Genomic DNA, 132,255 nt, shown 5'->3' on the forward strand with positions numbered 1-132,255 from the left:
GGGTAGGCTTCCTGCTCTGATCCCTAGAGTAAACTCTAGAAGATTGATTAGAAGCTGTTGAAACTGTTTCATGGGAAGATTTAGATTCACGAGGCAGAGAAGGCCTAAGCAACACAGTTGGCTCCTCCCCTCGGTCCTTATCCTTACCCCCCATCACTGCAGGGTCCGGAACCTCCTTAGGAGGAATCACAACAGTCGAAGGAATCGAGGCAGTCTCCACCTGCATTGGTTCCTCAAAGACTCCGTCCTCTTCTCCCAGCACTGAGTATGTATTCGAAAGGATGGCACCTGCGCTAGGCTTTAAACCCTCTGAAAACTTTCCCGGACTACGCCCAGTTTTTGAAGGAGTGATCCATTCCTTATCAGACCCCGCCTTCTCCTTATCCGACCCCTCCTTCTCTTGTACCCCCGCCATATCTGCACTACTAACCTGGGATTCTATGTATGTCGTTCCACTAGGTCCTTATCACCATCACCATTCATCGAAGGAGAGCCCGAAGAAATCTCAGCCGAAGGAACAGATGGCAAAAGAACCTCGTCCCTGATCACCACACTCTCAGACCGCACATGAGAGAGGAAGTTTACAGTTGAATGCCCCCATTTATGACATCGACTACACCGCGGTGGCAACCATGGATATTCGAACTTAATGATAGTAGCAATCTCACCTTCTTCCTCCCCTCCACATACATACTCCCGTGGCAAAACTTTTGTTAAATCTGCCTAAACCAACATCTGAGCTTCATCAAAACTAACACAAGCTTCAGTTCTCAGGTGAAAACGGATCGGTTTACCCACCGCGCTAAAAAGATATTCCAACCCCTTGTCCGTGAACATAGACGGAGGAACATTCCGCAAAGTGACCCACAGAGGGATTGACTTCATCGCCGGCTGCGAGTCTGCTGCATACGGTGACCACTTAGACACAAGCATGGGAATATCCATGATGTTCCACATTCCTCTGTTTAAAACCCTACTTCTCATATTATCATTGCGGATCCTAAACTTCACCATAGATTCATTAACAGCAAATACATCAATCAAGGTAGATTTATCCCCTAACCGCCATATCTTGTTAACAATCATGTGGATTTTACCCACATGTGGAGCTTTCTGATTCAGGAATGTGCCAATAAGAAAATCTTCCCACAAAGGCCTAGCTCCCACAAACACATCTTGTGGGACAACCACCTTCTCCTTCCCTTCAACCTCAACCACTTGAAAACTCTGTTGAGTAAAAACATGTTTTTCGCTACCTTAAGCCAGTTTCGATTCTCCCTCAGATCTCCATCTCCCTTTGCCAAAGAGGAATCCCCTTGGCTCATGAGCGGAGCTTGAACACCCGTCACCACATCCTGCACCCCGTTATCACTCTCCGGAGAAGCCCCCTGTCCTGGAGAAGCCCCCGGCGGCTCCATACGTGCACAAGAAGCAATAAAAACCCTAGTCGCCCAAAAATCGCCTCCAAATCTAGTTAAGGAAACTTTCACGTTTTCGTTTTCTTCTTCTCCTTTACTATTATGAAGAGTTTTTCTATAAATGGTTCTATTTGAAGATCACAATTTAAATCTTAGCCTCTTAATTAGAACTTTTGTTGAGGCTCTTAATATTTTCTTGAATAGCTTAAAGAGGCCCGTAGACATTAGTCACTAGTCAAGTCAGCCCACAAAACTAAACACAAAAATCCTCGAAACTCCCTCTCCTTACCTTACACGGTACGTGTGTGACACGTCTATGGTCAATATCAATCGGTAAGTAACTTATGCTCCAGAATTCGCGACGGTGACTGTATCTGTAAATGTGCTTATCCTCCTATATATGAAGAATCTATTGATAAAGAAATGTGGAAAAGATAAAAAATCATCTCGATCATGTTTCTATTTAGTTCTTTTGCTTAGCTTAACGTTTTTTGTTCCGTTTATAGCGATCTTTTGTCACCTAAACCACAAGGTCCACAACGTGATCACTTTACCAATACACAAACAAAGCAAAAGAGTGGCTGTTCTTCTTCGTAAATCAATCACTATTAAGAGCTACATACGTCTCTGATCCACAAGCTGACAAACGTATCCAATGTGTTTTTCGTTATATTATTTTACTTCTGTAGTTTGAACACATGTGAGGAGCTTTGACCTGATTAATTCCAATTACAAGCTATACTGTCAAAGTAGAGAATTGCTCTAAATGTTTTCGTATATTGTATCAATTGTGAGGAGTACAATATATATAGGCTAGAAATTGCGTGAGCCTTAAGAAAAGAGATAAGATCAAATCTAACAAATATCAGTAATCCTAATCCTCCTAATATTTGTGTATATCGTCTCTTATTATATACGTTAGAAATTTTGAACTAACGTGGATTTTACTTCATGACTTGAATCCCAGTTAGCTGTTTAGCAGATATTTTCTTCAAGTTCGATCCAATACAATAAAGACTTCACTGTCACAGCTCTAACTAATTCTTCTAAGTCAAGTTGTGCTAAAATGCAAAACTAAAAATCTTTATTTATACCATTCTTCTCTCTCACTTTTCTTAAGCCAAAATCACTCTTCGTAGAAAGATCTCATCGTGACGATCATGCCGGAGTTTCATCTGCGTTTGCTTTTTCTCTCGCTACTCTTACTTTGTTGTGTCTCCCCTTCAAGCTTATTCAATATAAATAATCCTGTTGGTCTTGTTGCTTGCCGTCCCCACCAGATTAAAGCCTTTACGCAGTTCAAGAACGAGTTTGACACCCGTGGCTGCAACCATAGTGACCCCTCTAATAGAGTCTGGTGCGATAACTCGACGGGTGCGGTCACGAAGCTACGACTCAGAGCCTGTCTCAGTGGAACTATGAAGCCCAACAGTAGCCTTTTCCGGTTTTATCAGCTCCGTTTTCTTGATCTCTCTAACAACAACTTCACCTCCGCTTCACTCCCTTCCGAGTTTGGTAATCTCAACAAATTAGAGGTTCTGGGTCTTACCTCTAATGGCTTTATCAGCCAATTTCATTCCTCATTTAACAACCTAAGCATGCTTTCCGTTTTAGAACTTTCCTATAATCACTTGTCTGGAAATCTGAATCCCAACAGTAGCCTCTTCGAGTTGCACCACCTTAGTTTTCTTAGTCTTGCCAACAACAACTTTAGTTCCTCAATCCCTTCCAAATTTGGCAATCTCAACAAATTAGAGGTCTTATTTCTTAGCTCCAGTGGATTTTCTGGTCAAGTTCCTCCGACAATTAGTAACCTAACTTGGATATTCGAGTTGTACATTGAGCAAAACAAGCTTAGAGGTAGTTTCCCACTTGTACAAAATCTATCTAGACCTTTGTTATAATCAATTCTCTGGAACCATTCCTTCTCACCTTTTCACTTTACCTTTCTTAGTATCTCTTGATCTGCGTAAAAACAATCTCGTTGGCTCTATTGAAGTTCCTAACTCCTCTACCTCATCTAAACTCGAAATCATGTATCTAGGGTTTAACCATTTTGAAGGAAAACTCCTAGAGCCTATCTCAAAACTCATCAACCTCAAGGAGCTCGACGTTTCGTTGCTAAACACTAGCTACCCAATTGACGTAAATATCTTCTCCTCTCTCAAATCTTTGGAGATGCTCACTCTTTTAGGAAACAATATATCTCCGGAAAGTTTAAGTTCAGATTCAAACATCCCATTGACCCTTAACCAGTTGGGCTTAGGGTACTGCAACATCAGCGTGTTTCCAAAAATCTTAAAAAATCTTCAATATTTGGAGATTATAGACATATCCGCAAACATACTCCATGGAAACATCCCTGAGTGGTTATGGAGCCTTCCTCGTCTGAGGACAGTGGATATGTTTGATAATTCCTTCAGTGGTTTCGAAGGTTCACCAGAAGTTTTAATAAATTCATCAGTGCAGAATTTATTCATGGATGCAAACAATTTTGAAGGAGCACTTCCTCAACTGCCTCTCTCTATCCAAGGGTTCAGTGCTGAAGGTAATAATTTTGCAGGGGAGATACCTCTTTCAATCTGCAATAGAAGCTCGCTTACAATCCTTGTTCTTAACAACAACAAGTTCACCGGTCCAATTCCTCAATGTCTTACCAACTTCATTTTTGTGAATCTCTGGAAAAACAATCTGGAAGGAAGTATTCCTCACGCGTTTAACGTTGGTACCTCTCTACAGACACTCGACATTGGCTTCAATCAATTAACAGGAAAGCTTCCTGATATAGGAAATGAGAGTAGCTGCCGCACATGTGAAGTCAAGATAAGAAGAAGTGGATCACGTGCGATGGTGAGCCGATGGAAATGGGAAAGCAATGTCAATGTAATGGCAAACGGACGTTAGAAGAGATTGAAGAGAGATGGTTGAAGGGATTATGTTTGTTCTGCGCAGAGCCGGAAACTCCCGATCACCACTTCAAACACAAGAAATTAGGGCTTCTCATGATTGATGGTGACGACAATCAGCTCCTTAATGAAGAATTTCGTGCATCAACTGAGTATTGTACGATGAATGAGGTACATGAAGCTCCAGAAGAGAAAGCGTTGGTGGAAGAAGAACCAACTCCGCCATTTCAGGTACCTATTGCTAATTCTGAGCTTTTGAGGAGTGTTGAACTTAGGGAAGTAAATTTAGGATTGGAAAATCTAGATGTGGTGAAGAACGAGAATATGGAGCAAGAAGGGGTTCAAAAGAGCAGTAATAGGAGATTTGAGGTTGCAGGTGGCGTTGAGAGAGATGCGAAGTGTTAAGAATGAAGAAGATTTGTTCTACACACAAAGTGTTCGGTAAAATGCTTCAATATAGAGAAATGCTAGGAATAAAGAAGAAAACGAGAGGGTACAAGTCTTGGAGGTGTAAGTTCAAACAGAAATTAGCACCAAGGGATTTCTCATTTGGTTTTGAAGACACAAAGAAGAAGAATACATATGCCGCTTCTCCGTGTTTGTTCTTGGCCATCATGGTGGCAGAAAAGAGACTTATGGGACAGTTGGATACACAACAATTCCTTTTCAGATTGGATAGCGAGAGTATTCATCATATGTCACTAATGGTGCATTATGTGGAGACATTCACTTCGACATTGTCTCTCAGTCACAGGAAAACTCACCAGTTTGCAACAGATACATATATGATGAGCGAACATCATAAGCAACACATGGGTGATATTGATCTTCTAACGACAATAGCTGATTATGATATAAAGGTTAATAAAACTTTTGTCAGAGAAGGAAGTGCTTATAAGAAAGAGAGTGATTAGCAAGAAGCCTTTGTTGGAGGGAAGAAATTATGGCAGCAACATGACTCTGTTAGTGACATTTCCAATGTCTTAAAAGAATTGGTCAACAGTGAGCAATCAACAGTTCTCCATGTTAAACTTGTTGCTGGGCAAGTGTGTGACAGAATGCTTCATAGAGGCCATCGGTTGCAGCACCGGAGGAAGAAGGGAAAGGGCTCAAAATCTTGGATGTTTAAATACAAAAATCAGAAACATGGAATCAAGAGATTACACAATCATGATATAGACCTTGCTGTTTGGTGTGATGAGAAGAGTGGTGGCTGAGAAATACAAAAAACAGAAAACAATGTTTCAGTCTAGAAGTGAATATATCAGAAGTGGTTGCCTTGATAGAGTTTGTGCATCTCTTGGTGAAATTACAATCTGATTCTGTTATTGATGTTGCCCAAACTGCTTTTGGTGTTGTTGTTGGTGAAATGAAATTTATTGCTCACAAGCTGCCTTGTCAGTTTCTCTTTTGTGTCATCCATATGAATTTGCAAAGGAAGGTACCTAAGTTTCATAAGACTTGGAAATTCAGGTTCAAAGATTTGAATTTTCAAAGGATTCTGGCACAGTTTGGAGTACAACAGCTGGGGTGCGGAGTGGTGCTGCTACAGTTGACGAACAAAGGGGGATTTGGGTTCCTACAATCAATTTCGGGGATGGTGTTGTTGAATTTGGTCAGTCCTTGGGATTGTAAGGCGTATGAATTCTTAGGATTGATGCAGAATTCAAGCGATGATGGGCCTGGGAGTTTTCCATTTCTGAATGTGGCTGCAAAACAACCTCTCTTGAGGGCAGGCCTGCAGAACAACTCTCCGACCATGCACAAAATTGCAGAGCTTAAGAAAAAGAAGAAGAGAATATGTTATAAGACATGGATGCTCAAGTACAAATATGTACAAGAGGGTGTCAAGCGTCTGTTTTCTTCCTATTTGAGCATGACTTACTATTTGGCGGTGTGGCGTTATTGGAGATTGAAGTTCAGAATGTGCTTGTGTTGTCTCTTTGTTCTGCTGCAGCATGAAGTGTCGTACAGCTTATCAAGAAGGGAATATCAAGCAGAGGCATTTTTGTTTGACACAAAAGATTGCAAGGAACAACAAATACCAATTTTACAATGCCTGCAACAGTTTACACTTGATGAACAATTTATTGTGGACAATACAATCGTTAAGGTGGCCGGTACATGATTGGAGAATACAATACTTAATACCTTTTATTGAATTTATTGAACAATTCAATGCTCTGATACCTTTGATAAAGAAAAAAACCACCAATACTACAATTCAAATCGTTACTGTAACCAATCGAGCTAACGTTCATAAAACGCAAGCCGATATCTCAAATGACAAAGATCTTACGGAGAGATCTCAATCAAGATGAGTACAACACCATAGTCTCACACGGAGAAGAAACGAAGAAGAAGATAAAACAAACTACAATTCTCAGATTCTGTTTTTGCATAATGAAGATGATGATGAATAGTTCCCTCTTAAAGCCTGCTTGCTCCAATCACATAGCTCCACATATTTTTCCTCACTTCCACCAACCATTAAACTCCACGTGTCACCCTTTCTTCCACATGAGCCATTCATCTCATTTCCTGTATCAAATCTCCCCTTTCAAGAAACCTTGACCTCAAGGTTTGGTAGTGAATGGACTACTGATTTGACAAGGAAACTGCCATTGTATACTCCATTTGAAGGCTATAGAGATTAGCTGGTTCTTATAGTTGTAAACAACCCCACACTCAATATTAAGCTCTAAGATTGATGGCAAGAGTTTAAATCGCCATTTGTGTTTGATTTGGAACCTCTCAACATTAGGAGCCACATTGCCCACAATCTTCTGTACATCCCCGGTTGCTGCATAATGTGTGAAACACCTTGTCTGCAATCCAAGAGAAAGACCATGATTCCTCTTTCGTCTAGCTAACACATGTTCTTCACAATCAAAACTCAAGTGTAAATATTTCCTCAAGATAAAACAGATGACAACAGACATTTTTTGAGTCCAATCCTCTGCACAATCTCCCCATTCCAGCAGCTGGATCAATACCTTATCACTGAAAGAATGATCCATTCCATTCAACAGCAAGAATACACTCATCACAATGAACATCTCATCTTGGTTTCCCATATCCTTCTCTATTGGTAAACCGGTTTTCTGCAAATTTCTGTTCAAGAATTTGAACTTCCAGAACTTGAATCTGATAAATGGCCATATTTGAAGTGTTTCATGATACAACAGATCATCTTTCTTGAAACAATCACTTCTGAACAACCAATGCTTGAGAAACTTGGTCTTTCTATTTTGCATGAGTCCTTGAATGAACAAACTGGTTTGCAACAGCTGCTCTTGCACCAGTATAATCCGATCATGTACAGATTGTTCTCCATGACCTTCACCACTCTTCTTTTTTCTAAATTTGAACATCCAAGATTTAACCAGGTTTGTGTTCTTCTTTGTTCTTAGTTTTTCTGAATTTGAACATCCATGATCTGCACCATTTTTTCCACCTGTTGGTTGTTCATAGCAATCAGCCACTACTAAGACAAAACCAGTGAATTTTCCTCTTGACTTGATTCCTTCGAACTCGGTCACTTCACACATACCCTTCACTTTGCTATAATCCGGAGTTACTCGCTTCATATAGTCCCAACCAAACATGTCTAACTCATACCCTGTCTTTTGATCAACACCATAATACACTGGACTATTCTCATGAAGTTGCTTGATAATCATTCCTCCCCTGAGATTATAGTGTTCAGTTTGTGGTAGAAGTCGCAACAATTTGACTTCTTTGTACTTGAACTTCCAGAACTTAGGAAACAAACTCAGTTTCTTCCTTTGTTGTGATTTGTATCCCCTAAGAAGCATTCTGTCGAACATATGGTGTGCACTGTCTTTGCCTTTTACACATTCAAAACCAGATTGAAATTGAACTTGATCGATTCCCACCATTGCAAATGTGTATGACAACTCCTCACAAACATCCAAAGTTGGTTTACAGAAATTAAGGCTATGTTCCAAAGATGAAATTGGAACCTGATGTTGTAAAACCAAGTTCGCATGCTGAACACAAGTAGATTCCACAACTGATTCCTCCTTTGTCACCATCTGAAATGGTGGAATCGATTCTTTTTAGCAATTGCTGAAATCGCTTTTGTGTTTGCTTCATTGTTCACTACTCGATCCTCATTTTCAATCAATTTTGTTGCAACTTCAGTTTCAACCAATTCTTCATCATCGAGCGCTTCATCTTGATCACAATTCATAATGAGAATTCCTGAATTCTTGTGAAGAAGATGGTGATCTGGAGTTTCCAATTCATCGCAAAACATACAAAGGCCTTTGAACCATCTCTCGTTAAACTCTTCCCATGAAATTCTCCGACGAATCTTCCTAACTCTTAACCCCAATGATTCCGCCGTTACAAGAGCCACATCCTCTTCTGTCATTGATTCCGAGGAAAGACGATGCTCTGATACCATTGTTAACGTAAAACAGAGAACTCAAAACACAATAGATTCAAAACACACAATTGATAAAACTTGATATAACGTTCACAAGAAACGCAACATCAACTTCTCATCTACAAGAGTCTCAAGAGAGAAGCTCCAGCAAGCTGATGAGGAACATGTCACCAAACCCAGAAAATAAAAAACAACAATTCAGATATTTTTGCAAATAAGAAATGTGAGCTAACATGTGCTCTTATACTAAGCTAACAAACAGTGTTAACTAACGTCCGTTTGCCGTTACGTTGACATTGCTTTCCCATTTCCATCAGTTCACCATCACACGTGATCCACTTCTTCTTATCTTGACTTCACATGTGCGCAACTACTCTCATTTCCTATATCACTTCCAAGGTCTCTTGTAGGGCTGGGCAAAATAACCGATAACCAAATAACCGACCGAAACCGAACCGAAAAAAACCAAACCGAACCGAACCGAAATTCTTCAAATACCCGAATGGTTAGTAAAAATCTATATCCAAACTAACTGAAACCGAACCGAACCGAACCGACAATTAAATGGTTAACCGAAATATCCGAAAACCTAGAAGATATCAAATATTATATACTTAATATTATGCAAAACTATAAAATAAACTTAAAATATAAATTATTTCTAGATTCAAAACAATTAAATATTTTAAATAATCAATATATGTAAATGTTATTTTTTTGAATTTACAAAGTTAAATACTATTTTGTAAAATTGAATCCATATTTTTCCCTTTTTTGTATTTTTGTTATTGTATATTTGGTTAATTTTGGTTATATTCGGTTAGTTTTGGTTATATTTGGTTTATTTGGTTAATGTTAATATAATTTATGTTAGTTATGGTTATTTATTTAAATAACCAAACCAAAACCGAACCGAAAGAAACCGAACCGAACCGAACCGAAATTTCAAAAATATCCAAATGGTTACTATATTACTATATCCAAAATAACCGAAACCGAATACAACCGAACCGAAACCGAATGGTTAACCGAATGCCCAGGCCTAGTCTCTTGTAAATTGTGTTGGATAGACTAAGTTAGAAGTCATCCTATTTCTAACTAGTTTGTGTTTTGTTAAGAGTTAAGATTGAGTTTTGTTTAGGAGTTATCTAAACAAAGGTTTTCCAATTAGGAATAGGATTTGATTTGGTGTTTTTTATATAAGGGTGTTGAGTTGTGACATACCTTAGTGTGAGATTTAAGATTGAGAGATTAAGGTTTTGAGTAATTTTCCTTAATAAAAAAGATGAGTTGTTCCTTTAAAGTTTGAATCCCAAAGCTTGAAAACAAGAATTAGTATCAGAGCTTCAGACGAGTATCAAAGATGGGAGATCTTACCGTCTCAACCGTCACACCAAAAGAAGGAGGAGGATCTCCTTCTATCTCATGTCCGATGCTAAATACAGTAAACTACACCGTGTGGGCCATGAAGATGAGGATTGCCCTTAGAGTTCATAAGGTGTGGGAGGTCATAGAACCAGAGTCTGCAACAGACGCCATCAATGCTGACAAAAACAACATGGCGATTGCCTTACTTGTTCAATCTATACCTGAATCTCTTACCTTGCAAGTCGGCGAACTTGACTCGGCGAAGAAGATGTGGGAAGCAATCAAGGCAAGACATGTGGGAGCAGAGAGGGTGAAAGAAGCTCGTCTGCAGACTCTTATGGCTGAGTTTGATCGAATTCGCATGAAGGACACTGAGAAGATAGATGAGTTTGTGGGAAGATTATCTGAAATTTCAGCCAAGACGGCTGCACTGGGAGAAAATCTTGAAGAATCAAAGATGGTGAAGAAGTTTTTAAAGTGTCTTCCAAGAGCAAAATTCATACACATGGTTGCATCGTTGGAGCAAGTGCTGGAGCTCAATACCACAAGGTTTGTGGATATTGTTGGACGCTTGAAAGCGTATGAAGAACGAATCTCAGAAGAAGAAGATACACAAGAAGATCAGACCAAGCTACTATATGCGAACATGGAGGGACAGTCTAACTACACAAACTGTGACTATAATAGAGAATATCGAAACAGAGGACGAGGTGGAAGATCCTTTTACAGAGGAAGAGGTCGTGGGCGCTCTGGTGGAGGACGAGGCTTTGGCGAAGGTCGAGATATGTCGAAAATAACATGTTTTCATTGTGACAAGACCGGCCACTTCGCCTTCAATTGCCCAGACCGACTGCTCAAGTTACAGGAAACACACGAAGACGCGAAAAGTGAGACACAAGACGCTGACGAACTTATGATGCACGAGATTGTCTTCTTGAATGAAGAACGATGCATACCAAGCAAGTTTGAGACGAATACAAGGGAGGAGAATATCTGGTACCTGGACAACGGAGCCAGTAATCACATGACAGGAGATCAACGCTATTTTGACTCGATCGACACTTCCATCACTGGTAAGGTACGCTTTGGAGATGACTCTCGAATAGATATTAAAGGTAAAGGTTCTATTGCTTTCACTGATATCTACGGAGAGCCACGAGTGATGACAGACGTCTATTACATACCAAACCTGAAAAGCAACATTATAAGTCTCGGGCAAGCCACTGAATCAGGATGCGACATAAGGCTTAGAGGAGGTATCTTAACTATGCATGATCAACACGGGAAACTACTTGCTAAAGCTGAACGATCATTAAAACGTCTCTACAAGGTAAGAATGGGGATCAGGGATACTACGGTCAGAGATACTTCAAGCCTCCATCTAGCCCAAACGAGTGAGGCAAGTAGGTGGCATGCGAGGTTAGAACACATTAACTCGACCACATTAAAATCCATGTTTGATAAGAAGCTTGTTCAAGGTGCTACGGATGTCAATTTTGAGAAAGAAATTTTTGGCTCATGTTTACTTGGTAAACAAGTAAGACAAGTTTTCCCACAAGCAACCTCATATCGCGCAAACAAAGTACTGGAACTGGTTCATGGGGATCTTTGTGGGCCTATAACTCCAAGCACAGCTGCAGGGAACAAGTATATCTTTGTTCTTATTGACGATCATACACGTTACATGTGGACTACTCTGCTAAAGGAAAAAGGAGAGGCCCTCGGAAAGTTCAAAAATTGTAAACGATTGGTAGAACAAGAGTCAGGGGAGCGCACATAGACTTTTAGGACTGACAGAGGGGGAGAGTTTGTTTCTCATGAATTCAACACATTCTGTGAGAACTCAGGGATCAGGAGACACCTCACTGCTCCTTATACTCCCCAGCAAAACGGAGTCGTTGAGAGGCGAAATCGTACGTTGTTGGAGATGACCAGAAGCTGCTTAAAACACATGCACTTACAAAACTACATGTGGGGAGAGGCTATTCGACATTCAACTTACCTATTAAACCGAATAGCTACAAGAGCTTTGAAGGATAAGACGCCATACGAGATGTATAGGAGCAAGAGTCCAAACATTGGACATTTACGAGTTTTTGGTTGCATTGGATATGCTAAGGTTGACAAACCTCACTTACGAAAGCTTGATGACAGGTCTAGGATGCTTATTCACTTGGGAACCGAACCAGGCTCAAAGGCGTATAGGCTATATGATCCACAGAACCGAAAGATAGTGGTTAGCAGAGATGTGGTATTTGATGAAACAAAAGGCTGGAATTGGAGTGCAGAGAGACTAGTGTCTGAGGCTGGAAATAATGGCAACTTTAGTATAACTCTTGGTGAATTCGGGAATCATGGGATTTATGATGAGATGGAGAATAATGAGAATGTCGAGGCAGAGCACATAATCGATAGAGAGGAAAACAGAGGAATTGTAAACAGAACAGAAGAAAATAATGCAGACACCATAAACAAGGAGGAAGACAATTCAATAAATCGTCGGAGGTCTATGAGATCGATTTCAAGACCTAAATATCTCGAAGATTATGTTATAATCACACAAAAGGAGTGCTTAGAACTAGTGGAGGAAGAAGGTGAAACACTGCTTTTGTGTCTAAATGAAGAACCGAGGAACTTTGGTGAAGCAAGTAAGACCAAGGAATGGATCATGGCATGTGAGGATGAGATTCTTTCTATTAATAAGAATCACACTTGGGATTTAGTTGAGCTACCTGCAGGTGTAAAGCCAATAGGTTTGAAGTGGATTTTTAAACTCAAGAGGAATGCTGATGGGAGAATACACAAGCATAAAGCATGCCTTGTTGCTAAAGGGTACGTACAACAACACGGGATTGATTTTGAAGAAGTATTCGCCCCTGTTGCTCGACTGGAGACCATCCGACTCCTTGTCAACCTTGCAGCATCCAACGGTTGGGAAGTGCACCATCTTGATGTTAAAACAGCTTTCCTTCACGGTGAACTAAAAGAAACAGTATATGTCGATCAACCAGAAGGGTTTGAAGAAAGAGGAAACGAGAATAAGGTGTACAAGCTAAACAAGGCTTTGTACGGTTTAAGACATGCTCCAAGGGCGTGGAACAACAAGCTCAACGAGATACTTTGTAAGTTAAATTTTAAGAAGTGCTCTAAAGAACCATCTGTATATCGAAAGGAGGTAAGCGGTGAGCATCTTGTGGTGGCTGTATACGTTGACGATTTGTTTGTTACAGGAACAAACAAAGATATTATCAATCAGTTTAAGAAGGAGATGGCCACAAACTTTGACATGAGTGACTTGGGAAAATTAACATATTACTTGGGAATTGAAGTCTATCAACATGAGGAAGGGATTACTTTGAACCAGAGGCGATATGCTCTAAAGATCCTTGAGGAGGCTGGCATGAACGACTGCAATCCTGTACACATCCCAATGGAGACAGGATTAAAATTGGACAAAGCTTTGAAAGAAGAAAGGATTGATGCCACTAGCTACAGAAAGAATGTTGGCTGTCTGCGTTACTTATTGCATACGAGACCGGACTTATCGTATTGTGTGGGTGTGTTAAGTCGCTATATGCAGGATCCTAGGACTTCTCATGGAGCTGCTATGAAGAAATGTTTAAGATACTTGAAAGGTACGGTCAGTCTTGGTCTGACATTTGGTCGTGAAAGAACAAGGGTACCACGGTTAGTAGGATATAGCGATAGCAGTCACAACGTCGATCCTGAAGATGGCAAGAGCACTACAGGACACATATTTTCCCTTGGAGAGAGCCCGATCACTTGGTGCTCACAGAAGCAGGACACTGTTGCCTTATCATCATGCAAAGCTGAATTTATGGCAGGAACAGAAGCAGCAAGACAGGCTATTTGGTTGCAGGATTTGCTTGAAGAAGTTACTGGAGCTCCATGTGAAAAGGTTACCATTCGGATAGACAATAAATCAGCTATTGCTCTGACGAAAAATCCAGTCTTCCACGGGCGAAGCAAGCACATTCATACCAGGTATCACTTTATCATGGAATGTGTGGAGAATGGACAAGTGGAGGTGGTTCATATCCCCGGAAGTGAACATAAGGCAGATATATTAACCAAGGCACTCGGAAGGAACAAATACAAGGAAATGAGGGAGCTCATTGGTATGAGAGAAATTGCCGAAGATGACTTCAAACTTAGGAGGGAGAATGTTGGATAGACTAAGTTAGAAGTCATCCTATTCCTAACTAGTTTGTGTTTTGTTAAGAGTTAAGATTGAGTTTGGTTTAGGAGTTATCTAAACAAAGGTTTTCCAATTAGGAATAGGATTTGATTTGGTGTTTTATATATAAGGGTGTTGAGTTGTGACATACCTTAGTGTGAGATTTAAGATTGAGAGATTAAGGTTTTGAGTAATTTTCCTTAATAAAAAAGAAGAGTTGTTCCTTTAAAGTTTGAATCTCAAAGCTTGAAAACAAGAATTTGCTCATCTCTCAAGTTTCTAAGCGTTATAAACAACAGAATCGAAAACACGTTCCCTTTCTGGCTTAAAGCTTTACCGAATTTGCAATTCCTTACCCTACGCTCAAACAAGTTTTATGGTCCTATCTCTCCTCCTCATCAAGGTCCTCTCGGGTTTCCAGAGCTGCAGATATTTGAGATTGCTGACAACAAGTTTACTGGAAGCTTGCCACCAAGCTACTTTGTTAATTGGAAAGCATCATCACTCACCATGAATGACTATGGGGGTTTATATATGGTATATGATAAAAATTCTTTTGGTAAAATTCACTATACCTATATGGATGCTATAGATTTGCAATACAAAGGCCTATCTATGGGGCAAGAGATAGTCCTGACTTCCTACGCTGCCATTGATTTCTCTGGGAACAGACTTGAAGGACAGATTCTTGAATCTATCGGTCTCTTGGAGGAATTGATTGCGCTCAACTTATCGAACAACGCCTTCACAAGCCATATTCCTCCGTCTTTCGCCAATCTTATGAAACTCGAGTCACTTGATATGTCAAGAAATCAACTCTTTGGAACTATTCCCAATGGACTAGGGAGCCTCTCGTTTTTGGCGTACATAAACGTGTCTCACAACCAACTCAAGGGTGAAATACCACAAGGACCACAAATTATTGGGCAATCTATATCTTCCTTTGATGGGAATGCTGGTCTTTGTGGTCTTCCTTTGGAGGAGACTTGCTTTGGGAGTAATACTAATACGCCACCAACACAACAGCCTAAAGAAGAAAACGAGGAAGAGGAACAAGTGTTGAGCTGGAAAGGGGTGGCCATAGGATATGGACCTGGAGTGTTGGTTGGATTGGCAATAGCACAACTCATTGCTTCATACAAGCCCGAGTGGCTTGCAAAGATTATTGGTCCGCCAATGCGTAAAAGCCGTTAGGATTGTTTCCATTTGAGTTTTATCCTATAATGTTGGTCAAGTAATTGTTGATGTGTTGAACCATTTCTTTGTGTTTGTTGAGAAATCTTTATCTAATGTATGCTTGTGTCATTTATTTTTCTATGGAGTTAAAAATGAAAAAAAGAATGGTGCACTCTTTGGAGTCATCATTTGCTTTTGACATACCTTTTGTCGAGATTTAAATCAACTTCACCGTTTATCTCTTCTTTGAACAACAATCTCGTACCAACTTTTACTCAACGGTTTCTAATAAACATCCACACTATGTTCTGCCTCAGATTTTTTCTTCCCCTAGAATGTGTGAGTGTTGTTTGGGCTGGCATCAAAAATCAAGTTTAATGATCTTTGGTTAACTAAAACATAACATGATCACTTTACCATGCACGTCACCAACCTAATTGGCAGGAGACTCGCCATTAGATTTTAGATTACAAATACAAAGAACAAGGTCAATAGGTCATCACCACGAGCACAAAGACCTAGTCTTATATATGCAAACCCGCCAACAGCGCTTGATTAATTCTGACAAATTAATGGTTCTATTTGAAAGAGTTTGATCATCACAATTTTATTTTATACTCTGATCAAACTTATGAAATGATCTTAAAAAGACTTGTTAAAACGAGATTAGCCAAATTTTATAAGTAGAAAATATGATAACACTACAAGAAAAAATGCTTATTGCGATGGAAAGATTCCAAAACGATAATAGTAAAAGATTTGCGAGAAACGTCAGTTCCTCGCAATACACGTGTCGCAAATTTAAAAACGTTGCATATCTCTCGCAAATCTTGCGACGGATATTTCCGCAAATTGCGATATACATTATTTCTCGCAAATATCTTGCAATATGTCCCGGAGTAAATCCTTCGCTGTTTTGCAAGACTTTTGCGACATTTTTTGTCGTCACAATATATGAACAATATCATAAACCCCATGATATGTACTCCTTGCAAATTAGTAGCAATTTTGCGATACTGCTATCCATCGCAAATCCGTAGCATAAAATTGGTAGGATTTTGACTTTTTTTTCATGTTGATATTTACATTTATATAAACAATATCATTATAAAGAAAAATACTCAAAATCAAAAATAAAATTCAAAGATAAATGGGAAAAACTATCTGTATCTCCTATAAACTTTCATATAGCACCACAACTACACAGTATTTGAACCTCGACCTCGGTACACACAAACTAGAAGTTACAATTCAGTTTTCCCCTAATTTCAAAAAATTCAACCCAAAAACACATAATTATGGTTTATAGTTGGTTTACTGTTGCCCAGATAACCATTAACCATAAAACAACAAACTTAAACCGGATTTAACCAAAAGTCAAGATCAAACCGAGAGAAATTCATCACTGTAGCCTGTAGAGTTCATTGTTCCGTCTCCGATCACTTTCAACCCTCTGAGTTCAGTCCCAAGTTGGAAGATGACATTCACACAACAGTCTTCAAACACATAAAAATTGTAACTTTGCAATTTCAAAATCTGATTTTTTTTTTCTGAATTGATTCTGTGGTGAAGATGGGTTCAAAGATGAAACCAACAATGTTCAACGAGAGATTAGCAACAACATTAAAGAGTTGGCATCACACAGCAAAGAAACAAATCAAACAAAGCAGAAGCGTTGATGATAGCTTCGTGAATTCGATGTCTCTGAAAAGAAACTCTTATTTTGATTTGTTGGATCCTAAGTATCAATACGAAACTACTGAGACTTTGAATTCAAAGTATCGTTAACGGCTGTGATTGCGACGACGACGACGGAGGAGGAACAAGTTGTGATTGCGATTGATTCTGGATTTGGCTATTTCATGGCGGGTGGTGACTTCAAACCCAGATTTTGAACTTGTATAGCTTTGATTTTTTACCAATCACAAAAGCTTTAATAAAAACTTTACTCTCAGCTTTTTGGTACAGCTTTCATATACAGCTCTTTTTTACAGTTTTGCACTATTCCGTAACAGTTGTACAGCTTTGGGTACGTTACCAATTGGACCCTATGATTTGTTTCTGGTTATTTCATTTTTTCAGAAAAAATCTGGCATTAGAAGAAAATGGAGGAAGGAAGAAAACAAAGGGAGATGCTTTTTTCTTTTTTAATGGGTCTGATTGGTGACGTAGCCAAAACTGTACAGAATAGATGTAAGCTTATACAAAATAGTGCAAAACTGTAAGAAAGAGCTGTACATGAAAACTGTAAAAAAAAGCTGAGAATAAAGCTTTTCATAAAGTTTTTGGTAAAATTTTTGTGATTGGTAAAAAATCAAAACTGTACAAATAGTAAAGCTTTGTTTTTGTCACCAATCAAAGCCACTAATTTAATCAGGTTTTAATTTGGTTTATTCTAGTACGAGCACGGAAAGGGAACCGGAGTTCCCTCTAGTGGATTTTTGGTTTGGCATCGGGTTTATGTCATAAACCGAGTTAACCAACGTTAATGGGGATGGAGGTTTTGAACTTAAAATTATGGGGAAACTGGAGTGTAACTTTTTCCAACATAAATATAAGTAGAATTTAAATTCTTTTCATTACAAACAAAAAATTGTCTTAAACATAAGAAACCACACAGTTTCTACACCAACTAATTAAAAGGATTGTGATACAGAGGGAACTCCGGTTCCCTTTCCGTGCTCGTGCCCATGGCTGTGCATGTGGTTGTGTCGTTTCCTGTCTCACATATGGTTGGATTGCACCCATGTTCAGTACTTGTTGGGGTTCTGCTTCCAAACTTAGCAAAGAACTCGAGATCCTTGTCAACAAGGTAGTCAACTTATGCATCATAGCTATGTCCTTGATAACTTAGACTGCCCTTCTATACATCCCTCATAGATGGGTTGCTTTGCAGCAACTAACATATCATAAAATCGTTATGCATCTATGTGGGACATTCTTCATTACTAGTTTCAGTAAATGTAGCAATAGTTTCATGAAATGCATCATTAACCATATCATAAAACTTATTTTCCTCCATGAAAACTAAATTGATCAGATTTTTGATGCCTATAATTCGCATAATTACTAGGTTGATCAACATCATAATTTATCCTACTACTTCCTGCATTGTTGCTACGACCTTCTCCGTGATGTAACCATACATAGTAATTCAGCATATATTCTATATTATATAGATTCTTCTTTACTACATTAAATTCCAAATATTTGTCGTTTAGACACTTACCACATGGACAGACAATTATACCGTTTTCACGAGCAAATGGTTAGTTTGTCGCTTGGAACATGAAACTGCATAAACCGTCACAAAATTCTCTTGTCACATCACTGGTCTTCGGATCTGTATGATTGTACATCCATCACTGCTCTCCGCGTCCAAACATTTTAGAAAACAATAGTGTTTGGAAGTTCTTTTTCTTTCTTTCGGAATTTTTTCTCTTTCCTTTACAAAAATGTTTTTGAGGTTTTTTTTTTCTTTCTTTAGACAGTTTTTATTTTATTTCTTTTGGAAGTAGTTTGTAAGTTTTTTGTCACTTGATGTGCATTTGCTATGTATAGGCATACTAAAAATGTTGCTAGAGATTTGCTATGGATATTAAGCTTATTTTTGCTATAAATTTGCGTGGCTTCGAGATCTACCGACAAGGTGGATACTTTCATTAAAACATGTTTTGTAACTATTTCAAATATCCATCGCAATAATCTTGTAAATTTACTGTAGAAATATTTATTGCACATCAAATACTGTAGAAATATCCGTCGCAATAGGCGCGTTTTTTGTAGTGTAAAATGAGATGGTATTTGGTTACTTTTGGAAACATTCAAAACGGCAAACTTAAATATGTACACCATGATTGATGGTGAGTTGGTGACTATATAACATTGTATATTTTAACAACGTTCAAAAATGTATTAATAGATGAATGTCTAATCCAAAAACTTAGTCTCTAAAATTGTAACACCTCGACACAAACTATTGTATCACATAATTTTTTTTAAAAACAATTCAATAGTTAAAACTTAAATTTATGAGTATATAAACTTAAAACTTAATAAGTATATATGATTATAGTTGATCCGGTATAGTTTTAATCACAATAAATCAAACTCAGAGAAGCAGTCTCCCATTCAAAATTTAAAATTCTAAATATCGCCATGTTAATACCATGGACTATGAGCTTATAGTCCTCATGTTGTCAAACCATACTGTATTTCTTCTCATTTTTGTTCCTTGCGTTCTGAAATCTTAAAAATTACGAGTATATCCATAGGTTAATCTTACCAATTTCCCATCTTTACTTTTGTCCTCTTAATTTTTTTTTGTATTAAGGCCCCGTAGACTATGGGCCATGTTATCCGATGATACACTTTTAGGGTCAATAGTCAATATTGATTGGAATTTTCTGCCCCATAATTTGCGGTAGCATCTTTATGGGAAATCTTTCATAATTCATTCAATAAATAAATAAATCTTCTCGATCGTTTTCTCTGACTTTACATTCCTTGTCTACATTTTAGATCGATCATCGATCTTCACCGTAAATCTTTTGTTCGGTGTAATGATCTTTTTTTAACTAAACCTTAAGTGATCACTTTGCCGGTTCACCAGCTTTGAAGTTGTGTATAATCTGCAAACAAATTAAAACAATGCCGCCATTTCTTATATGTAATACACTAAGAGCTATAGACGTCTCCAATCTATTAGAGTGTCTCAAAACACAAGGCCTTGTAGTGCCAACAAGCCCAATTATATTGTCTTTAAGCCCATGTGTTTTAGGGTTCCAAGCAAGTAGTATAAATATGAACTATGGTTGTAACTTTGAGAGTTGTATTGAGACAACTCTCTTTTATCACATTTATGAAATATTAATCTACAATCTCTTTGTTAAAAAAAAAAAAAAATTATCTATCTAGTTTGAGATTGCTTACATGGTATTAGAGCAAAACGGTTCTTATGGGTTTTACTAGCTTATAGCTTCCGCTCTTTAAAGAAGGCTTCCACCAATTGTCTCGTCCGTGAAATCAAAACCGAATAGACACCAGATCTGCGAGTTCCAAAGTCAGCTCCATCGTCACCTCCTTAGACCATGTTCTGCTTTGTTGACTACTAAAGATATATCAAGGTCACAAGCTGAGAAGAAGAGAACAATTTTGGGTTTTGAACATCATGGTAATGTTTCTATATTCCCTTTGGAGACAGAACATGTGTCATAGTGGCTGGTTATAGATTTTAGGTCTGGAATCATGCTGGTTTGTCGTTTATTTGGTGTTTTTGCTGGCTGGTTTAGATTAGAGGATTGAACTCATGAAGCTAAAATGCAATCAGATTGTCTTGGATCTCATAAGGATGGGTTTTTGGCTACAATTTTTTTCTGGTTTTGCTGAGCGCACACAAGGTGTTTGTTACAATGTCAAAGAGAGAAATAGATTGGTTTTATGCAAACTGTAGTTGGCTAATAGATGAGAAGCAAATAACAAGGAAGATTGAAGTAGTTGTGGGAAGAGAAATCTTATTTGTCATGACAGATTAGAAGAGTTAAACGGGTAAAGAAATCTCACACTTATGCTTGTTCTCTGTGGTTAGTTAGAGCCCTCTGCCTACATATCAAGGATCCTACTTCGACGATGCATTCTCATGTCAAAGCCATTGCATTTGCTGTTTCAAACTTGTCATGTTGTTTTCACACCACGCCAAGTTTGCGGGGGAGTATTAGAGTGTCTCAAAACACAAGGCCTTGTAGTGCCAACAAGCCCAATTATATTGTCTTTAAGCCCATGTGTTTTAGGGTTCCAAGCAAGTAGTATAAATATCAACATTAGGAGAACTATGGTTGTAACCTTGAGAGTTGTATTGAGACAACTCTCCTTTATCACATTTATGAAATATCACTACAAGAAGTATGAGCTTCGGTCGCACACGGATAATGCTACTAAAGGGTTTTTGTAGCGCATTTGAAAACATTGTATAATGAACAGCTACAGTAGACCCCCCCCTCTCTACCATAACAGTTTTTACGCGCTATGGTAGATTGACCTATTATAGCGCTAATAGTCTGCTATTTTATATTATTAACTAGCGCTTAGTTTGTGCTATTATGTTTGTTTTTATAGCAAACATTTCGTGTTGTGTAACTTGTAATGATAACACATTATATGTGCTGGAGGATGTTGTTTCCTGACATTATGGTTCTCGAATTTAACACTATAGTAGCACAAAATACTTGCTATGGGAAAGTGTTATATAGCGGGTTCCTTTTGCTATTGTGTAGTTTTTAATGGCTATTATACCTTGCGATACCATCATTTACAATAGCATTTATCAATTGCGGTTTAATAATGTATTCCAGCATTTTTCTCGTGCTATAATATAAGATTTCTTGGCTTTTATTTTGTACTATGTAATATTTATCATGACACTGAGAAAATTCTGTTTATATTGCAATTTGGATCTATATTTAACCTATATTGCATATATATTGAGTTGCATAATAATTTGTTATTTGAAACATTGAATTGCACAAAATGCAATTAGCTTTAATTTATGAAAGACAATGACTCATAAAAACAATCATATTACATAAAGTTAACTTAACAAAATGTAAACATCACATGAACTAAAAACATGAACTCGCTCAAAGAGTCTTGCGGTTTAAGGGCTCTCCTTTCTCTACTTTTGGGCGTTTCTTACCAGTGTTGTTGCGTGTATCCTCCACAATGTTTCTCCAAACTTGCTTGTATAGTGGATCAATGTCTTCTTCCTCTAGTTCGATGCGTATTAAGTAGCCTAGGTGAGCACAAGACCTTCTAAACTCTAGCTTTGTTATCTCCTTCAGTTCATCATCCACATCAGTTTGTTGATCGTTGATTGCTTGTTGTTGTGTATGTTGTCTGAGTGTTGGTACAACGTTCTTAGCGGGGAGGCCGCATATGAGTCCTTTATCTTCCATTTAAGTAACAGCTTCTGCAGTACCAGATATGATATTGTTTAGATATGTTAATTTTTAATCAACAACCACAACAATCAAAAGAAAACAATATAATTCAATATAAAAGAGTACAACCTTTGATTGAATGACGAACCTGTGATATCTAGATCCGAAACCTGAAAATGAATAGATCTGTCAACAAGAATCTGCAAAACACCATAAACAATCTCAACAGTCAAAATATTAACAAGAACCTGTTTTTATATTTCTTAAATCTAATAATAATGACTATCAGTGTTAGATTTTATTGAATATCTGCAAAAAACCTAATTCCAAATTGAAGCAGTAACTAATATAATGTCGTAATACTCAGATCTACTTCATCAAACAATAAATGAAAATCCAGATTTTTTTTTGAAACAAAGAATCAGAAGATTCGAGAAACAAGCAAAAGAAAGAGAAAATAAAAACCTTTAGATTCGGCGATAGTGAAAGAGATGATATGAGTTCCTCTATAGATTCAATCTGTGTTTTTTTGGTGTTTGGCGATGGTGAAAGAAGCTTCCAGATTGAGAGTCTATTGGGTTTCCTTGGAGAAAAGTAGATATCGAGATAATGAAAAGTTAATAAAAAAAGAGCTGATTAATGACCGTTAGATTTATTCTAATCAACGGTAGATATGAATAATTTGGTGATCCACACCTTAATCAATTAGCCAATGAGATAATTGTTTCACGATTTGTATGTTATTAGTATAGTATTTTGTTATTTTTCTTTGTATTAATTTTGGAATATGGTGTAACAATTAAATAAAAATTAAAGTTTCATATGGTAAAGCTAGTTTAATTTAAAATTTAAAATTTAAAATTGAAAATTATATTTTTACATTGTTAATTTGTGTAGAATGCTTTCAACTAAGAGATTTAGGGTATAAGGTTTATTGTATAGGGTTTGGGGTTTATATCTTATATTACTATATGATTAAAATATTTATATATAATGCTAACTAATATTAATAATTCATAATTATGTACAAATATACATAAAATTATATTTTTACATTGTTAATTTCATGTTTCATATATTGGTGTATAATGCTTTCACCTAAGAGATTTAGGGTATAGGGTTTGAGGTTTATATCTTATATTACTATATATATGATATAAAGATTTATTTTTAATGTTAATTAATATTAATAATTCATAATTGTTTCATCAATATTTATTTATTGTTAATATTTGTTTATCTTATTTTCTTAATTTTTTCAAAACTATTTGGTTTATTTATCTATTGATGTTAATTTTGTATATATCCAAATTATTGCCCCTAGCTAATAATATAACTAACGTTTTTAATATTGGCTTATTATTATTATTATTATTATAATTATTTTATTTTTTGAACAACCAATTTGGCTTATTATCTTTCTATATATTTTTTAAATAAATTTCAAACATGTTAAAAAGAAAAATTAAATAACTTGTCCCATTTAAATTAATATCTGAAACATATAAATTTTGATTCAACCTTATTATCCAAAAATAAAAAAAAAGGGGCAAAGACCAGTGTATGACACAAAACAACACAAAGTACTCATGTCTTTAAACTACAAAACATGTTCCCCACTTGTCCTCATTCATTCCTGCTGAAAAAAAAAATTAGTCAGTAGTTGTTATTGTCATCATATTTTGCACACATGTAAAATTAAATTATATACCCACCATTACAATTTTATCTTCTGGCCAGGCAAGACAAGATCTATGTGCATCTTCCATATATTCGATTTCAGGAGTTTGCCTCCAAACTGCAGCATCTTTAACAATCACAACATCCACCCATTCTCAACAAGCATTAGGCCCCAATTTAACGTGATGTACATGTTGATCAGGATCACTAGACGACCAACGTCCTTCAGCAACAACGCGATTCTTTCCGGATATATCCATCAACTTGCATTTTTGATTTTCTTTGTTGGCGAGACGCTTCAAGAACAACCAGCAAAAAATAATTTCAGAAAGCAGCAACCAACAAAAAATAAATCCATACAACAAGAACAACCACAACCAATTATGTACCTGTGATTTCTGACGAGGAGATGCCCCTGTCAGAGATGGTTTTGTTTTGAATAAAGGTTTCTTCAAAGGAGCTTTTGGGGTTTCTGGAGACTTGTCCTCCTGATAACTTGGACTTGCTGAGTTAGTCGAAGATACAGGAAGATTCGGAGATTTAGCAATTACAGGGGACATATCATTATGAGATCTTATGCTTCCTCCCTTAGATGTAGATTTCTCAATAACAGGGGATTCATTTGATGTTTTCTCAATCACAACTCTATTTGCAGGCCATGATATAAAACAGTTTAAAGAATCCTGCAAAGTTCTCATCTCGATTGTAGGCCTCCATAGCCATGCACTTGTGTTTAAAACCGAATCCACATAAACTTTGAATTCATTTGGACCAATAGGAAGTCCATTTACCAACGCTTTCGGTTCTCGAGACTGCTATCTGCCTTCAGCTACAACTTCATCATTCTTACCCAAAGCCTTGATTTTGTATCTGTTTTTTTAACTTGTGATAGGGCTCTGTGGAACAAAGGTACAATACAGTAAGAAGGATTATTTCAGGAAGTGTAATCTACATACAAAAACAATCAATAAAAGATACTTAACCTTAGGTGCAATGTCTTCTGCAATGCCACCTTCACCTGGAACAATACATAAATCGACATCCCATGCAATCATTTCTCCAACTACATCCTCAATAGTAGACATTTCAGGTATAGGTCTCCATAGTGGAGCTTCTGGCTTGGTAGCAGATTCAATTAAAACCTTAACTGCATTAGGCCCTAAAGGTATCCCATGTACTAATTCATCAGATTCATAAGAAACCATAAGACCCTCTGCAACATTATCATCAGAAGAAATCCAATCAACCAAATTACACTTAGGAAGTGTTCTGGTATTTACACTCCTATGTATAGAGTTTTCACAAACATCACCCTCTTGTCTCTGCAATTCCAGAAACATATCAACATACAGTATAACTTAGTAAATATTATATCAGGAAACAATTTGTATATAGTATACTAACCTGATCATAAAGTTTTTCAATAATTTGCTCTAAGTCCTGAATTTTTTTCTTCATTTGAACCTGATTTGCTTCCATTGCAGCCATAGAGCTGCTGTTGACTTTGAAACAAGAAAGTTTGGTCAAGCTCATGCCTCTGCCTATTGCCTGCAGTCTTCCCGGATTATCAGGTCCCAAAATTTGACTAAGTATATCCTCCTTTGGATTTGTTGTAGCTGAATCCTGAGTACCTTCAATACCTATCTCGGCTGCCTTTCTCTGCATACAAATACCAAAGTAATGTACATCAACCAATTATGATCTCTAATATATAAAGTAATTTAAGAATAATAAACATAACATACAATCTTTTCAGCCGCATCGACATTTACAGGAGTACCATCCTTCTTAGTATGTGACTCGATCCACACTTTTGCTCTTGTCACCTGGGATGGGTCTGAGCTTTTCTGGATTAAATCTTCTCTCAATCTGACCATTCCTTTACGGCCACAACAATGAGGAATCTGCTTCTTTCTTTTCGTCTTAGTTGAATCACTTATTACCTTAAATGCTTTACTAGTCTTCTCTTTGACAAACTTACGCCATTCTAGAACAGTTATATTAGGTGCATACCCATTCTATCTTTAATGTTATCAGCTCGTCTGACCGCTGTAACAAGGCGTGATTTTGTGGATCTCCATAGATCTCTCATCTGACCAAATGCAGCAGTTTTCTTCCAAGGTTGGTCAAGATCAAACCTTGCCTGCATTCAAATGAATAATTACTATACACAAAGCAATTATAATTAAAAGAAGCAACATGGTTCAGTAATTAAAAGAATACCTCAATAGATTTCCATAAAACAGTTTTGATATCTTCACTTACTTTCCTCCAATCCAGGATTGTGAAAGGAACATGTTCCCGTACTATTGTACCTAAATATGATGCAAAAGGTATTGATCCTGGACCACAAGGTTCTCCCATGATAGTATACTCAACGTGAATCTTTTCATTTGGATCCTTGGCGATGTTTTTCATCTTCGTTGGTCCTCGCTTCCTTTTACGCTTTGGTTCATCAACATTTTTAGCAACATTCGGAGAATCATCATGCTCAGCAGCATCATCTTCTATAGCAGCATCATCTTGTATAGCAGCATCATCTTGTATAGCAGATGCATCATCTTGTATAGCAGCTTCATCATTAAGTTCATCTGCCAGCTGCTTTTGAGAAGTGTCATCATCTTGTAAATCATTATCCACTTCATTTATCCAAATTCTGAGTTTCAATCTGCTTCTCTACCAATTCCTGAGTTTCCAACTGCTTCTCAGTTAACTCGTCAATCTTCTTCTTTTTTTTATGTACGCCTTTTTCGCTGATAATTGACCATCTTAGTTCACCTGAAACAACAGAAAACACTTGTTTATCAAAACATATATAAACTTATGTAGAAAACAATCACATTCACATAAAATACACATTTTAAACAATCATAAATACAAAAAAACAGTCACATATAGTATAATTTCACACATAAATCCCTTCACAGTCAGCTCGGGCATTCCTAGCTTCATCAACCAGGTCATCTTCATCCATGTCTACTAACACAGGCAATGGTCCAACGTCTGCATCTTCAGTCATCATCCTCTGCACTGTATCTTCTTTTAGAACCTCTCATAGCTACATACCAACTCGATGAATCATCTACCCTTGAATAAAAAACTTGATGTGCTTGAGATGCTAGTATGTATGGGTCTCTTGCAAAGGAAGCTTGACTTTGCTTAAGGTTGACAAGTGTGAATCCTTCTTCTTCCTTTACTCCATTACCTATATTTGCCCATTGGCACTTAAATATAGGAATGTAGAAGACATTGTAATCAAGTAGTATAATATCCACCACTCTGCCGTAGTAAGACACAACATCAACCATTGGGGAATTGTCTTTTGCACTAGCTATACATATTGTTGTAGCCTCATGCAACACACCACAGTTTTGAGTTTGCCTATCAACCGAGACTGTATGAAACCAATTGTCATTGACTATGTAACCCGTGTAAGACCTTGCGCATAGACGAGGACCATATGCTAACCACTTAAGTGTATCTTCATGTTCAGAAGTCATATGTATCTGTTTATAAAAATTGTCAAGTATCATTTACTATATTGTAAAATAATAGATGATCAACAAAAAAACCAAAAAATAGTCAACATACCTGTTCTTTTAACCAAGAGGAAAATTTCTGAGAATGTGTACTCTACAAAAATGCCGAATCACATCTACATCTTTCACTAGAATCTTGTAGATGTTGTAGATGCATGCTAAAATTGAAAAAAACAACGTTAACATTGAGTAAATGTAAATACAACAATATTATAAAAGAGAATGTAGAAGAACTTACTCCACATAAGGATCAATTAGAGCCATATTATGAATGACAGCAAGATGTGCTATGTTCTTCTCATTCTCAGTAAGAGTACATGAAGTAGGTGCTGATATAGGACGACCCTCCAATATAGAGCAATTCTCATAATCAGCATTTCTTTCCATTTTCTCATCAGCATTTGTTGTCTTTTTCAAGAAATCACTGCAAAACCGCATGCACTCCTCAGCGAGATATGACTCAGCAATACAACCCTCTGGTCTTGCCATGTTTCTTACAAAGTCCTTCAGAACTTTCATGTACCTGCAGATAAAAACCTGTAACATGTAAGCGTAAAGTATATTGTAAATGACATAATTTTATAAGTTATTAGATTGTACCTTTCAAATGGGTACATCCAACGAAAATGAACTGGTCCACATAACTGAGCTTCTCTGCCTAAGTGGACTGTTAAATGCACCATTATGTCAAAGAAACTTGGAGGAAAGAACCTCTCAAACATGCAGATAGTTTCCACATCTTCATGCTCCATTACAGAAATTGCCTCTCTGTCAATAACACGCTGACACAGTTTGTTGAAGAAAGCGCATAAGCGTCCAATAGCTATCCTAACACATTTAGGTAATAAACCTGTAAATAAATAACATTGAAGATTAAAAAATTAACAGCTAATTATACAAGAGTTCTATCTAAAAGATTTTAGCCTACCTCTGATCGCAACCGGAAGAAGTTGTTGCATCAACACATGATAATCATGTGATTTAAGACCCTTAACCGTACAATCGTCTATCTTAACACATCTGGAAATATTTGAGCAATAGCCATCTGGTCCTCTGAAGTCAGATAATCAATTACAAAATACTTTCTTCTCTGTTTTGGACAGAGACCAAGGACCTGGAGGAAGGTAGATTCTTTTTCCACGTGCTTGGGGATGTAAATCCTTTCGAATACCAAGCAGTTGCATATCTTTCCGAGCATTAATACCATCCTTTGATTTCACAGAATGCAGCATTGTAGAGACAAGACTAGCAGCAACATTTCTCTCCACGTGCATCACGTCTAAGTTATGCCTAACCGGCATTTCCTAGACAACATAAAAACAGATAATAAAGAGAATGTTAAATACATTTATTTTCAAAAATATAGCAAATATGAATATATAGTAGAATAACAAACCTAATATATAAATCATACCTTCCAATAATCTAACTTGAAGAAGATTGACCGCTTTTTCCATCTGGATAGCTCTTCTTCATCTACTTGTTCTTCCTCTTCTTCTGATTCACTGGATTCATCATCAGTATCAGAGGCTGATCCATCACGATCTTGCATCTTCCTCTTTCTTCCATTTACTTTTACATCCCCAAAATCATTCTTATATTTTTTGAGTATTTGATAAATGTTGTGACCAGTCAGAATCCTACCTTTTCTTCCATGCTCAGCTTTACCATCAAACCATGATTTCTTTTGTCTACAAACATGGGTGGGTGACAGAGACTTCCGGTGAGACATATACACGTGCTTTCTACAATTACTCAACCAAAAACTATATGAGTGCTTCCCGCAAACAGGACAACCCATTATGCATTTAACTTTGCAGCCTGTTAGATTTCCATATGCCGGAAAATCCTGTATGGTCCACATAAGCATTGCTCTTAAGGTGAATATAGTGCGACTGAATGCATCATATGTTACATCTCCTTTCTCCCACAGATGGTTTAGATCCTCTATAAGAGGTTCTAAATACACATCTATATTGTTTCCAGGTTGAGTTGGTCCAGGAATCAGCAATGTCAACATGATGTTCTCCTCTTTCATACACTTGTCAGGTGGCATGTTGTAATTGACTAGCAAAACAGGCCATGCACTATAGTTAACATTTTTCATGTTGAAAGGATTAAACCCATCTGTGGAGAGTCCAAGCCTAATGTTCCTTTCTTCTGCAGCAAATGACGGATAGTTTTCATTCATTTGATCCCACGTCACAGAATCTACCAGATGACGCATTTTTCCATCTGTGCTCTTATTACTGAAATGCCACCGTAAGTCTTCCGTCTTGTCCTCTGACCTGAACATCCTTTTGAGACGTGGAATTATCGGAAAGTACCTAAGTACTTTCTGTGGAGTACCTTTCTTCACCTCGCCAGTTCGCTTGTTAATCTTCCATCGCGAAGAACTGCATTTAGGACAACTGTCGAGCTCCTCGTACTGATTTCTAAATAGACAACAGTCATTTATACAAGTGTGTATCTTCTCATAACCCATATCAAAAGATTTGAAGAATTTCTTCACCTCATACAAGGATGTGTGCAATACATTATCCTTGGGTAGCATCTGTTAAAAGTCTCAAGTAGACTATCAAAACTTCTGTCAGACCAACCACTCTGAGTCTTTAACCTAAAGAGTGAAACAATCACAGATAGTTTGTTGTAGTTTGTGCAACCTGGATACAGTGGTGTTTCTGCATCAGCTAGCTTGGCTAAGAACTCATCTTCTACCTTATCATCCCCATCAGCAGCATCAATTAAATCACCCTGACTAACCAGCTCTTCATCCATAAACTCAGCAGCTTTGAACAAACCTAAGATCTCTTCGTTCCACTGGCTTGTGTACTTTCTACACTCAGTCCCTGATTTCACTTCTCCATGATGAAACCAGTCCTCCCTCGACTTGTAACTCCAATCCATTCACCTTGTTACAAGATGATCAACAATATCAGCGGCTGAGTGGCGATATACGTTGCGACAGTCAATACACGGGCAAATAATCATTGCATTGTCTCCTAAACCTGCAGCCACAGACCTCACAAAATCCCAAGCACCTTTCTCATAACCAGGATCAGTTCTGCAATGAAGTAAAATAAAAGCAAAAACCAAAAGAAAAAAACGAATTACAAACTTTAAAAAATCTTTAACATATCAATTAAACCAATAAACTCAACTATACAAAACGTTTTCACATACCTGTTAAGATGAACCCATGTCTTTTCCATAACCATTTTATGTCCTTACCCATAAAGAAAACAAAACAAACACATAAGAATGACACAACCACCAAACAAATACCAAACAAACACCAAACAAACATATTCACACATTCAACAACAGTTTATTAAAACGAAATATCAAACAACCAATTCATTCAACTCGTAAACAAATGCATCAAATATCAGTTTCATTGTGTGAACTAGCCTCTGTGTTATGATGCAAACAGGCAGATGATGCAGGCAAATGATGCAGGCAGAAGATCCGGCTGATGAGATGTGATTACCTGACAAAATTTAAATCGGTCAAAATTTAAATCAGAGTACATATAATGGTCAAAATTTAAATCAGAGTACATAGTAAAGAACTGAAATACATTAATTGAATGCTTTATACCTTTCAGGTAGATGAGATCAGCTGGGTTCGAATCTACTGAGATCGGCTGAGCGATTGAGACAGAGACAGAGGCGGAGAGAGGCTGAGGCAGAGAGAAACTGAGACAGAGAGCAACGGAGACACAGAGAGCGACGGAGATAGAGAGCGACGGAGATAAAGCGATGGATACCAGAAAGAGAGACAGAGATAACAGAGATAGCTACACAGAGACTGTGGGAGATTTTGGTGCTGAGAATCGAGATCTTGTCAATGAGAATCAAGATTTCATGGAATGGGTATTGAAATTTCAGGATAGGAATCAAGAACTTTGAGATATAGATAAGAGATCTGAGAAAATTTTAGAGAATCTGAAAAACTTTTTGTTTTCTGGGTTTTTTTGTTTTTTTGGCTAAGTGTAAAAGACAGTATTTAATTTTTGGTCATAGTTAGAATCGAGATTTTTTTTAGTTTGGGGGAAAAAACCCAATTATTTTGCCTCCAAAATACACCTTCCCGGCTATAATACTGATTTTTATGTTCCCGCTTAATGAAAATATATACTAGCGTTAATATAATGCTATGAAATACTTGGCATCCGATTTTGGTACTTTTAGTAGCAGTTCGTAAATTTGTGCTACAAAGGTCTGCTACAAAAGCTCATATTTCTTGTAGTGTATTAATCTACAATCTCTTTGTTCTTGGTGACAACCTAAAGCTTCTCCTCTCTTTATTCTTTACATTTGAATAAAGCTCCAATGAGCTATTGTATTTTCAACTTTAGATTTCTCTTTCAATAAGCTCTTTAAGAGCATTATCTATCTTGTTTGAGATTGCTTACACAATCTACAAACGTATTACATGTGTTTGTCGTTATGCTAAGTTTCTTTCTGTAATTTTGTACATATGTGGGAATTTCCAAATTGATATGAGTATATGATTCCAGTCCCAAGTTATACGTTAGAAATTTGAACTATCATGGACTTCACTACATGACTTCTCCAAGCCCGAATACAAAGACTTCACTAATCAGATGTAACTTCGTCCAAGTCAAGTTGTGCTGCCTCCTATGCAAAACCACATATCTCTATTTATAAATACCAAACTCCTCTCTCACTTTTCTTAAACCAAAATCATTCTTCTTAGAAGGAATTTATAACGACAATGTCGGCTTTGCATCTGCGTTTTCTTTTTCTTTCGCTACTCTTACTCTGTTGTGTCTCTCCTTCAAGCTTCTTAAGTATACCCTCCAGATTCACTGATCCGATTGTTGGTCTTGCTGCTTGTCGTCCCTACCAGATCAAAGCTTTTACGCAGTTCAAGAACGAGTTTGACACCCGCCATTGCAACCACAGTGACGACTTCAATGGAGTCTGGTGCGACAACTCAACTGGTGCGGTCACGAAGCTACAACTCAGGGACTGTCTCAATGGAACTCTGAAGCCCAACAGTAGCCTCTTCGGGTTTCATCAGCTTCGTTACCTTGATCTCTCTCAAAATCACTTCACCTCCGCTTCAATCCCTTCCGAGTTTGGAAATCTCAACAAATTAGAGGTTTTATCTCTTTCCTCTAACGGCTTTCTTGGCCAAGTTCCTTCCTCATTTAGTAACCTCAGCATGCTTTCCTCGTTAGACCTTTACCAAAACGAGCTCAGTGGTAGTTTCCCACTTGTGCGGAATCTAAGCAAGCTCACAGGTCTAGACCTTTCCAATAATCATTTTTCTGGAATACTGAATCCCAACAGTAGCCTCTTTGGGCTGCACCACCTCCGTTACCTTGATCTCTGTTTCAACAATTTCAGTTCCTCACTCTCTTCCGAATTTGGCAATCTCAACAAATTAGAGGTCTTTGTTCTTTCCTCTAATAGTTTCTTCGGTCAAGTTCCCCCCACATTTAGTAACCTGACTTTGTTGAGACACTTGTGGCTTGATCAAAACATGCTCACTGGTAGTTTCCCACTTGTACAAAATCTAACCGAGCTCTTCATTTTAGCACTTTTTCATAATCACTTCTCTGGAACCATTCCTTCTTCTCTCCTCACTATGCCTTCCTTAACAATGTTGACATTGAATGAGAACCATCTCACCGGTTCTTTTGAATTTCCCAATTCCTCTTCGTCATCGAAGCTAGTGTCCCTCGAACTTGCCAATAACCATTTTGAAGAACAAATATTAAAGCCTATCTCAAAGCTCATCACCCTCGAATATCTAGACCTTTCTTTCCTAAACACAAGCTACCCGATTGACTTAAGCTTGTTCTCACCTCTGAAGTCTTTGGCATCCCTCGTTCTTTCCGGAAACAAAATCTCTCAAGCCAGTTTAAGTTCAGGTTCAAACATAATGTTGACCGTGAAATACTTGACCTTGGAGCACTGCGGCATCAACAAGTTCCCAAACATCTTAAGAACCCTTGAGAAGTTGGAATTGATAAATTTAAACAACAATAGAATAAAAGGGAAAATACCCGAGTGGTTATGGAGACTTCCTCGTCTTAGCGCAGTGTTTTCCGTAAATAACTCGTTAAATGGTTTCGAAGGTTCGGCGGAAATTTTATTAAATTCAGCAGTGCGGACATTAGATTTGGAGTTAAACAGTTTTGAAGGACCACTTCCGAATCCACCACTCTCTATCAATATCTTGTCTGTGGCTCACAATAACTTTACAGGGAAGGTACCTCTTTCAATATGCAACCGAAGCTCTCTCGATGTTCTTTTCTTATCCTACAACAACTTCAGTGGCCCAATTCCACAATGTCTGAGTAATTTGACAATTGCGTGTCTCCGGAAGAATAGCTTGGAAGGAAGTATTCCTGACGCATTCTATGTCGGTACCTCTCTATTGACGCTCGACGTTGGCTTCAATCGAATAACCGGGAAGCTTCCAAGATCTCTTCACAATTGTTCATCTCTAAGGTTTCTAAGCGTTGACAACAATGGAATCAAAACACGTTTCCTTTTTGGCTCAAGGGTTTACCAAATTTGCGTGTCCTTACCCTTCGTTCAAACAAATTCTACGGTCCTATATCTCCTCCTCATCAAGGTCCACTCGGATTTCCTGAGCTGCGGATATTTGAGATAACTAATAACAAGTTTACTGGAAGCTTGCCACCAAATTACTTTGTGAACTGGAAAGCATCATCACTCACGTTGAATCAAGGTGGGGGTTTATATATGATACACGAGACCGATCCTTACGGGTCAATCGGATCTTCTGGCATTATAGATCATATAGATTTGCAATACAAAGGTCTACACATGGAGCAAGCAAATGTCCTCACTTCCTACACCACCATTGATCTTTCTGGAAACCTACTTGAAGGACATATTCCTGAATATATTGGTCTCTTGAAGGCACTGATTGCACTCAACTTATCAAACAACGCTTTCACAGGCCATATTCCTCTGTCTGTGGCCAATCTTAAGGAGATCGAGTCACTAGATTTGTCAAGAAACCAACTCTCAGGGACTATTCCTAATGGACTCGCGAGCCTCTCGTTTTTGGCCTACATAAATGTGTCTCATAACCAACTCAAGGGTGAAATACCACAAGGAACACAAATCACTGGGCAACCTAAATCTTCCTTTGAAGGGAATGCTGGTCTTTGTGGTATTCCTTTGGAGGAGACTTGCTTTGGGAGTAATACGCCACCAACACAGCAGCCCAAAGAAGAAAACGAGGAAGAGGAACACGTGTTGAGCTGGAAAGCAGTGGCCATAGGATATGGACCTGGATTGTTGGTTGGATTAGCAATAGCACAACTAATTGCCTCATACAAGCCAGAGTGGCTCGCAAAAATAATTGGTCCAAAGAAGCGCATAAACCGTTAGGACTGTTTCAGTTTGACTTTGATCCCTCAATGTATGTCAAGTGGTTGTTGGTTTTGTATTGAACTATTTCCTTGTGTTTGTTGTGTAAGCTTTATCTAATGTTTGTTTTCTTTCTTTTTTTTTGTTTTTCTGTGAAATAAGAATGGTTTTGTATTGAAATCTCAGTTGTCATATTAACATGTACATCTAAGTTTATCTCATGAGAAAAACGGCAGAGGCAAGCAAATGAGTATCTAATTAAGGTTTATACCGTGATAGTTTGTTTTCACACATTAGACAATATAATTGTAACAGAGAGATCATCGTTCCATTCATTTTGTTAGCATCAACAAAAGTAAAATAATAATAAGATTGAAGGAAACAGCAAAAAAACTCAATTACAAAAAAAAAAAAAAAAGAAAAAAAATCACCATGAGCACAGAGACCTACTCTATATATAAGCAAACCCCCAACAGCTTACATCTCTTTCCAAACATTCAACCTAAAGGATGATTTCGCAGTACTACAGAGTAACAATATTTCTTTTTCCTAACGAAATCAAATGAAGATATGTAGACAGACTGCATTAACAAAACGAAAGGGAAGGGCATATACCGGGAAAAGTTCCAATCAGCTTAACGGAGCAATATGGGGCTGGTAATCTCGCAACATATATATTCTTCTTAATCTTTTTAATTAAGATTTAGGTACACTTGAAGCCAGGACAAACCGAGAGGATGATGATGAGAACCAAGGCCATGATGATACCAAAGACAATGAGCTTAATCTTCATGTTGTCATACCACATCTTTCTTTTCAGTTTCGTTCCTTGCGTTCTGAAATCTTGAGCCTGTAGAAATTGGAAATATAAGAACGTTAGAACTTGACAGCCATTTCATGCTTATGTTCATCAAAAGAAAAAGGATCAGACACATTTGAGTGAATGGTAAGTAGTGACCTGTGAACGAAGGTCCTCGGTTTTGTCAACTAGAAGCTCAATTTTCTCACCTCGGTCAAGGACCTGCAAATGAATGAATTACATGAAGCTAAGTGAGTTTCGCGGAAGCGTGTCACTTGTACCTTAAGTGGCAGAGGAAGTTCAAGCCAGATATGACAAAAATATAATCGAAATTAATGGTATAGAATCGTGAGATAGATTGTCATGGATACACAAATCTGACCTTCTCAATGTTCTCCATCATAACACCCTTCACCTCAGTCACTTGAGCCTTAACCTTGGCAAGTTTGCTAATCTCTTCAGGATGATCCACACAGTACTGCATGTGCTCCTTCAGTTTAGACCTGAAGGTACGTCAAACTTAGTTAAAAAAAAAAAAACCATATCCACAAGGAAGTTTTTTCTTCGTATTCTGATGGTAAAGTGCTATAAAGTACCCAAACTCTCTGTTCAAGCTGTTGGCTTTAGCAGTGGTAGCTTTACCACCACCATATCTTTTGCTAAAATCCTCCTTGACTCTCTCCAAGAAAGCCATTGGAATCTGCCTCCCAACAGATTCAACAGCAACAACACAATAGGCTACACCACAAATAAAGACAAATATGAGATATCGCCATTACAAAATACAAATCAGTAAAGTATTTGATCATAATGTATAAAAAGCTCAACCAAATCAGAACACCAAAAACAGAGATCCAAATTTTAAAAAAACATTAACCGAAGCAGAACGATCATATAATTCTAAACACGCGAATAGATCCAAAGTACGCCTACCAAAAGAGCGAAACCGAAACTAAATTGTTACGTGTGTACTGTGAAGAGAGGGAGACGAAGAAGAGACTCACTGAAGCCATTTACGACGAGGTAATTGAAGGTATGACCATCGCAGTTGTATGTAAACTTGTTGTTGGAAGAAGGAAGCTTCTGAAGGCATTGTGCAGCGACGGAAGTGAAATTCCCTTTGAATTCTGTATACTCAACGAGGATCACCGTACCACGAGCCACGAAGCTGTATATCAAATTCTGTTGTCCCATTGCTTTTTTGTGACCCAAACGAAGACGAAGGGAACAAAAAAAAAACCCGTAACGCAACCACAAATTCGAGTTTTGAATTTGTGTCGATGAAAGAGAGAGAGAAGAGTTTTGTTTGTTTGGCTTTGTGTGTACCGAAGTGAGAAAGATCCAAAATAGAAGGGGAAACCAAATGTAAGGAAGAGAGAGATCTCGGGACGACGATTAATATTTTTTCTATTTTTTTTTTCGTTACGTTTTAGTTAATGCAGTAATTTAGTAATTTACCCATTACAAATACCATAAAAGTACCAAATTCCATAAAAGTACCAAATGCTTTGGGCTTTCTTTTTACCCATTACAAATAGTTTTAAAACACTTTTTGTTTGCTAGTGCATGGGAAAATATTAAATATGAACGTAGAATATTTGAGGTACACGGGAAGAAGGAGCTTCGCTAGTTACTATCTCAGAACATTAAAGCATCATTAAACCAACGTAACCCTCGTGTGAGGTTTAATCTGAACTGTGTGTATATGTAATATGTGAATGTTTTGTTTTGGAGACATTCATCATCATTGGTTCTTGACTTCTTCCTCTCTCCATCACTTGTGTGTTACTGTGTTAGTGTAACAAAACAAAAGCAAATAAACGTAAAAGACACGGAGAATTTTACGAGTTCAGGTTCCAACGTGGAACCCTACATCTCGTCGGGATGATGAAAAACATTCCGGTATCCACTAATATACTTGTTTGAAACTCAACCACGCAAACAAATGATATCATTTTTTTTTCCTGACACAATGATTTCACACAACCTTTTGAACCGCTATGATCTTCATATCTTTGCAGATTCTTCTAACGAACTTTACGGGAGTTGGTAGGAAACGTCGTCTTGGTCACAGACTCTTGATCTCTGATCCTCTGTCTCCAAAGTTGAAGAAGGGCTGATGCCACATGGCAAATTTTGCGGTCTTTATGCTTTGTAAGTCCCTCAAGCTTTTCCATCATCCTCCTTGGCTCAGTAGTTTTTGGAGAAATGTTGATTTTCATAATTAGCGAGAGTGCATCAATGCAGCGAGAGGCCTCTAGTTTACCCAAGAGAATGCCCTTAGCGTTGGCCACATCAGCAGCTTTCTTTGCTGCTTCGAACAGCTTCACCATCTCATCCACTTTCTTGTTCTTCAGCTCCTTTTCTGTTGTAGTCTTCTTTGTCAATGAACCGGAACTTGGTACGTAGGAAATATCTTCACGTGGCTTCTTCACCGTACCATCCTCCAAAGCGACACATCTTCTCTTTAGGTTGAGCTGCTTTAGATCATTCTTTGTATCTTTCTTAAAAAATTTCCCTTCCCAAGTCTCAGATTTATGATCCTCTTTCTGTTTCAGCACCAAAACGTCGTTCCTTGCTTCTTTCTTGATCTTCTCTGTTTCACGAGTCAATGATCGCTGATCTTGTTTCTTATTCAATTCCGAGAGTTTGATCGTTTTCTTAATCTCTACCGCTTCAAGAGTTTGATAACTCTCGTCTTTTTTATTCTTCAACAGCGAGATGGTGGTGGCTTCACGAGACATAGATCTCCGTTCTTCCCTCTTCTTCAACTTTGAACACCTTATTAGAACATGCTTCTTCCTCTCTAGACGAGCCTTGGTAAGAGTAGCTTGGAAAGAGTTGTCGCTTCCTTGGGTGTAGATTGTCTTTAACCACGAATGAAACAAGGCTTGCGCTGCCTCCCGGATCTTAGGGTTCCTATGACTTCTCAAATCCTCCAGCTTAGCTATTGATTCAGAATGTTCCATATCCTTCACGGAAAGAGACAGAGACTTCAAGTGCTTCAACATATCGATGCATCGCTCGACTTCGCCTGGCTTCCGTGTATTGTACGTAGCCTTAATTGCAGCAGCACTCAAGTCACGTAAGTCCGATCTCTCTTTGGCAATCCTTACTCTCATCTTTTCTTCGTTCTTGATCATCATGAGTGGCTAGGGTTTCAGTGTATGTTGAAATCGAAATATGGAGGAGATTATGACAAATAGTGGGAATATATATCTAATTTGGCCTAACCAAATCAGGTTTAGTTTTTTCTTTTAAGACAAATCATATATATCGGATAACATGAAACCCGTAACAAACCCAACAAAAAAAAAGGAAACATGTAAGAAAAATCCTAATTAACCATACCAGTTTTTCAACCTTTTTTTTTCTTTCTAATACGCGAGTCGGTTCCGTTTAAGGAAAAAAAGGTACAAGGAATAAATTATTTTCTTACAAAATGTATTATTTTCCTACAAAATACGTGTGGCATTGCAATATCTACACATTTTAACTGAGGGCGACATTCAAATAAAAATATAAACTTTTTTTGGACAAACTCAAATCAAAATATTTTATGTGACGTTTATGTTACAACGTAAACAAATACTTTTTAAAAAAACTGTTATCAGATTAATTAATCCACTTGCTCTATGAATAAAAAACTACAAACTTGATATTCGATATATTTTATTTTTGTGTGGTAAAATATCTACGTATACGTATTGGTCATATTCTTAACTAGAAGACATGAAGGGGTTACGTCATCTTTAATATGTAATCATCAAAATTGTTTAACAGATGCATTTAGCAGATTATAGTTAGGGTAAATCAATACTATAATTCTATAAAAATGGTTAAGTAAATAAATATTAAATAGTTTAACATTTTATCAGAAAATAAAAATGGTAATATGCATAATATAGACCTCTCTTTTACACGGAAAAAAAGTTAAACAATCATGACATAATAAATGGTCTTCATTTTTTACGTGTATCAAAGTTCATATGGGGAGTAATAATCATAGTTAGCCTTTTCTCAAATATCCTCAAATTAGGCTCAAACTAATGTTCAAAATCTTCACGTAACTATTTTCTTTGTATCTCGATCTAGTTAGCTGTAAATACAACTCTCTGGAAGATTACTCAGGTTATGCATTTATATATATGTGCATCAAATTTTTGTGCACCTGCTTTGACATTCACGTAATAATCAATTATCTTCAATGATTATTCACCTAATTCAAACAATAAACACGAGGCGTTTGTTATATACTCTTATCATCACTACAAGAAATATGGACATTAATAGCAGAAAACTATAGCGCAGTTTTCGTAAATATTATTGTTGATAAATTTTTTTAAATAGAGCTCTATAATGGCGCTTTTAAAACGCTAAACATAAAATATGTAAGCGCGAACCAAAAATAAGTATTTTCGCCAAAGACTTAGTAAAATTTTAGTAAAAGTGACTCTTTTCCCTCTCCACCCGCGAAACTTAATAAAATTTTACTTAAAACTTAGAATAAAAAAAAAACCATTAGTCTCACTTCATCTCTCACTTCATCGAGCTATCCGCCGACGAGTCGACGACGGTCCATCTAACCCCAGTTCACCGGATAATCTCCACAATCTTCTTCACCGACAAAGCTCCTTTGTCAGTAGGTTCTTATCCGCCGACGAAGCTCCTCTGTTAACAGTCTTCTCCGCCAACAAATCGCATTTCAGTCAGTTTGCTTCATTAGATTTTTCGATTCAGTATTTTCTCAATTAGGGTTCTTCTGATTTAAGTTTAGATCTGTTTTATTTAGAGATTTCATAGTTAGGGTTCTGTCTTATTTAGAGATTTGAAGTTTAGATCTATCTTATATCGAGATTTGTCAGTAATTTGGGTTCTTTATTTGCAGGTTTTGGTACTCGCGGTTTGGAGGAATTTCTTTCTGGATTTCACCCAATTTCAATAGGTTAGTCCCCGTTTAGAGCTTGATAAGTTTTGTGTTTAGTTAATCAAAATTTTATTGTGAATTTGATTGTTTTGTGGATTGCACATGTACTATGTTTCTGCCTGAATCATGCTGGTTTTAATTACTGAATGGACGGTTCTCAATAAGGGTAGCATATAAAATGGTGGAGAAGAGATGGGTTCATCTATGTAGGTAATTACTTTTTCATAAATAAATTATAATGGTAAGTGGTTAATTTGTGCATGTCTGATTTAGTTTGTTTTGGTTTCAATGGCATGTACTGAAGGACTGATCCTGCTTATGAGATTGGTGCTTTAAATTTTGTTAAAGAGGTTACTGATTCTATAGGAGGATCTGATCAGTTGGTAATATGCCCATGTACGGACTGTCACAATGTTGATCGACATTTAGGCAGTGTAGTAGTAGATCACCTAGTAAGTAAGGAAATGGATGAGGCTTACAAGATACAGAGGGAGTGGTATCATCATGGAGAAGTGGTTTCAGTAGAAAACAATGTTAGTCAGTGGAATGAAGAGGTTTTAGGGTTATACAGAGCTGCTGAATACTTAGATGAAGAGTTAGCTGCTAAGAGTCAATTAGTGGATGATGTTGAGGGTGAGGCCGATGACAAGAAAGAGGACGAGTTCCTTGCAAAACTAGCAGATGCTGAAACTCCTTTATACCCTACGTGTGCAAAGGTCCTTCCAGAAGATATAATGAGGAAGCTGTAAACGATGGACTTCCAGAAGTTGGACCATTGCCATCCACTATTGATATGGTTATTGAAGACGTACATGAGGATGAGTCTCAGAATGCTCGGAGTGATTGTGAAGGAATATATGTTTGATGTCTTTTTAATTTTAGATAGTAGGCTGTCGAATATGTCTTCTTGAATTATATATTGATATGTTAAGACTTGCTTCACTCTCTTGAATCACTAACTGATCAGTACATTAACTTACAGTTATTGGTTATTACTGTTTTTTGAGTTTTCTAGGTGAACTAAGATGGTAAGCGAAAGAAGATGTTAGGCAAACAGATGAACCGTGATGAGGAGCCAGAATTTATATGTACTTTGCAACCAGTTGATGAGGTACCTGCACTGGTGCTTGTAGAAGATCATACGCCTGCAGAAAATGAGTTGCCTGCACAAAATGTGGTTCCTGCACAAAATGAGGTGCCTACAGAACAAGAAACAGAGAGAGAGTCTCATCGTAATAACCCTGCAAGTCCTTCGGTGCAACAGCCTAAAAGACGTCAAGGACCAACAAAGATGAAAGACATCGCCAAGGATCCAAATAGTAGAATAACTGTTGAATTCAATGATCTCGGAGAACCATGTGGACCAGGGTCTGTGAAGTTGTCATCGTACCTAGGCTCGTTGGTGCGGGAACATGTTCCTATCACTATTGCTGACTGGAGGAAAATTGGTGATGAGCGCAAAACAGTTTTCTGGAAATCTGTCCAGGTGAAATTTTCATCATATTTCTACATATAGTCGATACAAATTTTATTACATTTAATTATCTTCTATAAATTTGTGAATGCAGGCAAGGTTTGACCTTGATGGAGAGTATGAAAAGGTATATGTTCTGAAGCATATGGGATGCTTGTGGAGATCATACAAATCAAGCTTGGTACGAAAAGTCAGAGATGCGAATAACAATATTGGTAGGATGAAGCTGCGACCTAGTAATGTTCCTATTGGAGAATGGCGCAACTATATCAAAATTAAAACAAGTCAAGAATTCCAGGTAAACACTTCAACAATATCTTATTCAATCTTTAATTTACTAACTTTTTTTCTTTCTAGACTGTCAGTGATCAATACAAGGAGAGAAGACGCAAGCATATTCTCACACCACTAGTCGGAAAGGAATGGCTAGATTGGCAGAAGATATGGTAAGTAAAATACATTATTACGTCAGATTTAAATTTTGATAGGTAATGGTACGATAAATGTCTGTTTAATCTTGTTGCTTAGAAAAAAGAAAGCAAAGATCCATCTACAATCACAAGAGCAAAAGTTTGGGTCAAGTCACGCACCAAAAAATATGGCACACCCGTTAATACAAGAGCTGCTGAAACGATTGTAAGTATATAACCATCTCTGTGCGTAATGGTTTCTCTTTGTTCTTTTTCTCTAATAGAGTCTGTCATATATTCAGAGAAAGGCAAATGAGCTTGCTGCTTCTGGGAGTCACTCATCAACATCAACAAACCCAAAAGAAGATATCCTATCACAGGTTTTAGGTCCTAATCAACCAGGACGACTGCGGGCAATGGGTAGAGGGATGAGTATGACTAAATTGGCTTGTTTCCAAGTCAAGAGCAAACACCTGGCTGATATGCAACAAAACCAAGTCAACTTAGAGAATCAAGTAAAGGTTTTGCAAGAACAAATTGCTAAAATGAATAACGAGGTATGATAGCCAGGATTACTAATTTATGTAATTATTTTAATAGTCAATTGGTATTGATAATATATTAACAGGGAATTCTATTTCTGGTTTTGGTTTTGCTTTATTTCACAGAAAACAATTGAAGCTGAAGTAGGTGAAAACTCTGCTCAAAGAGTAAGTACTTGAAATTTGCTCATACCAAATATATTCTGTTTGCTGGTTTTAAATTTTGACTGCTATGCATATCGCTTTGTAGAGTATCACCAACAATGCAAAACCCAAATGTCTATTGCATGATTAGTCTGGTAGTGATGCTAAAGTTGCGGAGGGACTGATCATGTCATCTGATCCTGATGACTACGTCATAGATACTCGTTCAGGGCCTAAGTGTTATAAGGTGTTGCTGCAAACTACTGTCATTCCATATGCATGGCTTTGGAGACCTGTTGTTAAGATGAATACTATTGGGGAAGCAGTTGGATCAATGATGCATGGCCTCATAATTTTACTGTTGTTATAGACGACGCGATACCAGAAGACATTGATCCTAAGGTACGGTTTGAGTTTCTTTCATATGTTTACCATTAATTTTACATTTCAGATAGCCATAATCAGCTTCTTCTCTGCGTATGTTTATTAGAGTCCAAGCCCAGAATCTATCAACTACTACAGACTACTACATTGGGGAACAAATGATGAAGAAGTTGTGACAGAAGGTCGGTGGCAAAACAACAATAAGGACGCATTGGTTAATGGAGTTCCTATTGGACCAAAAGCTGTTAAAATATTCCTAGGTGTTGTGCATGAACCTGACACATTTCTATGGAGGCCCAATTCTAAACTGACAATCCTTGAAGACTGTTTGAAGTCTTTTATAGCATGGCCTGCGCATAGAGTAATGTTATGCGGACTAAACAGTGAAACACCATCACGTTCAGTGTCTCCTTCTCAACCAGATTCTGTAGAAACACCCCCGGCTCCTTCGAAGAAACCTCAGAAGGATTCACAATCTTTTTCAGAGTCTCCTACTCAACAAATTCAGGTAATATCTATCAGTTCTATACAGAGATAAGTTAAGGTTAATTTTTATAGTTTTAAAGCAGTGACTAAGTACTTCTTTTTGGGAAAAAATTGCAGCATAACAGTCCTACAGACGGTGTTTTCAACGAAAATAAGAAGTGCATGTTGATGGATGTTACTAGAAATAGAAGGGTGGTTGTTGAAGGTAGATGGTCTTCAAACAATCCTGACGTAACAGTTCACTTTGTTCCTTTGGGCCCTGATGGACTTCGTGTATGGGTAGACGTAGTAAAGGTCAATGATGCTGCTGTTTGGAGGCCTTCTTCTCATATTGAGTGTATGGAAGATGCAATAGGTACCACCATAGCATGGCCAGCGGACAAAGTGATCATCATCCAAGCTGTTGGAGTAAGAAGCACTATAACTTTCATTTTTTTCATACTTGATCGTTTGGTTGAGACTTGGTACTTGAATGGTTAGATCAATGAGTGTTGTTTTCAGACTTGTACTTGAATCTTATGTATGGTATTTTTAGTCTACAATCAAGTTCTTCTAAATTTAATTTCTTGCAAAGCATTATATAATATGTATATATATAAATATATATATATATATATATATACAAATATCGATTATAGAGCATATCAAAAAATCACAGCTACATAAAACTAAATTATAATGTCAATTTTTTGCAATAAGAAAATAAATTATAGCAAACATATATAGCTACACTTGATAAAAACATAGTACAAATATTCTGCTACTATTAACTCCATTATAGCTAAAAAAAAGACGCTACTAATAACATTACTATAGCAATATTATGACGCTATTATATATTGACAATTAATAACATAGGTAAAAAGCGTTATTGTATGTACCTTCTCTAAGATAGCACTAGTAAAGACAGCGTTTACAAAATCGCTATCAAAATAATAAAATAACTGTTTTTCGTGTGCTAACAATAAGCAAATTTTTAAATAACTACAAAATAACTAGTTATGTTTAATTTTTAAATAATAATAACAATGAAAACTAGTTACGTGGGATGTACGTATTATGTGTTGACCAGAAACATGCAAATCAATTGTTGACTGTGGATTCAGTTTAAGGAAGACCAAAACTGGAACTCGGCTGAGAGTGAGGCGTCACCAACCATGACATTGAAAGAAATGTAATTAGTCGTATTTTTTTAATGATATGTGGTATAATATATACGTATAATAACTGTCACGCAATCTATTATATATATATATATATATATATATATATGTGAAAAATTTCTGAGAGTTTCTAGAACTCAAGCCACGTGAAATTTTTCATAACTCAAAAAAACAAAAAAAAACACGTATGTAAACAATTTAAATGTCCACATGAACATGAATAGCTAAAATTTTAAATCTTATCCACACAACTCACAATTCCTCTTGTTACTTTTCTTAAAAACGTTCCTGCTATACTAAATTTTTCATTAACCAGGAAGAGAGTCTACACTTATATCTGAACAAAAGATCAAAGAAAAAGATAAAAATTAAAGGCACCGCGTAAAAAAAAATATAAGCCATATATAATTATTTTGTTGTTTTAAGCCATATTGTTATTATAATATACTAGGATGCCCGTCCGTGTATTACCGCACGAGAAAGTAAAAATTTTAAATAACTAACATTGTTAATTTTACATTTCGAGTGAAAATTTTATGGTAATGTTTTAACTGTATAATATAAAAGTCATAAATAATTATTAAAATGAATTAATCAAATTAGTTAAATAAAATATTTGTTGTATATATAAAAATGAAAAATCAGTTCAGTGACAATAAGAGGATTATGTTAAAGATATATAAATCTAGGTTGATTCAGACAATCAATTTTGAAAAATATTCAAATAAAATAAAATTTAAATCATTATTCTATCAAAATTTATAAAAAATAATAAGAGAATCAGGGAGAAAGAACTCATAGCTGCAATCAACCAAATTGACTAAAAGATAAATCTATGAAAATTAGAAACCACAATTAATTACCTAAATTATTATTTGAAGAGATGATCAATACATGTTAGATGGAAAACGACACCAAACAAAAGTTAGATGAATGAATCAATAAATACAACAATACAAATTTTTTAACAAAGATGAGTGAATCAATGTTGATTAATAAATTGAAAGAAAATAATACTCGGAATTTTTAAATTTGGAGGTGTTAAACAATACTCAAAGAACAAATTCAATGTCCATAAATATATATTTATATATATTTAAACAAAGAGGTGTGAAACAAAATGTGCGAAAACTAACAACTGTGAACATTGAAAGCTGGGAGTACGACGAAAAAACATAGAAGTGTGAATAAAGGTACAAAAATTAATAGGTGCGATTTTTAAAAGATGGGGATACGACGAATAGATGCAAAAATATGAAAATAAAGACGTGTGAAACAAAAAAGTGTGAAACAAAAGGTGCAAAGACTAACAAGTGCAAACATTGAAATCAAGGGGTACGACGAAGAAACACAATTGTTGGATCAAAACATTGTAACTTTATATAAACAAAAAAGTGTAAAACAAAAAGGTGTGAAAACTAACGGGTGCCTACATGGAAAGTTGGGGGTGCAATGACGAAACACAAATTTTTTGATCGAGTCTTTGCAACTTTTGAGATCATTAACAAAGGGTGAGATCATTAATAATACTTAAAGAGCAGAAATTCTTTTCAAAATCCATAAAAATCTGTATATAAAAACAAAAAGGTGTGAAAAAAAGAGGTATGAAACAAAAAGGTGTGAAAACTAACAAGTGCAACCACTGAAAGCTAGAGGTACGAGGAAGAAACACAATTGTTGGATCAAAACATTGCAAATTTATATAAACGAAGAGGTGTAAAACAAAATGGTGTGAAGACTAATGGGTGCCAACATAGAAAGTTGGGGGTGCAACAAAGAAACACAATTGTTGGACCGAAACTTTGCAACATTTGAGATCATTAACAAATGGTGAGATTATTAATAATACTCAAAGAACAAAAACTCTTTTAAAAGTCCATAAAAATCTGTATCTATATATAAAAACAAAGAGTGTGAAAACAAAGAGGTGTGAAACAAAAAGGTGTGAAACAAAAATGTGCAAAAACTAACAAGTGTAACCATTGAAAGCTAGGGGTATGACGAAGAAACACAATTGTTGGATCAAAACATTTCAACTTTATATAAACAAAGAGGTGTAAAACATAAGGGTGTGAAAACTAACAGGTGCTAACATGGAAAGCTGGGGGTGCAACGAAGAAACACAATTGTTGGAATGAAACTTTGCAACTTTTGAGATCATTAACAAATGGTGAGATCATTAATAATACTCAAAGAAAAAAAACTATTTTCAAAGTCCATAAAAATCTGTATATATATAAAAACAAAGAGGTGTGAAAACATAGAGGTGTGAAACAAAAAGATTAAAAATTAATAGGTGCGATTTTTAAAAGATGGAGGTACGACGAAGAAACACGATTATTGGAAAAAAAATTTGCAACTGTTGGGATCATTAATAATTATAAACCGTTAGATGAGATAATAGAAATAATATCATCCGTTAGATTAAAGTTGACCCCCAAAAATGGGTTTGCTATTATATATAGAAACACAATTGTTGGATCAACACATTGCAACTTTATATAAACAAAGAGGTGTAAAACATAAGGGTGTGAAAACTAACGGGTGCCAACATGGAAAGTTGGGGGTGCAACAAAGAAACACAATTGTTGGAATGAAACTTTGCAACTTTTGAGATCATTAACAAATGGTGAGATCATTAATAATACTCAAAGAACAAAAACTATTTTCAAAGTCCATAAAAATCTGTATATATATAAAAACAAAGAGGTGTAAAAATTAATAGGTGCGATTTTTAAAAGATGGAGGTACGACGAAGAAACACGATTATTGGAAAAAAAAATTTGCAACTGTTGGGATCATTAATAATTCTAAACCGTTAGATGAGATAATAGAAACAATCTCATCCGTTAGATTAAAGTTGACCCCCAAAAATGGGTTTGTTATTATATATAGAAACACAATTGTTGGATCAAAACATTGCAACTTTATATAAACAAAGAGGTGTAAAACATAAGAGTATGAAAACTAACGGGTACCAACATAGAAAGTTGGGGGTGCAACGAAGAAACACAATTGTTGGAATGAAACTTTGCAACTTTTGAGATCATTAACAAATGGTAAGATCAGTAATAATACTCAAAGAACAAAAACTATTTTCAAAGTCCATAAAAATCTATATATATATATATAAAAAAAAACAAAGAGGTGTGAAAACATAGAGATGTGAAACAAAAATGTGTAAAAATTAATAGGTGCGATTTTTAAAAGATGGAGGTACGACGAAGAAACACTATTATTAGAAAAAAAACTTGCAACTGGTGGGATCATTAATAATTCTAAACCGTTAGATGAGATAATATAAACAATCTCATTCGTTAGATTAAAGTTCACCCTCAAAAATGGGTTTGCTATTATATATAGATATTTGTAATTTATATGAAGATAATTTGATGAGTTTTGTGAGTTTCATACAGTCAAGTCACGTGAAAGCCGTCATAGTTTACAACTTGTGTGACTATATAAACAAGGCCACAAGAGACTGATGATGATTCACAAGCAAAGAAAAGCTCCAATTGCGCTTCCTAAAATTTTCACAGTACTTATCCATCCAAAATGTCGAACTCGTTTTGGGGATTATTCTCTCTCGTTTCCATCCTCCACTGTGTCGCTGCTCTTCGATGTCGTCCCGACCAAACCGAGATACTTAAACATTTCAAAAACGAGTTTCAGTCCTCCAGCATCTGCAGCGACGACATCAACTTCTTCAGCGGTGTGGTTTGCGATAACACGACTGGTGCAGTCACGTTTCTTGAACTCCCGGGTGGATGTTTACGTGGAACTCTGAGACCAAACAGTAGCCTATTCGAGTTGAGTCATCTCCGTCACCTAAACCTCTCTTTCAACAACTTCGATTCTTCTCCCTTGTCCTCTGCGTTTGGTCAACTCAAAAATCTCGAGGTTTTGCTTCTCTCCTCTAATGGCTTTGCCGGCCAAGTTCCTTCTTCAATACGTAACCTACCCAAATTATCTAAATTACAACTTTCCCACAACAAGCTCACTGGTAGTTTAACACCATTCGTACAGAATCTAACCAAGCTAGATCTTTCTTTTAATCAATTCTCTCGAACCATACCTTCTTCTTGTTGGGATAAGCTTGAAGAAACCTTGAGTTAGAAGATAATTCCTAATCCTAGAATAGTTGGGTTTGCAAAGAGATAAGGATCAAAGTATTTAGGAGATATCTAAATACTAGTAGTTCCTACTAGGATTAGGAATAACAGAGTTATATATAAGGATATGTTGAGATGTGACATATTTATGAGGTTTTGAGAAAAGAGAGATAGAGAACTTAAGTTTTGAGAGATTTTCTTAAGCTAAATAAAAGTGAGTTGTTCTTTTAATTCTTGTGTTCTTTACAAACCTTTGTTCTATATTTGGTATCAGAGCCTGAATCTTTGGGCAAGAAATCATGTCAGAGATTATCGTAGCTACACCACGACCTAAGGAAGGAGGAGGATCTCCCTCTATTGTTTGTCCAATGCTAATGTCGACTAACTACACTGTTTGGGCAATGAATATGAGAATTGCTCTCCGAGTACACAAAGTCTGGGATGTCATCGAACCTGAAACTGAACAAATTGATCCAGAGCAAAACGATATAGCCATGGCTCTTTTGTTTCAATCAATACCTGAAAGCTTAACACTACAGGTTGGAGAACTAGATACAGCTAAGAAGATGTGGGATTCAATTCGGTCGAGAAACGTTGGAGCTGAAAGAGTTGGGGAAGCTAGACTTTAAACTTTGATGGCAGAATTTGAAAAACTGAAGATGAAAGAATCTGAAAACATTGATGATTTTTCGGGAAAGTTAGCTACGATTTCATCAAAGTCAGCAGCCCTAGGAGCTAACATAGAAGAGTCGAAGATAGTCAAGAAATTTCTTAGTAGTCTTCCCCGAAAGAAATTTATTCAGATAGTTGCTTCTCTAGAACCAGTTCGAGATTTGAACACCATCAGTTTTGAAGATATCGTTGGCAGACTGAAAGCTTATGAGGAACGTATCCGTGAGGAAGAGGAGATTCAAGAGGAGCAAGGAAAACTGATGTACACAGAGTCACAGACTAGCCAACAGTACCGAGATTACAATAACAAATCTGGAGGTTTTAGAGGAAGAGAAACTAGTCAACAATACCGAGATTATAATAATGAATCCGGAGGTTTTAGAGGAAGAGGTAGAGGTGGAAGATCATTCAATAGAGGACGAGGAAGAGGACGCTACGGTGGAAGAAATATGTCTCAAGTTACATGTTTTCGATGTGATCAAACTGGCCACTTCGCCTCACATTGTCCAGATCGACTGCTCAAGCTGCAGGAAACAGAGGAAAGTAACAACAAAGATACAGAGGATGCAGATTGAGCTCTTGATGCATGAAGTGGTCTACCTTAATGAGAAAGACTGTATACCAACTAAGTATGAGAAGGATCGCATATCAAGTAAGATTGAGACAAATTCAGGGAAAGATAACATATGGTATCTTGACAACGGAACCAGTAACCATATGACTGGGGATAGAAGGTATTTCAACAAGCTGGACAGCTCTTTAAATGGAAAAGTTTGCTTCGGTGATGGTTCGAGGATTGATATCCAAGGAAAAGGAACAATTGCTTTTATTGATCAAAACGGAAAATCACGAATTATGAAAGATGTCTATTTCATTCCTGATCTTAAGAGCAATATTATAAGTCTAGGTCAGGCCACTGAAGCAGGGTGTGACATTCGGTTGAGAGAAAATTACCTGACTATGAGAGATGAAGACGGAAATTTGCCTGTAAAAACAGAGAAGTCTAAGAACCGATTGTACAAGGTTCAGATGGGACTGCAAGACAATACAAGTTTATTTTTGGCGGATGTAAGTGAGCCAAGTAAGTGGCATGCGAGGTTGGGACATATCAATTATGCATCTTTAACTTCAATGCTAGAGAAAGAACTGGTTTTAGGAGCACCGAAACTATCTGCTGGAAAGGAAATATGCAGTTCGTGTCTACTTGGGAAGCAAACAAGACATGTATTTCCTCAGGAAACTACGTTTCGAGCTAAACAAAGACTAGAACTTCTACATGGAGACCTTTGTGGCCTGATTACACCAAGTACACCTGCTGGGAACAGGTATGTTTTTGTGATCATTGACGAATTCTCCCGTTACATGTGGATGATGCTACTAAAAGAAAAAGGAGAAGCATTTCACAAATTCCAGAAGTTCAAGGCTATGGTTGAAAAGGATGTTGTTGAATAAATACAGACATTTAGAACGGATAGAGGAGGAGAGTTTGTGTCTACTGAGTTTAACTCATTTTATGAAAAAACAGGCATAAAGAGACATTTAATAGCACCTTACAGTCCACAACAGAACGAAGTTGTAGAGAGATGCAATCGGACATTGATGGAGATGACCAGAAGCATCTTGAAGCATATGCACATGCCTAACTATCTTTGGGGAGAAGCACTTAGACACTCTACCTATTTGTTGAACAGGGTAGCAACACGGGCCTTGAAGGATATGACACCTTATGAATTGTTTCGTGACAAGAAACCTACAGTTGAACACATTAGGATTTTTGGGTGTATTGCTTATGCCAAGGTGGAGAAACCGAATTTAAGAAAACTGGATGATCGAACAAGAGTGCTTGTTCACCTAGGAACCGAACCTGGTTCTAAGGCGTATCGCTTGTTGGCACCTTAGACAAAATGAATCATAGTAAGTCGAGACATAGTGGTCGACGAAACAAGAGGATGGAACTGGACTAAAAGCGTGTCTAGAGAGGAAAACGATGAGAGTTTTAAGATTGTTTTTGGTATTTTTGGAAATCACGGACTTCGAGAATATAAAGAAGATGAGACTGCAGTTGTGAACATTGATGAAGATTCTAGGAGCGAGACTGATAATGTTGAACATTCCGAGAACAGAGAAAGAATGACTTACGAGAAGAAAACAGAGCAAGAGTCACACGAGACTGAAAGATTGCCTGCAGATTTAGCAGATACTTCGACAGAACCTGTACTACGAAGATCAACACGACCAAGCATTAAACCAAAGTACTTGGAGGACTATGTCTTGCTTGCAGAGGAAGAAGGTGAGTTCCTGTTACTGCGTCTTAGTAATGAACCTAGGAATTTTGAAGAAGCAATATTGTCTAAGGAGTAGACACGAGCTTGTGAAGAAGAGATATGTTCGATTGAGAAATTTAAAACATGGGAGCTGGTTGATTTACCCTTTGAAGCAAAACCAATTGGTTTAAAGTGGGTGTTCAAGTTGAAAAGGAATTGTGATGGTAGTATCAACAAATACAAAGCTCGACTTGTCACTAAAGGGTATGTGCAGAAATATGGTGTGGATTTTGAAGAAGTTTTTGCTCCTGTTGCTAGAATCGAAACCATAAGACTGCTTATTGATCTTGCTGCATCACATGGTTGGGAGATACATCATCTCGATGTCAAGACAACCTTCCTTCATGGTGAGATTAAGGAAACTGTGTATGTTTCTCAACCAGAGGGCTTTGAGAAAAAAGGCACTGAAGGGTTAAGACAGGCACCTAGAGCCTGGAACAATAAGTTAAATCAGATTTTACAGGAATTACAGTTCTTGAAGTGTTCGAAGGAACCTTCGGTGTATCGGAAGAACATTGGAATTGATTTACTTATCATAGGTGTCTATGTGGATGACTTATTTGTAACAGGAACAAGTCTGGTTGTGGTTAACAAATTTAAGGAGGAGATGGCTTCTAAATTTGAAATGAGTGATCTTGGGAGGTTGACATACTATCTCGGGATGCAAGTAAATCAACACCAAGATGGTATTACCTTGAGTCAAGCCCGATATGCTCACAAGATTTTGGAGGAAACAGGAATGTCACAATGCAATTCTGTTCTTATACCTATGGAACCTGAGTTGAAGTTGTCTAAAGCAGAGAAGGAAAAGGAGATCAATGCAACGACTTATAGAAAGAATGTTGGATGTCAAAGGTATCTATTGCATACTAGACCGGACCTTTCGTATTGTGTAGGGATTATCAGTCGCTAAATGCAAAGTCCTAGGGAGTCGCATGGAGCAGCCATGAAGCAATGCTTAAGGTATCTTAGGGGAACCATCATTCTCGGTCTATCTTATGGAAGGAAGAAGGTGCCTCGGCTAATAGGTTACAGGGACAGTAGCCATAACGTTGATGAAGACGATAGAAGGAACACCTCAGGACACATCTTTTACCTTGGTGATAGTCCTATCACTTGGTGCTCACAGAAACAGGATGTTGTGACATTGTCTTCATGCGAAGCAGAATTCATGGCTGGGACAGAGGCGGCGAAGCAAGCTGTTTGGTTACAAGATTTACTGGTTGAGATCACTGGAGCTGCAGAGGAAAAATTTATCATACGGATTGATAATCAATCGGCAATTGCTCTTACAAAGAACCCAATCTTTCATGGAAGGAGTAAGCACATACACAGACGCTATCACTTCATAAGAGAAAGAGTTGAGAATGGCCAGATTGAAGTAGAACATGTTCCAGGAAATGAGCAAAGAGCTGACATTCTTACTAAAGCTTTAGACAAAAACAAGTTCAGAGAAATGAGAAGTCTCATGGGAGTTCAAGACCTGACAAAGACAGCCTTCAAGCTTAAGGACGAGATCGTTGGGATAAGCTTGAAGAAACCTTGAGTTAGAAGATAATTCCTAATCCTAGAATAGTTGAGTTTGCAAAGAGATAAGGATCAAAGTATTTTGGAGATATCTAAATACTAGTAGTTCCTACTAGGATTAGGAATAGCAGAGTTATATATAAGGATATGTTGAGATGTGACATAACTTATGAGGTTTTGAGAAAAGAGAGATAGAGAGCTTAAGTTTTGAGAGATTTTCTTAAGCTAAATAAAAGTAAGTTGTGCTTTTAATTCTTGTGTTCTTTACAAACCTTTGTTCTATACTTCTCTCATCACCATGCCTTTCTTGTCTTTTCTTGATTTGAGTGACAATTATCTCATTGGCTCATTTGAAATCACTAATATTTCTTCGTCTAAACTCGAGATTTTACTACTTGGGAATAACCATTTTGAAGCAGAGATCATAGATCCTATTTTAAAGTTGGTTAATCTCCAATATCTCAGCCTCTCTTCCTTAAACATAAGCCATCCGGTTGACTTAACACTCTTCTCTTCTCTCCGATCTTTGTCATACCTTCATCTTTCCAGAACCAGTTTAACACCATGGAGTGTGAAGTCAGGCATCGGAGTTCCAAAGGACATGGAGATCTTGATCTTGTCCGGATGCAACATCAGTGAATTCCCCAGATTCTTGAAGTCCTTAAAGAAGTTATCGTTTTTAGATCTTTCAAACAACAGAATCAAAGGAGAAATTCCTGATTGGTTATGGAGTCTTCCTCTTTTAGCCTCTCTGGATCTTCACAACAATTCATTCACTGGATTCAAAGGTTTGCTGGATCATGTTTTAGCCAATTCATCCGTACAAATATTAGATATTGCTTCAAACTCTTTCAAATGTTCATTCCCTAATCCACCAGTATCCATCATCAACTTGGCTGCTTGGAACAATAGTTTCACAGGAGAGATACCTCTCTCTGTCTGTAACCGAACCGCTCTCGCTCTTCTTGATCTATCCTACAACAACTTCACTGGCTCAATCCCTCCATGTATGGGTAATTTTACCATAGTGAATCTCCGGAAAAACAAGTTGGAAGGAAACATTCCAGACGAGTTCTATAGTGGTGCTTTGACACAGACATTTGACGTTGGATACAATAGGCTAACCGGAAAGCTTCCAAGATCGCTCTTAAACTGCTCTCTCATAAGATTTTTAAGTGTGAATCATAACAGAATCAATGACTTGTTTCCCTTATCGCTCAAGGCATTGCCAAATTTGAAAGTTCTTATTCTCCATTCAAACAGATTTTGTGGTCCTATATCTCCACCTGATGTGCAAGGTCCTCTTGCATTTCCCAAGCTCCAGATACTCGAAATATCGCATAACAGATTTACCGGAACCTTACCAATAAATTACTTTGCAAACTGGAGTGCAACAATCCGCAAAGATGAAAGATGAAAAAAGGCTATATATGGGAGTTTATTCGTATGATCGGTTTGGCTATGATGATAAGTTGGATTTGTAATACAAAGGTCTATACATGGAGCAAGGGAAAGTTCTTACTTTCTACTCTGCCATTGATTTCTCTGGAAACAAACTCGAAGGAGAGATTCCAGAATCTATTGGTCTTTTGAAAACATTGATTGCTCTCAACTTATCAGACAACTCATTCACAGGACATATCCCTATGACTTTCGCCAATGTGACTGAGCTCGAGTCATTAGACCTGTCAGGGAACAATCTCTCAGGGGAGATTCCACAAGAACTCGGGAGACTATCGCATTTGGCGTACATAGATGTGTCTAATAATCAGCTCACTGGTAGAATACCACAAGGGACACAAATCATAGGGCAGCCTAAATCCTCATTTGAAGGGAATCGAGGGTTATGTGGTCTTCCTCTTGAAGAAAACTGTTTAAGGGAAGACGCACCATCCACACATGAGCCCAAAGAAGAAGAAGAAGAAGGAATATTGGAGTGGAGAGCAGCAGCAATAGGGTATGGGCCAGGAGTGTTGTTTGGATTGGACATGTTGTTGCTTTGTACAAGCCTTGGTGGTTCATCAAGAATGATGGTCAGAGGCATCAGACACCTGTAGTATTGATTTGTTTCTTTTTATGTACTTTTTTTGTGTGTAGTTTGATCTGTGAATGCGTCTTAAGTTAATGAAAATCATGATTATGGCATGTTGTGTGTCACTACTTACTATAAACTCTGTTTCTGTTAATAGAGGAGCCGAAACTACTAAATTACTTCCACATTATTATGGAAACATAAGAAACAAAATAAATTGTGGGATCTTATTTACCAACAGACGAAAACATGTGAATTTTTTTGAATAATGGAAACAAAATTAACCCTTAGTGTTTAGGGTTTTCTACAAAATTGTAAGGATAACAAATAGGCATTAAACCGACTCTCGTATTAGGTTTGTTCAAATCAATTTAATCACATTATAATCAAATTCTTATAAGAATAGGAACCTGATGTTTTTTACTTTTTTTAATACCTTCTCGTATGTTATCCAATCCGAACTGTGAGTATCTATCTGTCAATGTTTTGTTTTGGAGACACTATTGGTTTTTGACTTCTGTAACAAAAAAACAAAGCATAGAAAATTAAAAGAAGCAGAAAATTTAACGAATTCAGATCCCAACGTGGAACCTTACATCTCGCCAGGATGATGAAAAACATCTCGGAAATCCAATAATATATATAGCTTGTTTAAAACTCAACTACGCATACAAATGATATCATCTGTTCCGCACACTTATATGTTTTATACTATGTTTCATAACCTTTAGAATCTACCAGACTACCAGAGACTTTTCTTTTGTTCAAGCCGTGATCTTCACATCTTTGTAGATTCTCTGATGAAGCCTTTACCGCAGCTATCTAACAAGCTTCACGGGAGTTGTTAGGAAACGTCTTGGTCACAGACTTTTTACGGTCTTGTTCTCTGATCCTCTGTCTCCACAGGTGAAGAAGGGCTGATGCAACATGGCAAATTTTGCGGTCTTTATGCTTTGTAAGTCCCTCAAGCTTTTCCATCATCCTCCTTGGCTCAGTAGTTTTTGGAGAAATGTTGATTTTCATAAGTAGCGAGAGTGCATCAATGCAGCGAGAGGCCTCTAGTTTACCCGAGAGAATGCCCTTAGTGTTGGCCACATCAGCAGCTTTCTTTGCTGCTTCGAACAGCTTCACCATCTCATCCACTTTCTTGTTCTTCAGCTCCTTTTCTGTTGTAGTCTTCTTTGTCAATGAACCCGAACTTGGTACGTAGGCAATATCTTCATGTGGCTTCTTCGTCTTACCATCCTCCAAAGCGACACGTCTTCTCTTCATGTTAAGCTGCTTTAGATCACTCTTTGTATCTTTCTTAAAATATTTCTCGTCCCAAGTCTCAGATTTATGATCCTCTTTCTGTTTCAGCACCAAAACATCGTTCCTTGCTTCTTTCTTAATCTTCTCTGTTTCACGAGTCAGTGATCTCTGATCTTCTTTATTCAACTCCGAGAGTTTGATCGTTTTCTTAATCTCTACCGCTTCAAGAGTCTGAGAACTCTCGTCTTCCGTCTTCTTCAACTCCGAACACCTTGTGAGAACAGGCTTCTTTCTCTCTAGACGAGCCTTGGTAAGAGTAGCTTGGAAAGAGTTGTCGCTTCCTTGGGTGTAGATTGTCTTCAACCACGAATGAAACAAAACTTGAGCTTCCTTACGGATCTTAGGGTTCCTATGACTTCTCAAAGCCTCCAGCTTAGCTATTGATTCAGAATGTTCCATATCCTTCACGGAAAGAGATAGAGACTTCAAGTGCTTCAACAAATCGGTGCACCTTTCGACTCCGCCTGGTTTCCGTGTATTGTACGTAGCCTTCATTGCATCAGCAGTCAAGTCACGTAAATCAGATCTCTCCTCGACAATACTTACTCTCATCCTTTCTTCGTTCTTGATCGTCATGAGTGGCTAGGGTTTCAGTGTAGGTTGAATCGAAATATGAAGAGATTATGAGGAATAGTGGAAATAAATATATCGATCAAACTAAGCATGACCAAATCAGGTTTTTCTTTGAAAACAAATCTAATAAAGCGGATAACATGATATCGTAACAAATCCAACCAAAAAGAAAAGGAAACATGCAAGCAATTAGCAAAATCCTAATTAATTAACCATACCAGTTTTTTTTTAACTTTTTGTATATTTTCTTCCTAATACGCGAGTCGGTTTGGTTTAGAAAAAAAAAGTACAAGGAATTAATTATTTTCTTACAAGATGTATTATTTTCCTACAAAATATGTGGCATTGCAATATCCTTTCCTGCACATATTATTATTAATTGAGAGCGGCAATTAAATAAAAATAGAAACTTTTTATGGACATACTCAAAGAAAATTATTTTATGTGTCGTACGTGTTTACTTTATATAGAACACAAAAAAAAAATGTTATCAGTTTAATTAATACCCTTTGTATGAATAAAAAAAATACAAACTCGATATTCGATCTATTTTATTTTTGTGTGCATGGTAAATATCTGCGTTTTGAGGCATAATCAAACTCATATGGCGTATCCTTTCATGTGAAGATTCACTGTGGGTGCCTGGGTGGTGTGGGTTAAACAGTATCTACTTAAGCATTCGTCTCTCTGGGCAGTTGCTGAGACGCAGACTGGCTATTGCATGTGGCGTAAAATACTTAAGTTCATGGCCACTGCCAAACTGCTCTGTAAGACTATAGTAAAAGATGGTAAGCGAACATCCTTCTGGTTTGACAATTGGTCCACTATGGGCAGGCGTGGGAACGGCGACGCCGTAGACGACATCGCAATACCCATCTAAACTCCATGGTGGAAGCACTCGCACACCACTGGACTAGAAGAACATGTGAGGCCGATGTGGTTCTTTGGAAGGGGAAGAATGATGTCTTTCGCCCACGTTTATCTACAAAGGATACCTGAAATAATGTTCGAATAGCTTTAGCGACTGTTGCATGGAGTAATGGTGTATGGTTTACACACGCTACTCCGAAATACACATTTTGAGTCTGGCTAGCTGTCCAAAACCGGTTGTCTACAGGGGATAGGATGCAGTTATGGAACAGGGGAGCCAATACTACTTGTGTGTTCTGTCCAAATGCTATTGAAACTAGAGATCATCTTTTCTTTTCATGTGATTTCTCAGCAGGGATTTGGAAGGATCTCGCTTCAAACATCTACACCAATCGGTATTCCACGAACTGGCAAACAATTGTGGCTTCCGTCTCTACTCACTGGGCAGACCGAACCGTCGGTTTCCTTGCTCGTTACGTCCTGCAGATTACGAATGCCTACTGCTTCAGCACAAATAATTAAATGGATCGATCGATAAGTTAGAAACCAACTTTTGGCCATCAAGCTCCGGGGGGGGGGGGGGGGGGGTGGATTATGTGCGATATGACGACGACTTACACACCTGGCTTGCCTCCAGATTCTCCACTGATCTAGTAACAAATTAATCTGGTTTTTGTTTGATCTCTTCTAACAAACACGTTGCACAAGCTGTAAAAATGCTATTTTCTTTTTTGAATCTAATTTAACATTCTATTAAAAAAAAATAATAATAATAACTACCATGGTAAAATGCTCAACAGCTTTTTACGTGTATATCGATCAAAGTTCATATGGGGAGGAAATCATAGCTAGCTTTCTCAAATATCCTCAAAACTAATGTTCAGCTAGCGACTTCAAAATCTTCTCGTAATTATTTTATTTGTATCTCTGGTTAGCTTCAAATACAACTCTCCCGAAGATTAGTCACGGTATCTTATATAATAGGAGAAGTTTTTTCTCAACTTCTTCTAAAGACATGACACATGGTTTGTTATATAGCTGACACCTGTTTTCACCTCATTTTTACAACCTTTATTTTTACTTCTACGTACTTAAACAAATTAGTCAAAATACAGACCCACCAAACTATATTGTCAGCCCCTAAAACCAAACGACAAAAACGATGTCGATCCCACCTGTTTGTCAGCCCCTAAAACCAAACGGCAAAAACGATGTCGATCCCACCTGTTCTCACTTCTCATCTTCTCACTTCTTCACCTTCGTTCCAGTAGCCTTTGTGTTTTTGTATTAGTTTATTTAATCATCAATTCTTAAAAATCTCATCTTCTGCAAAACGTAAAAGTTTTAGTAATTATTTATTCTGAACATAACGTCTTTTGTATTAATAGGTAACATTTTTGTATTTGGGGTTTATAACTAAGGGATTTTTCTAGTTTTCTCTATAGGTAACGTCTCCTGTTCATGTTTTTGAGATGAAGTAGCAAGTTGAGCCGTAGTGTCGTCTGGTGAATACCTCTTTATTGTTCATGCATATTTGATATCTAATTTCTTTTCACTGTATCATTATTTGGGTTTATAATGTGGCTGAACTTCTTTGCAGTTCAGCCAATTTTGTTCCTTTCTTTTTAATTTATATGGTGGATTATGGTACATACTTGTGACTAGGTCTGTGAGAGATTGCAGTTGAAACCATATTATATTCATATTTCGATTTTGTCTTTCATTCTTCTTACACCAGTGCCCTGTTTTTTTTTTTTTTTTTTTTTTTTGTTAAAAGGCATAACACCAGCGCCCTGTTGGAGAGTTTATTATTTAAAGTAAGAAGAACATAAAAATAAAGACAGAGACGAGACAAGGATCACCACAAAAAGACACCCAAAAAGAAGTATACAACATTTTAGTCTTCATTCATACAGGTTTTTTCTTCCACAAGATTACTAAGGATGATAACTAAAATTTTTCACATTAACAATTTCTTCAAATTACAAGCTTAAAAGTTACTTATTGAGCTGAGATTTAATATATTTATTAGATGATGACATGTACAATTTCCTTTAACTTAAGCTACAAACTATTTATTGGGTGATCTGTGTAATTTTCTTACGACAAAAAAAAACATATACTTTATAGAACAAAATATGGAATTAGATATTTCAAGAAGAAATTTTTCTCATAACAATCTCTTCTTAATTGTAAATTTGATGCAGGGTTTGATGTCCAACATCATCAAGCAACGGGTGGCTGTATAATTCGTAATCATTTGGGTTTTCCTTTAGGTTGGGTTATTTATGTCTTCAAGAACCTTTATGTAATGATCAAATTTGAAGTAATATAAGTTCTTTTTTGTGGAAATAAAATAATTTCTTCAAACTACAAGTTTAAAAGAGTTATTTATTTGAACTGAGATTTAAATTAATATATCTATAATTAGATGACCTGCTTAATTTTGTTTATTTCAATCAAAAATTATTTATAAACTGACCTACTATATATAAAAAGAACCATAGACAGAACAAAATAATTATTCAAATTCAATACGTGAGTAAATTTATTTATTCATTAGAGTGTTTAGTTAAGAATTTCTTCAAATTCAATTATTTTCTGAACAATAATTATTTATTTTTAAAATGTTTTGTAAGAATATTTTCTATAAATACTCAATTAGAAATACAAAGGTAGAAGCTAAGTATATTAAATTTTACATACGTTAAAATATTTTAAAAATTTTATAATATATCTCGCGCATAGCGCGAGCCGACTTCTAGTTTATATATATATGTATGTTCAGCAGTTGTTGTTGTTCTACTTCTTACATGAATACAAAAACACCTTCGTTGACATTCACCTAATAACCAATCATCTTCAATAATTACTCACCTAATTCACACGATAAACACGCGGCGTTTATATATCTAATAATTTACAGAGATGCTAATCCTACCCAAAAAAAATATAAATTCATAGATGCTAAAAAAAAAGGATTATATAGTTACGTTTTCTTTATTCAAAATGATGAAAATATAAACTCAATGACGTGAAACACAAAAAAAAGCTTTTCTCTCTTTTCTCTCTCTAAAAATCTTTCAAAGAGAGAGAAAGCTTTTCCGGTTTGTTTTGCCGTCCAGATTTATTGACTATTTCTGGATTTTCTTTCAGCATCATCAGCTTATTATTATTGCCTTTAGCTGTGTCTTTTATGTTTAAGCTTCTTCAATTGGTTTTTAGTTAACAGAGGTGGATTAATCGGAGTTCGTATTCTCTTTTGAGATTTATGGATCCGTATTAGATCTTCACCTTCTGTTTTGCAGTTGTCGGCGAAATACAAAAGAATCTATCTTCGATCTTCACTCGACGTTAGTTTCATTCTCCGGCGGAATCGATGGCTTCAACGGCGAAGGATGACGACGGAAAACTTTTAGTCTCCTCAAGTTACACGTGTCTTTTGTTGTTGACATGTGTCTTGTGATATTTTAATTTGATCCAATCTTCTTCTCTGAGTGATGCAATGTTGGGCCAGATGGACTTTCTTTATTAGTCTCTGTAAATCGCTGTATGTTTTATTGGGCTTTTGCTCGGTTGTTGTGTGTAATGTTTTATATCAATAAAAACTTCGGAAAAAAAAAATGATGAAACTAGTTACGTGGGAAACTGAGAATATATTACATATGTGTTGACCAGAAACAAAAGTCAATTGTTGACTGTGTAACACTTCAGTTTAACGAACTAGAGTCCAAAACTGGAACTCGGCTGATGCCCTCACACCAACCCAGCCTACCATGGCATTAAAAGAAATGTTAAAGTCGTATGTTTTAGACCTTATATGTGTAGTATAATAGTATCATACGCAATCTATTATATTTATCTTCAAACTTCAGAGAGTTTGAAGAACTCAAGCCACGTGAATTTTTTCGTAACACACAAAAACAAAAAAGTCGTTTATAAAACAATTTATATGTCCACATGAACATGAATAGCTAAAGATTTCTATCTAGCTTATCCACAGAGCTCACAAATCCTCCTCTTGTTCTTTTTCTGTAAAACGCACCTGCTAGATTAATTCTTTTATTAATTACTTCCACTAATGTATTGACCAGGAAAAGAGTGATCTATTTGCACACTTAAAATGCACACAAAATCTGAACCAATGACCAAAGAAAGATAGAAATTAAAAATTAACTAAATTCTAGAATTCATATGCACCACCGCGTAAAGGTATATTGACTTCTGTGTACCACTAGTGCCACAAAGGCTTTTGGTGGTCTTATTGGCGCATATAAGCCATTCTTTTAATTTTATTTTTTTCTCTTTCTGTTTTGTACTATATAAGCCATGTTGTTCTTATAATATCTGATAGGAGTATTTTATATGAAGATAATTTGATGACTTTTGTGAGTTGTCAGGAACTAAAGCCACGCGAATGCAGTCAATGATTACAACTTGTGTGGCTATTTAACAAGGCCACAAGGGATTCGATGATTCACAAGCCAAAGAAATTAAAAGATTCATTACGTTTTCTAAAATTTTCACACTTATATCCATCTAAAATGTTGTACTCGTTTTGGCGTTTACTCTCTCTCGTTTCCATCCTCCACTGTGTCGCTGCTCTCCAGTGTCTTCCTGACCAAACCGAGACCCTTAAACGTTTCAAAAACGAGTTTCAGTTCTCCAGCATCTGCAGCGACGACACCAACTTTCTCCGCGGTGTGGTCTGCGATAACACGACCGGTGCTGTCACGTTTCTTGAACTCCCCGGTGGATGTATACGTGGAACTCTCAGACCAAACAGTAGCCTCTTCGAGTTGAGTCATCTCCGTTACCTTAACCTCTCTTTCAACAACTTCGATTCTTCACCTTTGTCCTATGCTTTTGGTCAACTCAAAAATCTTGAGGTCTTGCTTCTCTCCTCTAATGGCTTCACCGGCCAAGTTCCTTCTTCAATACGTAACCTACCCAAATTAACCAAGTTACAGCTTTCCCACAACAAGATCACTGGTAACTTAGCTCCACTTGTACAGAATCTAACCAATCTTTTAGCTTTAGACCTTTCTTTTAATCAATTCTCTGGAACCATACCTTCTTCTATCTTCACAATGCCTTTCTTGTCTTATCTTGATTTGAGTGACAATCATCTCACTGGCTCATTTGAAATCACTAATATTTCTTCGTCTAAACTCGAGACTTTACAGCTTGGGAATAACCATTTTGAAGCAGAGATCATAGATCATATTTCAAAGTTGGTTAGTCTTCAGTATCTCAGCCTCTCTTTTATAAACATAAGCCACCCAATTGACTTAAAAATCTTCCATTCTCTTCAATCTTTGTCACACCTTGATCTTTCTGGAAACAGTTTAACACCGAGTATGAATTCAGACATCGAGTTTCCAAAGGACATGAAGGTCTTGCTCTTGTCTGGATGCAACATCAGTGAATTCCCTGAATTCTTGAAGCCCTTAAAGAAGTTATGGTATTTAGATCTTTCCAACAACATAATTAAAGGGGACGTTCCTGATTGGTTATGGAGTCTTCCTCTTTTAGTCTCTCTGGATCTTAAGAACAATTCATTCACCGGTTTCAAAGGTTCATTGGATCATGTTTTAGCTAATTCATCGGTGCAGGTATTAGATATTGCTTTAAACTCTTTCAAAGGTTCATTCCCTAATCCACCAGTCTCTATCATCCACTTGTCTGCTTGGAACAATAGTTTCACAGGAGAGATACCTCTCTCAGTCTGTAACCGAACCGCTATCGATATTCTTGACCTATCCTACAACAACTTCACCGGCTCAATCCCTCCATGTATGGGTAACTTCAGTATAGTGAACCTCCGGAAAAACAAGTTGGAAGGAAACATTCCAGACGAGTTCTATAGCGGTGCTTTGACACAGACATTTGATGTTGGATACAATAAACTAACCGGAAAGCTTCCAAGATCGCTCTTGAACTGCTCTCTCCTAAGGTTTTTAAGTGTGGATCACAACAGAATCAATGATTCTTTTCCCTTCTGGCTCAAGGCATTGAAGAATTTGAAAGTCCTTACACTCCGTTCAAACAGATTCGTTGGTTCTATATCTCCACCTGATGATCAAGGTCCTCTTGCATTTCCCAAGCTCCAGATACTTGAAATATCGCATAACAGATTTACGGGAACCTTACCAAGAAATTACTTTACGAGCTGGAGTACAACGTCTATCAAGATGCATGATGAAGAGAGGCTATATATGGGAGATTATTCGAATGAGCGGTTTGCCTATGAAGATACGTTGGATTTGCAATACAAAGGTCTATACATGGAGCAAGGGAAAGTTCTTACTTTCTACTCTGCCATTGATTTCTCTGGTAACAAACTTGAAGGAGAGATTCCAGAATCTATTGGTCTTCTGAAAACATTGATTGCCTTAAACTTATCAGATAACTCATTCACAGGACATATCCCAATGTCTTTCGCCAATGTGACTGAGCTAGAGTCATTAGACCTGTCAGGGAACAAACTCTCAGGGGAGATTCCGCAAGAACTCAGGAGACTATCTTATTTGGCGTACATAGATGTGTCTATTAATCAGCTCACTGGTAGAATACCACAAGGGACACAGATCATAGGGCAACCTAAATCCTCATTTGAAGGGAATCGAGGGTTATGTGGTCTTCCTCTTGAAGAAAGTTGTTTAAGGGAAGACGCACCATCCACACACGAGCTTGAAGAAGAAGAAGAAGAAGAAGGAATATTGGAGTGGAGAGCAGCAATAGTAGGGTATGGGCCAGGAGTGTTGTTTGGATTGGCAATAGGACATGTTGTTGCTTTGTACAATCCTGGGTGGTTCATCAAGAATGATGGTCGTCATAACATGTTTAGAGGCATCAGAAACCTTTAGGATTGATTAAATATATAGTTTCATTTTGTCTTTGTTTTTTTGTGTGTAATTTGATCTGTGAATGTGTCTCTAAGTTACTGAAAACATGATTATGGCATCTTATGTGTTACAAAAAAAACTCTGTTCTGATAACAGAGGAAACTACTAAATTAGTTACTTCCATTCAAACAACGTACTCATGTCATTATGGAAACATAAGAAATAAAACAAACTGTGAGATATTATTTATTGATAGTCGAAGCATTAATTTTTTACATGTGATTTTTTTAGTATTATGGAAACATAAGAAATAAAATTAACTGTGAGATATTATTTATTGATAGTTGAAGCATTAATTTTTTACATGTGATTTTTTTTGAATAATGGAAACTTAACCCTTAGTGTTTAGGAATTTTTCCAAAATTGAATTTTTAAGGATATAATAAATAGGCATTAAACCGACTATCGTATTAGGTCTGCTCAAATCAATTTCCTATAAGAATAGGAACCTGAATCGTTTTTTACTTATTTAAGACCTTCCTGTTTTCCAATTTACTTGCAAACAAAGCTATAACCTTCCAGTTCCTTCTTTGGTTTAGAACTCAAGAGTTTCCTTCTAGGTTTTTATTTTTTTTGGTTCTGTCTTCAAGAGATTTGATCACGATGATGAAATCTGATGATCGTAGTTTTTCTAAGCAGCGATTTTACGAATTTCTCGAGCAAACGATTCCTGAAAACTCCCAAACTTTTGGTATTTTTGAGGCGGAACCGTCTTCTAGACCTTCGTCGTCGTATGTGAACAAAGAGTACGGTATTGACGACGAAGACAAAAGCTTTAAACTGTTGTGTGCGGTCGACATATCGTTAGGGTACAAGGCTAAGGCTAAGGAAGACAAATCGAAAAAGGAGGAACCTAGGGTTTACTCAGGGCAGATTAATATGGTGGAGATGATGCACGAAGTTATCGGAGAGAGGCTTCAGAGCCTCTTAGAACGTCGATACAGATCAATTACTTCCGTGGAACCAGAAGGACAAAACCCTAATCATGATTCAGAATCTTCTCGGTCTTCTCGCGTTAGAGGTCGTCGGTCCAAGGAAGAACGTTCGATTGAGGTGGAAGAGAGAAGTCGCAAGATACGCAAAATTGATCGTGATCGTGGTTTAGAGGTTGAACCAATTCAAATGACTCCACCGGAGTGGCTTCTGAGGGTGATGAGGAGAGAAGGGGACGGCTACAATCCGAAGCTGATCTCAACGAGGAAACTGTACAAGACTGATCTCGACAAAATCCAAGGACGTCTCTCTGTTCCTTTTAAGCAAGTTAAAAGTCCAGACTTTTTGACAGAGGAAGAGACAACACACATACATGAAAATTCGATGAAGCTTCGTGATGATGGTGTGAGCTTGGATTTGGTGGATCCTAAGATGAAAAAGCACGCCCTTGAATTGAGGAAGTGGAAGATGAGTGGAAACTGGAATTATGTCTTATGTAAAGGTTGGAACGATGTGCTTTCTGATAACAGGTTTGAGGTAAACGATCTCTTTCCTCTCTGGTCTTTCCGATCTGGAGAAGGAAAACTCTGCTTTGCTCTTGTCCCTTCTGAGACGACAAGTTCCAGCCACGGTGGCGGCTCTACTTCAGGAGAATCTGAACGTGGAAACTTTCTGACTGGCGGTGATGGCGCTTCTACTTCCGGTGAATCTGGTCAGGTACAGTTACCGGTTAATCCTCCTTCGCTTCCAGCAAGAGATACAAACCACTCCAGCCTAGGCTGTTCAGGAGAGAGCAGCTCTAGTTCTTCCTAATCATACTCTGTTTATCGCTTAAGCCACAAGTAAAAAGGATATTTTGTTTTCATCCAATTCTGGCTTGGTTTTCTTTATTTTTATTGTTCTGTTGACTGAAACAGTGGGGTTTTGTCCAAATTGTGAGACCCTTAAATAAATATTTTTGAATGTTATATAAATGAAATTTCTTTAGTTATGTTTTTGAGAGTTTTCTTTTTAATTCTTTAGCTCTTTCCTTCATCCATCTCTGAAAATTGCCTGTGTTTACTTATGAAGCATTGCAAATAAAATGCAGAACAAAACCAGAACTTGCTTTCTTATATTATCACAAAAAGATCCATCAGGCTACAACACAACACACAGGTGTAAAGTTTCTTGTCTCTAAACTCAAAAGTCTTAAGTCGGGATCAATCATCACCATAGGCCTTGAAACAATAGCGTTCACTGTAAGGAGCGTTAAAGAAAAGATCCGCTTCCAACCATTTAGGATACCGAACAAGATCTCCAGCTAAGAACTGCATATACCTCTTGCTTCCTTCGGGAACAACTCGAACCTCTCCTTCTTCAATGTAAACCAACTGATCCACCTGCCAATCCCATGGCAGCTTGCATTTCCCTGTCTTCCAAACTGACCATCTCGAAACACCGAGCTCCTCCAACCGTTTCTGTGAAACTTTCCGTTCCACTTTAACATTGTATAGCTCCTCCAAAGGTTTCTCTGTCTGCATAGATGTCATCCTAAAGGCTCGCTGAACAGACAGGTTATTCATCTTCTTACATGAAGTTATAGAACCTGGGAATGATGTGGCCATAATCAGACTTGCCATAGCTGCTTCTCTTCAATTATAAAAATCCAATCTTGTGATAGAGAGTTTTGGTTCTGCGGACAATAAAGAAAAGAGTCATGAGAATTGAACCTGAGATCTTATATTCCCTAATGACACTTCCATAACACAAATTGAATCGTTTTGATGTTAATAGTCTTCTTCTTAACTCCTAAAAGAGAGGAAGAACGTAATTTAGTAGTCTTGTGTACAAAGTAAAGCATACGACTTCTTATCATATAACAACCTTTTGCATACAAATTAATCAATCAAAGAAACAAATTCACAATTCAAGTAATTAAGCTAATTCCCCATTTGCTATTCAAGCCACATATCAAAAACATTGTGATGTTCGAAGTCTAGTGTAAAAAAGTGAATTCTTGTAAAGCATAAGGCTTTATGATCTAACTAACCTCTTGCAATAGCTTAATAATATGAATATGAGGACAACCAGTAACATAAACTCACAATTCAAGAAATTAGCTAATTGCCCATTTGCGAATTCGATTGGAGAAGTTGGAACATATACATCACCAAAGGTAACACAGATTATACGGATCGAAATCGAATTGCTTACCTTTGGAATTGTAAAAGTAGTGAGTGAGTGAGTGAGTGAGTGAGTGGACTACTCGCTTCAAAAACCCTAAAACCCTGAACCAGAGAGGCTTATCCAAGTCCCTCTGTTTGATTTGATGAATCAATGGAAAAAGAAGAAGGATATAATAAAATATTACAGAAACAACCTTAGTATTTACATTTAGTTTACTTTTGGACCAGAAGTTTCTATTCCAGTAATTTGACCCAAATCTTTTTGTTTTGTTTTGTAAACGTGTCACATTCTCTGACACACTGCACAATCTTTCCAGTGTTTTTTTATCTCTTGGTGATGAAAATTAGCTTTTTTCTTGGGAACTCAGAGTCATGGCGGTTCTGCAAATTCAACAGTTCAATGTGTTCGTTAATACCGTAACAAGGTCTCGGACAAACCGAGGAAGAGGAAGAGCTTCGAAGACCATAGTGTGCGTTCAAACACAAGTTGCCCCCTCTAGAACACAGGTCAAAAGCTCCCTTTTAATTTGAAAGTTTACATTTTTATAAATTTCTTTCAACAAAAAGCTTGTATGTGTTACAAAAGTTGCTTGCTTGATGAACGATTCTGCTCAATTACGCATCCTCTGGGAAAAAAAAAAAAATGAAACTGATGGTCGTAATTGCTGCTTCATATGAGTAAAAAAAAGTTGCGGAATTTCTCAGAAATAGAGATAAGTTTTGCAGTCTGTATTCTGTTGGAAACTTATAACTTATGTTCGTTCATTGCTTTTCCTTGTATGTGAATCTTGAGAGCGTTAAAAGTGTTTGCATAAGCATGTGTAATGATGATATGTTTTTAAGCTGAGTATGAGTTCAATCATTTCGATATGCAGAAGATAATGGAGAGTATTTCAGTTGGTGGAGAAGCTGGAGGTGCTGGTGGTGCTTATTCTTACAATGCCTTGAAGAGACTTGACAATATTTGGTCCAACATATGTACTCAACCAACTGGTAATATATCTAACAAACAAATTGTTACCATTCAGAGTATAAAGGAATGTATTCTCTTAGTGATGCAAAAACATCTTGCAGGACCGCAAGAAACTCAGAAAATTGTTTCTAGGGTATCTGGCTTTTCTCAAGATTATTATATGGGGAATAATCTCGTTGGAACCTTTGACATAGTGGTTTGTGGGGGTACTTTGGGGATTTTTCTAGCCACGGCTCTATGTGCCAAGGGTTTAAAAGTTGCTGTGGTGGAGAGAAATGCAATCAAGGGGGTAAGAATTCTAGCTAATGTTGTGGTTGGAGAACCTTTTTTATTGCTAATGGTTTTTTTTTGTTTGTTTGTGGTGATTTAGAGAGATCAAGAATGGAAGATCTCAAGAAAAGAGATGAAGGAGCTGACTGAAGTAGGAGTTTTAACAGAAGATGAGATTGAAGATGTAATTGCTGCAAAATTTAATCCGGTAAAGCTTCTTTCCAGTATGCAATGCCTTGATTCTCTACTAAAAATCCATGATGCTTAAGGTTAATATTGAACAAATGCAGAACAGATGTGGATTCGAGAATCTTGGTGATATATGGGTTCAAGATATTCTTAACCTTTGCGTTTCGTGAGTTCTGTTCTGTCTCCTCTTATACTCTATAATACATAGGAAAAGAAATTTCCCCTTGTGTTCTGCTTACCTTCTGAAAGTGATGATTAAGTTTTCCGTTTTGTATATTTAACCAGCCCAGCTAAACTTGTGCAAACTGTGAAGCAACGTTTCACTTCTCTTGGTGGAGTCATTTTAGAAGACTGCAGTCTCTCAAGCATCGTCGTCTACGATGATTTAGCTGTGAGTTGCTTGTCGCTTTCTCCAAAAAAAATATCCTAACTAAGAAGAGGATTCAACTTATTAACATGAATTGTTTGAAATTGTTGATTGATAGGTTATGCAACTTTCTAAAGGTGACATATTATCTTCCCGTCTGGTCATCGATGCAATGGGAAATTTCTCTCCTATACTGAAGCAGGTTTTATATTGGCCTAATAGCATATCTAGTTTTACATTTTCATTTACATTAGTTATAGTCATCAAAATGTTGAAATTTCTGATTCTTGTGTGTTGTTCAATGACATTTTTCTCAAATCACTGATTATAATACTTTTCTTGTTATGTATTCTGCTACAAAAGATTAAACGTGGTAGAAAGCCAGATGGAATGTGTCTTGTTGTTGGATCTTGTGCTCATGGGTTTAAGGAGAACTCTTCAAGTGACGTTATATTTAGTAGTTCATCGGTGACCAAAGTTGCAGATTCTAATGTACAACTCTTTTGGGAGGTAAAACTATCTGTCGTTTTCCCCATCCTAACACACTATTCACATAACGACAAAGAATTGGCTTTAATATAAGGCTGCTTATTGTTGCTTGAAGGCCTTCCCGGCTGGCTCTGGTCCATTAGACCGCACTACTTACATGCTCACTTATACTGAACCGCAATCAACATCTCCGAGTTTAGAGGATTTACTCGAAGAATACTGGAAGTTGATGCCAAAATACCAAGTGAGTTTCCATCTTAAGTAACATCTTTCATAAAGTTTCTTTCTTTCTTTTCCTGATGTCTTTTGGCGCAGGGAGTCTCTCTTGACGAATTAGAAATACTGAGAGTTGTATACGGAATCTTTCCTACATACCGAAATAGGTATAACCTTGACATGGAACTCCATTGATGCCATGTATCTCCTCTACCTATCAAAACTGGAAGTTTGAAATTCTAGTATTGATATTATAATTCTGTTTACCAGTTTTGTACAATAATACTGCTGCATTCTGACATATCTAACCCTGTTGGATTGGAACTATCACCAGTCCGTTGCCAGCGGCATTTGATCGTGTTCTACAGGTGGGTTTTGTTCATTTATATATAAGCTTCCAAGAAAAGTTTGCCGCTTGATAATTCGATAAACTAAATAATCAAAGTTTCTTACCAAAAAACTCAGTTTGGTGATGCTAGCGGCATTCAGTCACCTGTTTCATTTGGAGGTTTTGGAAGTTTGACCAGACACCTTGGAAGATTGTCCAATGGTATATATACACTCACTATCTGAAAGTACACTTGCTGTCTCCATGAACATTATACAACTTTTATATCATGATATCTGTCAGACTATAGTCCAAAAAATCTTCAGATTTTCTGACAGTCTTAATCTTCATTTTGAAAAGGAATCTATGAAGCAGTAGATGGAGATCTTCTGGACTCTGACAGCTTATCAAAGCTAAATCCTTATATGGTAATAAAGCTTTGTGGTTGTCAGCTATATATCTTTCTCCCTGCTATTAACTTCACTGAAGCCATTTGTGTTTTGAATGACAGCCAAACTTGAGCGCATCATGGCTGTTTCAAAGAGCAATGTCTGCAAAGCAACAACTCGATGTTTCCCCTAGCTTTACCAATGAGCTTCTCCATGTTAATTTTAGTTGCATGCAGGTATAGTAAACCTTTCTCTTTTGTAGAAACCGGAAAATGAGAGTTTCGAACTTTGGCTTCTAAGTAATGGTCTCATATTGTTCTTGTAGAGATTGGGCGATCCAGTTCTCAGACCATTTCTTCAGGATATAATACAGTTTGGTCCTCTAGCAAAGACATTAGGCCTTGTCATGCTGACTAAACCTCAGATAATTCCGTCAATATTCAGACAGGTATAGCGTTCCTCCGAGAACTGTTGCATTATCTCTAAACCAGAAACCCCAGGAAACGAAAACAAAATATTGAAATTGCTCTCGATCTACTCGTGAAATGTCGTTTCGTTGGTGATCTCCTCAGGTCGGGATACCAGTTCTGCTCGATTGGTCTGTTCATTTTTTCATGCTGGCTTGTATACACTCCTCTCAGCATACATTGATCCATTAATAAGGTGAAGTATTCCTAAGTCTCTTTAAGGAATTATGCATGGATCATTGCTTCTGTTGCCATGACTCTGCCACATGATGGATGGATGTTGTGTTCCCCTGAACCATCTTCATCTTTTTGTGTATTCTCAGTCCGTCTTTGGAAGGACTTCCCTCAAAAACGAAGTTCGAATGGAAGAGACGTCTCGAGGCCTGGAAATATGGAGCTGGTCTCGATTATGAGTTGTGATTCTGATCGTCACTGGCTTTTGAGCTTCAATTTTTAGCTTTTTGAAAGTATAAAATTTCTCATTTTGGTGCCATCTCAGATTTATAAAAGTTCATCAGATCATCCTTCTTGAAGACATCATCGTCCATAGTACTTCACAAGCTTCATAAATGTCTGGCTCCTCTAGCTTATCATGCATATATGGTTATATACACTACACAGATCAACATCTCAGTCCTTAGAGTTGATTCACAGGGTTCTAGAATACTCCTTCAATATCAGCTTATACACAATTATATTCCAAAGGCTTTGTTTTATGAACAGACAATTTATGATAATATAATATAACATAAAGCGTCGAGCTTTGTTTTCTTTACAGCGTAGAGATGGTCGCTTATTGATTCATGTGAATGCCAGATGAACATACCCAAAGGCAAAGGTTGATACATATCCCATCCCAACTTTCTCAAACAAGATTTCGAAAAAATGAATAGGTTCTGATTCAAGTAGTCGATTTCAACCATCAACAGGAAGATCTCAGAATTAACCAGCCAAAAAAGATCTTAGTTTGACAATCCTGGTCTAAGTCTCAGGTGAATGCATACTTCCAACAAGTGCAGTATAAACCTTATTATCTATTGTATACGCTTTCCTTTTCATCTCATCGTACAATCCAAAGGCTTCGTCTGATTTTCCAGTTTTGGACAAACCTGAGATCATCACAGTGTATGTTACAGAATTCTGGTCCAAACCCTTCGACCCCATCTCGCTAAAGAGCCTCATTGCTTCATCCACGTTATCAGCAATACATTCCCCGTGTATGAGCGACGTGTAGGTATACGAATCCGGATCCATCCCTTTTGCTTCCATGTCAGCCCTTAGTTTACGGGCTTCCTTTACTTTCCCTTGCTTGCAGTACGAATAGATCATCACATTGTATGTGATAGCGTTGGGCTGTACTCCCTTGCTGCTCATCTCCACAAATAGCCTCTTTGCCTCCTCAACGTTCCCTTCTTTGCAATAAACATCCATCAAATTAGTATAACTAACCGTGCTAAGCCTCACACCACCTTCCATCATCCTGAACAGCCATTGCTTTGCCTCATCGTACCTTTTTAATCTATTCAAACAGCTAGCAATCGTATTCAAAGTGAAAATATCAGCTTCAAAACCTTTCTTCTCCATCACATCATAAATCGTCAATGCTTCATCAATCATCCCTTTCCTGCAATACCCATTAATCAACGTATTGAATACCACTTGAGTGATATCAACTCCTTTACTTTGCATCTCGTTCATCAAGATCTCAGCTGCACCCATCTCCCCTACCTTACACACCCCATCAATAAGCGCCCCGTAAGTATGACCACTCGGTAAAAGCCCCTTCTCCGTCAATTCATCAAACAGCAAAAACGCTCTCTTTACATTCCCCTTTCTGCAATGCCAACTTATCATCGATGTATACACATGAACATCACATTCTATCCCTCTCTCACGCATTTCATCAAACATCTTCTCCGCATCAACCATTCTCCCATTCTTCACACTCAATTCCATCAAAAGCGTATAGGTAACCTTATTATACACAACACCCTCCTTCTTCATCACCTTCAAAACCCTATCTACACCAGAGAAGTCCCTCTGTTTAACATAAGCATTGATAATAGTATTGTAAGTATAAGCTTCAGGTTTAATCCCTTTACCAGAAAACTCCTTAATCAGTTTCTTACTCTTCTCAACATCACCTCTTCTACATAAACCTTCAACCACAATGGTCAATGAGTAAACAGTTATCTTCACTCCAGAATCAACCATTCGCCGGAAAAAGTCCAAACAGAGATCACTTTCCCGGCGTTTCTTCGCCGCAACCAAAAAAACAATGCAGGATCTTTCGTCAATACTCAAACCCTTTTTAACCATGTAATCAAAAACCCTTAAACCCTCTTCAAACATTGCGTTATCTACATAAACCCTAAACACCAAATCGAAAAAAGTTTCCCAAAATCCAAACTTTTCATCGGAGACGTCGCAATCAACCATCGCTGATCCTAAACCCTCAACTGGGCGGTCGTAAAACCCGTCGTTAACAACCGAATTCAATAAATTTCTCATCTCATTGAACCTCCGGTTAGAATATAACCGGCGAGATAAAGTCACAACCGCCGTGAGATCGGGTTTGAGATTGGATTCGAATCCGCGGAGATACTTGAAGAAATCGAGGCATGATTGAGTTGGTAGAGTTGGTTCAGATAGAACGAGACGGGTTACGTTCGGATTCAAATTGAAGAGAAGTGATGGATTCGATTGAAGCTTTCCGATGCTTGGTTTCTCCACCAGGTACGCCGTGATTCTTTTGGCTGCTTCTTGGTCTGAGATCAAAACCGGAGATTTCTGATTCTGAGTTACAATGTTGAAGAGTCGTGAGAGTTTGTGAGAAGACATAGTTCTTACTTCTTTGTTCATGATTCAAAATTCCTTTAACTCTTCTCTTCACTTTCCCTAACAATGCCCACATCCATTATATAGCTGACGACTCTTTGATATTTTACTGTTACTGTGTTCTAATTTTATTTTGGGAAAATTGTCCTTTAAATTCACAAGTCTACATTTTCGTTGATTTAAAACCCGAACTCTATTTTTGGAAGAAAAAAACACAAATTATTTGTTAACTTTTAAATAAATTGCAAACTCTTGTTGACTTAGCTTTTTGAAGCACAACGTTAAGGGGTCAAACGAAAAAATTAAACAGAATCAATTATCCGTTAACGAGATCCGTTAATAGCAAAACGACGTTGTTTATAACACCCTTAAACCCCCAAATTGAGAAATCGATTCTCAATTTCTCCAATTCACAAACCCTAATCGATCTAACTCTAATCGAACATGATATCTTCGATGACGAGAAGATTCCAGATCTCTTTTTGTTATACACCAGAAGAACGGTCGACCAGGATTCTCTTCAGTTCTCGATGTAAAGATCGTTACATCTGCTCCACAAACACACTTCAGTGGCACTCCACAGTCGAACGAAGCTACCACCAATGTCTTTGAGCTAGAACTCATCTCGTCAACTCGAAGAAGAAGAGAGAAATCGAAGAAGAAAAGAGAAATTAAAGAAGAAAAGATAAGTTGAGATCAATTAGGGCTTGTGAATTGGGAAAATTGAAAATCGATTTCTTAATTTGGGAGTTTTAGGGTGTTATAAACAGCGTAGTTTTCCTATTAACGGATCTTGTTAACGGACAATTAACCCCGTTTAATTTCTCCGTTTGACCACTTAATGTTGTGCCTCAAAAGGTTAGGTCAACGAGAGTTTACGATTTATTTGGAAATCAATAAATAATTGGTTTTTTTCCCCTCTAAAAATAAAGTTCGGGTTTTAAATCAACGAAAATGTAGATTTGGGGATTTTAACTACATTTTTCCTATTTTATTTTTTATCAATTTTTTTACTCAAACTTTTTTCGTAAAGGTCATTAAAAATTATATATAAATAAAAAAAAATTCAAAACTTCTGTTCTCTGACATAGATCCTTGAGAACTGTTGAAGTGTGATCCATCACTTATATTATAATATGAAACTCATAAAATGTACTTTTTGTTTGTAAGATGCGTATAATATATAATGGATACGGAGACGTATACGACTTTGAGTTGGCCTTTATGGGATTAGAAATGTCTTATGCCATAATTGATATCAAGAAAACAACAACTATACCTTTTTTCCCATTTTCAACTGCATAATAATTTTGTTGATCAAAGTTGTTCTTCCTTATTGCAATAATAAACAAATGCGCGCATGCGCAAAACACTAAAAAATATTATTGAAGTATAGTGATGGAAATAGTTAGGAGCAAAAAAATGTTGGTCATTTTTTAAACTAAAAAAAACTTGAATTTTCAGCATTGTGGGTAAGAATAGTCTTTCATATAGAACCATTTTTCACCATCAACCATAAACCAAATCATTAAACCACAATTTTCAACATCAAACCCATAATAATGATTATCTTTTTCTATAATAATTAATTAAAGCTTGTTTAGCAATACAATCTTTCCCACCATCTAATGTTTTACTAATGATCGGCTAATTATGGAAATATTATTTTTATCGACGTCTAGAAGACATTTTAATCGTGATTGCAAGAAGAGATTAACTCATGACGTGCTAGGACATAGCCTGGATTCAGCTATTACTCTAGTCTCTAGCTAGTTAACCTCTTTTACAATCCATTGAATTTTTTTTTATCGTCAAGTTGATGAAATAGTCTTTAAACTAACTCTAAACTAACCGGAGCCTCTAGCTTGGGTGGTAAAGGACCCTCAGCTGAGGTACCCGCCATCATAAGTTCGAGCCCCGACCACATAGGAATTCACATGCGGGCTGCAGTGTCCCATGAGCCGACACATGGAGTGCCATTTGGCCGCCCACGTGGCTAGTCCAAACGATCCGATAGCTAACACGTGGACCCTTGCTCTGTCAGGTATCCGATAGCTAACATGTGGACCCCTACTCTGTTGGGAAGCGTTGGGATACCTGGGTTAACAAAAAAAAAAAACTAACCCTAAACTTTAGGTTCTTAGAACAAATTGAAAAAGCCATATCTTTCCTAAGTTCTCTAATCCGATTAACTATCCCTTTAACTTCTCCCGTATGTGCTTGATTTATGCTCGACTAACTATAGAGTGTTACGATTAAGCAAAAAGACCATAATATGTTATTAATCATACATAAGCAATCTTAGATATATATTTATTTGGAGCACACGATTACACAATATTATCATATACATTAACTTCACTCATCATACTGGAAACCCTTCTATCCAAAAAAAAAAAAAAAAAACCCCATCATACTCATAACTCATTATCAATTACAATTGATCTGAAGTGTCAAAATTATGCATATATATATATATACATATACCCCAACTTTGAATTTAGTTTTTCAAAAACTTCTACATCAACACTACGTAAGTTACATGGTAGTGTGTAACCATAGTATATGTGTACATATATACATTTCACATATTTCTCTCCAGTTTATAAAACAAGGAGAGGGAGAGAAAGAAAAAGAGATAAAAAGGTAAATAATTCTGTTACCGCCGCAAACAAACTTAGTAAACCTATCGCTTGTTGTGTAAAGGGTTTGACCCCGTCGGAATCTTTCTTTTCTCCGGTGTGATTTCTCCGGCGCCGATGAAACGTGTGGCATAAGAGGGGAGAAAGCCTCTGTTTCTTCTAGAAGGTCCGGATGAAAACCTTCGTCTTCCAACAGCATGGATTCTTGAAGCGAAAACGAGAACGAAGAGAAGAAGAAAGATGAAAACAAGACTATACCGACTCATTCTCTTCTTCTTTTGTTTATCTCTTTGAGTAGTTGTTTTCATCTTGTTTCTCTTACAAAAAGGGTGAGGAAATTACAAACCTTACAAGAAAAAGGTGAAGGAAATAAACATTATGAAGAGAGATGTTGTGATTATGAGAATTAAATGGATGCACAAACTTCCATATGGTGTTGTATTTGTTGCGTTATTCATGTGCGGACATGGATGGTCCACTTCATCAAAGTCTCCCCCATTATTTTCTACATCATTTTTTTAATTACCGTAGAATAGAATTGAACATGTACAAATTATAACTTATTCAAATCCGCATAATACTTATATATTTTAGTAAAAATAGTACTGTATAATTTTATTAGATAATAACTATTTTTCTTCGCTCTGCACACTATTTAAATCCCAACGAGTTCATAGTGTATAAATTATAATACCGAACGTTGTCAATTTGTTTAATTCTGTTTTATTCCTAGTTGGGCAATTTATAAAGTTGTGTACTCAAAACCATTCTGTTGTATTGTAACGTTTAGAATATTTAGATATTTCAGACATATTGCTGAAAATAACTGATGACTGATGAGCATGTACATGTTCTATTGTTTTTAACATTGAGTTCAGATTTCCAACTTTAGACGAACAGAGTTTAGAGTTGTTGTCTGTCTATTCACCGGTTTAACGGATTCTGTTTGAGCCTATTTATCAGTGTGTGTGTGAATTTGGTATGGAGGGATGAAAACGTGGTTGTTTAAAAATCCACAACTGCATTATCTTTGTTTGCCAATGAACTGTTTTGTATTATGTGACAAGTCCTTTTGCCTGAAATATAAGTTAACAAGTACAATTGTATGAAAATTTGTGAAGTTTTTCAATGTGGGGAAATGTAGCAAATATAGTGTGGTGACCATCCCGGCTAAAATTGAGGTGAGTATTGATTTTATCCTTTTCCTTTAGTTTAAATTTTCAAATCAAGAAATACCAGACAACAATATTTATCAGTTCAGTCTTAGGATATAAAATTGAGAATATCTTGGGTATGGGTAATCAAAAACTAAAACGAAAAATCGAGAAACAGTAATTAAAGAAGTTAAAATTAGTGTAATAGTGAAAGGCATAAAATTATGGAAAGAAGAACAAACCAGTTGTCTTAATTTATCATTTATCCAGTTTATCCAGTTTTCAACTTATCATTTATCCAGTTTTCCAAAAAGAGGATTTTAGTTGAAAACTTGTTTTTTCTAAATTTATTTTTCTTCTTTGTAGAAAGGCTCTAAGAATACTTTGAATTTAATAAGTAGGTGGACCTTTCGGATATTGTATCATTAAAAATGTTGGATAATTAATTACTTTGAATGAAATTATGCGTATACAAAATGATGAAACAATTTGTGAAACAATTATGCGTATAGCTGCACTATTTTGTGAAATAATATTCCATGAAGAAAACGGAACAGCAAACATAAAAGTGACTTGTAATGTATGTAATGGAAAGTCAAACCAGTTAATGTATGTAAGGAAGAAAAAAAAATTGACAGTAATATTTTATTCCAACGTAATATTAATCTTATTAACCCCCCCCCCCCCCCCCCCCCCCCCCACCCATGATGATTCTGAAGTAGACTATTTTTTTTTTGTTGTTGACAAATTTGTTTCCGAAAAAAAGCACTAAAAGATTTAGAACAGAACAAATGATATGTTAAATGCTGTGTGTATGTACGACTTATAAGAATGTTACAAGATTGTATTCAAATTGATATGTTTAATGCTCTCTTTAATCCGTACCTAGATGTTTCTAGAGAATAACTTTGTTTTCTAATTCACAGCTTAATTCACAGTTAATAGTTAGTTCAGGGCAAAGTCTTTTTTAGTGATACGTAAAATTGCATATTATTAATTAGGTCAATGTATAAAGTTAACTTATTTTCATAACAACCAACCCCATATATCACTTTCCCAAAGAGAAAACAACAAATAAAACAGCTAAAAAGGCAGCTTTACAAAGAGTAGACAATGGGATGCCATATTTTCCCTTCTCAAACAAACCTTTTAGAAATGGAAAGAACAAAATAACTACCAAAATACATCCACAAGCCTCTGCCAAACCCGGATTACCAAGACTATAACCCACCGAAAAAACGGCTAGAGCCGCTAGATTCACCAACACAATAAATGTGCCGGGCAAGAAATAGACTGAGCCATCAAATTCAAATTTACCTGAGTTTGGACCATCATCTTCTCCTTGAGATGGTCTAAGTCCAGATCCTTCTATAGTCTCGCTCATAGTCTTTTTAGTGATTATGAACACCGTCTTCGAGATTCCAAAAAGCTTGAGAGTGATATCAAAGATGCTAAATAACCAACTACTAGTCGCTATTATTCTCCAAAGTGACTGGGAGACCAACCACGATTGTATGGAATAACCGAGGCTCATAAATTCCCATAGAGTATAGAGAGAGTGCATCCCAAGAAGTGTGATTATTATGCCTAGACAAGCTCCCTAAATGCATACATAGAAAGAATAAAAACATTAAACTTTTCTGAATCTTAGAGTTTAATGTTTTTACTTCATGATTTAAACCAAAAATAAAAAATATTAAACTTAATAATGAGTGAGAGAGAGCGTCACCTTGGGAAACAAGACAGAGTTGTGGAGTAGGCAATAAGCAGGCAAGAGACAATAAAATAGCTCAGGGATTGACCTCAGACAAACGAGAACACAAAGATAAGCTAGTCGCTGTCGGAATCTTAATTTACGACGAAACATTCCTAGCAACGGACTTTGCTTGTTGAAAAGGACTTCCATCGATCCTGTCAACCATCGCCGCTGCTGGAGCAACGCCTCAGATACTTCTGCCGGCATAGATCCAAGAAATGCAGGTGGATTAGGAGAAACGTATGAGCTAGTCCAACCTCTCGAATGGATGTCGATACTCGTGTTCAGATCTTCAGTCATTGAATCGTATAGCCAACCAATCTGCAAGATTTATAAATAACAAAAACGCATTATATAGATATTTTGTATATTTATTTCTATGATGTAATAAAATATTATTTATTAGTATTTTGAAATAATAATAACGTATTTTTTTTAGACGATAAAGATATATGAGATTTAATTTAGAAGGGAACTACGGTTTTGCCCCAATTGGTTTGATACTCGTAATCACAATGTCCCACTTCTTGAGCCGCTTCTATGGAGTTTGTAAGGATATGTTGGGGATTTGATTTTATCTGTAATGCCTCGACCACCGATTTCACCATCTCTTTGGAATTCCCAAATCCTCTTGGCAAACTATCCGCGGCCAAAAGCTCCCCTTAATGATATAACAAAAAGTCAAGTATGTAATTAGTGAACAGAAATTAAATAAAATTGAGACAACCATTTTAAAGTAATATTGCTTTGTGAAGATTATGAATATTTTCTATTTCTTACTTGTAGCAAGAGAAGAAAGACTTCCATTGGCTTCTACATCTTCCGGCGATAAACCGTACATAACTCTTCTAGTGTGGAAGCACCCTGAGCCCAAATATATTGGTCCTTGGATTCCCGCAAGTCCTCTTACCATAAACTAATTTAACAAAGAGAAGAAAGAAAACAAGATTGATAAATAACATTGAATTGATTGAATTTTATAAGCAAAAAGTAAGGAGAGGATAAATCGTACTGATTGGAATACGGTGAGTGTGTCGGTGGTTGAATCGTAGGACTCTTGAGGGTATTGAACAAAAGCACAATGGTTTGGATTCGATGATCCTTGTAGAAATACACACATAGCTTGTCGCACAACATCGGCTTCATTTGCATACACGTCGCAGTCTACATTCAACATGTATGGTGCATTTGTCATCAAGCCTGACACTCTTACCTGTTCAAATTCATCATCTTACGCTCATCACAGATTCATTAAAATAACAACTACCAGCAACTACGATCTTCGTCATTGATAGTTGTTGAATACGGTTTGTCATAATTCTGAGAGTACACTTAAAGGCTACTGATTATAATTCATGAAAATGTATTCTAATAGGTAATGTCATCACGATCGTTTAGTTTTTACATGCATGCTTAATTAACACATCTTATATAGATATATCTAAACATAATGCATAATTACTCTTTCATTTCAAAAACTAATATGGAATATGCAATGACTATGTTTAAAAACTGATTGCAGCCATATCACATGGAACATTGTACGCATGTGCACTATATATATATATATATATATATATATATATATATATATATAGTTGGACGCATCAAGTGATAGTTAGTAATAGGCCCTAGGGGAAGTAATCATCATATTCTAACGAAGCTCTTAACTACTAAAAGATCTTAGAGTTTAAATCATATGGAAAGTAATGATCTGAATCTAATGTATGCTTAATGAAACTGATCTCTGATCTCAACTCTGAAACTACAAAAGAGTGATCAGAAATTTAGTAACCAGAAAATTCATGGCTCCAGCTTTATAGTGATGAAGGTAATTTGGTCTTTTCTCTCTTGAAATGTATACAAAATGAGGGACCTCTGTTACGTCTCCCACACCTCCCTTATTTTCCCATATCACCTTCACATACACACATAAAACAAGAGTTCTCGTAATTGTTATAATTAACCCTTTTATTTTATGCATAACTCGTAATTAGAGTTTTTTTTTTTGTTCTTTGGAAATATGAAGGAATACCTTAACTATTGTTGAATGATCATTTGGTTTTGTGTTTGAGAAAGCTTCAAAGTCATCATCTGCATCCGACCAATGGGAATCTCCGGTGGCAATTTCCACTTTGCGGCATAACTTCTCGTACTCCCTCTTTATATTATCACAAAAAGAATCAAGAAATTTCTCAATATACAACATATGAAATAACAGAGCGATCATTTAATATAAAAGCTAACTTCTTGTATTACTAGTTTTAAGAAACAAACGCAGTCGGGAAATAACAATCAAACTCGAACATTACCTTCGTCATTTGCCAATCTCTACTGAATTCAGAACCCTTTGTTGTGGCTAGCGGGTTTAAGAAATATCGAAAAGGAGCTCTAACTCTAACGTTGTATTTCTTGCAGAACGGAACCCAAATCTTTGCGAACTTAGAAGCTTCCTTGAGAGAGAAGTAAGTGAGAGGCGAGCATCCATCGTCCGACACATAGCAAGCTAGTTTATTGGTCGGGTAATTTATAGCTAACAGCGAAAGCACGGCGTTCACAACGATAATTGGCGGTTCTCGAACCGGATCCGCTGTAGGCACGAAGATATCTACCGAAGGAAGGTCATGAACCCTGAAATTAACAATTTCTAAGGCAGTTCAAAGAAATAGAAAGATAACATAGAAATAATTAATACATCTTTCTTATAATTAAAATAAGAGCTCCGTCGCAGCTAGTTAAGACTTTATACCAATTTAATAAGTTCATGTATATGATTTGTATATATGCTAATAAGAATATTTGTATATCAGTGACAATATATATGGTTTTAGTTTTACAAGAAATGGTACCTTTCATCAATTCTATCTGGATAGGTTTTAGTTTCAGCAGGACTCCATTTTATGCAGGTCGTAAGAAGCCATACGATTGAGAAACAAGATTCACAAAGGAAAGCCACAAGCCAAACGTTGTCGTTTTGGGTCATATGTAGGATTCGGTGCAAGAGAAGAGAAAAGAGAAGGCCGAGAATCGTGAGATCCGCAGCTCTTTGAAAATAGCTTTTGTATGAGATCTTTTCACAAAGAGGAGGGAGAGAAGAGCTTGATTCCGCCATGGGAGGATCGGAGCTTTCTTGTGGTTTTTTGGATATGTTTCTAAAGGTTTAAATAAATATTTGCGATATGTCTATGAATGCTTGTATAGTTGTATATATGGTGTTCTGATCTGACAAAGACTTAGACCTATATGTGGATAACTCATAAATGTGGTAAGAGTTAACAATGATTCGCTATTAAGAATAGCTTCCACCTTGATGAATTATCACGATGGACACAAGAAACCTATAGTCAAGGGCCTTGTTTCTTGTGGAAGAAGTAGTAACACGTTATGGGCGAAACGCGTAATAACTGGATTACGTATGAGGGACATGCCCTACTGTAATAACTGGGTTCTTAAGGATATGATATTGTTTCTAATGATGTTCATGTTTAAACGAAATGAAATTGGTTTCATGCATGTATATATTATTTGATAACTAAATAAATTCTATAGTAATTTCGAGGCTTCTAAATTTCGAATAATTAAATCATCGACTAGGTAATGGATTGATTATTTTGGATGAAAGTATGCTAATTCAAAATGATGAAATACAATATTGTATTAATATTCCAAGAAGAAAACGAAACAGTAACGTACGATACTGTTACTTGTTAAGACGAATTGTTTTCCTAGTTAGCATTTTGAAATAAGAACAAAAATATAAAGTCAAACATAACTAAATAACGAATTCATGTAAATGAAAATCTCTATAAATTAATAAGATTAACATTATGAAATTTTATTAATTTATAAAAAATTTTATTGATTAATAAAGATAAAGATAAATTATTAATTTATAAAAATATTTTTTTTGTTTTTATAGTTTTGAAAATTTTATTTTGAAAAATATCAAAAAATGTTAAGAGCATGTCCAGTGGATGATTCTTTCAGTGTTGCTCTTATCTTTGGGGTCAAAAAATAAATTAAAAATCTAATATGGGGTCCGCTAAGTGGAGAAACCTTTCTGGGGAAGGAACTTGAGCAACGCATTAGTAACGCTATGTGTCGTGGTAGGTTGATGAGTAAAAAAAAAAAAAAAAAATTCCCAATCGTCTCTCTCTTTTCTCTCTCGATCCAAAAGACGAATCAATCCCCGATTTGATTCCATCTTCGCCTTGATTTCTTCGTCCTAGTCAACTCCAGTTCCGTTTCGGATTACGCCGTACGGAGAAGTCTTCCCTTCGTTGTCTTCGTCGCGCCGGAGAAGCAAATCGGACGGAATCAGACAGAGAGATGAAGCAAAGTAAACACGAGAGAGAGTCAATTTGGCACTCTCTCATCTCCCTTCTCTCTCCTCTCTTTTCCATTCTTCTTCTTCTTCTTGCTTGAAATTCTCTTTTTATCTCCTTCTCTTACAGAAACGACGTGTAACTATGGAGATTGTTGTGTCTGCCTTTGACATTATAACCCAGGTATGTATTTTCCAATTTCAAACACTTAGTCTGTGTTTCTATATATGTTGTTCTGTAATTGTGGATTTTACTTGAGATTTTCTTTTTTGTTTTGTGTTTTTTTGATTCATGAGGATGCAAACTGTGGTATATTCCCTGTTCACACTGGGAATAGTTTTTTCCTGATAGTCATATATAATTCTTGAATGCAGACTGTCATTGAGAACACTTTGATGTTATAATTCAACTAATTATATAATTAATATTAAAATATTAAACTAATATTTCTAATTTCTAAGGGCATTATAATTTCCCTCACCAACTTCAGTTAATTTCTAAGGAAACCCCATCAGTTTACTATGTTCATTGTTTCGCTCACCAACTTCAGTTAGTTGTTGTGAGACTAGCAAAGAAACATTTTGATGTTGGCGATATTTTTTATATGATTTCTTTGTTGGTAAATGTGGTGGGAGTTTATGCAAAAGAAAAGATATGATCCGAGAGAGATAGGAAAAAGATTGAAGAAGGAATCAATAATGGTGAAATCAGTATTGGAACATGATTGAATCAAGAGGTGTCTCTTAATAGACCAGAGAATACCCTCTGGAATTCACATTATAATACTCTATTGTATGTGATTGAGCTATTCTCATGTATTGTCCAAGTGCTTGAATACATTGAGACTGAAGGTGCATTAGACTTTAAAAGACGTCAAGCATGTGGTCTCCTCGAATATTTTCATAGCTTTGATTTTGTATTTTATTTGCAAATGATGATATATCTTTTAGGACTCATGGAGAACTTTTCCATGGCGCTACGAAGAAGAGATCAAGATATTTTAAATGCTATGGATTTGGTAAACTCAACTAAAAGACAACTTCAGAAATTTAGAGATGATGGTTGAATTTCAGTTTAGAAATTGTAAAAGAAGCAAGCTCGCTGTGATGATGGTAGATCTTTGATTAGAAGTGAAAGAATTTCAGGTCATCACCACGAGCACAAAGACCTAATTTACATATGCAAACCCCAACAGCTTGATTAATTCTGGCAATACAGCTTGATTAGAACCCTAGAAAGAGTACTCTACACTTCCACGATTGTAGGAGGCCAGGCCAACCTTGAGAAAGAGTACGACCCTAAAGTTTATCTCAATGGGCTGAGACGTACGTAGTCCAACATGGAGCCCCTATAAGGTGAGATTCTTTAATCCCTAATTTTTTTTTTAAAGTAGGATTTTGAGAAACAAGTACGTAGTACGTCGTCACGTTGAACTAATGTATATGTCCTCAGTTCTTCCCAATTCATTCATCATGATCAAAGATTTTTTACCCACGAACAAGAATTTTTTAATTAATGTGTAGTTGAAAAAGAAAAAAAAAAATCATGTAGAGAAGAAAACAAAACAACAATAGTTTTCTTGAAAAAACCAAAATAATGTAACCAAAAACAAACATAAAGTAGTATTATTACAAAAGTCATAAGATCCCATCCAATTGACGAGAACCAAAAGATAAAAGTAGCTTTTGGTACAAAAGATAAATAACAGAGTCTTAACTACAACAGTAGCTCAAGATTAACGTTCTCGACATGGTCTAAACAGGTGTAAACCTTACGATTCTTACCCGCTTCGAGTCCATGGAGTCCAACTCTAACGATCGTCTTTCTCTCGATATTGCAGTAGAGAAGGCATGAAGGCATCATACGTTCTATCCAGAACACAACTTCATTTGTTCGAGTCACTCCAACAAAGTGTACCTCGGTAGTTCCCACTATATCTTTCCACAAATTAGGAGGAAATAAGTATGTATGCTTCGACCATACTTGCTTTTCGGCATCTTCTAGAACCAGCAACTCAAGACTTCCATCAAAAAACCAATTAAAATCACACTCATATAAACCTAGTTTACCATTGTAGTCTATCAGATATCCATCACGCGCTGCTCCATAGACATCTTCCACGACTATAATAGACTTAAAACTTTCAGACCTTACATCAAAGGAAACTATCATGCAATCCCCTGAAGACCTATCAGTAGCTGGATAATACAAAACACCATTGATGCATATCCTTTTACGAGGCACATCATGAGATATGCGACACTCGATCATTCTCCACGAAAGTTCTCGAGTCCCTAAAGTCAGAATTTGATGCTCATCACACTCCCATGCATTTTCATAACGCCAGGTCATGGACAATACCTTGAACTGTTTATCAACTGGATCATATCCCAAATAGCTTATCACCTTAGCTCTCTTTGTCGTCAGTTTGGGTAAAGGTAAGGACTGACCGGTGCTAGGGTTACATACCACCGGCACCGTTTCCGTCCTTTCCCTTGAGATCTCCTTAGTATAAATAAGACAGACCAAGCCATGAACAGATTGACTCATTTCACAAAAAAGACCATCAAAGGAGAGCTTCATATGATAATTAGCGACTATGGGAGAAGAGTTCTCATCCGGATTTTGAGGTTGAGGGGAGGAGAAGAAACAGAACCTGCCGTGTTTTTGGAAGGCGAACAATAGCTGCGGGCGAGCCAAAGATCTGGTCAAGAACAACTCATTGAAATGGGGAAGGCGAAGTGTGGAGGCCCAGAGCTTCGATACGCAGCGACATGCAGCTACAGATTTCGCCTGCAGCCTCGAGCATATGTCGATGGTTTGATCAACTGGGATGTGTGGCGATGAGTTTTCTCGTTCGTTCTCTGGTCGTGCATTGCGTTGGGTGATGGTAAGACGATCCTCCGAGACGGTTTTTCGCCGTTTTTTCATGGCTGACGGCGACTTCGGCTCTTCTCTTTCACTTTTTCAAAGGGAATATATGACCTAATGAGTATAACCTGAAGCTTATCTAAACGACTAGAGATATATTGTAGTGCAAACTCATTTGTGACAATGGTTTGAGAAGAAGCCCATGCAAAAATGGAAAAAAAATGGCTAGCTACACGAAGTATTGGCGAATACATGGTCACACATGCCAAGTATACTATTGTATACTCAACTACACAAAGTATATGTATTACATGGTCACATGCATGAACTATATGACGTTATGCGGTCAACATCATAGACATATAATTCAGTTTCGACGTTGACTCCGGCGTTGACCAACACTTAAAAAAAAATCTAAATTAAAAAAAAAATTATTATAGTAAATTATTTATGGGTTTTCATGATTAAAAAAAAATTATTCAATATCCAAATATTTTTATATATCTCTAATATATTCATTCTTATAATTAATTACTTTTTATTTTTCAAGCTAAAGTAAATAGTTAAATAAAAATCATTTATAATTATTTTCAAGATAAAAAATTCATTTATAATAATCTTCAAGATATAAAATCATTTATAATGATTTTCAAGATATAAAACAATTTATAATTATTTTCAAGATATATATATATATATATATATATATATATATAAATCTCTCATAATGAGATTATTTAATTACTACAAAATCAATAAAATCAAATTCAACTACTTTCTTTAGAAAATAATATGCAAAATATTGAGTATATGACTCTTTACTCTAAATTTTGCATGGTAAATGTTATAAAAAATTTTATACACTTTTTACTTTAAAATTTACATACTCAAAATAACATATAAATAAAAAAAATAACAATATTTACTTTTAACATATGAACATTTTCTTTTTTACTCTCTTTTACATAATTACAATATGTTAAATTAATTTTTAGAAATTTTTTTGAAGGTTTGGGTTCTCTAGATATATTTAGGAAATAGATTCAAAATATCTTTAGATATTGAATTAACATATAAACAACAACAACAAAAAATTAACAATATTTACTTTTAACATATGAACATTTCATTTTTACCTTTTTTTACACAATTACAATATGTTAAATTAATTTTTAGAAATTTTTTTAAGGTTTGGGTTCTCTATTTTACATTTAAGATATATTTAGGAAATATATAAAAAAATATTTAGATATTGAATAGAACATTTTTTAATTAATAAAAACCATAAATAATTTAATATAATAATTTCTTATTTTTAATTTTTAATTTGAGAAATTTTTTTTGGTCAACGCCGGAGTTAACACTGGTCTTCACCGGAATTAATCAATCAGTGTACCAGATTGTATGTTTATGATGTTGAACATGACGTCGTATAGTTCATGCATGTGACCATGTAATACATATACTTTATGTAGTTGAGTATACAATAATATAGTTAAAATGTGTGACCATGTATTCACCTATACTTCATATAGCTAGTCATTTTTTTTCTCCAAAAATTATAGATGGGCATTTTCTTTTCTTAGTGGCTCAACTAACCACCACCACTAAAAAGAATTACAAGTTCGGCCCAACTTATTATCAAGGGCGATGAAATAGCGTTTTTAATAACATTATCCTATTATAAAGATAGTGTTTCAAGGTGTTATTAATATTCTTATTTCTTGTAGTGTCCATATACTTTCATTATTCATCGTAAGTTCTTAATCATCAAAACTAAAACTAAAGATGTTTAAAAAATTTACACCAAAAAAAAAAACAACAACAAATAATGAATTTTTTAGGTGCTGATTTTATAGTAATTTGTTGTCGCGTTGGTCTTGGTGTGTCGCTGGGATTGTTTTTTGCCATTAAAATAGTATAGTTTTGCTTTTTCAAAAAAAAATATAGTACAGTTTTCAAGTCGTCAACGTTGGTCGCACGACTATAAAAAAATATGCGGTCACGCGATTATTAAAAGAATATGCAGTATTTTCTCCGTTTCAAAATAGAATATATTTTAGATATTTATTTTATGTTATAAGATACGAGGGGTTTTACAAGTTCAAATGTAAATTTAAATATATTAATAACCTTTAATTATTAATATGTTGAATCTTTTTTAACTAAATAAAATAATAATTTAATTAAAGAAAAACAAATTATCTAGGTGATATGATGAATCTTTAGAGCATGTTGAATCTTTTCTAACTAGTTGAATCTTTTACCGTAAACATCTTTAGAGCATGTGTAAAATACACCCGTTAAATTTTCCACCAATATAACATTTTTTTTTTCAAACTTTATATTGGTTGAGCATATGACCTTGAGAAAGAGTACGACCCTAAAGTTTATCTCAATGGGCTGAGACGTAGTCCAACATGTTAAATTTTCCACCAATATAAAGTTTGATCCCAAACCCCAAGAGCTTACCCTCTTAATTAGAACTTTTGTCGTCTATTATGCTCTTAATAAATTCTTGAATAGCTTAAAGAGGCCCGTAGACTATGCCATAATAGTCACTAGTCAGCCCACAAAAGACAAAACTAAACAAAAAATCCTCGAAACTCCCTCTCCTTACCTTACTCACACGGTACGTGTGTCGTTTATAGCGATCTTTTGTTACCTAAACCACAACGTGTTTGAATGCAAAGAAAACAACACCATAAGTTTAAATGGAATAAGAAAGATTAGAATCATGGAGTGTGGTTGGTCCAGAAGTTACTGCAGCAAGTAGAGAGTTTTTCATATTAGGAAAGTTACTTCCGCAGTGGAACGCCACCACTTAGGTACTCATTCCGAAGTCTGATAATGCCTCTACCACTTCTGAATTCAGGCCTATTTCATGCTTAAATACGCTGTACAAGGTTATTGCCAAGCTGCTAACCTCCAGGCTCCAGACTTTGCTGTCAACCGTCATATCCTCTTCCCAGGCTGCGTTTTTGCCAAGAAGATTGCTTACCGAAAATGTTCTGCTTGCTATAGAAATGGTTCAAGGTTATAATTGGAAAAACATCTCGCCCCATGCGATGTTAAAAGTTGATTTAAGGAAAGCTTTTGACTCCGTCAGATGGGACTTCATCTTAGCAGCTATGAGAGCCCTTGCCATACCTGAGCGCTTCATCAATTGGGTCCATCAATGTTTCTCCACTCCAACGTTCACGATTTCTATCAATGGTACTAACGAAGGCTATTTCAAAAGTTCAAAAGGCTTAAGGCAAGGACACCCTCTGTCTCCTTACCTCTTTGTCTTAGCAATAGAAGTCTTTTCTAAACTGTTGCACTCCAGGTTTGCCTTAGGATACATTCGTTATCACCCGAATGCCTTAGACCTCTCTCTATCCCACCTAATGTTTGCAGATGATGTCATGATCTTCTTTGACGGGGGAGCTCCTCCTTGCATGGTATCTGCGAAACCCTCGACGATTTTGCGTCATGGTCTGGTTTAAGAGTGAACAAAGACAAAAGCCAATTTTTCCATGCGGGTGTAGAGTTATCTGAATGCGACACAATGGCTGCTTATGGCTTTCCTTCGGGCACCCTACCAATCAGGTATTTGGGCCTTCCACTTATGTCCACGAAACTCCGCATTGCTGAATATGAACCGCTCCTGGAGAAAATTTCAAAAAGATTCAGGTCTTGGTCGACCAAATCTTTATCCTTTGCGGGTCCGGTTCAACTCATATCCTCAGTTATATATGGGACCATTAACTTCTGGATGACCACTTTCATTCTACCAAAAGGGTGCTTAAAGATAATCGAAAGCCTTTATTCTAGATATCTCTGGTCTGGAAACATTGATGAAGCCAAAAGTGCAAAGGTATCATGGACCTCCTTATGCCTACCTAAAGCCGAAGGTGGCCTGGGATTGAGGAGTCTGGTTGATTGGAATAAAACTCTCTGCTTAAGGCTGGTATGGCTGCTCTTTGACCAGAACGACTCTCTGTGGGCAAACTGGCACCGCCACCATCATATTAGGAACAAATCATTATGGGACGTTGTTGCAGCGCCAAATGATCCCTGGATATGGAAAATGCTTCTGCATTTAAGGCCCTTAGCTGAACAATTTGTGAGAAGCAATGTTGGGAACGGTTTGAAAACCTCCTTCTGACACGACAACTGGACAGGTGAGGGCCCGTTGATCAAAAGAATGGGAGACTTCGGTGCTACACCCTTAAGCATCCCATTAACCGCTAAAGTGGCGGATTCTCACAACGCCTTTGGATGGAGACTCCCCTTGTCGAGACACCAGCCGGCTAGGGCCATTCTAGACATTATGAACTCCCAAACTGCGCCGTCCAGGGATCTAACTGACGATTCTTATATGTGGTTTGTTGGTGACATACAGTGTCTCGGTATCTCTTCAGCTAGGACCTAGGAAGCCCTAAGACCTCGCGATGCTGAACAGGACTGGGCTGCATCTGTCTGGTTCAAAGGAGCTATCCCTAAACAGGCCTTACAGATGTGGGTCACACATCTCGACAGGCTGCCCACACGACAAAGGCTTGCTTCTTGGGGACAGATCCAATCCTCCGAATGCTGTCTCTGCACCATTGCTACGGAATCCCGCGACCATCTGTTTTTGGCTTGTGAGTTCTCCTCCCAACTCTGGATCATGGTCTTCACAAGACTCTGTCCCCAACAGCGTCTATTCAGCTCGTGGGCAGAATTGCTCTCCTGGACTCGACTTTCCTCTACTACAGCACCAACTCTCCTCCGGAAGCTCGCAACACAAGTGGTAGTATACAACATATGGCGTCAGCGAAACAACGTTCTTCACAACTCCGTGCTCCTGTCGTCACAAGTAGTCTTCAAGTGGATTGATCGTGAACTCCGCAACATTATCACCACAAGAATGCATATAAAGCGTTGGCGTAAGCTTATGCTTTTATGGATCCGTTAACACCCCGAAATTGTTCTTAATAGCCTTGTTTTTATTTTTTGCCTTGGCTACTTTACTTAGGTTGTAAACCTCAACATTCATTTATTAATGATACTAGGTATGGAGCCCCCGCCGTAACGCAGGGAACTCATTTTAGTAAAATTTTTTAATTAAATTTATTTATTAAACTATTGAGATTCTTAAACTATTAAATAAAATTTTCAAAAACATACAATTTTTTTAAAAATTCTTTATATTTTATTTGAAAAATATACTTAAAAATTAATCTTACATTCACATCTAATTAAATAAATAATTATCAATGCTACACAGTACACTCATCAAGTTAAACAAAATTTTACGATTAACTGCCATGAGATTACATTGCAGTCGTGTCATTTCGTTCGCTTTTATTCGTAACCTTTCGTTCGCATCTTTTCATTGTAACTTTTTATCTGTGTCTTTTCATAATAACTTTTCGTAAATATTTTTTAATTTCTGAAAAAATGAATAAATGCAATTTACAGTCGTGTCTTCTCTTCTTAATCTTACAGTCATATTTTTGTATATTTTATGAACCATTACAACTTGTTCTCTTGTTGTCAAATATGATATGTAAATAATTATATTTTTAAATTTCTTTCTTTTTGTTTTGTTTTAAACGATAAAATTATGAATACATTGTGTAAGACACTATAAATTTCTTTAATAATCATATAATAAATTACAAATATTAAAATTATTAATTGAGGATCATTCTTAATATGACATAATGCTTTGTTTAAATTCATTTAAATTAATTATTTTTATCCTTTTTAGCATAACTGAAACATATTTCTATTTCCAAAATCAATAGTTAAAACTTATAACAATAATATTTAGAGGGGAAAAATAATAGTTAAAACTTATAACAATAATATTTAGGTGTATGATTTAGCATCACAATGTGCGCGTCTAAGGAAGATGGTCAGCCAAGGACGATCGGGTTCATTGCTCTCACACGCTTCTCTTTTTGTTTGGCAGTCAGAATCCAAAACCTTTTCAAACTTTTAAAATATTTCATATTCAGTATATTTGTTGTTAAGATTTCAATTTGAGTGTATTATGACTAGAACTAAATATACAAATTCCCTTAACCTATATAAAGTAGATAAGTCTTTGTCGTCAAGATAGTTTATTGGACAATCATCTCAACTGTCAATTTTTCTGTTGATCACCGGTTTTCCATCTCCCAATAAACTGAATATTCCCAACTGTAGAAAATATAATAGAACGAATTTTAATATTTTATTTTTACCTTGATATTTCATAATCAGATATTTTTTTAAGAAATAAAAATATAGAAATCCATCTTGTTTTCTATAATACAATTAGTTTTCTAATTAAAAAGCATGGAGTAGACAAATATATACTTGTGACAAAAAAAAACCAAAACGAGCCAATATGCTCTCATATTCTGAAAACCCAACTTGAACCACATTTTTTAACAGCTAAAAACCAAAATTTCGGTTTGGATTCATACCAATAGAATGATAACCCTCAATGAATAGATTTTTAAAGAGAGTATCTTAAGATTACTTAAACAAAAACAAAAAAATATTTAAATATATTTTAGTATTGTAGACACAACCATAAATATCAAATTTACCAAAAAATTGCAACGATTCATAAGATAAATCAAAAGTTTTAATGGTTCATTAAATAAACAAAATTTGTCGTGGTGTAATTAAAAGGTTGCAACAATTCATTTTAAATATATTTTAGTTATTTAAAACTAATAAATAATAATTTATGAATAGTTTATCCAAGTAATGTGATCTGAAATATTAATTATACCAATATTGTTTTAATATATGTTTTAATATATTAAAATTAATAATTTATGAAGATGTATACTTAGAGACTGAATACAATTAAATATTTCAACGATTAACAAAATATATTAAACTGCAGTAAATTTTTCACAGTGATGAAACGTCATTTCTAACAAATTCTGTTTTAACTAATACAAATATAAAAACAAAAAAATTGAATACAATGATGAGAAGTTATTTATATATAGATTTATAAAGATGTGAAAATTTGAATAAACACAACTGTTTGTAAAAGACACAACTCTATATTCAACATACGCAACTTTTGAGAGAGACACAACTATAAAAAATTTCTGTCAAAAATATAAAATTCTCTTATAACTGATACAAACTAAAGAAAATTTGAATACAATGATGATAAGTTATTTATATATAGATTTCTAAATATGTGAACATTTGAATAGACACAACTGTTTGTAAAACTCTATATTCAACAGACGGAACTTTTTAGAGAGACACAACTGTAAAATTCTGTCAAAAATATAAAATAAAGAAAATTTGAATACAATGATGAGAAGTCATTTATATATAAATGTATAAAGATGCGAACATTTGAATAGATATAACTGTTTGTAAAAGACACAACTCAACATTTAACAGACGCAATTTTTTAGAGAGATGCAACCGTTGAAATTTTCTGTCAAAGAAATATATATACATATTTTATGAAAAGATACGATGAAAAATCGCAACTGTTAGTATTTATTCAGATTGTTATTATTATATAGATTAACATGCTTACCAAAAAAGAAAGATTAGAACTGGAAATTAGCGATGATTTCTTTTTTTTTTTTTTTGTTAAATGGAGTTTCGTTTTTAGGAAAAAAAGTCAAAAGCATCACATTTTTTTTGTTTGATATAGAAGCAGACATGGGCCAAGATATTGGGCCTTAAACTGTCATCAGCCGACAATAGGGTCTCTGATGAACCGCCCATCTTCATTCTATGTAGCGAACCAAATCTCCAGGAATTGCCAATTCCCGAGGATTCTCTCAGTCTCAGCAATCGAGAGAGAGAGAGAGAGAGAGCAAGAGATAGCGAGGATTTTGGGAGCGAGCGTGAAAAGTAGATTGAAGTATTAGAAAGCTATGGATAGAGAATGGGGTTCGAAGCCTGGAAGTGGAGGCGCCGCCTCCGGCCAAAACGAGGCTATAGATCGCCGTGAGCGTCTCCGTCGTCTTGCTCTTGAAACCATTGACCTCGCTAAAGATCCCTATTTCATGCGAAATCATCTTGGAAGGTACGACGTTTCTACTCGGCGTTTCTATGTATATGTTCCTTGTGTTTATGTAGAGATGCCCCGCGCATAGACACGAGTAGCAGTATCATTTCGTGGATGGTTAACTAGGAAATAAATAATTTGCTAATTTGAATTTGGCAGTTCATTTACATTCTTGTTCTGATATATGTATTTGCTAGTGTGTATCCATTTGTGTGCATGACGTATTAGTTCTGGTGTTTAATTTGATTGGTGATTTTAAAATTAGGGTTTTATAGATGTCACTGATTTGTTCTCTTTGGTTTTGTCTTATATGTTGTGAAGCTATGAGTGTAAACTATGTCTAACGCTGCATAACAACGAAGGAAACTATTTGGCGCATACTCAAGGTAAGAGGCATCAGACCAACTTGGCAAAGAGAGCTGCTCGGGAGGCTAAGGAAGCTCCTACTCAGCCGCAGCCACTCAAGCGTAAAGTCTCAGTTCGCAAAACAGGTATATGTTTGATTTACTTTTTCTATATTCTCATTGTGTATGCTAAATCTGCCTAGGCCTGGAATTGGATATAATGGGAAAGTGATGCTCTAGAAGTCATTTATTGTTATTATTAAGGACCTCTGTACAAACCTATGTAATTGCAGGATTGTATGTCTTTGCTATTGAGTACATAGGTTTTGCGTAATTGATTGCTTTAAAGGTTCTGTTAGTAACTCCATTTTTTATGTATGGTCTTGCAGTTAAAATTGGTAGACCAGGGTACCGGGTTACGAAGCAGTACGATCCCGAGCTACAACAAAGATCTCTTCTGTTCCAGGTAAGCATCTAACTGTTATTGTTGAACTTTATTCATCATCATTAGAGACTTGAATCTCACTGTTTCTGTTCTCGCGTCAACCTTGTTTTGCAGATTGAATATCCTGAGATAGAGGATAACTTAAAGCCAAGACATCGTTTCATGTCATCTTATGAGCAGGTGGGTGTTACAACTCCTTGTCTATGTGTCTCATAAACTTTTCTTTTACTTCATTGGCGTTCCATTCTGAATAGTTTTCTTTCTTATCTTTTAATTTTTGTGTGCAGAAAGTTCAACCTTATGACAAGAGATATCAATACCTTCTATTTGCAGCTGAACCATATGAAATCATAGCTTTCAAGGTATGTTTATTTTCTCAATTCGTGACATATCTACATTCTACAAGTCATCTGGGATTGCTCTCAACATATCTTAGTCGACTTGTTTGCTGATAATCGATGGTTGTGTTTCACATGGGTTTCAGGTTCCTAGCACAGAGGTTGATAAATCAACCCCAAAGTTTTTCTCTCACTGGGATCCAGACTCCAAGATGTTTACTGTAAGTGCTTGCTATCATAATTCTCACAAACCCATAAGCTTGGTTTGTTCTTCCTCTGAGATTGAATAAGTTTTGTGTTTTTGGATTAATCAAAATACTGACAAAGAAACTTTGTAATAATAAAACAGCTGCAGGTGTATTTCAAACCTACCAAGCCAGAACCAATCAAGCCTCAGTCGGCTGTTGGAGCCAATGGTCTTCCACCACCACCACCGCCGCCGCCTCAAGGTCAACCGCCACCACCTCCTCCATCTGGTGCACTACCACCGCCACCACCTCCAATGGCTAATAATGGTTTCAGGCCTATGCCACCACCTGGAGGTTTCGGACATCCTAACATGTGAAAGTGTAACCAGCGAAAGCAGTCTAAAAACACACAGTACTATGATCCATGGTTTTATATCATAAGAGAGTGTGCTCTTTGACTGAAAAATATCAAAATATATTTTGACATGGCTTCTCAAAGCTGATCTCTCTACAGATGTATTAACTCTCTAGATTACTTTTATGAGTTTAGCTTTGATAGGTTTGAATTCCGTTAAATATACAATTGTCATTTGTCATATCGGTTAAGCTCATAACCAAGTTTCAACCGGAATTGTCAATTCGAAGACCGGGCATAATATAAATTTGAAACGTTTCTGACGGGATTCCCTGGCTCCCTTACGATAGAGGCGGGGTTAATTTTGTATTTTCATATTCAACAGTTGTCACTGAAATTCAAAAAGTAAAGAAGAGGGAAAAAAAAAAAAAAAAAAAAAAATCCCTAATTCCCAAATTACTTTTGAATTCTCTCGGATCCACACAAAGCTCTGTTGAAACCCAACGGACGCATTTTCGTCGTCCTTGAAGCGTTCGAGCCATATAGAAGAAGCCGCCGAGAAGTTCTGTAATGGATGAGTCATTAACTCCAAACCCTAAGCAAAGGCTGCCTGCTGCATCGATGGCGACTCGAATCCCGGCGCCGACGAGTCCCTTCTTCTTGGGGTCTAACGACGATAGGTTGGAACGGGAACAAGCTCGCGCCGCTAGAGCTGCTGCTAGCCGTCGTAGGTCTGTCCTTTTCGCTCGTGGTCCGCAGCCTGAGCAAGAGTCAGATCCGTGTTTTGACAAACAGCAAATTCTCGAGTTGTTTCAGAATTGTATCAAATTGGCCAGTGAAAACGTAAGCGAACTGTCTTCTTAACGATTTTTTTAAGGATTTATTATTATCATTTTTTTTTTAATGGTGTTTTGTGGGTTTTTTTGTGTGAGTGTTAAATAGAAAATTAATCAAAAGAATACGTGGGAGTTGAATTTGATCGACCATCTTTGTGAGATTATCAAAGTTGAAGATGAGAACAATGCTGAGACAAATTTTCAGAAGGTAAGCTTTTGATTTCATTCTTCTTTGGCTCTTTTTTTTTTGTAAATCGTGTGTAAGACTTTTAAGAATTCACAATAAATCGAAAAAGAGAGACTGAGAGTTCAGAATCATGTTTAAGAGATATTTGTGTTCGTTTCGAGGCAGGCAAGTTGCACTCTTGAAGCTGGAGTTAAGATTTACTCAATGAGGGTAGACTCTGTTCATTCAGAGGCATACAAGGTCTTGGGTGGAATTACTCGTGCTGGCCAAGATGACAGCCGAGGTATCGATCTCTTACACACAAATGTCTTTAGCATTTAGTTAAATTTGCAAGTCAAACCTTTGTAACAGACAACAAATATCCCTTTTTTCATGTTTTTGGAGATGTTAATACACTGATTTGGTTACTTTGGTTTGCCAAATTAGTCTTGGGATTTTATGAGATATATATATATATATGAATATGTTTCTTAGTGTTTGACTTCTATATGAGAATCTACGTTACTGTTGATTGATTATAAAAGGAGACAATTATTGGCTACGCAGTGCATTAAATCTTTATGTTTCTTCAGCTCTAATTTCTAAAGAAGGTACTGCAAGTAAAGTTATATCTTATGTTCTTTCCTTTTTCTTCTGTTGTTTCTTCACGAACCTAGATAATGAGGATGCTGCTGGTGCTGTAGGAAATGAGACTAACCAAAAGAAACAGGCAGAGAAAAAGGTAGTTCGAACAGAAATCCCGGTTCTGGTTATAGTTGATGAAACTACTTACTGATGAGTTTCGAACTTGCAGTTATCGCCTTTATCTACACTCGAACCATCCTTTGATGCCCTTAATGTGAAGAAGTTCGATGGTAGTTGCTTAACTTAACGTAACTCCTTTTGCTAGGCTGTGAAAAGTAAGTTTTGTATGACTATGGTATGTCCTTTTTTTTTTCTATCAGTGGCATTTGCTGTGGATCCCCTTTATCATCAAACTTCAGCACAGTTTGATGAAGGTGGAGCAAAGGGTCTACTGCTAAACAACTTAGGAGTCTATGGAGGATGTCAAGTTCTATTTGATTCACAAGAACTCCCTGGAAAGCTTGTTTCGTCTGCAAAGCAGCATGATAAATCAGAAACAATTGATCTATCCTTTGCTAAAGGTCTGGCTTTATTGGCTGATATGCCCTGCTGTATCATTGTACATGTTTTGCTGCATTATTTGTCTCTAATGTCGTGGTTAAATTTGTAGAATGTGTGGAGCAAATGGTGCTAAACATGCGAAATAAGGATGAGATTGTACCTTCTCTTCAGGCTATAATCAATCAATTCGATGAAGAAAATCAAAGACAACCTGATACGTTTTCTTGTGGTCAGACGACCGAGTCTTTTGATATTTCACATACTAATGAAGCTAGCTATGCCGACGATGATGAAGGAAATGATAACTTTGGAACTTCTTTTGATTATGAGGGGCAGTCTGGTGATGTTGATGAAAACTTTGGCCTCAATGATGCAGAACCAACATATTCAAATTTTCACGAGGTTATTATTACCATCACTCTTCTAATTTTCACTTGTTTACAATGAGGTTTCTTTGGTACTGAAAAGTGAAAACCTGATGCTGATGTTTTCACTTTGCAGGAAGTTGAACCAGCCTCACTGCAAGACCTGGATTCAGATGACAGATTTGAGAATGTTGATGACTATCTCTTCTTGTCGTTGGGAATAACATCTAAGCAAAATTCTTGGGCAGGTCCTGATCACTGGAAGTATCGGAAAACAAAAGGTATGTGCTTATATCTCCACTTTCAAGCAACAGCACAGGCCTCCTTGATTATCTAGTTTCTCTTGGGGGTCCCATTATCTGGACTCTTTTGCAGGTCCAGGTGATCATGCTGCTTCAGAAAACAAATCTTCTCCACCAGCGAAGAAAACCAGGAAGAAAAAGCAAGCAGAGCCTGTACTAGATTTTACAAAAGTTTTGTTGGAAGAAATGCCTGATATCTTTGCCCCTCCAAAAAACCCGAAGTCTTTACTTCTCCCAGCAAGTAGAGCTCTTTGTCAAACAAAGCTTCCAGAGGATTGTCATTATCAACCTGAGAATCTAATAAAGCTATTTCTACTACCGAATGTGATGGTATGGCTTTACTAAACTCAGATCCAGTCACTATATTGCTATTGTTTTTTATATATTTTCTTTCTCCATTGAGTATCATCTTTTCTGAAGTTAATCTTCTGAACGGTTACAGTGCCTTGGGAGGAGAAAAAGAAAATGCTCAGGTACAATTCCAGTCATTATTTTACTTGTCACTTGTGGTTTATGAGGCATTTTCCAGTGTCTTTGTTATATTTACTGATATAGAATTTCTTTCGCAAAGAAATTGGTTTTTCAACAAATTACCTCGGAAAGCTGTTTTTACACTTGTTTTGTTATGTGCATATTCCAGGTGAAAATTCAAAGCAGCAGTTTGATGATTATGAACATGCGGATTCCTGGGGAGATGATAATGTATATGATGATGGCCCATTTGATAATGGAAATGATCAAAGTGATGTAGAAGATACTAACTCATTGATCTCTCAGCCACGGCAGGTATGAATATTGATCTATATGGTTATGCCCTTACAACTCATTTCAAAGTAGCTATATGTGGCTAGCACTGAAACATTATTGTAATTGTCCTACACAATTCATGCTCTAGGTCAACAAAATTGAGGTCCAATACGATAAAGCTTCAAAACAAGTTGATGTGCAAGTGCTAAAGGAAACTCTTTGGGAGTGTCTTCAAGAATCTCCTGAACCACCAATTCAGGTTCAACTAACATAAATATAGTTCCTGCTTTCTTTATGCATGATCCCATGTCCACTCTATAAAACTCTCTTACTAGCTCTGGGACACATAATTGTAATTCACATTGGTCATCTTTTGTCAAGATATACATGTTTAGTGCACAATTTAATATACTTCCACACCCTAAATATAGCATCTTCTTCTGTTGTAGCATTATTTATTAACTTGACAGATATGTGATTGTGGCAGGATGAAGAACACCAACAAGGACCACTTGAAAGTAGATCTTTCAAAGAGCTACTGGCTAGCTTTCCCGATGATTGCCAAGCGGCTGGTTCCACCCAAGACATCTCACCACATCTATGTTTCATCTGTTTGCTGCATTTGGCGAATGAGCACAATCTCAGCCTCGTTGGCTCTCAAGCCTTGGATGATCTAACAATACACCTTGCCTGAGTGAAGAGAGACCAAGAAGAACAGCCGAGTGTTTCAAGAGCTCCTTGAGCTTAATGCTAAGCGTAATAAGTTTATGTTTGTAGTTCAATGTAATGACTTGATTGTGTGTAGTTACTTTGTTCAAAATCCATTAATCGTTTGTTGTTTTGGTACAATGTTTCCGTTCCATCTGAATGATTTATCTCCATCAGAGAACTAAAATACAATTAAGTATAAATCAAATTCACAGTTACACTGAACCTCAAACTCTCTTTCGTGTGATAAGAAAACAAAAGCTTGGGTGTGCCCTTAAGAAACCTGAACGCTGCTTTTGGATTTAACAGTCGACTTGGCTCCATCTTTGTATCCTTTCTGACGAGCTCTTAGTTCCCACATTGAAGTCAGCTTCTTCTGCTCCACAAGTGCTTTTTCGGACTTCTCTCTCGCTTCTTCACAAGTCTCCATACCTGAGTTACACTTATCTGCCTCCTTTTGGTAAGATGATGTTACCTTCTTGGCCTCAAGCAGACCTGTGTCTACTCGTTTGTGTTTCTCCATCGATGCTGCTTCACGTTGCTTCAGTTCCTCTGTTAAGAGTTCGGCATAGTTCTTCTCCGTGTCTTCGTTCACCTCTGGATCACGCTTTGCACAATCTGCACATCAAAAAGAACAAGATGTTCTTAATAGACTCGTATACTAAGAATAGATTCAAGAATATTCTTCCGAAAATGACAGGAACCATCTAATTATAGCAAGTGACTCTTAAAAACTGATGAATCCAATGTCATAGAAACTCACCGGCGAATGAACCATTGCTGAGTCCTGCAATAAAAACGAAAACAAGTAAACAGTATTAGGCGTTTTGTTTTTGGTATCCTCCGAAAAATACACAGGACAGTAGTATCAACTACCATACATTTATTAGAGTGAATCATATAAATTCGATATCACCACGATAGCCACAACAAGTAAACCACACTACAAGTCATACCTCAAAGACTCAAACTTGGTAACTAATTTGTTAAAACTAAGAACTGTAACCTACAAACTTCAAATCTCTATGATCCAAACTATAGCCTCAGAGATCACAAACTGATCATTGATTACTTATCAAGCCAAATAATTGAAGATCACTGTGTTGTTTCTAATGATCAGATTATGATCTCAAGAGCCACAATTTTTGTAGATCTACACAACAAAACATAGCTAGCACAATAGTCTATCTGCATTGAGATTTCAAACTCAATCCCTCCCTAATCAAGCTAAAGCATGCGATCTGGCAACTCAAGCACCAGAAGAAACAAAACTTAAAACCAACTGCTAACAATACAAGTTACAAAAAGGTACTAACTTTGCTCAATTTCTCAGCGTAAATCTGTAAACTTTAGAGGCGATCAAGCAAGATCCAATCAAGGGCAATAATGAAATTACCTTTGGGGATGGTGAGAAGAGGCAACGAAGAGCAATCACAGACGCAAGCAGAGCAAGAAGTGGCTGAAACAGCCAAAGCTTCCGTGAGGTGCCAGTAGAGCGGCGGACCAAGTATGTAACCAATCATGCACATCGCCAGTAAAGCTAGTCCCACTTTCAACGCCGCCGTGTGCTTCGCCATAGCAGAAGAGATCTGATCTATCTGGGTTTTTACAAAAGATTCCAAATTTGTACTGGGATTTAGCTGTTGCAGAGTAATGAGATTTGGGATTTTTAAGACTCTGATGGACTCTCTTGCACTCAAATTATGGTGTCGGTGGTTTTTAAAACAAGTTTCTTCTATATTTTAGGTAAAAGACCATAAAAAAAAATGTTTACTTTGTCTATTTTTACTCAGTGATGTTTTTGACTTTTACAAATATTAATGTTCTTACTCCGTTGAATCTAGAAGCCGTGTAGAGAAGACCTTGTGTCTGTTGATTGTTGAGGACGAGTCTTCAGGAGGATACTATTTTGCTATTTTGCTAAGAGATGAAAAGATGACCAGAAGAAACAAGACTCAGTCTTATGAAGGATACTTCACTCCTAGTCTTGAAAGGTGATTTGTTTGGTAATGGTACCGATGAGGCGCCGAAAAGAAAGACTCGATATAGGAATTGGAGATATGGCAAACCAGTGAGAAAACAAAAACCTCTACAAGATACCTATAATACCACAACTGGTAGAGAAGTGTTACCTAGGTCCTAGACCTTCACTTCGATGGTCTCTCGACTTCAGGTCGCTTTTTTCTACAAGTCCTATTGGGTAAACCAAGTAAGAAGAAGGCAAAACAAGAACTTCCCAACAGTAACATCAGAAAGGCTTTATTCTCTTCTCCAAACTTTATCTAAAGAACATGTAATTTTTTTTATCTAAATACACCTATTCCTACTGTTATTTGTCACTGCTGCTGGCCTGCTGCCTCAATTGCTTTTGTTTTCCAGATTAGCTGCTTCCCCTAAGTTAATGGCCGGTCAAAAACAACAGAAGATTTCAATCTTACTCTAAGTTAAACAACAGAAGATTAGCTGCTTCCCCTAAGTTAAAGGTACCGTCATACAGCAAGACTGGAGTTTATCACCTTAATCAGCCATGAGCCCCAATGCATACCAGAAAATCAAATTGTAGAAAGCAGCAACAAGATTAAATCCAAAATGCTCTTTGATGATTCAAATAAATTGTATAAAGTTTTCCCTATACACCACAATATATCTCAAATCGAACTAACTTTTATCGAAGTGACAGCAATAGTTTCATGTATTTTGACTATTTCGCCAACAAATAAATTAACAATCAATCATAGTATCATACATTGGATAAAAGAGAACACACTTCCGTGTAATGGTGTGTCTTAATCTCTTTCCCCAATTGTTTAAGCAAAGCTTCATCATACTACTCCAAGATGGAGCAAGGCCAGTGATGCTTCCACATTGCAATCTCTTCTTTACAATTTAGCTTTCTGATTCCTCCATAGAACCCGTCTTCTTCATTGCCTTCCTCTTTATGATCTCTCATGATCATCGTTCTTCTCCACCTCGAGCCAACTGTGTACTGGTTGAATTCCAACACTGCCATCTCTGTTTTTACCATTCATCAACACTTGGCCATTTAGTACAACATATGAATACATAAACCCTTTTGACACAATATCAATAGAAAATGGCTTATGCCATATGATCAGTGGAGGGGGTTAAGGTTAAACCAAGACACAAGTGGGCAGATAGAAATACCAAGACATTATCCTTTACTCATTGAAATCTACTTTCTGTGGTTATGTAATGTGCCAGCAAAAGGAGAAAAAGGAAGAGATTTTTTTGGAGTGATAAAGAGACTAAAAATCATTGTAGTGCCCCACCACCATTAGTACTGTAGATTCCAACGACAAGGACATAAGTAGAGGTTTCAACATCAATTGAAGACATACATTATCAAAATGTCAAGGAAAATTAAGACATATCCCATCATCATCATTATTTGTCTTTTTGGGACCAATGTTTAACAAGAAAAAGGCATAGCTTGAATTGGCTCTCTTCAATGTTCACCCTTTTCAACCAAGTTTTGGGAATTTAATGGACTTTATGAGCAGAGACAATAAGTAAAGTATAGAAAATGATAGCCAATTTTAAAACAACCCACCAAGACTCCATTTTTAAACCACAGAAGATGAAAATGATGCTGAGAAGTGAGAAACTCACCATTAAAATGGCAATGGCAATGGTTAAGATCTCCATCACAGGATTCCAAGTGGCCAACAACACCATACCACCATCCTACACAACAAAACCACACAAGCTTGTTTCAGAATCATTTTCTGTTCAAACCACAAGCAATACAGGTTGTTATAATATTTACCATATGGGAACTCTTTGTTCCTCCTCCACTGGATCTCGATGTGATCTCCAGGCTTCAACTCTTTTAACGAATCTGACACATGGAGATGATTAGGCGATGCATCAATGGGAGCTGCTCTCAGTCTATCCCATGTTACACCCTTTTCAACCGCAGCTGCTCGTCTACCATGTGGTGGATACCTAAAATCCCATAAATAAAAGCTTTTGATGAGAAATAAGAATTTTTTTTTTTTTTGTTTCAAAATGTGGACATCAGATATTATATACCTGGCTTGGAAAGTATCAGTGTGAGTATCATAGCTGAGCTCAGCATCATAGCAAGACAACATGAACCCTACATGCCCATTCTGCTCTTACACCAAATAAAGGCTCTCAGTACTTTGATCAAACCCATAAAGCATTAGATGGAGCAACTAAGTTTATAAATTTTGGTTACCTCACGGTTGTAAACTTGAGCTGGGAACCAAAAACGACCTGTTTCAAGGGAGAGGTAACAACTCATGCTGGAATCAAGTGGCAGAGAAGATGCATATCCCCTCCTTTGTTTATCATCTCGGAAGAGGGATGAAAGAGATCGAAACATAGAGATGATTTTGGCAAAACCAAGACGCCCAGTTTGGTGACGAGGAGAATCAAGATGATCTGTGGAAGAGAGATAGCATTGCCACTGTCTGTGAGCAGCAGGGCCAAGGATTTTGCCCCATTTGGCCTTCAAGTGTTTCTCCCAGAGATGATCACTCACACATCTCTCTCTCAAGGAGCTACAGACCCTCGCCATGCTGCAGAGTTCTGAAGGTGGAAGAAGGTCGAGAATGCAATCGAGAGCCAGCTCAGGGAGGTCAAGGACAGACATTTGATCAAGCACCGGAGAGGGTAGATCTTGTTTGGTCTGATGTAGGGTGGTCATAAAGGGATTCTTGATGAAGTAGAAGGAGAGCAAGGTTTTGGTTTCAGATGCCCATGGAGAAAGGGATAGAGACTTGGCAAAGAAAAAGAAAGAAAGACAAGTGATGAGAAAGTAGAGAAGCATTTAGACAGTATTATTATTTTGTTGCCTTTTTTGATTTGTTGTTTCTGAAGAGAGTTTAAATGGAAGAAGAGGATAGATTGATAGCCAATAGGAATTGGATGATCACCTAACCAACTCATGGCACCAAATAAATAATTCTTTTTCTCTCTCTCTCTCTCTCTCTTGGTTTGGAACTTGAGATTGAATGAAGTTGCCAAGTTGTTGAAATCAAGAGAGAGAGAGAGAATTGGACCCACAAATACCAGATCACAGGAAAGAAAATGCTTTAGAATCAAAGCCTAAATTGAAGGGGGTTACATATTAAATAACAATAAAAAAGATGAATTATATAGAGAAAAAGGGTCTACTTGGTGGTGGTGGTGGTGGCATTGGGATTTCCAAGGACAGTGGGAGGAGATTGAATATGGATCTGGGCAGACAGAAAAAAAGGTTCATTGAACCTATAATATTAAAAGTATAAGAAATATTACTATTTTTATTTAGAAAAACATACAACCAATGAGGGAGAGGAAAGAGGAGGAGATCTCTAGTAGTTGTAAATAAACAATATTGTAAAGAAGCAATGATCACAAAAGCAATTGTGGACAACATTATCTCTCAACCCTTCATGAATTCACCATAATGAATCATATAAACCGAATTAGATATGTAAAAAAAAACGCAACACAAACAACAAAGTAAACCAAATGCTCAACTCACAACACAAGTCAGACCTCAAAAACTCAAAAAAATTTGTAAAAACAAGGATCAGTAGCCTACAAAGCACAAACTTTAAAAATCTCTAAGATCCAAACTATAGCCTCAGATATCATAAACTGATGATTGATGATTACTCATCAAACAAAAATAATCAGAGAAACAACAACTGTGAAGAATCTCATGAGACACAATTCTTTCTTGTATCTGCAGAGACTCAAAAAAAATCACTAATTAAGATGAAGCAAGCCATCTCTACCAACTCAAAGCACCAGAACTAGAACCAATTACTAATACTCGTTCCTCCTAGTCTCGTTCCTCCTAGTCGCAATAGTTTAACACTACCAAAATATGAAGAAAAAAAAAAGGTAGTAACTTTTGCAAATTTTCTCAAAGGGAAAAAGCTGTAAACTTTGCAGCAAATGAAGCAAGATCCAATCAAGGGCAATTGTGATTTAACCTTTGGGGGATGGTCCGAAGAGACTGCGAAGAGGCGGAAAACGTCTACGGCCTCGTCTCCGTGAGGTGCCAGTTCGGCCTTTAGCGCCGCAGTGCGCTTTCGCCATACGAGATTCGCCGATCTGGGTTCGAATCAAATGGATTCGGAGACTCTGAATTTGATTCTTCTTCCACTCGAATTTGTTGTGGTGGTATCAATTTGTGTTATTAGCAGCAACACATTAATTTTGGCACTCATTATAAAAAAAGCGTAAAGTGACCAAATTATAAAGAGTTACGAAATTGTGAGTTATTGATTTTTTTTTTTTTTTTTTTTTTTTTAGTTTAGTGAGTGGGAGGAGTCGCTGTTTATTACAGTAAACTGAATGGGTTTAGTGAGAGTGGACTAAACAAACAGTCAAACACCTCTGATAATACACTTTTATGGATGTGGAATGATTTTGCTAAATCAAAAGATCATTTTCAATCACAGACCTTTTTATTTTAATTTCATGGCCTATCTAGGCTCTTCTAATTCAGGCCTCTCTCTGTTCTAATTGTCCTAGGCTAGTAGTAGTCTCTAAATCAACTCACAAGGAGTCGAAAACCACATCTTCCGGAGGGTTTTATGACTTTTAGTCTATATACTTTAAAATCTTCATGTACACTAAACAAACATGAAGCTTCGGATCTATATAACATTACATTTTGTTCCTGCAAGTGAAAATCATGATCAAATTGCAAATTAAAAAGGGGAATTAATAGAAAAAAAAAAAGAAGAAGAAGAAAGAAATCGCCTTGAAACGTATTTCCAAAAGAGACAAAACAATGTCGAAAGAGAGAGTATTAAGAGAGAGTCAGCATCTCAAGAAAGAAAGTAAACTGAACAACAACATACGATTGGTTCTCATAGTTTTTTTTATTTTATTTTAAAATAGTTATTATGACTTGGCGTTACGCGTAGCGTAGTAAACCTGTAACGTTCTCTGTGGAGGTCCGGAGGGGTGTCTCTCATTTGTGTTTTCATTACTTCATTGACAACAGTGTCTTCGGTGCTTCATTGTTGATGTTTTCCATATTCTCAACCAGCTGCTTCCAATAGTTTTCAGTGACTTGATCCTCCTGCCAAAAAAATAAGAAAAAAACACACACACGGAATCTTTATAAGTACTATTCCCATACATACATGAACCAAAACCATGCATGTATACAAATCCCAAAAAACTTAAAAGATTTTCAATCTTACAGCAATCAAACGAGCGAAGGTGCCGTCAAACAGCAAGGTAGGAGGGTATCGCCTTAATCCCTCACGAACCCTAATCCAATATACCAGAAGAAAAAGAAAAAAAAAATCAAATTTTAGTTTTCTTTACAAAACCTAATTACCATTTTGATTTAAGATTTTTTTTTTTTTTTTAAATGGAAAAGATGAGAAGGTGTAGCAGTGAAACCTGGGTTTCTTAGAGAGCTTGGAGTAGCAACCAACAAGAAGACGGAACAAGGCTGGAGAAGGTCTAGCCATGTAAGAAAGATGGTGGAGCAGCTTCTTAAGGAGTTCATCAATGACAAAAAAACGATCAGCCAAGACGCAGCAGTACTGAAGCCCCTCATCAGTGGACATTATCTTGTGTAGTATGAATACAGCAAGCTGAAGATTAATAAGAGTATATTAATTAATATTTTTCTTTCTTCTCTGATTCATTAGTCAAAAACGATCGTGTAGAAGAAGAACCTATCTAAAAAGAAACTCACAGTTTTTGAATCTGTAGAGCCAAACTCAATGGGTTTCACGCAGTGACTAACAGCACTTGTGTCCATAAGGAAACGAGTAGCAGCTCCATCTTCAGACTGTAGAGATATGAGATTTTAAAAGCAATTTTTTCACAATAACTGAGATGTTGTAAGAGAATATGTATGTACCGCCTTGATCATATGAGCAATGACACCCAATGCTCCAAGCCTCATGGGTTCATAAGGCTTATCGGTGACACCAATGTCCATCAAAGGATAGAAGTAGTTTGGCATCTTAGCTGCAAACAAACCAACATATATATATATATATATATATATATATGCAAGGAAATTTCAAAGACAATGTAACATGATATAACATTGATCATATAGCAAATGTGAAGAGAAATTGCACTAAAGGAGATCAAAGGCTTACCCTTAAGAAAGTGGCCTTTTGTATCTGGGTGATAAGCCATGCGCTTTAACAGGAACAACGATGATAACATCATAGAGACACTTAAGGATTAAGCATTTATCAAAGAAAATATATATATATATATATATATATATATATATTTTAAGTATAAGAAACAAGAAAAAAGTGTGAGGACCAAAACAAAACCTGGAACAAAAGCAAAACATCGTACACTCGATGTGGATTCAGATATGGGGAAAATGGAAGTGAGATGTGTCCTACAATGTGTCTGTAGACTTCAATAATTTTCTGTATAGACGGGATGAAAGTTAAAGTGAGTGTCACAAATAGAGACAAGTTTTACAACAACAAAAAAAAGATGGCAAGATTTTGAAAAATTCTGTTTTAAAAAGTCATATCAAATCAGCATTTAGTCATCTGTGAAACCAAAGTAGTGTCGGCACTTTACCTGCAACATAATGTATGCAGTACCAGGAGTTTCCCACAACAGACGCGGTAAGAAATCAAAATTGTTCCTTTGCTGCCATTGGAGAAAAAGATGGGATAATATGAGTTGTTAACATTCCAAAATGTTTAAAATGGTCCTCGACTACCAATTGTATATAAAAGTTTCTAACATTATACAATTCAAGTTTTGAGTGAATTTATCCTCAACCTATGGACAAACAAAGGCATAGTCGTCACATGTTGCATATCTAATGAAATACTAAAGATAAAAATCTCGAAAACAGATAAGATTAAAATTTCGAAAACCAAATTTAATTTTTTTTTGGTTTTCTAACAATTTATGAAATTTTAGTTTTCTATATATTCGAGTCGTACCAAGATATATTTCTATACTTGCATTGGGCTACAACTATGACTAGCTATCAATTCAAGCTTCCGCATGTATAGAAAAGAATCTGCAAAGCATTGATTTGTAGAGAAATTTAAAATGCATAGTTGGCAATGCCACAAAAGTAAATCAAAATTACTAGACAATGTAAATCTTGACCACACACATTATTATCTATCGCGATAAGCTGTAATTCTTGACCACACACACCGTTATCTACCAGACACGCTGTAATTCTATACCACACACATTCTTACCTATCGGGATACGAGATGGAAATCAAAGAATATTGAACAAAAGAACAAGATCTAAATTTAAAAATTTATAACCTAAAGGAGATAACATCATAAAATGATGATATGAAAGACTGTCAGATCTTTTGAACTTGGAAAAATGGCGAAAGACGACAAGCGATATAATACTGACAATCGTCAAACCGATACAAACAAAGAGGAATAACAATTGAATATTTCATATGATCAGAAAAATCCCAAGATTTCGTAAACCTCAAAATTGCGAAAACCGACAGAACGAGATAACGGCGATAATCGTCAAATTATCGACAAACGAATATAAACAAAAAGAGAGAATGACAAATGATTATTCCTCATAGGCTCCAAGATTATGATTATCCACAAAGAAGTGCAAAATTGACTCACAAAACAAGAACATCCATCTCAATCAACCAGATCTATGATAGATACAAACAAAATCTAACATTTGACGGAAAAAATGAGAATATTAAAGATTGTGTCATACTTTTCCAATCATTTATTTTTGACGATCTAGTAGGAACAAAAAATAAATAAGAAAAGCTATAGGAATAAAATCGTTAACCTAGCCACAAGAATCAAACAAACGGAGATTTCAAGATGATCCCTAATCCGAAAGAAACACTTCTTTATCGGATACTAATCAGTTTGTCAGACTCAAATAACCTAAAGCATGTTGAGTCAAACAAAGATAGATGATAGATCAAACTAAAAATCATGTAAATATATATATTAGAGAATCGAAGAAGAAGAAGAGTGTTTTTGCACTTACGTAGGCGAGATTATGCAAGGCAAAATCAGACTCGAATGAGTTCGGTTTGTGAAGATCATAGACCCACTCGAAAATCATCTGTGCGGTCGGGTTAGGAACGATGGTGAGACCCGGTAAAGGAGGAGGAGCTGAGGAGGAAGAAGCATATGAGTTGGGAGAAGTCAACTTGAGTTTACTGTAGTCCTCATACAAATGGTCTGGTAGATTCACCATTTTTCACGGCGAGGACTGGCCGGAGAAATCTCCGTAGATTCTTCTTTATTTTTGATTTTTTCCTTCTCTCTGAGAATGTATTCAGCTTCTTTAGAGAGAGATGAGTGTATTATGGCAGCTCATAAGTGGAGGAGAAAGGAGTTATAAACCAAGGTAATGCACGCATGGCTTTTAAATAATAAAAAGACCAAATTATCCTTTTGGACTTATTTTTGTTAAAGTTTAATTATATAAAAGCTAGTATTAATTGTTAATGAGAAAAAATAATAATACTTCCAAAGAAAGTTTACATAGAAAGAAAACTTTTTATTTAATTTGTTTTGTTTGATTTGGATTAAATATTATTATTAATTTTTGTAAGAAAATCTGAAAATCTGTATTTGACCAGAGTGTTTAAGTTTATCTTATCCACGTGACAAGTGTAAGATGGCCAATTGTGAAGTATATTACAGTGAGCTAAACTTTATCTATCTTATAATTATGGTCTTGGTTTGGACTTTGGAAACTTTTCGACCCAGTAATTAACACTGTTGTTTTCTATGTAATTATGTTTTATTTATTTTATGAGTTAACATTATTCACTATTATTAGTATATTCATGTGTTTGGTCGGAAAATGTATATTGTTATATTATAAGTCAAATTTTTTGATATATATATATATATAAGCAAATCTGAAAAATATATTCATAAACTAAAGTACTAATAACTAAGGTGTTAAAAAAAAAACTAAAGTACTAACTAGTCAAATACATAAATTTGTTGAGAAAAATGGTCTACTATTTACAGAATGATTTATATACTTTTTTTATTGTCCATAAGATACCACTGAATGATTTTTAGTAAGAAATTTGAAAATTTTGATTATTATTATTTTGTTTTTGACCTAGCATTAATTAGCATATCATAGGAAAGTTAGGACCAAAAAATATATGTTTTGGTTTTTTGCATCATCTATCCAGTCGATAATTTGTTTACAACAAAACAATGACATGCATAGAGTGTCAAAAACCTTCAAAATACACACGAAAAGTTTTGCTGTTCAGGAGACTGTACACAGAAAATGAAAGGAACATGGAACCATAGTAACAATATGCTTAAAAAAGATATGCAGTCATGCAGATCTGCCAAATATAGATATCTAAATATTGCTTTTTTATAACATCAATATAACTAGATAGTGTTTTCTAAGGATCTGCTATTTACAAATATTTTGCTAGAGAAAAATTCTAGAACGGATGGAATGGCTAAAGTGCCTAGCACTGGAAGTCTAGAATGCTGGCAGACATATAAAAATGATGTACGTATGACTTATAGTCTCCTCCTTTTCCTCAGATTTTGCAACCCCATATGTTTAAAATTTCAGAAAGTGATTGCCATTTCGACAATGATATTTGTCAGAGTAACTTTTTTTTTTCTTGTAATTCAACGTTAGTTTGGGGGACGTTATATATATATAATTAAGAAGAAAACTAATTGCATAAATAACATATCAATTGAGACAATGTCATGATAAACTTAACGTTGTGTGCATAACAAACCCATATCAGTATACTAGTTTTCCCACAGAGAAAACAACAAACAAAACTGCTAAAAAGGCAGCTTTAGAAAGAGTAGACGAAGGGATACCATATTTTCCCTTCTCAAACATGCCCTTTAAAAAAGGAAGGAACAAAATTACTACCAAAACACATCCACAAATTTCTGCCAAACCGGAACTACCTCCTCTGTGGCTACGACTCAATGGTTGTAGGAGACCCACCGAACAACCGACTAGAGCAGTTAGATTCACTAACACAATAAATGTGCCCGGTAGAAAATAGAGCGAACCATCAAATTCAAATTTACCCGAATCTTGGTTTGGATAATCATCTTTTTGTTGAGAATTTCCGGACACAGATTCTGATGGCCTTGACTTGGGCATAGTCTTTGTAGTGACAACGAAGACGGTTTTCGAAATTCCAAGAAACTTGAGTATGATATCAGGGATGCTAAATAACCAACTACAAGTGGTTTTTATCCTCCCACACGATTGGGAGACAAACCACGATTGTACGGAAAACCCAAGGCTCATAAATTCCCATAGAGTGTAAAGGCAATGTATCCCCACAAGCATGAAGATTATACCTAAATAAACTCCCTAGAGCCGCAAACAACAGGCAACAAAAAAAAAAAAAAAAAAACAGTGCATTTGTCAATAAAGAAGCTATTATATATATGATATGAGTATAAATATAAGAATAAAGAAATTTTTACTCAGAAACAAACGAAAACCCTAGAAAACGAGAACTTGATTAGTTATATGATATGAGTATAAATATACCAATAAAGAAGCTATTATTTAAATTATGAGATAGATCGAGTCAAATGATCTAATGGTGTATGCTAGTTTTGTTATCCCCTTTTTCATTACCCAAATTTAAGTTTTGCTAATGAGAGAGAAAGAGAGTCACCTTGGGAAATAAGGCAGAGTTGTGGAGTAGACAATAGGAAGGCAATAGACAATAGAAGAGCTCAGGGATTGACCTTAGACCCCAAGTGAAAGCGTAAAGATAAGCCAAGCTTTGTCGGAATCTTAGTTTTCCAAAAAACACTCCGATCAATGGACTCCGTTTGCTGAAAAGGATTTCGAGCATTCCTGCCGCCCATCGCCGCTGCTGGAGCATTGCCTCTGGTCCTCCCGATGGCATAGCCCCAAGAAAAGCAGGTGGATTCGGAGAAATAAATGAGCTAGTCCACCCTCTCGAATGGATTCCTAAACTTGTATGCACATCTTCCGTTGTTGAACCGTATAACCAACCGATCTGCACAATCCATATAGAGCAAACGTATTACTTTATTAATGGGTTGGAGTGAAATACTATATAGTGTTTAAAAAGAGCTAAGAATTTACGGTTTTGCCCCAGCTGGTTTGGTTCTCGTAGTGACAATGCCCAACTTCTTGAGCCGCTTCAAGAGAGTCGGTAAGGGATGAGTGTTGGGGATTTGGTTTTCTTTGTAATGCATTGACCACCGATGTCACCATCTCTTTAGAATTCCCAAATTCTCTCGCTAAATTTTTTTCAGCCAAATAGTTCCCTTAATAAAATAACGACACAACACATTATTGGTTAAACAACTTCATGTGTAGAGTAGAACGATGGAATGGTAAAAATATTATATTGTTCAAACATTACAATTTTTCACGCTAAGAGATTGGTTATAATTTTGTACTATTAAATAATGTTCTGAAGGATTATATGAAAACGTGATATGCAAACAAATTCTTAGAACATCATATCATTTATTTATATGGATGTCTTAAATATATATTAATATTAAATTTAAATACACTTTTATTTTTAGAGATCTAAAGTGTCTCTGTAGACACAAATCTCTATGGGTAGACATAAATCCATACAGATTTTATTTTATTTTATTTTATTATATTTAAAGACATCCCTAGTGGATGAGGATGATTTTATGATTTTGCACGGTACTACTTTTTATTTATTTATGAAATATAATTATCATTAATCAAAACGAAAAGTTTAGGTTATACAATCTAGCATAGTCTAGACCATATATTGTAACATTGCCCGGTAGTACTTACTTGTAGCAACCGAAGAAAGACTTCCATCATCTTCTAAATCGTCTAGAGATATGCCGTACATAACTCTTCTAGTAAGGAAGCATCCTGAGCCAGCACATAATGATCCTTGGATTCCGGCAATTCCTCTTCCCAAATACTAATTAAATTTCAACAAATAAAAAAAACAAAGATGATTAATTAACTATGGATTGATGTAATAACGAAAGAAATCTGAGCTAAGAGAAATTTTTGTATATCAACAAAATGAATAGTAAGAGAACTCTTACTGATTGTAAGACGGCGAGTTCGTCAGCATTAGAATCATAGAAATCTTGAGGGTATTGAACAAAAGCACAATTGTTTGAATTCGATATCGAATTTTGTAGAAATATACACATTGCTTGTCGCACCACATCTGCTTCGTTCACATACATGTCGCAGTCTACGTTCAACATGTATGGTGCATTTGTCATCAACCCTGACACTCGTACCTGTTCAAATATTCATCTTACGCTCCATCATCACATCATTTACAGCTATACATAAAGCATAGTTAAGCCCGATATCGCTAGCTAATGCGAAGATGACTAAGCCAATGCGAATGCGAAGATGACTTTGCATGCTCTACTCCCCTATACTAAAAAAGATTATAGACCTATAAGCTCATAACTTTTTGGTTGCCTTTTCATTTCAAAAAATTATGTGGATTGTCAGTTTGTCACATGTAAGTATGCAACAAAATGTAAAGAGTGATTGCACCCATATATCACATGGAACATATAGTACATATTGTACTATCATATGGTTGGGTCCGGGAAATATATGTCACTTTCTCATATAAGAGAGAGAGATGTTGAAAATATTCACTAACCAGAAAGTTCATGGCTCCAGCTTTGTAATTATGAAGGTAATTTGGTCTTTTCTCTCTTGAAATATAAACAAAATGAGGCACCTCTTCCTCGTCTCCCACACCTGCCTTGTTCTCCCATACCACCTTCACATAAAAACATAAAACAAGATTATATGTAATAGTTAAAATTAACCTTTTTTGTTATGCAAATGGCTGAAATTAAAGTTAACCATTATTTGCTATAGTTAGAGACGTCATCTTAACTTTGATAAATTGTAGAAATAATACCTTAACTATAGTTGAATGATTATTTCGTTTTGTGTTTGAGAAAGCTTCAAAGTCATCATCTGCATCCAACCAATGAGAATCTCCGGTGGCATCTTCCACTTTCCGGCATAACTTCTCGTATTCCCTCTTTATATTATTACAATAACACATTTTCAAGAAAGTCCCCATATAATACGAAATAAATTTGCGCTTACAACTTCATGCATAAAGATTTTTTGAGGAATTTGTAAACGCAAATTCGTGACATCTACGTTTTTCTATAGTTTATCTCATTTACAATTGCAAATAATGAATACTATAGCATGTTTAGTGGAAATCTTTCATCGAGTCTATCCGAGAACCCGATGAGAAACTTTGAAATCCTTTAAAAACCACTTATATGAAAGACACATGCATCTTGAGAAATGGTTCAGATTTTATTATGATAAATCAAATCCATATTAGTTTAAAAGTTTCAACTTAATTGAATAGTTTTATATGTAATTAATTTTTTAATCTTTTTATAATTCATAAAATAAAATAAACAAATTTCATTATGCATGAGTTTAAAATATATATTAATATTATTTTGATTAATATTAGTTATAATTACAATTATACTATATTCATGTTACTTTAGTTTAAACAATTTCCGAGATTTGAAAATTTTACATATAAATTTTGATGTTAGTAAAATCATATATTATAATAATTTCATTTCCTATATTTTTTTTCTTCCTTTTTTATTATCTAAGTATGATTTTATGTTATGTAATTGAATGCTTAATTTTAAGAAAATATAACGTATCAATAGTAGTAACTTCTATTATAGATTATACCATTTACCAAACGATTTATAGATTATTAAAAAATGTAACTAGTTAATGTAAGTAAATATATTTTAAATATAATTTGATATGATTTAAAAGATATTATTTGAGTTAAATTACATTACAAATAGTAAATTACATTAAAAAAAATATTAGGCTAATGAGAGACTTAGGTGGGGTCTCTAGGTGGGTCTCTCACCAATGAAAGTAAAAAAAATTATTAAAAAGTTTAGAACTAAAGTGAACAGAAAATAATATTATTATATTTGTGACAGACTAAATGAGTGAAAGATCTTTTTTAGTGTTCAATCACTCATATATGATTATGTGCACTGGTAAATTATTGTTTTAAAATTCAATAATTTATATTTTGATAAAAAAAAAATAATGTGAAGTAAATGCAATAATTCAATTTGTAAACACAGATGCCAAATCAAACTAATTAATATGCGTTGTATGACAAACCCTTTTTTACCTTCATCATTTCCCAGTGTTTACTGAATTCGGAACTTTCTGTTGCGGCCGGATGGTTCAAGAAATATCTAAAAGGAGCTCTAACTCTAACATTGTATTTCTTGCAGAACGGAACCCAAATCTTGGCGAACTTTGAAGCTTCCTTGAGAGAGAAGTATGTGAGAGGTGAGCATCCATCGTCCGAAACATAGCACGCTAGTTTGTTTGCCGGATAGTCCACGGCTAACAGCGAAAGAACCGTGTTCACAACGAGAATCGGCGGCTCCCTTACCGGATCCGCCGTGGTCAAGAACATATCTACGGATGGTAGGTCTTGAACCCTGAAATGAATAATTGCTAGGCCAGTTAAAAAAAAGAAAATGTTATTTGCTGTTTACTACTCAACTAAGAGTAGAAAGATATATGTAATGAATTATACAATGAATACAAAATTAATAAGAATATTGGTTTAGTGTATACAATCGTGAGTAAAATATATGAAATGGTACCTTTCATCAAGTCTATCAGGATACGGTTTATATTCAGCAGGACTCCATTTTATGCAGGTAATAAGCAGCCATACGAAAGTGAAAAAAGATTCACAGAGGAAAGCCACAACCCATACGTTGTCGCTTTGTTTCATAAGTAAGACTCGATGCAAGAGAAGAGAAAAGAGAAAGCCTAGAATCGTGAGATCTACAGCTCTTAGAAAATAGTTTTTGTATGAGATCTTCTCGCAAAGAGGAGGGAGGGAAGAACTTGACTCCGCCATTGGTGGGGAGATCTCTTGTGGTCTTTCTTGCAGGGTTTTTGATATGTTTTTTTTTTTTTTTTTTTTTGCTAAGTAGGTAAATATGAAATATCATTAGCAGAAATGAAAGTTTAGGTGTTATAACGAAGAAGACCTATAATATGATCCTTGCCAAAAAAAAGATACGTTTCTATTGGGTTAAGATAAAATAATCGTCACGTGTATGAGTTCTTGTTTCTTTCGGTTCCCCCAGAAGATTAGTCAGATGAGATAAAATTGTATAGATCTCAAGATTTTGTTTTGCTAAAACTAGTATTATCTAGAAAACGGAGAAAGATAAATTCGTCATAGCCAAATTAATGAGATCTACATGAATTTAAAAAGCAAAAGATATATTATTATACTTTATAAAATTAATATGTATAGATTGTAAAATATATGCATGGTAAATATATATAGAATTATTTATGACGGAAGCAGATCTGGCTAATATAGTAGTGGTTTTTTATAACATCAATAATTTGGATAATGTTTTCTAACAGCAGAAGTAATGGTAATCTCGTTATAATCTTCATGTATAAAAAATTATATTAAAATATAAAATATTAATATTTAATTAGGAAAGTCTCTTAAATAAGTTGTGAAAGTCTTTCATAATCTTTCACTTGAAATTCTCTTTACTTTTTTACTCACATCACTACAATGTTCAAAGAGCATTTCCATCGGTCATTTCAATAGGATGTTTTTTATTTTTTAATAATTAAATAAATGAAAAATAACGTTTTAATCGGAAATTTTGAGAGACATGTGTCTCTGCACAGAGTGTTTTAGATACCCACAAACACGTAACGTGTTACGTATCTAGTAGTTACAGTTTATTTTGTTTTATTTATGGTTTTTTAATTTAGTTCTCTTTTATTCAGTTGCTTCTCTCTCTCTCTTTCGATACCACCAAAACGAAGAAACATGAATCGATTCAACGAAAACAAAACAATCGATTTTCTGATCGGTTCCAGATAAAATAGAATTTGAAACATCCAATTTCAAATTACAGACCCTAGGCTACGCTCTTCCCCCAAATCTCCATTGCTTTGGAAGAAGAATCACAAAATAGATCTAGTGATCGTTGGTCTTCACGCTCTTTTTTTCTACGACGATTCGATGGCAACGTTTGTCAACTCACCGACGGCGCTTGTTGACTGGAACAGCCTCTTTATTGACTGCTACGATGTTCGTCACCTCCTCTCTTCTCTTCCTCCTCCACGTATCAAGCGCCGTCATCCGATTTCAGATGATCCTGACTTGGAATTGGAGCTTGATCATGAGCGTTAAACCTTGATTTACCGGCGGAATCTCCATCTCCGTCGGATGATGAAAAAGGTAAGGATAAGGAAATTAGTAGATATCTGGATTTATCTTTAGTTATTGAGTTGGCTGGGGAACTCGAACTAGCTATGTTCTAGAGAATGATAACGAAAATTTAAAGGTCGAATCTAGAATTGTTTATTCGAGATTTGTAATAGATAGCATGTACATGTGTGTGGGTACATAAGCTAAATTGAAGGATGGCTCTATCTAGTTTTACAGTGAGGTCCATATTTTTTGTGCGAGTTGGATTATATCTAGTATTTCTGAAGCTGATTGAAACTTGTGCATCATGTTTAGAGAGGTATTTGGAAACCATTTTGTATGTTTATATTTTGATGTCTCTCTTTAAAGATGACATGAAAATTTAATTCTCTCAATCTGTTTTGTTTTATTGCTTCTTCAACCGTAAAGTATAATTTTTTTGAGTTTGTATTTCAGTCTTGAAAAGCTTCAGTCTCGCTGTCAAAGATACTGCTCGTATCAATGTGGTGTATCCTACCGTTGACATGATTTTTGTGCTTCTTTTGGCAGATATTTTCTTGCATCTGAACACGAGAAGCTGTGTGCAACAAAAATATTTAGACCTTGCCCATCACTCAAATAAAAAGGTGTGTTTTTTATTCAGTTGTAGATATGATTTATTTTGTTTGCTAGAATAAAAAGGTCTTGATTCACCTAGGGTTATGGTTATGTTTTAAGTCTTGTTTGAAATCTTGCTTTGTTGTTGACATTGATAGTTTGATTTGTGACACTTATTGTCAATGATTGGTAGTTAAACACAAATTGTTTGGTAGTTGTAATAGTTAGACACCTATTGTCAATGCTTACTCAATGCTTGGTAGTTAAGCACTTACTCAAGTTTTGGTAGTTGTCATTGATTGCTTGAACTTAAACACAAAACTTAAACATAGGTTATGTTTACTTGTATTGTGTGGCTCTTGTTTTTGAGTACTCTCTTTTTATCCTTCACAGGTAGCCCGAGATAAATGGTTCTGTTCTTATAACTACATCTAAGTGGTTCTGCTCTTGTTTTGTTTTTCTTAAGTTTTGTTTGTTCTGCTCTTGTTTTGTTTTTATTAAAACACATTTTTAATAAAAATTATATAAGACACCCATATTTAGGGATGACTAATGGGAGGATAAAAAATAAAAAGAAGGGGGTGAAAATCTAAATTTAGATTAGTATTATTTTTAATATTATTAAAAGTTAGAGACATTGATTTGAGGATGACTAATGGGCATGCTCTAAAGATCTTGTCACTACAAAATATGTTGCGAGAGAAAGATTTCTAGAATGGATGGTGTTAGTGTAAAATATCTCACATCGGAAAGATGTGAAAGGATTTAAGTAATATATAAAGGGTTAGGGCATTTCCACTCATTGTCCATTGGTTTTGAGTTGGAAGCCCATAGTAAAGCCCGAAATTAATATGGTATCAGAGCGGTTGATTGTTGGGCCACCCCGTAGATATTGTTCCCACATATGTCTATGCTTCAGATGGTCATGCCTGAGCGTGAGGAGGGGTGTTAGTGTAAAATATCCCACATCGGAAAGATGTGAAAGGATTTAAGTAATATATAAAGGGTTAGGGCCTCTCCACTCATTGCCAATTGGTTTTGAGTTGGAAGCCCATAGTAAAGCCCAAATTTAATAAATATATTATGTAAAGGGTTGTGTTAAGAAAGAGGATATTTTCTATATCGTAGAGAGTATATATTATGTAAATATTCTATACTTGTGCATCAAGTCTTGTGTCAACTATATATATTCTTGATTCATGAATAATAAACACAACATTTTTGTCCAAGATTTACATGGTATCAGAGCCAGTAAACAAAACCCTAAATTTTTAATTATCTTAGCCGTTTTTTTGTGTTTCTTCTATCCTAAGAGCACACGTTTTTTTTACCTTTTTTTTCCTACAGATCTTCTACTACCTAAACTATGAGTAATATGTCATCTGTTATTTCTACTACTCTTACTACTACTAAGGACTCCATCACGTCCTCTCCTTACTACCTCTCCTCTAACGATCAACCACACCATGTTCTTACTCTTTTTTTTTTACCGAGCTAATAATGCTCAAGCTGTTCCTGAAGCTGAGTTTCCTAATCTGCCTGGAGTCACAAAGGAAACGTGGTCCGCAATTGTGAGCCTGTTGAAATCTGATCAATCAACTAGCCATGATAAACTATCTGGTAAGAGTTCTTGCTTTGAGTTTTTATTTGATTTCGGTGCATCACATCATATGACCGGACCCGATGATCTTCTTGTGGATGTCCATGACATTCCTCATAGTATTATTGTTCTTCCCAATGGGAAACACACATTTGCCACAAAAGAAGGAACGATGATCCTTGGTGATCATGTTCGCCTCTATCGTGTTCTTTATGTTCCCGATCTCTCTTGCACCCTTATCTCGGTAGCACGTCCTTTACGCGTGATGTCGTGTTTTGCTTTGTTCACTGATATGGTTTGTGTTCTATAGGACCGCACTTCAAAGATGCTGATTGGCGCATGTGAAGAGATAGATGGGGTTTATCATTTTCGAGGTGCAGTTTTAGCAAAGGTTCCCAATGTCAAGAAATCTACCAAGACTCTTTGGCATGAGCGTTTGGGGAATCCATCTACGAAAATTCTATCAAGTTTTTAATCTACTTTACAAGATTTTGAACATAATACTAGTGATAGCAATGATTTTTGCGAAGTTTGTATTCAAGCTAAACAAACAAGATTGGCTTTTCCCGAAAGTACTAATAAATCAGAGGCAACTTCCTCTTTGATACATTGTGATGTCTAGGGACCATACAAACTTGCTTCTACTTGTGGAGCACACTATTTTCTTACCATTGTGGATGATTATTCTAGGGCTGTGTGGACTTATCTACTTCTCACCAAAAGTGAAGTTGCTTCTCATCTCAAACAGTTTGTGGCCATGGCTCTTCAACAGTTTGGTAAAAAGATCAGAGTTGTTCGCAGTGATAATGGGAGTGAGTTTCTTGCTCTCCGTACTTTCTTGAAAGATCATGGCATTCTACATCAAATCTCCTGTGTTTATACTCCGCAACAAAATGGAAGAGTTGAGCGTAAACATCGACATATTCTCAACATGGCCCGTTGTTTACTCTTCCAAGCTAATTTACCACTTCAGTTTTGGGGATAAAGTGTCCTCACCACTGCATATTTAATAAACCGTACGCCTACTCCTCTCCTTCACAGCACAACTCAATATGAGGTTCTTCATTCTACATCACCGCATTTTGATCATCTACGGGTTTTTGGTTGTTTATGCTTTGCCAAACAACACTCGGCTCATCATGATAAATTTTAAGAGCGAGGACGAAAATGCATTTTCCTCGGTTATCCTCACACTCAAAAAGGTTGGCGTGTTTACGACTTGGAGAGCCATGATCTCTTTGTCTCTCGTGATGTCATTTTCATGAAGTCGTGTTTCCATATTCTCCAGCTGTCGCTTCCTTTACCTCGCACGATGTTTCTCCGATCATGCCGACTGCTCTTGTTTCTGATGATGAATTTGTTGATGAGACTTCACCTCCATCTCTCGAAACCAGGAGGAATTCAACATCTGATTCCTTTGTGGTGATTTCCCCTGTTTCGTGTCCTACCACTGACTCCGTTGCTACTACTACTGATTCAGCTACTGCTGTCGACTCTGCTTCGACTGAGACTGATGGTAACTTCAATCTTGGTACTGAACCACTTGGTAGAGGTTGTCGCAAGAAAACAAAGTTTACTCGCTTAGAACCTTATGTAACGTATTATGCACGTAATGATGAAACTCTCATCTCTCTCAAGCCTACGACCTCTTCATCATCTTCTGGTACGTGTTTCTATCTTCTCACACATTATGTATCGTCTAACAAGTTTAGTTCTGCCAATCAGAAGTTTCTTACAGCTGTGATTATGGTCGATGAACTTGTTACTTATAAGCAAGCCGTTCAAATTCTTGAATGGTGTGATGCGATGCGAAAAGAGATTGATGCTTTAGAACTAAACGAAACCTTGACTCTTGAACATCTTCCGTCGGGTGTCAAAGCTCTTGGTTCTAAATGGGTTTATCGTCTTAAGTTTAATGCGGATGGTACGCTTGAACGGTTTAAGGCATGTTTGGTTGCACTTGGTAATCATACTCTGCTTTGTGTGGCTGCCATTAAGAATTGGGAACTTCGTCAAATGGATGTTCACAATGCCTTTTTACATGGTGATCTTGATGTAGATATCTACATGAAACCACCTCCGGGATTTCTTCCTGCAGACCCGAAACTTGTTTGCAAGCTCAAGAAATCTATCTATGGTCTTCGTCATGCCCCGCATTGCTGGTTTTCCAAGTTATCTACAGCTTTACTTGAATACGGGTTTATCCGATCTCACAAAGACAACTCTCTCTTTACATATTGGCGAGGCAAGGTCTTTCTCCATGTTCTCGTCTATGTTGACAACTTAATCATCTGTGGTGATGACTCGGTGGTTCTTGAATCTTTTAAATCCTCTTTGAGTCGTTGTTTCAATATGAAAGATCTTGGTATGTTGAAGTATTTTCTCAGCATTGAAGTGGCTCACGGACCTGATGGCATATTTTTTTCTCAACGGAAGTATTGTCTTGACATTATTGATGAATGTGGTCTTTCTGGTTCATGTTCAGTTGAGTCTCCTTTAGAATAGAACCATAAATTGTTGTCCTCTAAGAGTGCTCTGTATTCTGCTCCGGACCAGTACCGTCGTTTAATGTGGCGACTTGTCTATCTTACGCACACTCGGCCTGAGCTGAGTTATGATGTTAACACACTTGCTCAGTTTATGCAGACACCGCTTGTGAATCATTGGGAGGCGGCTCAACGTGTGGTGCGTTACTTAAAGTCTTCTCCCGGACAAGGCATTGTTCTATCTTCCATTGCCTCTCTTCAAGTTTATGCCTACTGTGATTCTGATTACAATACATTGTCCTGCTTCTCGGCGATCCTTGACTGGTTATATGGTTATGCTTGGCAATTCACCTCTTACTTGGAAGACAAAGAAGCATAAGCGTGGGTCTTTCTTCCGTTGAATCCTAATATCGAGCCATGGTTATGACTTGTACGGAACTTCTATGGCTTAAGGAGATTTTACAGTTTCTTGGCGTCGAGCACAATCATCCTATGCGTTTGTTTTGTGACAATGAGGCCGCTCTTCATATCGCCGTCAATTCGTTTTTCCATGAATGCACGAAGTATATAGAGAGTGATTGTCACTTCATTCGTGATGAAATTACTTTTGGTACTATTGCCACTGCTTATATTAACATTCACGAACAACCTGCTGACATTTTCACTAAAGCTTTGGGACGTGATCAATTTCAGTATTTATAGTCCAAACTGGGCGTTCTCAACTTACACGCTCCATCTTGAGAGAAAATATTAGGAAAAAAGATATATATTTTCTATATTTTATAAATATTTTATACTTGTGCATCAAGTCTTTGCTAAACTATATATATTCTTGGTTCATGAATAATAAACAAAACACTTTTCTCCCAGATTTACAGATGGAATGGCTAAAGTGCCTAGCACTGGAATTGCTGTCGGGCACATAAGATCATAAGAAGGGACGTATGACTTACCGACTCCTCGTTTTCCACGCATTTTGCAACCCCATATGGGTTTAAACTTTTAGAAAATGGCCATTGATCGATAATTGATATTTGTCAGAATAACTTTTTTTTTTTGTAACTCAACGTTAGTTTGGGGACGTTATATATATCGATAATTGATATTTGTCAGAATAATATATAATGAAGAAGAAAACTAATTGAATAAATAGCATTATCAATTGAGACACTGTCATGCTAAAACTTAACGTTGTGTGCATAACAAACCCATATCACTATACCAGTTTTCCAAAAGAGAAAACAACAAATAAAACTGCTAAAAAGGCAGCTTTAGAAAGAGTAGACAATGGGATACCATATTTTCCCTTCTCAAACATGCCCTTTAGAAATGGAAGGAACAACACTACCACCAAAACACATCCACAAGCCTCTGCCATACCTGAACTATTTCCTCTGTGACTATGACTCAATCTTTGAGGACCCACTGAACAACCGACTAGAGCGGCCAGGGTCACTAACACGATAAATGTGCCGGGGAGAAAATACAGCGAGCCATCAAATTCAAATTTACCACAATCTTGGTTTGGAAAATCACCTTCTTGTTGAGATTTTCTGGATCCAGATTCTGACCTTGTCTCAGGCATAGTCTTTTTAGTGACAATGAAGACGTTTTCCGAAATTCCAAGAAACTGAAGTATGATATCAAGGATGCTAAACAGCCAACTACACGTGCTTTTTATTCTCCAAAATGATTGGGAGATAAACCACGATTGCACGGAGAAACCAAGGCTCATAAATTCCCATAGAGTGTAAAGGCAATGTATCCCCACAAGCGTGACGATTATACCTAAATAAACTCCCTAGAGCCACAAACAACAGCAAAAAAATTTAAAAATAAATAAACAGTTAACTCCCTAGATTAGTACGTTATATGGTATGAGTATAAATAAAACCAATGAAGAAGCTATTATTTAATTATGAGATAGATGGGGTCAAATGATCTAATGGTTTATGCTAGTGTCATCCCCTTTGTCATTACCCAAATTTAAGTTTTGCTAATGAGAGAGGAAGAGAGTCACCTTGGGAAATAAGGCAGTGTTGTGGAGTAGACAATAAGCAGGCAATAGACAATAGAACAGCTCGGGGATTGACCTTAGACCCCAAGTCAGAATGTAAAGATAAGCCAAGCTTTGTCGGAATCTTAGTTTCCGGAAAAACGTTCCGATCAATGGACTCCGTTTGTTGAAAAGTATTTCGAGCATTCCTGCCGCCCATCGCCGCTGCTGGACCATGGCCTCTGGTCCTCCCGGTGGCATAGCCCCAAGAAAAGCAGGTGGATCCGGAGAAATATATGAGCTAGTCCACCCTCTCGAGTGGATTCCTAAACCTGTGTGCACATCTTCCGTCGTTGAACCGTATAACCAACCGATCTGCACATGGCGTTGAAAAGAAAATTAGCCGTGAATCTTGAGGGTAATGCATTATTACGGCTAATTTTCTTTCAACATGGCGTTATTATAGTGATTAAAACGAGCAGAGAATTACGGTTTTTCCCCAGCTAGTTTGGTTCTCGTAGTGACAATGCCCAACTTCTTGAGCCGCTTCAAGAGAGTCGGTAAGGGATGAGTGTTGGGGATTTGGTTTTCTTTGTAATGCATTGACCACCGATGTCACCATCTCTTTAGAATTCCCAAATTCTCTCGCTAAATTTCCTTCAGCCAAGTAGTTTCCTTAATGTGTATTAGTATGATAAAAAAATTAAAAATATATATATTATAATGTTAGTTGAATTGAAACATTACAATTTTTCATCCTAAAATATTGGTTATAATATATAATTAAAATAAGATCTGTGCTAGAGCACGGGTTGATGTTCGTATTATATTTTTTAAAATTTAAATAAATATAACATATATTGTTATAAGTTTTATATTGTTATTTTTAAAATATATTTATGTATGTCGATTTGGTATAAATGTTTATTACTTTGTTAATTCGCTAGATATATCTAGATTTTTTTTTTTATTCTGTATATTCTTTACCTTGTGAAATTTGTGTGAAAAGCATAAGAAATTTGTTCAAATGATTAGCGATACGGAAATGATTTGTTTATAGTTTTGTTAAAATCTTCACCTGTTTAAAAGGAAATGATGTATATATATATTTATAATATTACAAATAAGAACATTAAATTATGATATTTATTTAAACGCTAGGAGTTTATTATGTAAATCTTACAAATAGAATGTTATACTAGTAAATGTACTTCTGAAAGAGATTTATTTATATATTTATCATTTATCAAAACGAAAATTTTATGTTATACAACCTGCACAGCAAAAAAAAAAACTAGCTAGCATAGCCTAGACCATATATGGTACTTACTTGTAGCAACTGAAGAAAGGCTTCCATCATCTCCTAAATCGTCTAGAGAAATACCGTACATAACTCTTCTAGTGTGGAAGCATCCTGAACCGGCATATGTTGGTCCTTGGATTCCCGCAATTCCTCGTCCCACATACTAATTAAATTTCAACAAATAAAAAAAAAAACAAATATTACGTACAGCAAAAGAAATATATGAGTTAAACGAAATTTTTATACATCAACATTAGAAATAAAAAAATTAATATACAGTAAGGAAAAGAACTCTTACTGATTGTAAGACGGTGAGTTCATCAGCGTTAGAATCATAGAAATCTTGAGGGAATTGAACAAAGGCACAACTTTTTGAATTCAATATCGAATTTTGCAGAAATATACACATTGCTTGTCGCACCACATCTGCTTCATTGACATACATGTCGCAGTCTACGTTCAACATGTATGGTGCATTTGTCATCAACCCTGACACGCGTACCTGCTCAAATTCATCTTACGCTCAATCACCACATCAAAGATAGCTATGCATACTGCATGGTTACACCCGATATCACTAGGCCGACTATCCAAAAGGGGAGAGTTCGACTAAGCAAATGTGAAGAGGATTTAGCATGCTCTACGGCCTCTACTCACCCATACTCAGAAAGATTATAGACCTAAGTTCAGAACTATTGGCTACCCTTTCATTTTAAAAATTAATGTGGATTGTCACATGCAAGTATGCAACTAAATGTAAAGACGGATTGCACGCATATATCACATGGAACATATGGTACATATTATACTATCATATGGTTGGGTCCGGGAAGTATATGTCACTTTCTCATATAAGAGAGAGATGTTTGAAAGTATTCACTAACCAGAAAATTCATGGCTCCAGCTTTGTAATGATGAAGGTAATTTGGTCTTTTCTCTCTTGAAATGTATACAAAATGAGGGACCTCTTCCTTGTCTCCCACACCTGCCTTGTTCTCCCATACCACCTTCACATAAGAACATAAAACAAGATTATGGTCTTGAATGTTTACTGGTTTTTAGGTAGTTTTTGGATTTAACTTCTTTGAAAATCTAATTTTTTGCCATTCAAGATTTTCAAAAAATAGATTCTCTTAAATTTAGGGAAACTAGTTTTTGAGTGGTTTCTTCCAATTTCAAAGAGAAACTAAAAACCATAATTTGTGCTTTTTGTAAAAAAAAAATATAGCATATTTTATTTTTGAGTTTTTGATTTTTTAATTATTAACTTTAAATTCAATAACAAAAACTAAAAACCAAGAAATCAGAAACCAAAATTCAAAATCTAAAATCTTAAAACTATTGACCATTCATGGCCTATATGTAATGTTAAAATTAACCTTTTTTGTTATGCAAATGGCTGAAATTAAAGTTAACCATTATTTGCTATAGTTAGAGACGTCATTTTAAGTTTGATAAATTGTAGAAATAATACCTTAACTATAGTTGAATGATCATTTCGTTTTGCGTTTGAGAAAGCTTTAAAGTCATCATCTGCATCCAACAAATGGGAATCTCCGGTGACATCTTCCACTTTACGGCATAACTTCTCGTACTCCCACTTTATATAATCACGAATAAAAAAACACATTTTCAAGAAAGTCGTCCCACCAGTATAATACGAAAAGCTATGAAATAAATTTGCGCTAACAACTTCATAAACATTTGTTAAGGAAGTTGTAAAAGCAAATTTTAAACATCAACGCCTCAACGGTTTATTTTTAATAGTTTATCTCCTTTATAAATTTACAATTACAAATAAATTATGAATACTAATTAATTAACTAAGTTCGAGTTCTCTTTATTTTTATTTTTTTCCGATAAAAAGTTAGTGTTCTTTATACGCAATAACTCAATTTGTAAAGTCAGATTCAAAATCAAACTAATCAATATGCGTCGCATGACAAACCCTTTTTTACCTTCACCATATCCCAGTCTTTACTGAATTCGGAACTTTCTGTTGCGGCCGGATGGTTCAAGAAATATCTAAAAGGAGCTCTTACTCTAACATTGTTTTTCTTGCAGAACGGAACCCAAATCTTGGCGAACTTTGAAGCTTCCTTGAGAGAGAAGTAAGTGAGAGGTGAGCATCCATCGTCCGAAACATAACAAGCTAGTTTGTTTGCCGGATAGTTCACGGCTAACATCGAAAGCACCGTGTTCACAACGAGAATAGGCGGCTCTCTTACCGGATCCGCCGTGGTCAAGAACATATCTACGGATGGTAGGTCATGAACCCTGAAATTCAAAATTGCTAGGCCAGTTATAATAATAAAAAAAATCATGGTTAACTTTAATTTATGAATGATACAATTAATGTAATGAATGATACAATTAATACAAATAGGAATATTGGTTTAGTGTATATAATAAACTTGTGTAAAATACTAAAATATATAAATTGAACGCACCTTTCATCAAGTCTATCAGGATACGATTTATATTCAGCAGGACTCCATTTTATGCAGGTAATAAGCAGCCATACGAAAGTGAAAAAAGATTCACAGAGGAAAGCCACAACCCATACGTTGTCGCTTTGTTTCACAAGTAAGATTCGATATCGATGCAAGAGAAGAGAAAAGAGAAGGCCTAGAATCGTGAGATCTACAGCTCTAAGAAAATAGTTTTTGTATGAGATCTTTTCGCAAAGAGGAGGGAGGGAAGAACTTGACTCTACCATTGGTGGAAATCTCGTGTGGCCTTTCTTGCGGGGTTTTTTTTTATATGTTTCTAATGGGTTATATTAAATAAGGCCTCACGGCAATGAGTGCTTGTGTGTATATATAATGCATACGTATGTATTCATATCTATACTAATAATAAAAGTAGTGGTGAGAACTGAGAATAGAAAAAAATTGAGTAGATAAATATCTAGATTTTGTTTTGGTAGAACTAGCTAGCTTTTTTAATTTTTTTTTGGTTAACTCTGAGTAAATCTTCAGGTTTATGGAGGGCCCAAAACTAATTTCTGGGGGAGGTGCAGCCCACGGATAGACCCTCTTTCTGGATATTCAAATGGGTCGTTAGATAGACTCATATCCGTGTAAAGGTGTCCAAGAAAATATGACTTAATTTCGCGCAGCAGAGGAATCGAACCTGAAACGTTGTAGCGTCCTAGTTCCGCTCCCTACCACTCAACCATAAGCTCCCGAATAGAACTAGCTAGCTAACTATTAGCTAGTATGTCATTTAGATAAATGAATTTAAAAGTAAAAAAAAAAATACTATTATAAAACATATATATGTATAGATTGTAAAATATATTATATATATATATATATTTATTACGGAAGCCAGAATATAGACATTGACACATTTGGAAAAAATGAATTTCACGTAAATTGGAATTTGACTTCTAGAAATTACGACTAGACTGAACGTATGGTCATACATTCCAAACTTGCAAAAAAAGTTATCAACGAATCAATTATTCATATTGACATTATTAATGTAACAACCCATATTCACCAAGAACACGTTCTAACTTACTTACACATATATAAATGTGCATATATATATATAATATATCTCTGTCTATTTGTGATGGGGCTTTTTTCCTGTGGTCTGATTCAAATTAGGATAACGATAAAGTTTTGTTTTTCTTACACCCGTTTGCTCTTGTGGTGAATGACGAATAATCATTTCTCGTCACACACAAAATGAAGTCACGTTATGCTTCTTTATAATTGTTATACAACAAAAAAAAATGGAAATGAGAAAAATGAAAATCAATAAATTGCAACGATTTCTTTGCATCGCCTTTTCGGGAATGGAAAAGATACGTAATGAACTTCTCATTTGTCCCCGATTAGGTTGTGGCTATGCGTTACGTGCACTATTCACCCGGAACGAGAATTAATTATATGAGATTGGGTTGGTACCATATGTTTCCTTTGCTTTTAAATCCAAAATTCCATATAAGAATATATAGCACGTAAGATGTTGGTG

General features: G+C 36.2%; 17 protein-coding genes, 3 long non-coding RNA genes and 9 pseudogenes across 40 annotated transcripts; 11 read left to right on the forward strand and 18 right to left on the reverse strand.

Moving 5' to 3' along the window:
- The first annotated feature begins 2,548 nt into the window (after positions 1-2,548).
- LOC104704257 (receptor like protein 28-like) lies at positions 2,549-15,498 on the forward strand. 2 transcript variants are annotated; one of them, XM_087460269.1, is made up of 4 exons: positions 2,549-3,278; positions 3,481-4,215; positions 9,138-9,144; positions 14,562-15,498. In XM_087460269.1, the coding sequence occupies exons 1-4, from the start codon at positions 2,579-2,581 to the stop codon at positions 15,496-15,498; spliced, it is 2,379 nt and encodes a 792-aa protein (XP_087316395.1). In that variant the 5' UTR covers positions 2,549-2,578. The 2 variants fall into 2 exon arrangements, with proteins under 2 accessions (XP_087316395.1, XP_087316396.1); XM_087460270.1 differs by lacking the exon at positions 9,138-9,144 and adding an exon at positions 6,428-6,437 and having other exon boundaries at positions 2,549-2,940; positions 3,437-4,200.
- LOC104700188 (uncharacterized) lies at positions 5,431-8,954 on the reverse strand. Of its 4 annotated transcripts, none has more exons than XM_087460271.1 (3): positions 6,515-8,948; positions 6,210-6,275; positions 5,431-6,101 (listed from the first exon to the last, which is right to left on the reverse strand). In XM_087460271.1, the coding sequence occupies exon 1, from the start codon at positions 8,380-8,382 to the stop codon at positions 6,901-6,903; it is 1,482 nt and encodes a 493-aa protein (XP_087316397.1). In that variant the 5' UTR covers positions 8,383-8,948; the 3' UTR covers positions 5,431-6,101; positions 6,210-6,275; positions 6,515-6,900. The 4 variants fall into 4 exon arrangements, with proteins under 4 accessions (XP_087316397.1, XP_087316398.1, XP_010413962.2 ...); XM_087460272.1 differs by having other exon boundaries at positions 6,476-8,948; XM_010415660.2 differs by having other exon boundaries at positions 6,210-6,383; positions 6,476-8,948.
- A 6,498-nt stretch (positions 15,499-21,996) lies between the features above and the next one.
- Positions 21,997-23,010, reverse strand: LOC147940794 (uncharacterized). Of its 2 annotated transcripts, none has more exons than XR_015562786.1 (3): positions 22,881-23,010; positions 22,564-22,615; positions 21,997-22,444 (listed from the first exon to the last, which is right to left on the reverse strand). It is a non-coding gene; the product is annotated as an uncharacterized LOC147940794 (long non-coding RNA). The 2 variants fall into 2 exon arrangements; XR_015562785.1 differs by having other exon boundaries at positions 22,545-22,615.
- A 1,240-nt stretch (positions 23,011-24,250) lies between these two features.
- LOC147940795 (uncharacterized) lies at positions 24,251-26,954 on the reverse strand (annotated as a pseudogene).
- Positions 26,955-27,000: 46 nt separating this feature from the next.
- LOC147940796 (uncharacterized) lies at positions 27,001-28,386 on the reverse strand (annotated as a pseudogene).
- A 153-nt stretch (positions 28,387-28,539) lies between these two features.
- On the reverse strand, positions 28,540-30,852 carry LOC104704260 (uncharacterized; annotated as a pseudogene).
- Positions 30,853-32,282: 1,430 nt separating this feature from the next.
- LOC104704261 (receptor like protein 23 pseudogene) lies at positions 32,283-35,196 on the forward strand (annotated as a pseudogene).
- A 123-nt stretch (positions 35,197-35,319) lies between these two features.
- LOC104700190 (vesicle-associated membrane protein 725) lies at positions 35,320-37,142 on the reverse strand. Its single transcript, XM_010415664.3, has 5 exons — positions 36,820-37,142; positions 36,412-36,553; positions 36,198-36,318; positions 35,975-36,037; positions 35,320-35,866 (listed from the first exon to the last, which is right to left on the reverse strand). The coding sequence occupies exons 1-5, from the start codon at positions 37,007-37,009 to the stop codon at positions 35,720-35,722; spliced, it is 663 nt and encodes a 220-aa protein (XP_010413966.2). The 5' UTR covers positions 37,010-37,142; the 3' UTR covers positions 35,320-35,719.
- Positions 37,143-37,842: 700 nt separating this feature from the next.
- Positions 37,843-38,958, reverse strand: LOC104704263 (uncharacterized). The gene has a single exon (XM_010420381.2). It carries the CDS (start codon positions 38,956-38,958, stop codon positions 37,843-37,845), a length of 1,116 nt encoding a protein of 371 aa, XP_010418683.2.
- Positions 38,959-42,015: 3,057 nt separating this feature from the next.
- On the forward strand, positions 42,016-44,662 carry LOC147940797 (uncharacterized; annotated as a pseudogene).
- A 4,238-nt stretch (positions 44,663-48,900) lies between these two features.
- LOC104704265 (receptor like protein 22-like) lies at positions 48,901-56,089 on the forward strand (annotated as a pseudogene).
- A 745-nt stretch (positions 56,090-56,834) lies between these two features.
- On the reverse strand, positions 56,835-57,899 carry LOC104704268 (uncharacterized). Its single transcript, XM_087458275.1, has 2 exons — positions 57,518-57,899; positions 56,835-57,448 (listed from the first exon to the last, which is right to left on the reverse strand). The coding sequence occupies exons 1-2, from the start codon at positions 57,897-57,899 to the stop codon at positions 56,835-56,837; spliced, it is 996 nt and encodes a 331-aa protein (XP_087314401.1).
- Positions 57,900-63,121: 5,222 nt separating this feature from the next.
- LOC104700191 (receptor like protein 22) lies at positions 63,122-65,732 on the forward strand. Of its 3 annotated transcripts, XM_019227731.2 has the most exons (3): positions 63,625-63,758; positions 63,953-64,003; positions 64,114-65,732. In XM_019227731.2, exon 3 carries the CDS (start codon positions 64,127-64,129, stop codon positions 65,633-65,635), a length of 1,509 nt encoding a protein of 502 aa, XP_019083276.2. In that variant the 5' UTR covers positions 63,625-63,758; positions 63,953-64,003; positions 64,114-64,126; the 3' UTR covers positions 65,636-65,732. The 3 variants fall into 3 exon arrangements, with proteins under 3 accessions (XP_010413968.2, XP_087312844.1, XP_019083276.2); XM_010415666.3 differs by having other exon boundaries at positions 63,122-65,102; positions 65,190-65,732; XM_087456718.1 differs by having other exon boundaries at positions 63,122-65,732.
- Positions 65,733-66,184: 452 nt separating this feature from the next.
- On the forward strand, positions 66,185-67,598 carry LOC104704269 (putative B3 domain-containing protein At2g27410 pseudogene; annotated as a pseudogene). The gene has a single exon (XR_015560910.1). The product of XR_015560910.1 is annotated as a putative B3 domain-containing protein At2g27410 pseudogene (transcript).
- A 94-nt stretch (positions 67,599-67,692) lies between these two features.
- Positions 67,693-68,947, reverse strand: LOC104700192 (uncharacterized). Its single transcript, XM_010415668.3, has 2 exons — positions 68,804-68,947; positions 67,693-68,282 (listed from the first exon to the last, which is right to left on the reverse strand). Exon 2 carries the CDS (start codon positions 68,227-68,229, stop codon positions 67,810-67,812), a length of 420 nt encoding a protein of 139 aa, XP_010413970.1. The 5' UTR covers positions 68,230-68,282; positions 68,804-68,947; the 3' UTR covers positions 67,693-67,809.
- Positions 68,948-69,070: 123 nt separating this feature from the next.
- Positions 69,071-73,238, forward strand: LOC104700194 (uncharacterized; annotated as a pseudogene). Its single transcript, XR_015560911.1, has 17 exons — positions 69,071-69,282; positions 69,651-69,768; positions 69,850-70,037; positions 70,119-70,226; positions 70,309-70,373; positions 70,493-70,598; positions 70,693-70,776; positions 70,938-71,084; positions 71,179-71,307; positions 71,379-71,446; positions 71,614-71,647; positions 71,745-71,829; positions 71,968-72,035; positions 72,119-72,232; positions 72,322-72,444; positions 72,569-72,659; positions 72,787-73,238. The product of XR_015560911.1 is annotated as an uncharacterized LOC104700194 (transcript).
- On the reverse strand, positions 73,171-75,376 carry LOC104700193 (uncharacterized). Its single transcript, XM_010415669.3, has one exon. The coding sequence runs from the start codon at positions 75,323-75,325 to the stop codon at positions 73,445-73,447; it is 1,881 nt and encodes a 626-aa protein (XP_010413971.1). The 5' UTR covers positions 75,326-75,376; the 3' UTR covers positions 73,171-73,444.
- A 1,482-nt stretch (positions 75,377-76,858) lies between these two features.
- Positions 76,859-78,363, reverse strand: LOC147940798 (uncharacterized). Its single transcript, XR_015560912.1, has 2 exons — positions 77,965-78,363; positions 76,859-77,398 (listed from the first exon to the last, which is right to left on the reverse strand). It is a non-coding gene; the product is annotated as an uncharacterized LOC147940798 (long non-coding RNA).
- A 1,757-nt stretch (positions 78,364-80,120) lies between these two features.
- On the reverse strand, positions 80,121-84,034 carry LOC104700196 (cellulose synthase-like protein B2). The gene is made up of 9 exons (XM_010415671.3): positions 83,703-84,034; positions 83,166-83,484; positions 82,889-83,014; positions 82,649-82,771; positions 81,866-82,066; positions 81,634-81,769; positions 81,333-81,514; positions 80,827-81,174; positions 80,121-80,697 (listed from the first exon to the last, which is right to left on the reverse strand). Exons 1-9 carry the CDS (start codon positions 83,963-83,965, stop codon positions 80,146-80,148), a joined length of 2,250 nt encoding a protein of 749 aa, XP_010413973.1. The 5' UTR covers positions 83,966-84,034; the 3' UTR covers positions 80,121-80,145.
- An 867-nt stretch (positions 84,035-84,901) lies between these two features.
- On the forward strand, positions 84,902-86,672 carry LOC104700197 (uncharacterized). Of its 4 annotated transcripts, none has more exons than XR_015560915.1 (3): positions 84,902-85,192; positions 85,308-85,361; positions 85,475-85,622. It is a non-coding gene; the product is annotated as an uncharacterized LOC104700197 (long non-coding RNA). The 4 variants fall into 4 exon arrangements; XR_015560914.1 differs by lacking the exon at positions 85,475-85,622 and adding an exon at positions 85,826-86,134 and having other exon boundaries at positions 84,929-85,192; XR_015560913.1 differs by lacking the exon at positions 85,475-85,622 and adding an exon at positions 86,129-86,672 and having other exon boundaries at positions 84,944-85,192.
- A 103-nt stretch (positions 86,673-86,775) lies between these two features.
- LOC104704270 (F-box protein At5g65850 pseudogene) lies at positions 86,776-88,247 on the reverse strand (annotated as a pseudogene).
- Positions 88,248-91,104: 2,857 nt separating this feature from the next.
- On the forward strand, positions 91,105-93,132 carry LOC109125569 (uncharacterized). The gene has a single exon (XM_087460263.1). It carries the CDS (start codon positions 92,551-92,553, stop codon positions 92,989-92,991), a length of 441 nt encoding a protein of 146 aa, XP_087316389.1. The 5' UTR covers positions 91,105-92,550; the 3' UTR covers positions 92,992-93,132.
- Positions 93,133-95,706: 2,574 nt separating this feature from the next.
- LOC104749601 (uncharacterized) lies at positions 95,707-97,977 on the forward strand. The gene is made up of 7 exons (XM_010471265.3): positions 95,707-96,084; positions 96,388-96,557; positions 96,800-96,876; positions 96,970-97,035; positions 97,143-97,217; positions 97,340-97,414; positions 97,543-97,977. The coding sequence occupies exons 1-7, from the start codon at positions 95,933-95,935 to the stop codon at positions 97,756-97,758; spliced, it is 831 nt and encodes a 276-aa protein (XP_010469567.1). The 5' UTR covers positions 95,707-95,932; the 3' UTR covers positions 97,759-97,977.
- A 93-nt stretch (positions 97,978-98,070) lies between these two features.
- On the forward strand, positions 98,071-102,147 carry LOC104700201 (condensin complex subunit 2). The gene is made up of 13 exons (XM_010415675.3): positions 98,071-98,579; positions 98,679-98,780; positions 98,925-99,042; positions 99,416-99,480; positions 99,553-99,613; positions 99,704-99,904; positions 99,994-100,286; positions 100,386-100,530; positions 100,625-100,881; positions 100,994-101,024; positions 101,192-101,337; positions 101,447-101,557; positions 101,786-102,147. Exons 1-13 carry the CDS (start codon positions 98,307-98,309, stop codon positions 101,990-101,992), a joined length of 2,010 nt encoding a protein of 669 aa, XP_010413977.2. The 5' UTR covers positions 98,071-98,306; the 3' UTR covers positions 101,993-102,147.
- On the reverse strand, positions 102,094-104,646 carry LOC104700199 (uncharacterized). Its single transcript, XM_010415674.3, has 4 exons — positions 103,837-104,646; positions 103,403-103,604; positions 102,770-102,793; positions 102,094-102,624 (listed from the first exon to the last, which is right to left on the reverse strand). The coding sequence occupies exons 2-4, from the start codon at positions 103,581-103,583 to the stop codon at positions 102,281-102,283; spliced, it is 549 nt and encodes a 182-aa protein (XP_010413976.1). The 5' UTR covers positions 103,584-103,604; positions 103,837-104,646; the 3' UTR covers positions 102,094-102,280.
- LOC104700202 (F-box protein At2g32560-like) lies at positions 104,585-108,303 on the reverse strand. Of its 7 annotated transcripts, XM_087456726.1 has the most exons (8): positions 107,979-108,218; positions 107,170-107,262; positions 106,929-106,995; positions 106,229-106,771; positions 106,060-106,139; positions 105,794-105,972; positions 105,637-105,711; positions 104,585-105,018 (listed from the first exon to the last, which is right to left on the reverse strand). In XM_087456726.1, exons 4-8 carry the CDS (start codon positions 106,697-106,699, stop codon positions 104,834-104,836), a joined length of 990 nt encoding a protein of 329 aa, XP_087312852.1. In that variant the 5' UTR covers positions 106,700-106,771; positions 106,929-106,995; positions 107,170-107,262; positions 107,979-108,218; the 3' UTR covers positions 104,585-104,833. The 7 variants fall into 7 exon arrangements, with proteins under 7 accessions (XP_087312852.1, XP_087312851.1, XP_010413980.1 ...); XM_087456725.1 differs by having other exon boundaries at positions 106,929-107,231; positions 107,979-108,303; XM_010415678.2 differs by lacking the exon at positions 106,929-106,995 and having other exon boundaries at positions 107,170-107,231; positions 107,979-108,268.
- A 435-nt stretch (positions 108,304-108,738) lies between these two features.
- On the reverse strand, positions 108,739-112,360 carry LOC104700203 (uncharacterized). Its single transcript, XM_010415681.3, has 9 exons — positions 112,003-112,360; positions 110,572-110,643; positions 110,310-110,411; positions 110,124-110,166; positions 109,877-109,986; positions 109,709-109,804; positions 109,408-109,604; positions 109,203-109,272; positions 108,739-109,078 (listed from the first exon to the last, which is right to left on the reverse strand). The coding sequence occupies exons 1-9, from the start codon at positions 112,213-112,215 to the stop codon at positions 108,983-108,985; spliced, it is 999 nt and encodes a 332-aa protein (XP_010413983.2). The 5' UTR covers positions 112,216-112,360; the 3' UTR covers positions 108,739-108,982.
- Positions 112,361-113,674: 1,314 nt separating this feature from the next.
- On the reverse strand, positions 113,675-119,186 carry LOC104700205 (cellulose synthase-like protein B3). Of its 2 annotated transcripts, none has more exons than XM_087456598.1 (9): positions 118,695-119,186; positions 118,208-118,526; positions 116,924-117,049; positions 116,657-116,779; positions 116,073-116,276; positions 115,807-115,942; positions 115,108-115,292; positions 114,668-115,018; positions 113,675-114,354 (listed from the first exon to the last, which is right to left on the reverse strand). In XM_087456598.1, the coding sequence occupies exons 1-9, from the start codon at positions 118,955-118,957 to the stop codon at positions 113,761-113,763; spliced, it is 2,301 nt and encodes a 766-aa protein (XP_087312724.1). In that variant the 5' UTR covers positions 118,958-119,186; the 3' UTR covers positions 113,675-113,760. The 2 variants fall into 2 exon arrangements, with proteins under 2 accessions (XP_087312724.1, XP_087312725.1); XM_087456599.1 differs by having other exon boundaries at positions 118,208-118,542; positions 118,695-118,806.
- A 6,908-nt stretch (positions 119,187-126,094) lies between these two features.
- On the reverse strand, positions 126,095-131,229 carry LOC104700204 (cellulose synthase-like protein B3). 2 transcript variants are annotated; one of them, XM_010415683.3, is made up of 9 exons: positions 130,719-131,229; positions 130,227-130,545; positions 129,743-129,868; positions 129,153-129,275; positions 128,567-128,770; positions 128,296-128,431; positions 127,456-127,622; positions 126,990-127,340; positions 126,095-126,770 (listed from the first exon to the last, which is right to left on the reverse strand). In XM_010415683.3, the coding sequence occupies exons 1-9, from the start codon at positions 130,985-130,987 to the stop codon at positions 126,186-126,188; spliced, it is 2,280 nt and encodes a 759-aa protein (XP_010413985.2). In that variant the 5' UTR covers positions 130,988-131,229; the 3' UTR covers positions 126,095-126,185. The 2 variants fall into 2 exon arrangements, with proteins under 2 accessions (XP_010413985.2, XP_010413984.2); XM_010415682.3 differs by having other exon boundaries at positions 127,456-127,640.
- Positions 131,230-132,255: the final 1,026 nt, after the last annotated feature.

The sequence above is a fragment of the Camelina sativa genome, chromosome 7 (assembly GCF_030686135.1).
Source record: "Camelina sativa cultivar CO46 ecotype springtype chromosome 7, ASM3068613v1".
Taxonomy (NCBI): Eukaryota; Viridiplantae; Streptophyta; class Magnoliopsida; order Brassicales; family Brassicaceae; genus Camelina; species Camelina sativa.

Bases quoted from the DNA above. Each gene is read 5' to 3' on its own strand.
- LOC104704268 (XM_087458275.1), bottom strand. From the start codon at position 57,899: ATGACGATCAAGAACGAAGAAAGGATGAGAGTAAGTATTGTCGAGGAG. The intron at 57,449-57,517 runs AGACGGAAGACG...AACTCTCGGAGT, and splicing joins AAGGTGTTCGGAGTTGAAGA to TGAATAAAGAAGATCAGAGA.
- LOC104700192 (XM_010415668.3), bottom strand. From the start codon at position 68,229: ATGGCAAGTCTGATTATGGCCACATCATTCCCAGGTTCTATAACTTCA.
- LOC104700196 (XM_010415671.3), bottom strand. From the start codon at position 83,965: ATGGCGGAATCAAGCTCTTCTCTCCCTCCTCTTTGTGAAAAGATCTCA. The intron at 83,015-83,165 runs GTAATGTTCGAG...GATAATATAAAG, and splicing joins GAGATTGGCAAATGACGAAG to AGGGAGTACGAGAAGTTATG. The intron at 81,770-81,865 runs GTACGATTTATC...TTGTTAAATTAG, and splicing joins CACTCACCGTATTCCAATCA to TTTATGGTAAGAGGACTTGC.
- LOC104700190 (XM_010415664.3), bottom strand. From the start codon at position 37,009: ATGGGACAACAGAATTTGATATACAGCTTCGTGGCTCGTGGTACGGTG. The intron at 36,038-36,197 runs GTCAGATTTGTG...ATTCATTTGCAG, and splicing joins TGATGGAGAACATTGAGAAG to GTCCTTGACCGAGGTGAGAA. The intron at 35,867-35,974 runs GTCACTACTTAC...CAATTTCTACAG, and splicing joins CCGAGGACCTTCGTTCACAG to GCTCAAGATTTCAGAACGCA.
- LOC109125569 (XM_087460263.1), top strand. From the start codon at position 92,551: ATGTGGGTCACACATCTCGACAGGCTGCCCACACGACAAAGGCTTGCT.
- LOC104700203 (XM_010415681.3), bottom strand. From the start codon at position 112,215: ATGGTGAATCTACCAGACCATTTGTATGAGGACTACAGTAAACTCAAG. The intron at 110,644-112,002 runs GTAAGTGCAAAA...CTCCAATGGCAG, and splicing joins CCTTGCATAATCTCGCCTAC to CAAAGGAACAATTTTGATTT. The intron at 109,805-109,876 runs GTACATACATAT...ATATCTCTACAG, and splicing joins TTGCTCATATGATCAAGGCG to TCTGAAGATGGAGCTGCTAC.
- LOC104700205 (XM_087456598.1), bottom strand. From the start codon at position 118,957: ATGGCGGAGTCAAGTTCTTCCCTCCCTCCTCTTTGCGAGAAGATCTCA. The intron at 115,293-115,806 runs GTAAGTACTACC...TATTTTATTAAG, and splicing joins TCTTTCTTCGGTTGCTACAA to GGAACTATTTGGCTGAAAAA. The intron at 114,355-114,667 runs GTGACTCTCTTT...TTGCGGCTCTAG, and splicing joins ACTCTGCCTTATTTCCCAAG to GGAGTTTATTTAGGTATAAT.
- LOC104704257 (XM_087460269.1), top strand. From the start codon at position 2,579: ATGCCGGAGTTTCATCTGCGTTTGCTTTTTCTCTCGCTACTCTTACTT. The intron at 3,279-3,480 runs GTAGTTTCCCAC...ACCATTTTGAAG, and splicing joins TGAGCAAAACAAGCTTAGAG to GAAAACTCCTAGAGCCTATC.
- LOC104700202 (XM_010415678.2), bottom strand. From the start codon at position 108,084: ATGGCGAAAGCGCACTGCGGCGCTAAAGGCCGAACTGGCACCTCACGG. The intron at 107,232-107,978 runs GTTAAATCACAA...CTGTCTGCCCAG, and splicing joins CTTCGGACCATCCCCCAAAG to ATCCATATTCAATCTCCTCC. The intron at 106,140-106,228 runs GTAACCAAAATT...GTGTAAGAGCAG, and splicing joins CTCAAGTTTACAACCGTGAG to AATGGGCATGTAGGGTTCAT.
- LOC104700201 (XM_010415675.3), top strand. From the start codon at position 98,307: ATGGATGAGTCATTAACTCCAAACCCTAAGCAAAGGCTGCCTGCTGCA. The intron at 99,043-99,415 runs GTATCGATCTCT...TCACGAACCTAG, and splicing joins TGGCCAAGATGACAGCCGAG to ATAATGAGGATGCTGCTGGT. The intron at 100,287-100,385 runs GTTATTATTACC...TTCACTTTGCAG, and splicing joins CATATTCAAATTTTCACGAG to GAAGTTGAACCAGCCTCACT.
- LOC104704263 (XM_010420381.2), bottom strand. From the start codon at position 38,958: ATGATCAAGAACGAAGAAAAGATGAGAGTAAGGATTGCCAAAGAGAGA.
- LOC104749601 (XM_010471265.3), top strand. From the start codon at position 95,933: ATGGATAGAGAATGGGGTTCGAAGCCTGGAAGTGGAGGCGCCGCCTCC. The intron at 96,558-96,799 runs GTATATGTTTGA...ATGGTCTTGCAG, and splicing joins AGTCTCAGTTCGCAAAACAG to TTAAAATTGGTAGACCAGGG. The intron at 97,415-97,542 runs GTAAGTGCTTGC...ATAATAAAACAG, and splicing joins CAGACTCCAAGATGTTTACT to CTGCAGGTGTATTTCAAACC.
- LOC104700204 (XM_010415682.3), bottom strand. From the start codon at position 130,987: ATGGTAGAGTCAAGTTCTTCCCTCCCTCCTCTTTGCGAAAAGATCTCA. The intron at 129,869-130,226 runs GTAAAAAAGGGT...GATTATATAAAG, and splicing joins AAGACTGGGATATGGTGAAG to TGGGAGTACGAGAAGTTATG. The intron at 126,771-126,989 runs GTGACTCTCTTC...TTGTGGCTCTAG, and splicing joins ACACTGCCTTATTTCCCAAG to GGAGTTTATTTAGGTATAAT.
- LOC104700191 (XM_087456718.1), top strand. From the start codon at position 63,239: ATGATTCACAAGCCAAAGAAATTAAAAGATTCATTACGTTTTCTAAAA.
- LOC104700188 (XM_010415659.2), bottom strand. From the start codon at position 8,382: ATGGTGACAAAGGAGGAATCAGTTGTGGAATCTACTTGTGTTCAGCAT.
- LOC104700199 (XM_010415674.3), bottom strand. From the start codon at position 103,583: ATGGCGAAGCACACGGCGGCGTTGAAAGTGGGACTAGCTTTACTGGCG. The intron at 102,794-103,402 runs GTAATTTCATTA...TTTTTATTGCAG, and splicing joins TCTTCTCACCATCCCCAAAG to GACTCAGCAATGGTTCATTC. The intron at 102,625-102,769 runs GTGAGTTTCTAT...TTTGATGTGCAG, and splicing joins CAGCAATGGTTCATTCGCCG to ATTGTGCAAAGCGTGATCCA.
- LOC104700193 (XM_010415669.3), bottom strand. From the start codon at position 75,325: ATGAACAAAGAAGTAAGAACTATGTCTTCTCACAAACTCTCACGACTC.